Raw genomic sequence first — 144179 nt, forward strand, 5'->3', positions numbered from 1 at the left:
TTCTCTCCTCCCTTCAGAGAAAAGTACCTCCTTCTTTGATGACCACTTCTTTCCACTGGATCTCACCCACAGAGGTCCTTCATGTAGGACACTTTTTTGCCTCAATGTCTGCCCAATAGAGTTTTAACAGTGACAAAATTATATGATCTCTGAGAATATACCATAAAATATTTAGTTAGAAGAGAAAGATACAGGACCCTAAGGATCTCTGTGTATAATTTAAATACATTTTTTTCTTATTTGAACAGAAATTACTAAAAGAAAAATTGCAGATCTTTCTTAATTTTGTCACAAAGAGAAAGAAATAATCTCACAAATCACAATCATTAATCAGATTAAATTAGTATGCAATTTTTTTGGTGGTATCAATATCAAAAGCAAAGGCAAAAAACTGTTGTGCTCTGTTTTTGGTATTACATCCATACTCATACAGAAGAAAACTAATTCTAATACAAATTTTATTCATTCTTTGTCACCTGAAAAGAATGAAGTATATGCAGATGTCAATGACATGTGAGAAAATTATTTACTTATATGAAAATAAATGATTCAAGTTAATATCTTTGACCATAGCCCATTGAATTTTAAAACTTATTATCAAATTTTTCACATCAATAACCTCCCTATCTAAATATAATAGTTTTATACATTTAATTAATAAATTCTCTTGGTTTACAATAGATTAACTATCTGGAACTATATTGCAGTTGACAAAGTAGAGAATTTAAAACCAGCTATAGCTTTATTTATTTTTAAAAAAATATTGATTGATTGATTTTGAGAGGTATAGTTACAGAAAGAGAGGGAGAGACAGAGAGAAAAGTCTTCCATCTGCTGGTTCACTTCCCAGATGGCCTCAATGTCTGGAGCTGAGCTGATCTGAAGCCAGGAGCCAAGAGCCTGGAGCTTCTTCCAGGTCTCCCACTTGGGTTCAGGGGCCCAAGGACTTGGGCCATCTTTTACTGCTTTCCCAGGGCATAGCAGAGAGCTGGATCGGAGGAGGAGCAGCCGGGATTAGAACTGGCACCCATATGGGATGCCGGTGCTTCAGGCCAGGGCATTAACCCACTGCTCCATAGCACTGGCACCCTCTATTTTTTTGAAGATGCATTTATTTACTTGAAAGAGTGACAGAGAGGGACAGGCAGAGAGAGAGACAAATTCCATCTTCTAGTTTATTCCTGAAATGCCCACAACCACTAGGGCTGGGCGAGGCAAAAGCCAGGAGCCCAGACAATGCAGAGCTCCTAGGCAGGTGTCAGGAAGCCAAGTACTTGAGCCATTATCTGAGTCTCCCAGGCACGTTAGCGGGAAGCTGGATCAGAAGCACAGGGAGAGCTTCATCCCAGGCGCTCTGGTGTGGGATGTGGAAAATCTAAACGGCAGTTTAACCTACTGAACCACAACCCCAATCCCTAATACTCTATTCACACTTGATCCTCAAGGATTTACTAGACTTGACATTTTGAAGATTCTGCTAATATATAAGCCACGTTTTTCCATGCTAGATCCTCTTTATTGGAAACACAGTCACATGACATAAATCTTTCACTCAGTTGCTTAATTCATGAATAAGAGAAGAAAATAGATAATTACAAATAACAAGCATGTTAAATAATCATAGAATTTTATGTAAACACAAAGAATGAGCACACAACTCAATGTGGAAACAGATAAAGAATACTGGAAAAAGTGGTGCTTAAATTGAAATAAGGTAGAAATTAAAGCAATTAAAGGTAGTCAGATAAAGATTCCTGGAAAACACAAACATGTTTAAGATTATACACACACACACACATGAGGAGGCTTCAAATCGTTCATGTAAAATACATGTTATATTTTAATCTCATTTTTCTGTGAACGTTTTTCTTTTTAACGATTTATTTATTTATTTGAAAGTCAGTGTTACAAAGAGCGAGAGAGAAAGAGAGATAGAGAAAGAAAGATTTTCTATCTGCTGGTTCACTCCCCAGATGGTTACAACAGCCAGAGCTAGGCCAGGCCAAAGCCAGGAACCAGGAGTTTTATGTGGGTCTCCCACACGGGTGCAGCGGCCCAAGCACATGGAACATCTGCTGCTTTCCTAGGCCATTAGTGGGAAGCTGGCTCGAAAGTGGAGCAGCTGAGACATTCAGGCAGTGGCTTTACCTGCTATACCACACTGCCGGCCCCTCTGTGAACTTTTAAAGACTGTCATGTGTGTTTATAGGGGTACGTGCCTTGAAGCTCCTATTTCCTATTTAGTCAGTAAATATATAAAAGGTTACTGTGAACTGTAGCTACCTCATTGTGCTATGAGATGCTAGAACATTTTCTTTCTATTTAGCTAGTACCAACTGCCTTCTCTCTCCTCCTCTCATCTTCTCATCCTCTCATAATCACTATTCTACATTCAGACCAACATTTTTATTTTAGCTTCCACCAAGGAAAAAGAATATGCAACATTTGTCTTTGGAATGCAATGTCCCAAAAAGAGGACACCTAGGGGAAGTGTCACAAATGTTTACGTAAAAACTATTTTTCATGTGCATGCTCAAATGCTAAGTTGTGTGTGTAAAGAGTGCAGCTCTAAAATATTTAGCATCAAATAGCCACTGAAGATCTAAATGTTAAGCCATAGAGTTCTGGAAGATGAGATACAGGTCAGACCTAGCCACTGTGGAGAGGCAGTGTCAAAACATTGAGATTTCAACTGTGACAAAGAAAGGACTATTAAGCATGCACTTGAAGTGCACATAACTTTTTATGATGACAGGCCAGACTGCTATAATAAAGTGCATATAGAATATTAAGGTATTTTTTCATGATTTAAGTTTCTGCAGAAGGAAATTTTAACTCTTGACATTCATTTTTTGGATTTATATTATTTAATTGAAAGAAAGCATGACAGTGAGAGGGGAGAGACAGATGTAGAAAGAGATCTATCTGCTGCTTCACTTCCCGAATGGCCACAATGGCCGAGGTTGGGTCCCGCTGAAGCCAGGAGCACAGAGCTCCATCTAGGTCCCCCATATGGTTGGAAGGGGCCCAGGCATTTGGGTCATCAGCTGCTGCTTTCCCAGGCGCATTACCAGGGAGTTAGTTTGGAAGCAGTGCATCTGGGACACAAACCAGTGCTCCAGTGTGGGAGCAGCATCTTAACCCAGTGCACCATAATGCTGACCCCAATCCTTAACAGTCTTTAGGAACATATCATTAAATGAGGCCTCTATAACAAGTGATGTTCAAAGTTGAGCATAAAATTAAAAAATACCATGTGAAGATAAAAACAAAAGTAATAACCAAGAAAAAAGAAAACCAATAACATGCCTGTATCTTTTCATCTAGACATCTCTATACATACTCATCTTTTTAAGTTGAAACCAAATAAAAAACTCATAATTGCTGTTGAAGTTTCAGACAAAACTTCACGAAACTATAAAAAATATGTTAATTTAAAAAATAAGAAAATATGGAAAAATTAGTGAAAATTGAACATCGCTAAGAAAAAATTAGTCTGTGAATGAGTCCATTGGAATTTCTGGAATTAAAGAATGCAAAAACTAAAATCTGAAGTGCAAAAATAGTTAAATTTCAGAGAATTGGTAAACTGATGGCAGGAGTGTAGAAAGTAGACACAGTGGTTCACATAAAATACAAAATCAATCTGAAACGTGGAGAAAGAATGTAACGGACACTTGGGATAGTAAAATATGTATCCTGTGTGTGAAAAAAAGAGTCTCAGAAAACAGAGAAATGGAATATGTGATTGAAGCAAAACTTGCAAAAAATGGTAGAAAATAATAATAAATACGTTCTGATAGACATCAGTATATCCCAAAGACCTACATAATTCCACTAGGATAAATACAAAGAACCACTATTAAGCACATTATAACAACATTTCTGCAAGCTGAGTAAAATTAGACTGATCAAAAGAAATGATGTAAAGTTCAGGAGCAATTAAATAAAATGCTGACATTTAATGAGAAACTATATGAACAGAAGAAAATGAGATGATAAGTTTTAAAAACCTATTTTCATTTTTTTATTTGAAAGAGAGAGAGAGAGAGAGAGAGAGACATCTTCCATCGACTCATTCATTCCTCATAAATGTAGAACAGCCAGGGCTATGCCAGGCTGAAACCAGGAGACAGGATCTCAGTCTTGGCCTCCCACATGGGTGGCAGGGACCTAACAACTTGTGGCATCATCTGCTGACTCCAGAAAGCACACCATCAGGAAAGCTCGAATTAGAAGTCAGTTGAGGACCCAGGCCTAGGCACTCCAATATGAAAAGCAGGCATCCTATGCGGTGTCTTAACCTGCCCCACGGGATAAAATTTTGAAGTGTTGCAATAAAATTAACAACCAATCACAGATCCCATGCTATGCAAAAATATTCTTCAAAACTATGAGAAAATAAAGAAATTACTTTAGGAAAAAAATGGCTGAAAGAATGTGTCTGCAGCAAAACTGGACTATAAGAATATTAAAAATCATCATACATCATTCATAAAGGACAATTATTCTATATGGACATGAAATGGTAGAAAAGAATAAAGAGCACAGAAGGAGTTAACTGAGAATGATCATGAGCTCTTTAAATCAAATAAAAATAGTAACAAGGATAACAATTATGAAAAATAATCTCCAAAATCGGGAACAGAAGGTCAGAATGAATACGAATATCCTATAATATTTCAATTCTCATCCTATTTAATTGTGAAATATCAAATACTTTTCACAGGACTTAGGGAAAAAGAACAACAACTCAGGATGACTAATAACTTTTACTTTTAGTCAATGGCATATGGAGAACTCCAACCAATAAAATAAGAAAAAATATAAACTTAAAGATTGAAAAAAAAAGGAGTAAAATTCTCCTTAATTGTAGATGACATAGATTCTCAGAAAACATATAAAGCAGAGAATTAATAATGAAATTAAAAAGGTTCCTAGATGTAAGATCCATATACAGTATTATTTTTCTATATAAAAGCAATTAAAAATTAGAAAAGTAAAACAATTATTTTCTTATGAATTGTGTTTATCTTTTGTAGAATGTGCAGTTGGCAAATACGTCTCCCATTCTGTTTGTTTCTTTACGCTGTGAGCTGCTTTGCTGTACAGAAGCTTCTCAGATTGATATGATCCCACTTGTCTATTTTTTCTCTTATTACCTTTCCTTGTGGGGTCTTGTCCAAAAAAAAATATATATATATATTGCCTGTGCCAATATCTTGAAATGTTTTCTCCTTCGTTTTCTTATAGTGGTTTCATAGTTTCAAATTTTCCATTTAGACATTTGATCCATTTTGAGTTTATTTTTGCATAAAGCAAGGGTTAAGGGTCTTGTCTTGTTTCAAACTTTTGCTTGTGTAAATGGAGGAATATTGCATAATGAGTACCAAAACACAGTTGTGTGAAGGTAATGAGTTCTGGTGTTCTGCAGAACAGTAAACTAAGTTAGTTCATGATAAAGGAAATGAAAGAACTATTGCTTGGTAGGACTGGCTTATGCTGTGAATTTGTGTTGAAATACTGTACTGTACCTTATAAAGATATGCAGGAATGTCATGTTAACCCAAATGTTCTTTAAAAAAAAATCAAAGAGCTTTTGCTAACTTTGCTTCACACAGATATTTATGATCTCATATTTTTGCATATATATATCAAAGTTATAATTTTCTTTTTTGTGTTATGAATAGTACACATTTTGAATAAAATGTGCTTGTACAAAGAAAATTAAAATTGAATATACAATAATAGCATCAAAAATAATTTTAAGAATCCATGGACAGATTTCCATACATAATGTATGTAAGAGAAATTTTAGACTAAACAATTTAAGGTTATTCTATAGTCTTCTATTACAATAAAATATACTAATCTATAGATCAGATTTACTACAAGTTAAAATCCTATAATCTTGGGCAAATTAACGTAATTTTAAGGTTTCTATGAAATTTCAAAGGATATGATGGCAAAAACTATCTAGTTTAAAAAAATGAGTACAAAACAAAAAATGAATTAAAAGGCAAAAAATTAAACATGAGTGATATTATATAATAAATTCATGCTATATCTTTTTAAACCCTAATAGCTGAGACACTCTAGCCTTGATTCAAATATAGAGTAGACCAAGAATTGATTATATAAGTATGTACTCTAAAATATTTTTTTTTAATTTATTTATTTATTTGGAAGGCAGAGTTACAGAGAAGCAGAGGCAGAGAGAGAGAGGTCTTCCATCCACCGGTTCACTCCTCCCAGATGGCCGCAAGGGCCAGAGCTGTGCCGATCCAAAGCCAAGAGCCAGGAGCTTCTTCCGGGTCTCCCACGTGGGTGCATGGGCCCAAGGACTTGGGCCATCTTCTATTGCTTTCCCAGGCCACAGCAGAGAGCTGGATTGGAAGTGGAGCAGCTGGGACTCAAACCGGCGTCTGCTGGAACTGCAGGCAGAGGCTTTACCAACTACAGCATGGCACCGGCCCCAAAATATTTTTTAAATAGCAAGCTCAACCTAGATATGATGATAAGAAAAAAATAACAAAGATAAGAATAGCTATTTTTTTTATTATTTATTTGAAAGTCAGAGTTACACAGAGAGAGGAGAAGCAGAGAGAGAGAGAGAGCTTCCATCCGCTGGTTCACTCCCCAGATGTCCGCAACAGCCGGAGCTTTGCCGATCTGAAGCCAGGAGCCAGGAGCTTCTTCCAGGTCTCCCACTTGGGTGCATCTTCTACCGCTTTCCCAGGCCATAGCAGAGAGCTGGATCGGAAGAGGAGGAGCTGGGACTAGAACTGGCGCCCATATGGGATGCCAGCGCTTTTCAAGTCAGGGCGTTAACCAGCTGCCCCACAGCACCGGTTCCAATGGGAGAGGGAGTGAGAGATGGGATGGTTGGGAGTGGGAGGGAGGTTATGGGGGAAAAAGCCGCTATAATTCAAAAGTTGTACTTTGGAAATTTAGATTTATTAAATAAAAGTTGAAAAAAAAATCACGATGTGATAAAATATTAACCCTGAGTAGGAAAAAATAACAGAAATGAAAAAAACATAGAGTTCTGAAACAAAACCATACATATACTAACCTCATTATCAATAGTTATGCCTGTAATTCATAGTATGTATTGTCTTTTCAATAACTTGATCAAACAATATAATATCCATATTTTTAAAAAGGTAAACTTCACATCCTCTTACACCACACACAAAAATTCACTCATGAGAGATCACACAATTAACTGTGAAAGGTAAGACGATGTAACTTTTAGAAGGAAACAGGGGAAAATTTCATGTATGTGAACTAGGAACATTTTTCCTAAAACTATAAAAAAGATTAAAAATCAACCATTTGGGCCGGCGCTGCGGATCACTAGGCTAATCCTCCACCTGCAGCACCAGCACACCGGGTTCTAGTCCCGGTTGGGGCGCCAGTTCTGTCCTGGTTGCTCTTCTTCCAGGCCAGCTCTCTGCTGTGGCCGGGGAGTGCAGTGGAGGATGGCCCAAGTGCTTGGGCCCTGCACCCCATGGGAGACCAGGAAAAGCACCTGGCTCCTGCCTTCGGATCAGCGCGGCGTGCCGGCCGTGGCAGCCATTTGGGGGGTGAACCAACGGAAAGAAGACCTTTCTCTTTGTCTCTCTCTCTCACTAACTCTGCCTGTCAAAAAAAAAAAATCAACCATTTTATAAATAAGACTTTTGTTCATTGGACACTACATTAGACATATAAGAACAAAACACAAACTTTAAAATGATATTTGCAATTCATATATCTAAGAAATAACTCACACATAGTACATATAACAAATTCCACCTGAGCTCCTAGTCTGTCCTTGAAATGTGTAAAATATTTGTAAACCACTTCACAAAACAGTATATCTAAGAGTATATATAATAGCAAATGAAAAAGTGCTTAAAATAAAAAATAATTAATTATTAGAATAATACAATAAGTGCCGGCGCTGCGGCTCACAAGGCTAATCCTCCGCCTTGCGGTGCCGGCACACCGGGTTCTAGTCCCGGTCGGGGTGCCAGATTCTGTCCCAGTTGCCCCTCTTCCAGGCCAGCTCTCTGCTGTGGCCAGGGAGTGCAGTGGAGGATGGCCCAAGTGCTTGGGCCCTGCACCCCATGGGAGACCAGGAGAAGCACCTGGCTCCTGCCATCGGATCAGCGTGGTGCGCCGGCCGCGGCGGCCATTGGAGGGTGAACCAACGGCAAAGGAAGACCTTTCTCTCTGTCTCTCTCTCTCTCTCACTGTCCACTCTGCCTGTCAAAAAAAAAAAAAATACAATAAGTTTGATAAGAGTACACAACCAGTAGAAAGGCTAAAATTAAAATCTTTGAAAACAAAGTGGTTTAACATGATGTGCAAAGTTTATAATACTTATATATTGCTCTTGTAAATTACAGTTGCATACCTACTTCAGAAATGTGTTCTAATAAGAGTAAAATTTCATATAAACCTAAATTATGATCCCACAATTCAGTTTTAAGTATGTATTACAGAGAAATAAATATATACTTTATAATAAAATATTTACAACAGTATCACTGGAAAGTTTACTTATAACATCAAGAACTTTAAAGCACACAAATGCTAATGAGTGGTAGAATAGATAAACTTGGAGCCGACGCAGTGGCGCAGTAGCACCTGCGGTGCTAGCATCCCATTTGGGCGCTGGTTCTCGTTCCGGCTGCTCCTCTTCCAATCCAGCTCTCTGCTGTGGCCTGGAAAATTAGTAGAAGATGGCCTAAGTCCTTGGGCCCCTGCACCTGCATGGGAGACCAGGAAGAAGCACCTGGCTCCTGGCTTTGGATCAGCGCAGCTCCAGCCGTTGCGGCCATTTGGGGGGTGAACCAATGGAAAGAAGACCTTTCTCTCTGTCTCTCCCTCTCACTGTCTGTAACTCTACCTGTCAAATAAATAAATAAAACCTTAAAAAAGAATAAACTTGTACATATTAATTTAATAGTATTCTACTTGGGAATAAGAGAAAGAGAACTGCTTCTATACATAACAAATTAAATTAAATGAATGTCATAGACTTAAAAATGAGCAATAGAAGAGAGGCATAGAAGAGCACGTATTTTATGAAATCATTTATATGCAATATAAAAAACAGTCAAACTTAATCTATGAGATAGATATAATAAAAGTAGGTACCATTATATATAAATACAGAAAGCATGAGATAACATGCAGTAAATATTTCATATCTAGATCATAATGCTAATCAAACAACTGCATATCATTTAGTCACACTTTAAATTAGTGGACATTAATACATATGTATGTGAACACACATATATTTACAAAAATTGAAGGCAAGGAAAATGTTTATTATGAAACATTAATGGAGATCCAAATGCTGACCATTTTAATACATACATTATACTATGACTTTACTGATGAAATTACCACAAACTTTTCCTTTGCATAAATCAGAATAAAATACAACAACTCACTATGAACAGCAAATCATTTTCTGATTTAGCTAGGCTCTAGAAAATTTTCCAACTCATGGCCTATCACTAATCACTCACCCATTGTTAAATATATACAAATCGTATTGACATTCTTTCTACTCACAGATAAGACAAGATTATTCATGTTCCTGGTCTTTTTGCAAAATGATACAGTGGCAAGAGAAATAGACAAATCTGCAATCATAGCAGGAGATTTAACACTCTCACTCCTCTCCTTATAGGTAATAAAACAAGTATATAAAATGTCAGAAGTGATAAAAAAGGATTTCTGATTGCAATTTTAAAAAGTTACTTGAGAACATATGAAGAAAATTCCACCCAACTGCAAAATAATGTTCGTTAGGAATATGTAAAAATTGACCACATCTTGGAACCTATTGTGCATGTTTTCTCAATATAAGTCAGCTGAGGTACAGTGATTTTATATATATATTATATATATATAAAACATGCACATACTATGTGCATATATTTAATATTCACACATATATACGTATACATATATATACAAAGTTCCCATATGTTGAGAGCTATAGCATATATTTTCAAAAATTCATGTATCAATGAAAAGATTATTGAAATTAGAAAAGACTTCTAAATAAAGAATAATAAATTTCTACATATGAAAAATAACATGATACTACTGTTGCATAAAGAGCTTCTAAAATTTTTGTCTGGCGTCTTTTACTGAGTAAAGTATTTTGAGATCTATAGTTTCTTTTTTTAAAAAAATATTTATTTGTTTATTTGAAAGGTAGAATTACAAAGAGGTAGAAACAGAGGCAGAGAAAGAAAGAGAGAGAGGTCTTCCATCCGCTCGTTCACTCCTTCAGTAGCTGTAATAGCCGGGGCTGGGCCAAGCTAAAGCCAGGAGCCAGGAGCTTCTTCTGGGTCTCCCACATGGCCGCAGGGGCCCAAGCACTTGGGCCATCCTCTACTGCTTTCCCAGGCCATAGCATAGAGCTGGATTGGAAGTGGAACAGCCGGGTCTCGAACCAGTGCCATATAGGATGCCCGCACTACAGGCTGTGGCTTTACCCACCATGCCTCAGTGCCAGCCCCAAGACCGAAGTTTCTTATATTGATTGCTCACACCTTTTAATTGATGATGAATGTAATATTTCTACATCTTGGCTACTACAGAGAAAGCTGTCACACCACTTTTGTAAAACACTTGCTTAGACATATACTTTCACTTTTCATTCATAATTTCCTGTGTGTAAAATGGTTTACCTGTATGGTATATGAATATTTAACTTTACAAGAAATTGTTCAGATTTTTACCGAACTGGCTGTGCCATTTTTATATTCCCATTAACAGCACATTAAAGTTTCAGTTGATTCACATCACTGAAAAGAATTACTATGGAGATGATCAGGTTGGCCATTTTGATAGGCATTTAGTTGTATCTTATTGAGATTTTAACTTAGATTTCTCCAATTAGCACTTTCTTATTTGGTACTCATATCTTTTCAGTAGTAAAATGCCTATGGAAATTATTCATCATTTTCTGTTATTTACTTTCTTATTATTAAATTGTAAGAACCCTTTATATGTTGTAGATAGAAATCCTTTGGCTCATTTATATTTTTGAAAATATTTGCTACCAGGCTCTGACTCCAGTTATCATTTCCATAAAAGTTTATTTTAAAAAGCAAATGCATTGATTTGGTGAAGTGCAAGTATATGATTTTTTTTAAAAAATATAGTCATGACATTAGTGTCCAGTTTATACATATTTGCAATACCCAATATTACTAAATTTTTTTCCTTTCTTTTGTTTAGAATGTCTTTAATTATACTATTATTACATTTTAACCTGCAATTCATTTTAAGTTAATTCTGTAAATGATATTATTTAAAGCTCAAGGTTCCTCTTTTCCATGTGACTTTCCAGTAGTTTTGGCATGGTAATTTGAAAAGATAATCCTATTCATTCAAGTGGCTTTGACACTTTTGTCAAAATGAATTCACCATTACATATGAATATACTTCTAGACAACCTATTACATCCATTTGTATCTGATTCCATCTTTGTGCTAATTTCATCCTCTCTTGATTTTGCTAGCAAAGATCAAGAAAAAAAAATTTGCTTAAAAGAACTCAGACAGTGGGTGTTGTGTTGGTGCAGATTTATCTGCCCCTTGGAAGACCAGTATCCAATATCGGAGTGCCCGATGCTAGTCCTGACACTGCTGCTGTTAATTCAGCTTCCTGTTAATTCAGGAGGCAGCAGTTGATACCCAAGTGTTTGGCCCTGCCACCCATGTGGGAGACTCAGAGTGAGTTCCTAACTCCTGGCTTCGGCCTAACCCAATATCAGCTGTTGTGGGAATTTGGGTGTGAACCAGAGGATGGAAGATTCTTATTCTCACTCTCTCTCTGTCTCATTGTGTTGCTCTGCCTTTCAATTAGATGAAAATAAATAACTATTATTTTAAAAATGAAAGTTTAAAAGCTGGTAGTATAAGTCCCAAAACTTTTTCTTGTTTCAAAATATATGACTTATAGATCTTTTAATTTTCATATAAATTTCAGAATAAGCTAGTCATTGCATACTGCTTGAATCTATAGATCAATTTGGGCAAAATTGGCATATTGTATTCAATTGCTAGGGTTTGTGCAAATCTTGTAATTAATAATAAGAGAAAGCATCAAAATGTCCCCATGAGTGTAGTATTTTGGACTGCTTTCATTTACTGTTTCTATTGCTTAGAATTTTATCTGTTGTATGATTTTAGTTTATTTCATAGGAGCCAGAAGGATCATTCTGCTCAGGGGTAATCTTATAAAGTGTGGAAGGTGCAAATTCCCTTGCCATTTGTCAACAGTGGTTACTTTGGGATTTAGCACAGGGTCTTTAAACACTGACATTCCAGAAGACAAAGAAAAATTGCTGTCTCTTGGTGCCTTACCAAATTGCAGGCATAGGCTCTATTTGGAGTCTTTAGATATTAGAACCAGCAAAAATCTCTGTGATTGATAATATTTGCAACAAGCAATAACTTCCAAAGAGCAGCCTATAGCAAAAAAAAAAAAAAAAAAAAAAAAAAAAAAAAAAAAAAAAAAAAGGCAGCATACAAATAAAGGTAGTCTCTAGTTGGAGGAATCCTTGCATTTTGGAGTTGGGGTTTTCACTGTCACTAAATTCACCCCCTTTGTAAAGCACCTGTTAGCTTGCTACTAGCCTACAATTGAAACTGAATATCTCGCCAAAGAGGCACGATGATTCTGTGTACTGATGCTTCCACTTTTTAGGTACATCAACTTGAACTTCCAACTGACAAATTGACATTGACTAAGAAAAACTTGTCAAATGCACATGGAATATGGAGGTATACAGTTGGCTTAGCCACAAAGATTTCTCAGCTTGACCTAAGAAAGAAACAGTTATTACTATGACAGTAACTTTTATCTTCTGGTTCGCAGCTTTAAGGAGAGAGAAAGCTAGTGATTCTTCTGGGGTCCTTGGCTCATAGAGACGTCCCTCAATGTCTGGACCTTCTCCACTGGTGTTTAGCTATCTGAACCTTAGTGATGTTTGCTGTGGCTTTTTCAGGCTCTTCTCCAGCTCTTTGTTGTGCTTTTGACTTTCTTGACTAGTTGTACTTTGATATTTTTCCCCTTTTCTGAAATAAGTTATTCAACAGTGAGCAGAGAATTGGATTATATTCCCTCTACCTCCTTCCAGGGCATTTACCTTAGCAACGCAGTTGGGTTATTAAATGTTGCTACATCTAGAAAGCAAGTACCTCGTGTAGGCTGTTTCTTGTGTAATGAAAAGGATAAATATGGTAGAGAATGATAGGAGTTTTATATTTTTCTATGCATGACACATTGCTTCTCCTAATAGTAAACACAAATCAGATTGTTTGGCACACTCTCTACATGGTGGCATTTTAGAATTCTAGGGAGTTTAAGTTTCATTCTGAGTAAATTTTATGAAAATCCTTTTCAATGTGCATTTTTTTTGTCCCTCTTGCACTTGACCCTTCCAAGCAAAGTAGCTAGTTGAAAACAGAGGATGATAGAAGAAAGGGTGATGTTACAATTTCTGAAATGGAGCAAACGGGTTTTGTTACAGTAGTGGGAGAGCAAAGACTTCTTTTTTAAATTTTATTTAAGGTATACAAATTTCATGTATGTCATATAGACAGACTTAGGAACATTGAATGATTCTTCCCACTCTACCTTTCCTCCCACCTATGCTCCCACCCTTGGAGAGCAAAAATTTCTACCACTTTAAAGAAGGAACATTTTAGGCTCTGGGAAGTGTTGGAGGGTGTGATGTTGCACACAAGTTTCAGATTTGTCTCTGAGAACTTCCATCCAAAGAAAGACACTGTGATATAACTTTCCTAATATGTTATAATGAACTTTGAATAATGAAAATACCTGCTATGTCTGCCATCTGATAGATGGTTACAACCACAAGACCGCAAGAAATGTCCCAAACACATCCACCTTCCATGTAGGGCACCACCAAATGTCATGCACACCTAATGTTGTCAGATGGATAATTCCATGTTCCAGACAAGCAAGACCATTCAAATAGACTGGTCTCATATAGTCTTTCTGAAAATAAAAGGTTTCAATTATTAAAATTTAACTATGGACTCTAAAGCCCATCAGTTAGTAAGACATGAGAGGGCCCATGGGAGGCACTAGCAACCTCTGTTCCCTGAATGGCATGTGTCCCCAGTTTCAACATAGATAGAAAGCAGGAGAGCCAGTTGGAAAATAATACTTGTTTAAATAGGCACCATGTAAGGAATTGATCTTGTGTGAAATATAATTATAAATCATTTATCTCATAAAAGCAAACTAAACAAAATCCTACTGTGATTTAACTTTAGAGATGAATACAATATACTCCATATGTTTCAATTAGAAGTCATAGCAAGAAATTTTTCCTTGACTTTAGCCAATGTGTTCAATTAAATCATCTGGCTTCTTTAAGGCATTCAAGTCAGCTTCAACTGATTGACCAAGGTAGTTATGGATGCAGCATTGCCTTAGACTTTCACCATGTTGACCAAGATGGAGCTTGTGTTAGTCCAATCTATTCTTTATGCCTAATGCCTCAAACTAGATGGGTTGGTCAATAGAGAAACTTAAGATGATAGTAACCTGGTTATCTAGGGTAGACTGTTATGGTGTCTGGAATTTTCTTAATTCAATACATTCCAGGCCCTAGGAAGTTGAGAGTATGGCTCAGGCAAATACTGCAAGTATCTCATTGTGTTGCTTGGAGTCAAACTGACAATATCCTTAATTAAGTGTTGCATAATGCAAACCAAATATATATGATTTCAGTCAGTGCCAATAACATTAATCAGAATGGCAAATGGAATGGTGCATGCATGGAAAATGCATCTGAAGCCAGAATTTGCAAAGAGTAGGCATAGATATGAATATTTATTTGTTTCTGCACATTTTTGTTAAATTTTTAATTAAAATTTTATTTTTTAAACATTTAAAATTATTTTATCTTTTTATTTAAATCTTTTCATTAACATGTAACACTTGTACATTTTATGGGGTACATGACAAGTCTACAACACATATACACAACATAAACTAATCAAGATACACAACTAGCTTTACATTTTCTTATGTACCTTTGTGTTTGATGCCTAACAGCTCTACCCATCCAGTTCTTTTTTTTTAAGATTTATTTATTTATGTGAATGGTGAGTTACAGAGAAAGAAATCTTCTATTAGTTCACTGCCCAAATAGCTACAACAACCAAGGCAAAGCCAAGCCAAACCTAGAAGGCTGGAACTCCATCCAAGTGGATGTGAGTGGGGCCTAAGGACTTGGGCCTTCCTCCACTGCTTTCCCAGCCACTTTAGCAAGGATCTGGATTGGAAGTGGAGCAGCTGAACTCAAACCAGCACTCATATGGGATAGATGAATTTCTGGCAACAGCTTAGCCCACTGCACCAGAATGCTGGCCCCAGTCCTCCAGTCTTTATGTAGTTGTGAACCTTAGTCATCGTACCATGCAGTGGAACACTTGAACTCATTACTTCTAAGTATGTTTTGGTACCTATTATCCAACTTCCTCCTGTTTCCCCTCCCTTGACCCTTTTCATCCCCTACTAATCATTCCTCTAAGTGCAAATCTACTTTTAAAAAAAATCAAAACGCTTCCACTTATGAGAGAGGACCTGCAGTATTTGTGCTTAGCTTTTTTCACTTAATATAATGATCTCCAGTTCCATCCATGTTACTTCAAATGAAAGAATTTTATCCTTTCTATGGTTGGATAATAGTCCATTATATATCCTTTTTTGTATATATTCACCCATCAGTGCATACATAGGTTGTCTCTATATCTAAGCTATTGTGAATGGTATTGCAGTGAACATTAGGATACAACTATCTCTTTCCTATGCCAATTTCATTTCCTTCAGATATATACCCAGAAAGGAGAATGGTGATTCATAGGTGGATCTATTTTAAGGATTTTTTAAAATAATTTTTTGAGAAACTTTCATACTTTTTTCCATAATGGCTGTACTGATTTGCATTCCCACTAACAGTGTTCTTTTTTCTCCATATCCTTGCCAGCATTTCTTACTTATCTTTTTGATAATAATCATTATAACTGGAATGAGACAGCTCATTGAGGTTTTGATTTATATTTCCCTGATAGCTATTCATACTGAGAATTTTTCAAGTAATTTCTGAACATTTTTATTCTTTTAAGAAATGTTTATCCACAGCAGTTTGAGTGCAATTGGCGGAGACAGGCTCCACCTTGTCAGTGGGGCAAAAACAGCAGCTCCACTGCACCCATCAGGCAATGGGCAGGGAGGGCATGCCGTCCTGATGGAAGGGAAGTGCCTCCTGCAGGGACATTTGTACATGCCCAACACAATTGTAAAACAAGTGGATCTGCGACTGGCAGGTATAGTGCATACATGTGATCCAGGGATTTTACCAGAGGGAAAAGACTTTGAGTCTGGCTGGGAGGATCGGATTAGATCCACCTGGGCAGAACGCACATGGGCAATGGCTCTGGGAACCACTCAGTCTCTCTGTGAACAGGACAGGATGGTGGGGCAGAGTGAAACCTCTTGCAGTCCTTGATTTGGGAGCCCTGGGTGCTGAGACTGTGAAAACACTGTGACTTGGTGAGAGGGTGTAGGATGTTCCTGGGTCTCTGGGCAATCACTGTGAGCAGCTCCACATGCTCAGAGCTCCCTGATTGTCTAGGGGGTTAGAGGGTCACTGCAATGGGATCCAGGCTCACACTGGGGACTGCAAAGATACTTGGTGCAGTCCATGTGGAAGCATGGATGAGTACTACACCCACTGAGGGCTAACACTAAGTCACAAATTTCCTTGGAAGAGAGGAGATGAGGATGTGGTCAAGCCAAGAGACGTGGCCATACTCCCTCTTCTGTTAACAAGAGGAGATCTACCACACCCAATTTGGGTGTCACCCTCCATACTTGCCCCACCCTGGAGCACTGACCAGAGCTCCCTGACCACACCCAACACACACCTCAGTATTCACAGAAAGAGCGGACATTCCACTAAGCCATAGAGGCATAGTTCAAAAACAAAAGCCATCAGGAAAAAAACAAACAATTACCTACACATATGCCCAAAAATAAATGCAGAAACTCAAGAAACAACATTAAGGAAGACAACATGAAATGCCCAAAGGAACACAACAACACTTTACTATTAGAATGTAAAGATGAAGAGATTGATGAAATTCTGAAATAAAATTCAAAAAATTAATCCTAGGATTACTCAGAAGCAATCAGAAGCAAATCCATGAATTGAAGAAAATCATACATGACATGGATGAAAATTTTTCTCATGAAATTGAGATTTCAAAGAGAAATCAAACCAAAATATTGACTCAATAGATCAAATAAAAATGTGGTAGAAAGCCTTAACAATAGACTACATGAGGTAGAAGAAAGAATATCTGAGTTAGAAAACAAATCTTTGGAAATTTTGAAGTCAGTCCAAGAAAAAAAAGAAATTAGAAAACTTAAAAACAGTGTTGAAGATTTATGAGATACTATCAAATGACCCGACATATGGGCCTTAGGAGTTCCTGAAGATGTGGAAAGAGAGAATAGACTAGAATGCCAATTTAGTGAAATAATTACAGAAAACTTCTCCAATTTGGAGAAAGAAAGGGACAACCAGGTACAGGAAACTGATAGAACTTCTAACAGAAATGACCAGAAAAAAATCTTCACCATGACACATTGTAGTCAAGCTTTCCAGAGTAAAACATAAGGAAAATATTCTAAAATGTGCACAAGAGAAATGCTGGATTAGTTTCAGAGGATCTCCAATTAGACTCACCGCTGACTTCTCATCAGAAACCCTACAAGATAGGAGTGGAGAAACATAGTGCAAGTCTTAAGAATAAAAACCTGTCAACCCAGAATACTGTACCCTGCAAAGCTCTCATTCATGAATGAAGGTGAAATAAATAAAGAAAGAATTTGTTACCATTCATCCAGCCTTAAAAAGATACTGAAGGATGTACTACACACACAAACACTAAAAGATAGTCATCATTATGAAGAATGTGAAGGCAAAAATCTCAAAATAAAACTACAAAGGATAGCCAAAGTAAACAATAGGAATATCCAAAGTAAACAATAGGAATATTTATGGAAAAGTGGCAGGGCCAAGTAGTTACTTATCAATAGTAACCTTGAATGTTAATGATCTCAGCTCTCCAGTTAAAAGATACAGACTAGCTGAATGGATTAAAAAACAAGACTCATCTATTTGCTGCTTATAAGAAACACACCTCACCAACAAAGATACATGCAGACTGAAAGTAAAAGGATGGAGAAAGGTATTCCAAGCTAATGGAAAGCAAAAAGGAGCTGCTGTAGTCATCTTAGTATCATATAAAATAGACTTCAACACAAAAAGTATTAAAAGAGACAGAGAAGGTCCCAATGTAATAATTAAGGGATCAATTCAACAGGAAGATATGACTGTAATAAATGTATATGCACCCAGTTACAAGGTGAGTTGATATTTAAAAGAAATTTTAATGGATCTAAAAGGAAACATAGACTCCAATACAATAGTAATAGGGGACTTTAACACCCCACTTTCAACAATAGAGATCAACCAGACAGCAAATCAACAAGAAAACAACAGAGTTAATGGACACTATAGACCAAATGGACCTAACCAATCCTATTCACAATAGCTTCAAAAAATTAAATACCTTGGAATATATTTAACCAAAGACAACAAAGATCTCTATGATGAAAATTACAAAACATTAAAGAAAGAAGTAGAAGACATAAAAAAGTGCAAAAGTCTTCCATGTTCATGGATTGGAAGAAGCAATATCATCCAAATGTCCAAACTACTGAAAGCAATTTACAGATTCAATGCAATCCCAATCAAAATACCAGCAACATTCTTCTCAGATCTAGAAAAAAATGATGCTAAAATTCATATGAACACAAGATTCCCTGAACAGCTAAAGCAATCTTAAAAACAAAAATAAAGCTGGAGGCATCACAATACCAGATCCCAAGACATACTACAGGTCAGTTATAATCAAAATAGCATGGTGCTGGCAAAAACACAGATGGATAGACCAATGGAATAGAATAGAAGCTCCAGAAATCAATCCACACATCTACCTTACACCTTACAAAAAATTCAGTCAAAATAGATTGAAGACCTAAAAATCTATAACATAGTAACATCAAATTACTAGAGAACATCAGGGAAACCCTGCAAGACATTGGCATTAGAGAAAGACTTCTTGTAATAGACCCCAGAAGCATAGCCAATAAAAGCCAAAATTGACAAATGGGGTTACATCAAATTGAGAAGCTTCTGCACTGCAAAATAAATGCTCAACAAAAGTGAAGAGGCAACTGACAGAATGGGAGACAATATTTGCAAGCTATGCAACTGATAAAGAATTAATTTCAAGAATCTATAAGAGCTCAAGAAACTGAACAACAAAACAAGCAATCCAATTTAGAAATGAGCAAAAGACCAGAACAGATATTTTTCAAGAGTAGAAATTCAAATGGCCGAGACATGAAAAAATGCTCAGGGTTAGGCTGGCGCCTCAGCTCACTAGGCTAATCCTCCGCCTTGCGGCGCCAGCACACCGGGTTCTAGTCCCGGTTGGGGCGCCAGATTCTGTCCCGGTTGCCCCTCTTCCAGGCCAGCTCTCTGCTGTGGCCAGGGAGTGCAGTGGAGGATGGCCCAAGTGCTTGGGCCCTGCACCCCATGGGAGACCAGGAGAAACACCTGGCTCCTGCCATCGGATCAGCGCGGTGCGCTGGCTGCAGTGCGCCGGCCGCGCCGGCCATTGGAGGGTGAACCAACGGAAGGAAGACCTTTCTCTCTGTCTCTCTCTCTCACTGTCCACTCTGCCTGTTAAAAAAAAAAAAAAAAGAAGAAAAGAAAAGAAAAGAAAAAAGAAAAAATGCTCAGGATCGCCAGACATCAGGGAAATGCAAATAAAAACCACAATGAGTTTTCATAGTTAGAATTGCTTTCATACAGAAATCAACAAACAACAAATGCTGGTGAGGATTTGGCGAAAAAGGTACTCTAATCCACTGTTGGTGTGAATGTAAGCTGGTACAGACACTATGGAAAACAGTATGCAGGTACTTCAGAAATTTGAATACAGACCTACTATATGACCTAGCCATTCCACTCCTGGGAATTTACCACAAGGAAATGAAATCAGTATATGAAAAAGTGATCTGTACCCCAATGTTTACTGCAACTCAATTCACAATAGCTGAGCTAGGGAATCAACCCAAATGTCCATCAGCTGAGTACTGGATAAAGAATTTATCGTATATATACACTATGGAATAACTATACAGCAATAAAAAAATGAAATACTGTCATTTACAACAAAATGGATGCAACTGAAAACCATTATACTTAATGAAGTAAGCCAGTCACAAAAAGACAAATACCATATTTTCATGCTGATCTTTGGTAACTAATAGAGTACCCCTAACATGTAATTTATAGGAGTGAACCTGACGCTTCGTGATGTGATGATTTTGAATAGCCCTTGTCTTAATTGTTGAGGAACAATGATTTTTGTTTTTGTTTTGTTTTTTCTTCCTACTATTTGTTGATTTCTCTACTAGTATGGGGTCATTATGAGTATAAAGTTAACTGAAAATAGATGTTTGTAAAAAGGAAGAATGGGAATGGGAGGGGGGAAGAAGAAGTGTGGGAGTATGGGAGGGTGGAGGTAAGTTGAGAAGAATCACTATGTTCCTAAATTTGTGTATATGAAGTGCATGAAGTTTGTATCCTTTAAATAAAATAAAACATACAAAAAAAGAAATGTTTATCCAGCTCCTTTGTCCAAGTCTTAACTGTGATGTTGGTTTTGTAATGTTGAGTTTCCCAAGTTCCTTATTTATATATGCTGGATATTATTCCTGTATCTATGACATGAAGAGTTTATAAATATTTCTTCCCTTTATATCAGTTGTCTTTTCACTCTATTGATTGTTTCTTTCCTTTTGCTGTGCAGAAGCTTCATTGTTTATATAATCTCATTTGTTTGTTTTTTTGCTACTTGTGCTTTGGGGTCTTAACTAAAATACTGTTGGTAGGCCATCATCTTGAAGTTTTCCCATTGTGTTTTCTTCTAGGAGTCTTGTAGTTTCAGTTCTTACATTTAGATCTTTTATCCATTTTGAGTTGATTTTTAGATAGGATAAGAAGTAGCAATCAACTGAAAAGTGATCCCTGTTGGGAATTTGGAAACATTATGCTGAGTGAAATAAGCCAATCGCAAAGGGACAAATACCACTTGTTCTCCTTGATAGGTGACACCTAACTGAGCACCAAAAAGGAAACCTGTTAAAGTGAAATGAACACTATGAGAAATGGTGACTTGATCAGCCCTCACCCTGACTGTTGATGAGCAACTTGATATGTTATCCTTCTTAGTATTTTTTTTTGTTTGTTTGTTCTACTTAATACTTTTGGTTGAATACTGTAATCAATACACAATTCTTCCTAAGTGCTGAAACTTAACTGAAAAGTGATCGCTGTTAAATATAAGAGTGGGAATAAGAGAGGGAAGAGATGTGCAATTCGGGACATGCTCAAGCTGACTTACCTCAAACGGTAGAGTTAGAAACATACCAGGGTATTCCAATTCAATCCCATCAAGGTGGCATGTACCAATGCCATCTCACTAGTCCCAGTGATCAATTTCTGTTCACAATTGATCATAATGATAGGACTAAGAGCCAAAGGGATCACATAAACAAGAATAGTGTTTGCTAATACTAACTGATAGAATAAAAAAGGGAGAGAATGATCCAACGTGGGAAGTGAGATACACAGCAGAGCCATAGAATGGCAGATGTCCTAAACAGCACTCTGGCCTCAGAATCAGCCCTTATGGCATGCGGATCCGGCTGAAAAGCCCATGAGAGTATTTCAGGCATGGAAAGCCAAGACACTCTGGGGAAAAAAAAAAAAAAAAAAAAAAAACACCTAAATGAAAGATCTCCGTGAGTGAGATCCCAGTGGAAAGAATGGGTCATCAAAGAAGGAGGTACCTTTCTCTGAAGGGAGGAGAGAACTTCCACTTTGACCATGGCCTTGTCTAAAAATGATCAGAGTCAGTGAACTCAGGGGGCTTCCATAGCCTTGGCAGCTCATGACAAGAGCCTAGGGTGATTACTGAGGCCATAAACAAGAGTGTCAGTTTGTTAAGTCAACAACAGGAGTCACTGTGCACTTACTCCTCATGTAGGATCTTTGTCCTTAGTGTGCTGTACATTGAGATTTAATGCTGTAACTAGTACTCAAACAGTATTTTTCACTTTATGTTTCTGTGTGGGAGCAAACTGTTGAAATCTTTACTTAATGTATGGTAACCTGATCTTCTGTATATAAAGAGAAACGAAAATGAATCTTGATGTGAATGGAAGGGGAGAGGGAGTGGGAAAGGGGAGGGTTGCGGGTGGGAGGGACATTATGGGGGGGAAGTCATTGTAATCCATAAGCTGTACTTTGGAAATTTATGTTCATTAAATAAAAGTTTTTAAAAAAAATAAATCTTTACTTAATGTATGCTAAACTGATCTTCTGTATATTAAGAGAATCAAAAATGAATCTTGATGTGAATGGAAGGGGAGAGGGAGTGGGAAAGGGGAGGGTTGCGGGTGGGAGGGACGTTATGGGGGGGAAGCCATTGTAATCCATAAGCCATACTTTGGAAATTTATATTCATTAAATAAAAGTTAAAAAATACTCATTTTTCCTCATCTAAAAAATGAAACTATTTATGGCAAAAAAAAAAAAAGAAGTAGCAATCATATTGATCTACATATTGATATACAGTTTTCTTAATAGCATTTTTTGAAAAGATCATTTTTTCCTCTGGTCCATGCTTTTGGCATCTTTCAAAATTCAGCTGGTTATCAATGTGTGAATTAATTTCTATAATCTCTATTCTGTTCCATTGGTCTATGTGTCTGTTTTCTTGCCAGTGTCATGCCATTTTGGCTTCAATAGCTCTATAGGGTATCTTGAAATCTGGTATTGTTATATCTCTAGTTTTGTTATTTTTAATTCAGGATTGCTTTGGATGTTCACAATCTTTTGCCATATGAATGTTAGGATTTTTTTGATATTTCTGTAAAGATTATCATTGGTATTTAAGTGGAGATTTCTTTGAATCTGCAAATTCCTTTGTGTAGTATAGAAATTTTAGTATTTTTAATTCTTTCTGAAGTGTAGAATTCGAAGTGTCGGGTTAGCTTAAGTGAACTCCGTAATGCCTGCAGGCTCTGTTTGCTGTTTTTCTTTGACCATCTTCTACCACCTCACACACACTCCTGGTCAACCCTACCCCCTCTCTCCTCCAGTGAGAGCAGACCAGGGACTTTCCGGGAATTGTCAAACTTTGATGATTTGCATTGATTTACCATATCCTGTTTAACAGCACAGTATACACCTGAAAATTAACTTGTAAAAACAATAATGGCCAAATGCTACCCTGCCCCCTTGGTCCCATTTGTCCCTTCCCCAAATGTGATTGCAGTTTATAGCTTTAAAAGTCTGACCCTTGCTTCTGCTCAGGATGGAAAGATCTTGAGGTGTTAGCCTGCTCTTTGCCATAAGCTAAATTAGTGACTCACTCCAAATTCTCAGTGTGTGGTACTTCTCTGCGACTCACTTTGGTTATAACATTTTGAATCATGACCTTGGTAGATCTAGTATTATTAACTGTGATATGAGAATATCCATGATATGCTTTTGATTTTGATTTTGACAAATTTATTGATGCATATTTTGTAGCCTAACATATGGTCTATTCTAGAGAATATTCCATGTATTGATGAAAAGAATGTGTCTTCTGCAGCTGTTACCTGGAAAGTTCTGTAATATCTGTTAGGCCCATTTGGTCTATAATGCAGATTAAGTCTGATTTTTAAAAATATTGACTTTCTTATTTGAAAGGCAGAGTGACCAAAAGAGGTAGAGGTAGAGGTCGAGGGCAAGGGTGAAGGCGAGGGTGAGACTATGAGAAAGAGAGGTCTTCTATCCAATATTTTACTCTCCAAATGCCTACAATAGCCAGGACTTGGCCAGGATGAAACGGACAGCCCCATCCAAGTTTCCATGTGAATAGCAGGAACCCAAGTACTTGGGCCATGTAAATGCTAATTATCCTGATTTCATCAGCACAGAGTGTATACTTGTATCAAAGCATCATTCTGCATCCTCTAAATACATACAATTATTATGTTAATCAAACATTTAACTAAAATGTTTTAGTACTTCACCCTTAGAGAAAAATCTATGCAAACTTCAGGTAGAGGGCACCACTTATAACTTGAAATGTGTGTGACAGAAAGGTTCTAATTTTTCTATCTCCAGATGATCCTACCTGTATTGAGCAGAATCCCACAGCAGGTTTTCTTCTGCTTCTTACATCATATGAATGAACAAGCAACTGGCTGTCCATCTCTTTCACCTTAGTTTTTTTGATCATTTGAATGGTTTTATTGGCCTGTGGGGATACAAGGGAAAAAATGATTTATTTCTTCTGTCACTGATAAGATCAGCAATACATCCTTATGCCCAGAGTCTGCAGTTAGTTATGGTTTGCAATCATAAGCTAGAATTTTTTTCCATTTCTTTGTTTGTAGAATATTTATTTTCTACATCCATTTTTACCTACCCACTCAATTATTTACTGGAATATGAAGTCAGTGAAGTGAAGGCTTTGTTTGGTTTGTTATTGCTTATGAAATGTTTGCATAATAAAGAATGTTTAATAAATATTTATTATCTTCATTTTTACAAATTTTTCACTGTTGGCTAGAAGAACTTAGCCAAGTAATTCAGTATCTGAGGTGTGACACATAAAACTGTCCTTAATCATCATCCTGAGAAAACTAACCATGCTTCCAACAAATCAAGCTAATTCACTGTATTTCAAGGCCTGTTGTAACTATTAAAACTCTGCTATACACCTGGCGTCTTCTTTATAAGTAGAGAAATTTATGTATTACTAAAATAAAGCTAAGGTCTTGGTAGAAAAACTATACTCAACAGTAGTAATTCTGAATACTATCCCCAAAAGATAACCAAATGGTCTCTAACATAAGAATTAGGTTTTTTAATTTTTACTTAATGATGTCTTTATCTGCCAAAAAAATCAACCTTTGCAAATAACTGTGACAAAATCCTACTGATGTTAGAAATGAGCCACCAATACCTTTCTTATTTTCTGCTAAATATGAATGACACAGTTATGAGGGTTTAGTTAGTTGAATTAAAAGTGAAAACTGGGGCCAGCACTATGGCATAGTGGGTAGAGCTGCCACATGTAGTGCCAGCATCCCACATGAGCGCCAGTTGCAGTCCCAGCTGCTTCCACTTCCGGTCCATTTTTCTGCTATGGCCTGGGAAAGCAATAGAAGATGGCTCAAGTCCTTGGGCCCCTGTACCCACATGGGAGACCAAGAAAAAGCTCCTGGCTCCTGGCTTTGGATCGGCACAGCTCCAGCCATTGCGGCCAGTTGGGGAGTGAACCAGCAGATGGAAGACTTCTCTCTCTCTCTCTCTTCCTCTCCTTCTCTCTCTGTGTAATCTGACTTTCAAATAAATAAATAAATCTTTAAAAAATTAAAACATATCTATTTCAAAATGAAAAATGAGGATTATATTCTTCCTGGAACATTAAATATTTAATATGCAATTCAAACCAGAAGTTCTAGATCTTTTCATACAAAACCAGTGAACTGTCATTTCTTAAAAAATATTCTTGGAGATGATATATTATAATATCCATCTATAGATATAGCTGTATTTATAATGGATATGTGTTGCTTAGAAATACTTTTAAATAAATAAGTAGAAACTTACCAGTTTGTTTATTTGTGACTAAGATATATGCAAGCCTTACATTCCATTGACCACACTGATGCTAAATTCTCAGAAATAATATCAAAAGAGTTTGGTGATTTTTTATTTAGAATAGTGATTCTCACTTGCACTAGTGCATTAGAATTATCTGAGAAACCTTACAAAATATTAAAAACAAAATATTAAAATATCTCATTATCAAGTTGACATTAAATATCATAAATTGTACTCAATGCTACTATGACATATGGATTTAATATATGTTACATTGGATTTTTATTTCAATTCTTTCTTTCCTGACAAAAGGTATATACACATGCACACACACATTTGACATGCAACAACTTTTCACTGTTCTTCCAATGTAAGCAGTGCATGCTTCTCTGTATCTTAATCAGAGAATCAATAATTTCTTTTTTAGGTCAAAATCTGATCAAAAATCTGAAAACATTTGAGCTGGACTTGTTTTGCAAACACCATTGGAAAAAAAAACTTAAGCTACTTCACTCATCCTGTGAAAGCAAATGTGAGACACATAAAACCCAGCTAAAATGCACCAGTTATGAGCAGCCAAGAGCGGCTCATCCCCAGAGAGCTGGATACATGATCAAGTCTAGCAAAAAGCAACAGAGCCACCTGGACAAATTAACCCAAATCAGTTGAACCAGCAACCTATGAAAATAAACATGTTGTTTTTAAACCATTGCATTTAGGGAATATTTGTTACACCGAGGTAATGTGACGAAACCAAATAGTGAAACATATATTTTTGATTAATTCAAGACCTATAATTATTCAAAATTTTTATTTATTTTTATTTGTAAGAAACCCAAGGATAAGACAAAAAGTGATAGAGATACATCTTCCATAGAATGCTTCACTGCCCAAATGCCTTCAACAACCAGAAATAGACCAGGCTAAAGCCAGGAGCCTGGAAATCCATCCAGCTCTCCCACAAGGGTAGCAGGAACCCAAGTACTTGAGCCATCACGAGCTGCCTTCCAGGCACATTAGCAAGATGCTGACTCGGAAGCACAAAGTGGTCATTACTTGAACTGGCGCTCAAATTTGGGATGTGGGCTTCAACCACTGTGCACAATGCCCACTTCCAAGCCCAACCCCCACTAAACATTTTTAAATGAGAGTTTATTGAAGTAAAAGATTCAGGACAATTTACTTGCTTTATTGAAACAAACTCTATAGGATGAATACAGAAAAAGATTTATTTTTATCATAAAACCAAGAGACAGATTTTTCATGTATGACTAACCAGAACAACAATAATAAAATTTTAAATTGCCTAGCACTTTAAAGTTGGTGCATAGTTCCATATAGTTTTGTCAGTTTTTTTTCCAACTACAATAGAATACAAAAGTAGGAATACAGATGTTAAATAATTTGATATCCCACAGCAAATGAATGAGACTTGCTAAATGCAGATTGTATTATTCAACATTGAATTTAAACTCCTTTAAATTTATAGTTTTTGAAATTACTATTAGAAACAGTGATGTCTGAAATTGGAATTGGAATTAATAGAGAAATACACTTTCTCAAAATATGCAATAATATATGATACACTTTTATTAAACGATAAACTATCAGTCGTACCCCACAATGTAAAATTTCTTTATAAAGAAGGCAAGAATGTAGTTAGCCTTTGATGTCAACATTAAACTATGTTGTGCCTCCAATCCCAGTTATAACATTTTTTACAAAAAACATGATGTGCTGAAAGATTTTTTTTCCTAAATACTGTCTCTTACTGCTCTGTTAGAAGAAATTGTGAAAATACCTGGAGGTTTTGATTTCAATATATGACCTGATTAAAATTATTACTGAATAAACACAAATATTAAACAGAAATAGGAATAACTTTAAATCATTCTTTAAATAATACCTACTGATTTTCCTTTGCTTCTGTTGAAAATTGATACTATGATCAAGGTATCCAAAAAATATCAATGGGAATTACCTTGCATAATGCAAAATATAGATAGCTATTTGCTATGGAGACAATATGGACTAGGCAAATTAAAGAAATGTATCCCAACCTGGAAGAAATGTAGTGTTAAGTGTACCACTGCAGTTCATATTGTATGAGATAAGTATTTGGGACATATAAATGCAATGTTTTAACTTAGCTTAAATTATGGTGCTTCTAGTATAGCATATAATCTTGACATATAGTATTCATTTTCTATGAGTTCAGCAGTTGAGGGGACTACACTAACTCATTATAGTTAACCCAGATACTTGATTAGAAAAGCATTCATATTCTAAATAAAATGTTGTATATTATGGAAGGCATTTAAGTAGTTTTTATACCTCCTTCAAAAATGGTATTACTAACGTTAATTCTTTCTGGTATTTTAAGATTTATTTATTTATTTATTTATTTATTTGAAAGGCAGAGTATGAAAGAGAAAGAGAGAGAGAGAGAGAAATGGAAGGAGGTATCTTCTACCCATTTCTTTACTCACCAAATGGACACAACAATCAGGGCTGGGCCAGACTGAAGTCAGGAAGTTGGAACTCCATTGGAGTTTTCCACATGGGTGGCAGGGCCACAAGTACTTGAGCCATCATTCACTGTTTTCCAAATTGCATTAGTGGGGAGCTGGATTGGAAACAGAGCAACAGGGACTCAAATTGGCACTATGGTATGGGACGCTGGCATCACAAGTGGTGGCTTACTACACTGTTCCATACAACAGCCCCCTTTTTTAATGGTTGACTGTGAATGAAACCCCATAGTTAATGAAACTCCAGGTTACAGTTCATGAAAGTACAGCAGGAGAATGATCTCAGAGTTAAACATTTAGGCATTCTTAGGCTAGACTCTTCATCAATCATCTAGCAGATGCAAGCAAAAATCTTATATTTGAATCATTTAAGACAAATGTAGATCAATATATCCAACACAATTTATTTAGAAATTTTAACTGTTATTACTATGAAATAGTTATTTTAGGGGCCGGCACAGTGGCATAGTGGGGTAAAACCACGGCCTGCAATGCCAACATCCCATATCGGCGCCTGTTCAAGTCCCAGGTGCTCCACTTCTGATCCAGCTCCCTGCTAATGGCCCAGGAAAGAAATAGAAGATGACCCAAGTGCTTGAGCCCCTGCACCCATGTAGGAAACCCAGAAGAAGCTCTTGACTCCTGGTTTCAGAAAGACCCAGCTCTGGCCATTGCAGTCATTTGTGGGGTGAACCAGCTGATGGAAGACTTCTGCCTGCCTGTGCCTCTCCCTATGCCTCTGCCTCTCTGTAACTCTGACTTTCAAATAAATAAATAAACATTTTTTAAAAAAGAAATAGTCATTTTAGTCTTTTCTCGTAGTAATTTCTGGCAGTTTGGTCAAGTGAATTGCTTTTAATTTAACATTTTTCATTAATGGAATCCATTAATTAGAATTCCACTTTTGATAATTAAAAGAAAACATTGGGACAATGTTAAATACAGTGAAAATTTAGCAATTCATAAAAATTGTGCAATAATCTATGTCAATATAAATATTCATCCCAAAAATTTCACATAAAAGCAAAATGAAATGAATGAATTGATGAGGTATTACTTGTCATCTACCATGGATTCAAAGAGTAACTCATTATCAGTAGCTTATCATTTATGTAGGAAGATAAACATTACATAGAAAAATATTTTGACGAAAATTTAGTGCTATAAATCTGACTCATAAGTAGGTGAATTCATGTACATGGAATAAACATGTGCACACATATGGACAACTCAAAAAGTTCTTGGAAAATGGAATTCAAAGAAGAGTTTATTTGGTGCAAAAAATTTATATCTATGTATTATAGTTTTTTCATAATTTTCCTTTTCCATGAACTTTTTGAAATACTCTCATGTTTATACAGATAGAGAGGGAAAGGATGCCCTTGCATCTAGGAAATAACCTGGCATTTAGGCCTGAGTATTATTAAAAATCTGCTTGTCACCCATTTAGGCCATATTGGTGTTCTGTTAGACATAATCTCACAGACTACTACCAGACTCAATGATCACTCAATGATCATCATGACGCATGACAAAACACAGGACAACTTCATCATTTTATCTCAGCACAAACAGAAACTAGGTCACTGTGGGTACCCCCAAATCACTATGAATACCAAACATTGATCTCTTCTGGCTAAGAGAAGTACCATTTATGTCTTTATTAAAGTTACAACTTTAGTCTTACTCTATTCTTCTCTCCATATAGAGAAGATTTACTAAGATGTCAGGTCAAAGAGTTATTTCCATTTTATGTCAACACAGAAAGCAGAGTGAAATCCCACTTATTTGAACTTCGCACAAATTACCTAATCTAAGCCTAAATCATTTCTGATACACTTATGGACACATCCTATGGTTCTCCGTGATATGCAGTCCGCTTCATTGCAGTAAGAAATGAACTCAATTTATTGCTTATCTGCTGACTTTCAACTAGAGTTATTTAGTATAAATATAAATATGGGTGTACACACACACACACACACGTAAATCCATTGTCATGTGTGTTTTTTGTGAAATTTAAAACATAATGGATTCTCTAATATTAAGAAACATCAGGAAACTTTTTTCTGGCAAATATAAATATAGAGAACAATCATTACAATACAGTGGTTTTTAGTTTTAGCTAGCTGAGATGAGGTCGGCCCCTTACCGATGTTCAATCTCATAACCCAAGTCTGGATCATCAGAGTAATCCAGCAATTTGTCCTATGTGATTGGATCACTGGTGGGCATTAAGCTCAAGTTTATATTTTTACAAAAAATTATGAAAAATATTCATGTGTCAGTTGTGATAGTTAAATGAAGATGATGTGATTTTTAAAAAAAGATTTATTCATTTATTTGAAAGTCAGAGTTACTCGGAGAGAGAAGGAAAGACAAAGAGAGATCTATACACTAGTTCACTCCCCAAAGGGCCACAACAACCAGGACTGGGCCAGGCTGAAGCCAGGAGCCTAGAGCTGTTTCTGGGTCCTCCACATGGGTGCAGGGGCCCAAGAACTTGGGCCATCATCCACTGCTTTCCCAGGTGCATTAGCTGGGAGCTGTATTAGATGTGGAGTAACTGGGACTTGAACCGGAGCCCATATGGGATGCTGGCATGGCAGGCTGTGGCTTAACCCTCTGTGCCACAGCGCCAGTGTTTGATGTCATTTGTTTTTTTTAAAAAATATATTCATTTGAAAGTCAGCTCAAGAGAGAGAGACACACAGAGAGAAATATTTTCCATCTGCTACTTCCCTCCCCAGAGGGCTATAACAATCACGTCCGGGGGCCAGGCTGAAACCAGGAGTCAGAAACTCCATCCTGGCTTCCAGTATTGGTGGTAGAGCCCTAACTACTTGGGCCATCTTTTGCTGCCCTCTCAGGGGCATTATGATGAAGCTGGATCAGAAATGGAGTAGCTGGGACTTGAACCAGAACTCCCATTCGGGGTACTGGTGTCCAAATGATGGCTTAACTCACCATGCTACATCAGCCCCCATATGCATTTTTGACCTGTGTTTTTAGTTTCTGTATGACACAAGTCTGCTTGAAAGAAGCTAATGTGGATGAAAGCTGAGCTATGAGATGGAAAGAGATGAAATCAAATAATGTAATTTTATCACAATGTCTCTGAGTGGTTGATTGTGAAGAGATCAACTTAAAACAAACTTAACAAAATGAATTTATTGGCTCTAGTAGTTGAAATGTCTGCAGGAATATGTTTAGGAACTCATCATAATTTCTTGATTACTCTTTCCAAGTCTCTGCTCCCAAGTCTTTCATTTGTTGGTTGAACAGTGTTTTAGGAACAATACAATTTTCTTTCTTCTAACAAAACAATCTTTTTTAATGTCCACACTTAAATTCCCTAAGATAGATGATTAATGTTGGTGTATGTTAGCAAAACTTTATCTTTTTGTAAGAATGTGACAATATGGCATGGAGCAATTTTAGGTATAAAACAATAGTTAATGACTAATTGAGCAAATGGATTTGTACCTAAACATAGAAATAATGTTTCTAAAAAATAAATTATTGTATTTTAAAAATTCCATAGACATTAGTGATCCTAAGTGAAACCTGAATTTTAAATTATATAGCAGGGGGTTTCTTCTTATGAATTATTAATTTCTCATATTCTATAACATCAAATTAGGTTAGATTGTTGCAATGTGATGTTTAGTACTTCTGGAAATGGAATATTGCATTTTTTAAAACCAGTGAAAATGTCTACTTATGACGGCAGTTCTGAAGGTGGTAATTCTCCAGGATAGGGTACTTGCAAGGACTCAGGAGAGTCCGCAGAGTCTTTTGCAATGCCAAGTGCTTTAATAAAGGTAACAGAATACAGCAGGAGAAAGACAACATAGGCAGTTACAGAAAGAGCTGAGCAACTCCAGGTGCAGGTGCCAGAACTTTCTTAGTTGAAAAGGTTATACTTCATCTTCACATTGTGAACCACCAAGAATTGCCAAAAGAACCTTGCTCTCAGTGGAGCCAAAGTACATGTTTACTCAGAAGTCTTTTGAAGTTCACTGATTGTGTAGCTCAAACTAGGCGTTTAGTTCATTAAACCTGGTGCAAACTAGCCATATGTGTTCTTTAAACACCATGGAAATCAAGTAGTGGTGCCTCCAGAGGAATTTTGAAATTTAAACAGTGTTTTGCTAATCACTAACTAGTAAATTCCATTTTTATCTTGACGAAAAGTCAGACACCAGACTTTCAGGTGTCCTGGAGGTAACTATAGTGCAAGCAGCTGTTAGTTTACCTTGTTCTTATACAATAACTCACACTAAGAAAACAGGATCATCGACTCCCAAAGAATTATAACCAAAATATAGAACTTAATATCCGTCTTAAATTACTTCTAGGAATGTAGAAGGCTCTTTGATAATGTGATTATCTTTGACATCTATTGGTAAATGATTGTTTAATTTATATTCACAAACACTCATTTCCAGAAATTGCTTGCTAATCAAAAGAAATCTAACTCAAAGGAAGTGTCTACAGAAACAAGACATGCAACACAGTACATTCATAAAGCAGCTGAGTATAGGTATAGTTTATTACCACTCATATATTTACATTTGTGAATCTTAAGTGAAAGTGTAGACATTAATTTTTATTCTTTAACGAACTAGTAAGATGTTTCATTTCTCAATTACACTTAACAGACCTGGGCCACATGCAGTTATTTCTTTAGTTGACAGATTAGCCAAGGTATCTGATGAATTGGTTCCCAGTAGAAATGCAAATATAAGGAGTAATTTGTTCCTCAGCAGATTTAAGGCACAAATAAAGTAGAAAAAAAAGGTAAAGAAAAACGAAGTGGGATAGAGGGGAAAAGAGAAGATTTCATAGAAAGAATGAAATAGTATAGAAATTTAGAGTAATGGACACATGCAAAAAGCAATAAAATTCAATAATTTTGCATCTACTACTACTATTTTTACAACCATTTTTACTAATGCTGGAAGCCACTCTGCACCGGGCATCTATTATATGTCAGAGGTCACGATGTACAATTTCCCTGTGATATTTACTACAGTCTCATCTTGTCATAACTATCACACATATTAAAGTTTCTTATATCAAGTGTTAGGCCACTGATGCTGCAGTTTAAGAAAACCAAAGGCCTAGTGTGTGAGCTAAAGTGAGGTGTATGAAGCACTGGTCTGACATTTATCGTAAGAGAACACAAATGTTTCCCTTATATGCGCTGCATATATTTCCCACTGTTACCATGCACAGAGAGAACTGGAGGCAGCAATACAATCACTGGCATTTTGTAAGAAAACTCTCCATTCTTTTTGACACTGTCACACCTCACTATCAGTTTCCAGCTTTCCTTTGGTCCAAAGGGGCCACTTGCCTAAACCGAGAGGTAACACCTGCACTCCACCAGGTGCCATTGCCTGCCATAAATGACTCATTGGCATGGAAATACAAAATATTGGCTCCTTTGTTTTTAAGGGGTGCATGTTCTGTGATGCAAATTGTTCTCTTGGGTGCCCAGGAGGAGCAACAGAAAGCTCTAACTGGAATCACATTCTAGCTTAACTTGTGTCCTGCCATTTCTTGCCTTTCTTTTTCTCCTTCTCCTAAGAATATTCTCCTAATAAGTTATTTTCATAAAAATACCTGTCTGTTTTTCTATCTTTCCCTCTCTCACATAAATGTTACACACACATATATACTAGCATAAATATAGTATGTACATCAATGGATGTGTAAAGTTTATATGTATATTTCTATATATTACAATAAAATATGCATATATATTAAAGATTATATATATATTAATAGTATACATTCATGCAGTTTTTAAAATTTTTTAAAGATTTTCTTTATTTATTTGAGAGGTAGAGTTACAGATAGTGAGAGGGAGAGAGAGAAAGTTCTTCCGTCAGTTGGTTCACTCTCCAAATGGCCACAATGGCTGGAGCTGCTCCGATCCGAAGCCAGGCGCCAGGTTCTTCTTCCCGATCTCCCACGTGGGTGCAGGGGCCCAAGGACCTGGGCCATCTTCTACTGCTTTTCCAGGCCATTGCAGAGAGCTGGATTGGAAGAGGAGCAGCTGGGACTAGAACCAGTGCCCATATGGGATGCTGGTGCTGCAGGTGGAGGATTAACCTACTGCACCATGGTGCTGGGCCCCATGCATATTTTATATGTGTATATATGCTATCTATCTGTAGTACACAAACACATTAAAATATAGTATGCATATATATTTCATTATAGTATGTATGTGCCTGTATATATAGTTATTTATGCATATATCTATAATAATAATATGTATATTTTTGGTTGGCTTTCCAGTTGCTGACACAGGGACTCTTGTGAAACTTTTTTATTATTAATATTGTTTAATTGTTATAGTTTGTATATGCAAATTTATCTGCATAGGTATGTATTTGCATGTATACATATCTTAAGCCTCTTATGAACATGATACCTGGTCAATATATGGTAGCAGTTTATAAACTTCAGAATAACAAACATGAGTATGCAAGGTAGTGGAATGTTTGTGCTCATCAGCTGTGCTCAAAATAAGAAGATTCATAATGTTTACAGGGGAAGCTAGTGAAAGGAACGGCTGAGAGCCAAGAGCTGCCATAAAAAAATGGCCTTAATAAAACAGTCCTGGGAAATGGGGAGTAAACTAAGTTCACAGAGAAAGCAGATAGCTACTACCCAGAGATAAGGGCTACTACCCAGAGATAAGGGTGACAGAACATCCTGGTATGCACCTAAGCCCCCTCCCCTGTGCTTGTTCAAGCTTAACAAAGAAACCGTGAGGCACGTAGGGCACGTAGCCACCCCTTTCTGCTCTTCAAGGACCCCCTCCCCATATCCAAGCTTAGACACGTAGGGCACGTAGCCCCCGTTTCTCCTCCTCCTCGACGACCTCCTCCCCTTGTAGTTACCCAATAAACTTACGCCACCCTATGGTATGTTAATTTTGTGGTTTTGCCCCTTAAAAGCTGTGTGAGATAGCTGCTCGGGGCTCCTCTCTCTTGCTCCGCTGCTTGCAGCAGCAAGTAGAGGGCCCATTTGCGCAAATGAAATAAAACTGCCTCCTGTTTTTTTGCATCGTCTGGTCTGGAGTCTGTGTTTCTGGGGTCGTCACAAAAGGACATCACTTTTGGGGTGTACTCTGCATTTCACCATATTCATTATCGCTTCCTAATACCTTATACTGAGAATTCTCAAAAACGTATATTACCTTATTGTAATATAAATGGTCACAAAAACTAGGGACTCTATGGTCCCTAGTTTATGAATTTTTATTGCTTATTGGGATTTTATTGGTAATTCAGAAAGATAGATTTTATTCTACATTATTTTACCTATACCATTGTATCCCAGTGGCCTTATTATTGAAATCAAATATCACATGACTTTTTCTTAAAGTCATCTGCAATAAAATTAATAATGACAATTTCAAGTGGCTCATCAGGGGAATATCAGATATCCAGACTTTCACATGAAGCTTTTTCCCTCCAAACATGGTATTTACTTGTATTTCAGAAGCCTAATACTAGATTATGGCTTCATACACTAAAGGATGTTTAAGATGATATTGTCTGTTATAATCATATGATAATCGATTATTTGAGAAAATGATCTTAGGATTTAATTACTTCAAAAAAAGAAAATAAAGATAAAAAATAAACTTATTTTTGATAAGTGAAAATTCTATAAAAAAGCATGTGTGTTCCAGCTTTCTCTTGAAAAGATCAAAAGTGATAGAACAATGACTCAGCCATTCTTGCTCATTGCCCAAAAGAAATCAACATTGGAATGTATTCCTTGCCCTTGAATCTCAGTTGGGTCTCACACCCTGTTGCCTTCAAATCCCACCCTACAGCCTCCTGAAAGACCAGTGGCTCTGAACACCTGAAAGACCAGTTCCAGGAATTCCCCTCTGCCTGCTGCCTCCTACCCCACCCCTATCCCCAGCCCTCATAAAATATAAAAAGGCCTGGCCCCTGGGGGTCGGGGCCTTCTGCCACGTGTTCCGTCAGTGTGCACACGGGCAATTGGTCACCCACCTCTATGGATTTATTTTCTCTGAATAAATTCTGTCTGGTTGTAAATTCATACACTGCCTCCTCTCTATTCTGCAAATATTTTCCTAACATTTTGGTGCCCCGTGTGAGAGACACCAATCTGCAACTCTTTTCCTAACAAAAAGCAACACACATATACATATAGTTATCTATCTATATCTTTATTCATATATATTCATATAGGTGTGTATATGTATACATTTATATGGAATGGGAGGAACAAGACAGAGAGAAAAGGAGGGACAAAAGTAATTGTTGACAGTGCAAATCCACAGCAAGTTACAATTCAAATTAGAATAATTCCATTTAAATTGACTTGATATTTATTTGAAATAAATGACAGTCTCTTCTAAAAGCAATCAGCTTTATTGCTTGGTCAATGTAATATAACTTTCTTGTACAGATATGTGTGGAATTAAAATTTATTGAAATGCTTCATAAAGGGAATACGGATTCTGATGTTATGTGTGAAATGTGTACTTCCTCTGTAGCTGCCTTTCCTTCTTCGTATGCAAAAAGCTCATTGAGTTATTCAAGCATAAATCTATTCTCCACACACATTTCTAAGACAACTGTGTGTCAGTTTCAAGCTGAAGATTCTTTTTATAAGTGAAAATGTCTACCTTCAAACACATATCACTGTTAAGAATTCTGATTTGTTGGTATTTTTCATCTTTTTAATACTTATCCAAATATTTTATTCATTTAAAAATTATGGCAGTCTGTTAATATTGAGTTTATTCTGGGCTGGCACTGTGACATAGTAGGTTAGCATCCACCTGTGTTGCCAGCATCCCATATGCATGCCAGTTCGAGTCCCGGTTGCTCCATATCCCATCCAGCTCCCTGTTAAGGGCCTATGTGCTTGGGCGCCTGCACCTGTGTGGGTGACCTGGAAGAAGCTCCTGGCTCTTGGCTTTGGTTCAGCTCAGCTCCGGCCACTGAGGCCGTTTGGGGAGTGAACCAGAGGATGGGAAACCTCTTTCTCTGTCTCTCCCCTCTCTGTAACTCTGCCTCTCAAGTAAATAAGTAAATCTTTAAAAAAATTGAGTTAATTATCAACATAGTATCCCAATTATAAGCTCATGTGGGCCATACAGTGGATGTATATCCAAGCATAAATTGTGTTTATCTATTGTTCACCTCTGTGGTGCACTGAAATATTACAGTATGTGTCAGCTACACACATACACACGTGAACTAATTTTAGCATATAAGTAAATGAATATCAAAATAATTTAATTTGTTCCTTTAAAGTGTGAGGGATTTGATATGTTCTGTAAATTAAGATAATCCATATCTCTTAATTATCTACATTAGGTAAAATTCATTTAATAGCAAGTAAAAACAAGAACTATTTTCAAGATATACTTATTTGTATTCTTACTTGAGTCCTTTCTCCCTCTTTTATCTATAAAGGAATAGAATTTTAAGGCTAATTACTCTCCTAGGAAAAAATAACAGCTAATGTGTTTCAGTATTTACTAAGTACAAGATGCTATCCCTTGCATTAATATACATTGCCACAGTTACTCCTTGTAACAACCCTAGGAAATACACATTATAATTTTGTCCATTTGGAGGATGAGATCACTGAGAAATAAGGAAGTCAATTATACTTTTCAATGTTACATAGCTAATAAACAGTAGGGCTGACACCTGAACTCAGTTTATTCCATCATTTGAACTCTTAGCCACTATACTAGCTTGTACTTCTACCACTTGTATTAAAGATGGGGGAAACAAGTTCGAAGAGGCAAAGTAAATCTTTCAGACTCAAAAAATATGAAGTTTATGATATAGGTCTTGTGACTCATCCTCATTAACCTAACTCATTTAACCAATTCTTCTTTCCTCTTTCATTGACTTGATTACACAATTCACATTGTTTTTCTTCACACGAAGAATGTTATGATGCTCATTTTATATTCCCATATATTAGAAGCCAGATTTTTTTTCTTCTTCATGCTGATGGTTATTTTACTGGTAGCTAACGTGGAAAACACATTTTAAGATAAAGTGTGAATGTTTCTCTGACCTTGAGGAATGTCTGTAATAAGTCTGTGACATTGGAAAAAAAATATTTTCCATTTCAATCTTGAAGTACTGAAAGACATATCATCCACTCATTCGTTTAACAAATTTAAATGCCCGCCATAAACCAGGCACTGATCTAGTATCAGAGATACAGAAATGAATAAGGAAAAAAGTCTGAGACATTATAAAGCATGCCTTCTTTTAAGTATAAGAATTATTTACAAGTAAGTAAATAAATCATCTATTTTCCAGGAGATTTACAATCTATAAACAAAAATAAAGCAAGTTAGAACAGAAAGAATGACTTATGTAGCCAAAGCATTTTTTCGATATGATAGTTAAGCCAGGCTTAACTGCTAAGCAGAGACTCAAAGGTATGATTACATAATCACTGTGACAAATGGACAGAAGATCACTCAAGCTTTGAGAACAAAAATTAGAAGAGGTAGGATTTAGTTTGGCTTTTTTTGGGAAATAGCAAGAAGGCTAGTGCCACTGGAATTAGAGTCAACAAGCTTAAGCCCTGTAAGACAAAATTTTGAAAGGCTAGCAGTAACCATATCAAGAATGTTCTCAAAGGCCATATTGATTTGGGTTTATAATTAAAGTGTGATTATAAGAATGTTACTTTTGTATGACTGCTGTAAAAGCTTACATGGAAGTCAGTGAGTGTAAGCAATGCAAATTCATTCTTTTATGGTTCTGTGTATCAAGAGCCCAACATGAGCCCAACTGGGCTGAGATCAAGGTACTAATAGGCTGAATTCCTTCTGGTGGTGCAAGTGGGAGTTTATATTCTTGCCTTTTCAAGCTCTAGAAGCCTTCCACTTGTCTTTCTCCACCTTCAACTCCAGCACTGTCAGACTGTGTCTGTCTCATACTGATGTCTCTCTGGTTTTCTCTTCTACTTTCCCTTCGCACTTTAAGGACACTGTGATTACACTGAGCTGACCCAGACAATTCAGACTACTATCCATCATCTTAATATAAACTGATTATTCACCTAATTCCATCTGTTGCCTTAATTCCCCTTTGCCATCTAAGTATATATTTACAGGTATCTGAAGTTAGGACATCTATATCTTTGTGGGGTTATTATTCTGCTTACTACAGGAAGCCACAAGAGAGTTTTTTAGAAATGAAGTGTTACTATCAACTTCAGGTTTTGAAAAGATCATAGCAGATGTTGTGGATGAAGAAATATCATGATTAGGAGATTATATTATACTAGTCTATAAACAAATAATTTTCACTTCAATAAGAGAAAGAAGTACACAAAGTAAATATTGGTATGATTTAGGCTTTATTGTAAGGCCAAAGTCAATAAAAGCAATGGATTAAATTTATTATATGGGAAAAATGAGAGTCAAATGCAACTCTTAAGTAGACCCAAGATTTTGGTGAATTCATTTCACCAACAAAAGTGGTGCCGTTCACTTACATCAAATTAGAGGAGCAGTTTGGATATTAGATGTGCACACACAAGGTAAGGAGTAAGGGTTACAGTTATTTATATTGTGTCATATTTGAAATGCCTGATAAATACTGAAGTTGAGTAGGCCACTTTAAATGCTAGTCTGGAGTTCCAGATTGAGGTTGGGATTATAGCTATAAATTTTATCATTTGTGTTTTTGTAGATGGTTCAAATGACCACTGTCGAGGACCACACAGCATGTGGCCTCTTAGTGGAAAACTACTGAGGCAGGGCTAGACAGCCCAGGCCGGATAGGACTGATAACGCAACCTTGTGTGACCTTGTGCCTTAAGACCTTGTAACCTTTCCCCTACTTGCACAAGCATTGCAGCTACAAGATAAGCTCCCCCTCCTTCCCCCGCCTAACACCCTGCCTTTATGATATATAAGTGTGTGATTGAAAAATAAAAATTGCAGCTTGATCAGGACCCTTGTCTTGCTGCCATCTTTGTGTCTCTTGTCCCTTCATTTCTCCTTCTAGGTGCTCAGCCCTAGTTGATGCCCCACAGGATGGGACAGACCACAATTACATCATCTCTACTTCCAGAATGAGATTGGGATCATAGTTATAAATTTTATCATTTGTGTTTTGGTAGATTGTACAAATGACCACAATTATTCATCTCTGCCTAGATCATATCCTTGCAGCTGTTTCCATCATTAGGTAGTTTTTTCCCACTGCCTTTTGAATCTTAGCTGACAGTTCATTTGGCTTGGTCAATGGAATGAGGCAGACATGACAAAGTTCCTGTTCTGAGCAGAGGATTTAAAAGGTCTTTCATATTTCTGGTTGTCCTCTTGAAAATATTCCATCATAACAGAAAGCCCATGCTAGCCTACAGAATGATGGGAATTCACATGTAGAGCTAAAAAACCCAATACACATCCAGCCAACTCCCATAGCAGAGACACCTAGTCAATCCTCAGCTGACTGTAGAAATGAAACAAAGCCAACCTAAAACAAAGAACCTCCGGCTAAGTACAGTCTAAACTGCCAAAGCACAGAAGCATATGCAAATAAATAGCTCCTATTTTAGTACATTCATACTGATGGTGGTTTATCAGGAAGCATTATGTAGCTAATGGATGTTTATATACTGTATTTAAAGCCATGGTGCTGGATGATATCATTCAAGGAATATACACATAAAAAAATCTGGAAGAGAAAAGAATGGTAATTAGTACCCAGTTGGGTAGGAGGAAAGCAAGCTATATGAGTATATAATTCCATAGGATCCAAGTGCAGAAAGTCTTTTCAGAATTGGAAGATAGGAAAAGATCCTATTCCAACACGTTAGAATCTTGGAAGTCACCATGGCATCCTTATTTAAAAAATCAGCAGCTCTTTTTAGATCTGTGAGAAGAGGTCAAGTCACTGAGGAGAGGGCAAACCACTGTCACCACAATTGGAGAGATCAACAGACAAATACAGATGATTACAGTTTAGAGCGTTTCCAAAAGAGGAGCTCTCCATGGGAACCAGAGCTGAGATGGGAAAGAACTGCACTGGGTGGATTTTTGGAGGCTTGATGTAGACAAATATGAGAGTTAAAACCACATGTGTACCCAAACTTTTGTGAGTTTTACCGCCAGAAACTCTTAAGTACTCACATTGAAAAACTTCTCCCAAGCTTTTGGTAGGTGAACAATTTTGAATTCTGTGAGCATTCTGTTGTTATTAACAAAGTCTGCCTTCAAGTCAAATTATTGAAACATAGTCTAATCTGTTAGGTTTTGTAAAAGTCTAACTGACCTGAAGAAAGGGAAATACTCAGCTGTAGCAACTTGGAAAGTCATTAAGGACATAGATCAACTCAAGACCATCCATCAAACAGGTATGATGAACATCTATGGATGACTGTATCCACCAATAGCTGTATGTATATTCTTCCCAAGTACACATGGAATATTAAGCAAGGTAAACCACCTTCTGGATCACAAAACACACCTTAAGCAAATTCTATTTATTTGTTTGTTTTTATTTGTTCAATGAAATGTTCATTCTTTTTTTATTTTTGTATTTATTTGAAAGGCAGACACAAAGAGAGTCATATCTCATGTCAGACCACAATGACATTAAACTAGAAATCAGTAACAGAAAGATTACTAGAAAACTTCAAAATACATGAGATTTAACAATACATTTCTCCATAATACATGAGTAAAAACACAAAATATCAAGAGACATTTAAAATATACATTTATTTTCATTTATTTGAAATTCAGAAGACAGAAAAGTAAACAGGAGAAGAGAAAGACCTTCTGTTCCCCAAATACCTGCAATATCCAGAATTGGACCAGTCCAAAACCAGGAAGATGCATGAACTCCACCCAGGTCTCCTATGTGAGTGGCAGGGACCCAAGTTCTTCAGCCATCTTTGCTGCCTCCAAAGGTTCACATTAGAAGGAAGCTGGAATCAGAAACAACTAGGTACCCATCCAGTCACTCCAGTATAGGATGCAAGCATACCAAGCGACATCTTAACTGTTATTTTAAATGTCCACCCCATTAAGAGACACTTTAAAATCATTTTGGATAAAATTATACAGCTTATATAAAATGTGTGAGATGCAGTAAAAAATGTTTAAACAAAAATTTTATCACTGAATGTTTTTATTAGAAAAAAAGAATGATCTGTAATAAACCATGTAAGCTTCCACCTTGAGAAACTAGAAAAAGAACAGATTAAATCCAAAGGAAGCAGACAACAAGTTATAAAAATTAAAGCAGAAGTCAGTGAAATGAAAAACAGGAAAGTAATAGAGACTCAATAAGACCAAATGTTGTTCTTTGAAAAGTCAATAAAACCAGTAAACCTTGAACCAGGCTAAGAAAAAAATAGAAAAGGCGATATAAATTACTAATATCCAAAATGAAAAGCTGTATATCACTATGGATTCCAGGGAATAACTTTTATAAAGAATTATTTGTTTATTTGAAAGACAGAGCCACAGATAGAGAAGAAGATGGAGAGATCTTGCTTCTGCTGGTTCATTCCCCAAATACTCACAAAAGCTAAACTGGGTCAGTCTGAATCCAGGATTCAGGAACACCATCCTGGTCTCTCACATGGGTGGCAGGGGTTCAGGTAATTAGGCCATCTTCTCAGATGCTTTAGCAGGATACCAAGTTAACATACAAAAGTCAAATGCCTTTCTTTGTACCAAGAATGAACATATGAATTTGAAGTTAAAAAAAATATCATTTATGTTAGCACCCCTAAAAACAAAATTAGTTGGGTATAAAATTAGCAAAATATCCACAAGGTCTATATGATAAAATTTACAAAATTGCAGTGAAATAACTACAAGAACTAAATAAATATTTATGGTGAGGAAGATTCAATATTGTCAAGGTATCAATTCTTCTCAACTAGATCTATATATACTCAATGCAATCCCAAATAAAATATCAGAAAGTTTTTTGTTTGTTTCCAAATCATGTACGAAAGGAAAAAAACTTCAGAATTGCCAATATAATAATGAAAGTGAAGAACAAAGTTACAGGGATGACACAACCCACCTTCAAGAATTACTAAAAAATTATAGCAATGAAGTCGATGTGCAAATAAAGCATTGCAACAGAATAAAAAATGCCAAAATTGAATAATATAAATATAGTCGACTGATCTTTGACAAAGAGGTAAATAAATGCAATGGAAAAAATATAGTCTTTTGAACAAATGGTTCTGGAAAAATTGGACACCTAAGTGCACCATATATATATATATACACATACATATATATATACACACACACATACACTTTGAGAAATATATATTTTTGAAAAATATATATTATATATATATATAAAATCTAGGCATACAATTTATGCCCTTCACAAAATTTAACTCAAAAAGAAAAACAGACCTAAGTGTGAAATGCAAAATGTTGAATGCTTAGAAGATAACATAGGGGGAAATCTGGACAACCTTAGATTTAGTTAGGAGTTTTCACAAATAACATCAAATCCATGACCATTGAAATGAAGAATTGATAAGTTAGATTACACTAAAATTTAAATTTTTTTTCTCTGTGAAAGACACTGTCAACAGGGTGGAAAGACAAGCTACTGTTTGGCGGAAAAAAATTTGCAAAAGATACATCAATAATTGTTATCCAATTAAACTAAGAACACTTAAAATTCCACAATAAGAAAACAGACAACCTAATTTTAAAAATTTGCAAAAGACTTTTGCAGGCACCTCACCAATCAAGATATATAGATGGTAAATAAGCATATGAAAAGATGTTCCACATCATATGTCACCAGGGAAATGCAAATTGAAACAATGATGAGATACCACTACAAACCTATTATGTGACCAAAATCCAAAATACTGATACCACTAAATTATAGCAAGGAGTAGAAGAGCAAGAACTCAGCATTCATTGCAAGGACTGAAGACTACTTTGGAAGATGATTTGTGATTTATTGATAACTAAACATATTCTTAAACTCTTACCATATGATCCAGTGATTATGTTTCCTGGTCTTTACTCAGAGTAGGAAACTTGTAGATGGATGTTTATTTATGATTGTCAAAATTTAGAAGCAGTCAAGATGTCTTTCAGTAGATGGATGGATAATTAAACTGTGTTACATCCAGACAATAGAGCAATCCTCATTGTTAAGAGAAATGTGTTGTCAAGTCATGACAAGGGATGTAGGAAAACATTTAAATGTGTGTCACTAAGTGAAAGAAATAAATCTTCATAGGTTACATTCTGAGAAAGCTAAAGTATGGAAAAGGCAAAAAGATGATTCCCAGTTGTTGGGATAAAGAAAAATGAGTAGGCAGAGCACAGTGGATTTTTAGGGCACTGAAACCACTCTGTGTATGATAGCACTGTGGTGGATATATCTCATCATAAATTAGACTAAATCCACACAATGTAGGAGATCCCCAGTGCAAACTGTGTGATATGGACTCTGGGTGATAATGATGTCTCAATGTAGATTCATCAATTTGTAATAACGGACCACTCTGGTGGGACATGTATGGTAGGGTATGCATGTATGGGAACAAGAGCGACTCGGGCTGGCGCCGAGGGTCAATAGGCTAATCCTCCGCCTTGCGGCGCCAGCACACTGGGTTCTAGTCCCGGTCGGGGCGCCAGATTCTGTCCCGGTTGCTCCTCTTCCAGGCCAGCTCTCTGCTGTGGCCCGGGAAGACAGTGGAGGATGGCCCAAGTGCTTGGGCCCTGCACCCCATGGGAGACCAGGAGAAGCACCTGGCTCCTGCCTTTGGATCAGTGCGGTGCGCCAGCCTCAGCGCGCCGGCCGTGGCGGCCATTGGAGGGTGAACCAAAGGAAAGAGGAAGACCTTTCTCTCTGTCTCTCTCTCTCACTATCCACTCTGCCTGTCAATAAAATAAAATAAAATAAAATAAGAGTGATACAGGAAATCTCTAGTTTTCCATAACATTTCTACGAACTTATAACTGCCCTAAAATTAAAGTCTAATAATAAAATAATTATGGAATGAGTAACTATTTCACACACTTAAAGACACAGAGTAAGATGTAGATGAAGATTCACTTTGGGGACTGGCATTGTGATGCTGCAGGTTAAGATACTGCCTGTGACAGTAGGGTACCATGTTAGAGCAACGGTTCAAGTCTTACCTGCTCTATTTCCAATCAAGATCTCTGCTAACACTCCTGGAAAAGCAGTAGAAGATGGCTCAAATACTTGGGCCTTTGCCTCCTGTGTGGGAGACCTGAATGGAGTTCCTGGGTCCTGGTTTCAGCCTGGATCAGTCCTGGCTATTGCAACCATTTGGGTAGTGAAACAGCAGGCAGAAGTTTCTCCCTGTCTTTCCCTCTATCTTTCTGCTTCTTTGCCTTTCAGATAGATGATAGATAGATGGATAGATAGACAGACAGATGATTTACCTTTGTTTCAGTGATGTTGAGATTGCTACAAATGTTGCCAAAAGCATTGTTAGTGAAGTGACAGGAACAAAAGGCTATTTGGAGCTTTTTCATAATAGGATGGAGGTTAACAAATGTAGATAACACATTCGAGTCTTCTGATATATTTGACTTAAAAGTGAAATGAAAATGGAGTAGTAGATGCAAGAAATCTATAGTCAAAGGAATTATTTAATTTTTATTAGGTTTTAATGGAATTTGTCATCTCATGTTCACATGCTGATGAAAAGGACTCTATGAAGAGTAAAACAGTCATGATCTAGAATACACAGTGGTAGCTGATGAAGCGAAGTATTTGTATATTTAGGAATCAATGGGTTCAAGAGTATAAAAGGAAGGATTGCCATTGGAAAAGAACAAAGACAACTCACACATTCCAAATGAGAAATTGAGGGAGGAATACCGATAGCATATGAGCATAACTGGGCAAAAACTGTACATAGTGTGTTATGAAGAAAAATGTTCTGTTCTGATTATTTGAACTCACAGTAAAATAATAACTGAGGGCAGCGGTTGAGATTAATAGGGAAAGAATACATATGGAAGGTATAAAGAGAGAAGTAAATTTCTAAAAGAGTCAAAGGTTCTAAGGAAAAATGTTTGCACAGTATTAGTAAATGTGAATGTACTGGAATATGCATCTACATGGTGGCAGAAGAAGGGGTATTTGGTGATTTGTGTTATCAGAGGTAAACAAGGATATAAAATATGATAGACTTCAATTTGATAAGCCCACAGGGGAAGGTAGTTAATTAATTCTATTCATGGTCTTTCCATTGGAAACGAGATCACATAGCAGCAAAATTATGAACAGAACATATGAATTGGATGTACAATGTCTGTAAATGTCAGCATCCAGGGGCTGGCATTGTGGCACAGCAGGTTAAGCCACTGCTTGCTTCACTGGCATGCTATATCAGAGCATCAGTTCAAGTCCTGGCTGCTCTGCTTCCAATCCAGCTTCCTGCTAATACTCCTGGGAAAGCAACAGGAGATGGCCCAAGCACACGGGCCTGAGCTACCAATGTGGGAGACCCACATGGAGTTCCAGGATCCTGGTTTCAGCCTGGACAAGCCCTGGCTGTTGTGGCTATTAAAGGAGTGAACCAGCAAATGGAAGATTTTTTGTCTTCTCTCTCCATCACTCTGCCTTTCAAATAAATAATTTTTAAAAACTCAGCAATATATATTCTAGGAATTATCTATCTGTAAATTTAGTTTCCCATAAATTATTGTCCATTAGCACTTTCTGATGGAGCAAGGATAAAAGTTTTAGATTTATTTCAGTTCCCTGCCTATGTAGTCCCAGACTCCACTCCATGGAGACACTTCCCCTAGTCATCTTCCTCAACCAGCTCAACCCCATCCTGTGCATTCCTCCCATGTTATCTCCCCCAGCCCCCTCAGTTACGACACACCCTGCCTACATGACTGACAGCAGACACCAAGCTTGGAAAAGCTCAGCTCCACCTACTGCACACGCCTCCAGACCCTCAGCTGCCCAATGCTGTATAAGTCCCAGTCTTGGCACACTGAGCTCTCTACCATGTGTCCGCTACCTCTCCAGACTTATTCCTTCGAATAAATTTGTTCCAGCTATGACTTCATATCCTATCTCTTCCTTGTCCGTCCCCTTTTCCTTACACTTTCCACATTTTTTCCTACTTAGTCTTCATAGCAGCCTATCACAAAGGTTGTATGATTATCCATCCCTATTTCACATATAAGGTATTCAGAAAAACTCAATAGTTATTGCCTAAGGGCACAATATTAACATAATAATTGAGTTGAAACTCAATGTCTTCTGACACCAGAACTCACTACACAGTAGTAAATTTCTCCCCATTGTTAAAATTCTAAAATTCCAGAGGGAGTATCTTTTAAGTTGACATTCAAGGTATTAGTGGGTGTTACAAGAGCAAAAATGAGCAGGGATACAGGAATGGAAAGGAGAAAATGGATATCAATGTTACATGTGAGAGAAAATGTTCCAACCATAAATTTGATAAAATATGTCCAATAGGAACATGTCTTGGAAGATAAAGATGGGGTACAGGTGTCCATTCTCTCTTCTGTTTCTTTTCTGCAAATAAAATTTAATTCAACATTCTCTTTAATCTGTTCCATCATTATCTCCAAAGGCTGGCAACCACAGAAGGAAAATAAATTATAAACCCTTTTCAAAATAGGGAAACAAGTCTATATCACTTGTAAACCTTGGGATAAGAGGAATATACATTTTTTGAAAAGAGATAATCAACTAAATATTCAAAAATAGCATGCTATGCTACCTGAGACATGAAATCATGTTTTTATAAACAAGTAGTGACAATATTTAGAAAAACATCACTTTTCTTTCTCAGCATATGATTTATCTGGTAGCCTTTAATTTCCTCCTAAAATCTCCCCACAACAGAGACCACAAACAAATGTCTTCAGGGAACCCCAGCAATTGTGGTAAATCCACAAAGCATGTCCATTGTAACAAAGCAAGGAATTGTTGTTATTGTGCTAACCTAGAAACTGCAGGCTAATTTAAAGTCATTGAAATTCAAATATTTTAAATACTATGTTAGCCAAAAGAGCAATCTGTGCTTCACACTCATCTCCCTAGACCCCAATTTGCTAGCCTTGCCACACATATCACTGTGCAATCTTTAATTTTGCATTAATACCATATTTTCACCCTTGCCTTCTGTCCACAGAAGTCTGCATATCTTTAAAATTTAGAAACATGTTTTCTTTCACTGGAAGCACCAAGGGAAATTGGAAGAGAAATGAGACAAATGCAGTTACTTGTAGCGTGTTAATAAGGCTATCTTAACTATAATCAAAGTCTCCAAATTGTAGAAGTATAGTTCTAAATTTTCCTTTGAAAAACGGATCTAGAGTTTTTCAGTAGTTAGTCTTTCATGGCATACATTTCATTGATTCTGTAGTCTTCAGATAATTCTAAAGCTATTTCTACTGCTAGAAATAATCCAACAGATCTTTCTTGATATTTTTGTGATTATGTTGGATTTGGAAGTACAATGTAGGAGTGATTCAATTTTACAAGTTTATTGTGCTTCGAAGCAGATGACTGTGACAAATTTTTAAACACAGTATTTCAGTTAGGTTAAAATCCACTATCTCTGAAAAGCAGAATATTTAGTGTCATCTCATTTTTCTCTAAGTTTGATCTGATGTTCATTAAATATTTTACTCAGAAACTCTTTTGTATTACGGCTTTCTAAAAATATGAGAAACATAATATTTTTGCCTTGGAGGAGTACTTTTTAATAATAGACAGAATATATTGTCCCCAAGAAAGAGATCTTCGGAAGTTTAAAGACATAGATAGTTTTCTCAAGAAAACTCATAACTTAGAAGGATTCTGTCTATATAAAAAAGGCAGTAATATCAACTTAGACTAAACAGAAAAAGATGACTAAGCATCCTATAACAGAACTTTCTATCAGGTGTAGCTTGATCTGGAACCTGAATATGATCACTAGGATTGGCGGCGTCCTTTAATTCTGTAACTACTGTTTTTCTAAATTTATCCATATTTAGGATCAATAAGAATGCATCAAAATCCCCAAATATTTTTGAAATAGATATATATTAAATCCTTTAAATAAAAGTGGCTGCCAAAGCTCTAACACTAAGATAATATACCAGCTCTAATGCTCAACAGGACTGCTGGCTTTATATCATTTATGTGTGGTTCCCAGTTTCCATATTGACCTGTTTATTGGTTTTTACCAGTATACACATAGAACAGTTTGGGAATTGTTAACCTGGGTTCCCATAATGAAATACTTTATGAACTAAAGTATAATGTCCTCTATCATTTCTTTCTCAGTCTACACTCATTTCTAAAGTCACTCAGGTCAGCATCCTTCCCCCTCCCAATTCCCTTCAGTGAAGTTATTTCATATATTTTTAATACAGATAAATTCATGTGTCACAATCTGCATGCCATTGTGCGATCCTCTGACATCCTGGTTGATTCTTTTCTTCTTCCTTTTTTTTGCATGCATTTATGTTCAATCCTTGTGATGTATGATTCTATGAATTTTGGCAAACTCACATAAAAACTAGGATTTAGAAAGGTAACTTAACTTGCACAAGGTCACTGTTGGAATGTAATTGTGTTATGATTTAAGACTAAGGCTGTGGTTTTCATAAATCACACTGCCTTGATATTTGTAAGCATTAAATGCACATTTGTTGTGCTGACCCTAGAGATCTGAAAGTGGCATGCATGAAAAATTGATTAATAAGAATAAGTAATACTTATCAGGCACTTATGATATTCTATGCATTATACCAAAACACATGTATCACTTTAAGCTTCATTGAATTCTGTAAACAAGCTTGTACATTAAACACTCTTATTAGCCTCATTTACAGATAAATAAATATAAGAGTACAGAAGCTAAGTAAGTTGTCATTTAAAAATAATGAGTAAATAAATTTTGTTCTAGGACTCAAATTCATATTTGCCTTCTCCAAATCTCATTTTTCTATCATGATAAAATATAACCATTTTAAACAGTCATAAAAATAAAATTATACATACACACAGATTTCCAGCAGAAGCCAAGGCAGGGAAATGCTTGATATATATTATACTGATGAGAGAGAATTCATTGATAAAAATACAGGGGAAAAATGAGAGAGAAATAATTATCTAGTAGGAATGATTTCTGATTAAAATAACAGACTGCCTAATGGAGAATGCGCAAAACAAAAATACTCCCAGAGGGTTATCTTTTCATCACAAAATAGACTACTAGTAGGTAGCAGCTGATAATTTTTAATGACTCATATAAGTCAAGGATTAAGTTCTCTATGATTCCTTAGCCATTTCTCTTACTTGTTACTACAGACTTACAACATGGCTCTCACTGCTCCAACACATAATATCACATTCAAAACAGGCAAAATGAATGAGAGGGAAGGTCAGTACTAGTTGTATCACTAACCTTTTTATCACAAATGTGAAAGATTTCCAGAAACATTTGACAACTGTACAAGAAAGACTGAGAAGTTCTGCTAATTATCTGGACACATTGCATCTACAAATAGCATCACATTTCTATTCTTAAGAAATAATAATTGGCCCAGTTGGTTTATAAAAATATAGTGTCCATTCTTGTGACATTTAGACTCAAATCAATAACAAATGTGTGTAGAGAGAAGTGAACATCACAGGTGGAGAACAGCAACTGATGTAGCAGAGACACATTGTGTGGAAACTGTGTCTCATTCAACAAAACAGATTGTTTTTAAAAATTCCTATTTATTTATTTTTATTTGTTAGAATAATAGAAACACACACACACACACACTGAGAGATATCCCTTCCAATGGGTCACTCTGTAAAGACCAGCAACAGCCCAGGCTGGGCCAGGTCAAAGCCAGAAGCTGGGAGCTCCATCTGCGTGTTCCAGTGAGGGACCCAAAACATGAACCATCACTTGCTGCCTCTTAGGATCTTAGCGGGGTGCTAGAATCAGGAACATAGCTGGAACTCAAACCTAGACCTCCAATGTATTGTGTGGATGTCCCAAATAGCATCTTAACCACTGTACCAAATGCTTGCTCTCTGATTTTTTTTTTTTACATTAAGCTCCAGTTACTACATATGTCCATGATACTGACTTTTTATTTTATACATTTTAAAAATATTTATTTATCTGAAGTGCTGGGTGACAGGTAGTGGAGAAAAACAAAGAGCAAGCAAGCGAGAGACAGAGAGGTCTTCCATCCTCTTGTTCATTCCCACATGGCCACAACATTCAGGACTAGGCCAGGCTAAAGCCAGGAACCTGGAACTCCATCTGGGTCTCCCACATGGGTGCAGGGCCCAAACACTTGGACCATCTTCTGCTTTCCCAAGAGCATCAGTGTGGAGCTGGATTGGAAGTGGAATAGCTGGGACTCCAACAAATGCCCACGTGGGATGCCTGCTGCACTGGTGGCAGTTTAACCGCTATGCCACGGTGCCAACCCCAATACTGACTTTTTTAATTCTGGAATTTGGTATTCTCAACTATGAAATGAAATGGTTGAATTGACTCCCCTCTCTCCCTCTCCCTCTAATGGCTTTCAGAGTCTCTGTTATTTTGCAGTGGAGGATGGCCCAAGTCCTTGGGCCCTGCACCCCATGGGAGACCAAGATAAGTACCTGGCTCCTGCCATCGGATCAGCGCGGTGCACCGGCCGCAGCGCGCCGGCTGCAGCAGCCATTGGAGGGTGAACCAACGGCAAAGGAAGATCTTTCTCTCTGTCTCTCTCTCTCTCACTGTCCACTCTACCTGTCCAAAAAAAAAAAAAAAAAAAAAAAATTTCCTCAGTCTGTCTCTTCAATTGTAACATTTTATTTATAGAACTCTTTTCCTAACAAGATGGTGTCCCCCAACCTAGCAGTTAGGTAGCTGGGGTAGGAACAGCAGCAACAATGATGGCAATGGCAAAGAGCTATTTTTCTCTCTCTCTGTCGGCTTTCAGAATCCAACAATCTGTGTTAAACCAGTAGAATGCTAAGTTCATTTACAAACAAAAGCTACTCCTTTATAAGTCCATTCATCACTTTCATGTTTGTCGAAAAAATTGTATCCTTTAAAATTGTGTACCTGTTAACATACATTCATATTTTAAACTTTTTGCCTTTTAAATACTGTAAAAAATGATAAGTGAAACTACAAACCAAATCATAACAATACACAGTTTTAACTTCTCCATGTAGTTTCCTTTACCATAGAACTTTATACTTTCATTTCATGTTGAGTTGCTGAATGGCTCCCTTGTACACAGTAAGTCATTTTTCTCTTGGCCCCTTCAAGAAGAAGACCCTCATTAACTAGCTCAACATCTTATCCCGCATTTAGGAAAAATGCATTTTTTTTCTGGACCTGTGTTTAAGCTTTCATTCTACTTCCCCCAAAACATGGATGCTTCTAGATATCTTAATTTTACTAAGATTCTTATGCTTGCTTCTTTCCAGGGTTTGATTTCCACTGTATTCTGTTGCTTGTAATCTCTTGAACATCTTTTACATCCATCCTGAGAGGTGAACCATGAATCGGTGCATAGAATCCCCTCCAAACTGTTCTGTGCTGCATGAGACATGGAGGAGTGGAGGAAAAATATCAAAATATTTCCTATTGTGTTATATATGCTATTTCTTAGGCATCTTCTTGCTTGCTTAAAACTCTTAACTGACTTTAAGACTTCCAACAAAGCTATTTTTATCTACATGTTGTTGGTTGTCTAATGTTTTGGTGAGGGAACAGCTAAGAGGTTTTCGCTCATGAATGGGTATTAAATTACACCATGTGCTTTTATGTCTACTGAGACAATATTGTTTTTCTCCTTTGTTTGATTGTGCTGAGTTTCATTGACTACTTTTTTATTATTGTCACAAAAACATTAAAAAATTTTACCATCTTAACTATTTCTAAATGTGCAGTTCATTAGTGTTAAGCATATTCACGTTGCTGTGCAATCAAGCTCCAGATTATTTTTTTTAAGATTTATTTAATTTATTTGAAAGACAGTTACAGAGTGAGTAGAGACAGAGAGAGTGGTCTTCCATCTGCTGGTTCACTCCCCAATTGGCTGCAATGGCAGGAGCTGTGCTGATCCGAAGCCAGGAGCCAGGAGCTTCTTCTGGGTCTCCCAGGTGGGTGCAGAGGCCCAAGGACTTGGGCCATCTTCTACTGCTTTCCCAGGCCAAAGCAGAGAGCTGGATCGGAAGTGGAGCAGCCAGCACCCATATGGGATGCTGGTGCTTCAGGCCGGGTTTAACCCCTGCGCCACAGAGCCAGCCTGCATTTTTTTTTCATACAAAGCTGAAAGTCTATACCTATTGAATAGCTTTCCATTACCTCCTCCCTCTCACTCGTGATAGCCACTATTCTATTTTCTCTTTCTATGCATTTGACTACTCTAGATAACTCATATAAGAAGGAATCAAAGAATATTTGCCTTTTATGTATCATTTATTTCATTAACAATGTCTTCAAGGTTCAGCTATGCTGTAGCTTTGTTTAAAATCTTCTTTCTTTTTAAGACAATAACATTCCTTTGGATGTATGAAGGGTTTTCAAAAAGCTCATCAAAAATGCACATCATAAAGAAAACTATGACTGATTTTCAAAATTTTTGTAGCAATCTGAGCTTATCTTTTAATTCCAATTCTGTGAACTTTTTGAAGTGCTGCATTCATCCACCAATGAACAATTGTGTTGTTTCCAACTCTCTGCTGTTGCAAATGCTGCTCCTGTGAACAAGTGTCCATTAATATCTCTTCCAAAACTTGCTTTCAATGCTTTGGAATAAATAGCCAAAAGTGGAATTGCTGGATTACATGGTAATCCTATTTTCAATTCTTTGAGGAAACACAATGTTATTTCCTATGTCAGTTGTACCAGCTTACAATTCCATCCACAAGGCACAATAGTTACAATTTCTCCACATCCTCACCAAAACTTATTTTCTATTTTTTGATAATAAGCATCCTAAACACTCTCAGGTGATATGTTCTTGTGGTTTTGAGATACATTTCCTTAATGATTAGTGATGTTGAGTATCTTTTTATAAACTTGTCTATTTGTATATCATCTTTTGAGCAATGTCTATTCAAGTAATTTTCTCATCTTGAAATCAGATCGTTTCACTCCTGTTTTCGGAGACTTTTACATAGCCTAGATATTAACACCCTGTCAGACATGATTTGCATTTGTTTCTCCAATTCTGTTTATTGCCTATTCAAGTTTTTGATTGTGTGCTTTGATGCACAGACAACATTGACTACTTTTAAATGTCAAATCAGTCCTGTATTTCTCTACTCCCTGTGTTTCCTCAGGAAACCAAAGTGTTCATAAAGTTTTAGAAGCCTTGCTTTCTATCTCTACTTTTGTAATATTTTGTTTAAGGTTGTTAAATCTAGGTTCTTGGGAGAGAGGTTGGTCTTTAATTTTCCTTCTTATAGTCTCCTTCTCAATTTTCCATATCTAGATTATGTTGACCTACTAAGCAAATTATATAGTACCCATGCATTTTCTATTCCTTTTGCCTGAAATGATAGATAGATTTCACTGGGGGAAGCATTGGATCCTGTAATTTTTATTTTTCTGTAACTTTTTATTAGCTCACTTTAACAGATTTAGAACTTTTGAGATTTTCTCCTTCTTAATGAGTTATATTTTCCTCTAGAAATATGTATACTTTACCTAAATTTCAAAATCTAGTAATTTTCATAATATACTTGTGTTAACTTTTTAATGTTTATAGAGACTGAAATGATAGCACATTGTTCATTATATTTTTAAGTTATTCATTTATTTGAAATACAGAGAGAGAGAAACATACAAACAGACAGAAAGGAAGACAGAGAGAGGAGTTGGAGGTGGGGAGATTTTTCATAGGCTGATTCACTACCCAAATACCTGCAACAATCAGTGGTAAGCCAGGCTGAAGTTAGAAGCCTGGAAATCAATCTAGGTTTCCAACAACAGTGGCAGGGACCCAGTTACTTGATCCATCACCTACTGTCTTCCAAGGTATGCATCAGCAAGAAGCTAGAATCAAAAACAGAGACAGGATTCAAATCTAGTCACTCTGATATGGAAAATAAGCATCTGAAATATCTGTCATACCAAATGTCTGCCTCTCATCCTACTTTTCATTTGTACATTCTTTTTTCCTCTGATCAGTCTTATCAGAATATGATTGGTTTCAAGTTTTCAAAGAGCCAACCACTGATTTTATTAATCATTTTTGTTGGGTACTTGTTTTCTTTGCCAATAGACTATATATATAGTTACTTAATTTTTAAATTTTTTTAGCTATGACCTTGCATTTACCTTTTTTTAAAACCTAGAAACATTTTATTTAAGTATACAAACTTCATGCATTTCATAAATACAATTTTAGGAACATAGTGATTCTGTCTATCCTACCCTCCTTCCCACCCACACTTTCACCCTTCTTTCTCCTCCCTCTCCTTTTCCCATTCTTATTTTTCACCAAGATGTATTTTCAATTAGCTTTATACACATGAGATTACCCCTAAGTAAAGAGCTCAACAAATAATATGAAAAAAAAATGTACTGCAAGAGTTACTTTCTGGATGTTTCTTGAGATCCGTTTATAATCCAGATTTTTGTGAATTTTCCCTGAATCACAAGAATATAAGAATGGGTATTTTGTGATTTTATTATTTTTTTTTTATGATTCCCATGGGAGACCAGGAGAAGCACCTGGCTCCTGCCATCGGATCAGCACTGTGCACCGGCCGCAGAGCGCCAGCCGCGGCGGCCATTGGAGGGTGAACCAACGGCAAAGGAAGACCTTTCTCTCTGTCTCTCTCTCTCACTGTCCACTCTGCCTGTCAAAAAAAAAAAAAAAAAAAAAAAGAGCACTTTATATAACAATTTAGTCATTTTATGTAAAAACATTCCAATCATTTAAGTGTATTTAAATTTTTGTATATCTATAATATCCATCAATAGACTCATACAGTGATCATTTTTCACATAATTTTCTGGAGACACATCCAGATTTTGTATGTATCAGTGATTCATTCTGTTTTATTGCTATGTAGTATTCTATGTAATATGTTACCACAGTTTAACCATTCACTCATTGAAGTTTATTGAGTTTATAACTAGTTTTAAGTTGTTATGCGCAGAGGGGCTATAAATATTAGAGACTGGTCTTCGCAACAACTCACATTTGCATTTCACTTAGATATATAAAGGATCTTCAAGCAGTTCACGGAAAATTCATATTATGAAAAAATGCATGGATTTTTAAAATGTCCATAAAAGATAAACCTTTCTAAAATTCCAATTCCCATAAACTTTTGAAGTCCTCTTTTATCTTCAGGAGTGTCATTGCAGCATTGTAAGGAAATAGCATATTTATTTTATGTGTTTCTTTATTTTGCTAAGAAATTTCCAAGGTGTTTTTCAAAGTGGCTCCACCCTTTTAAATTCCCACCAGCAAAGTTTCAGCAGTCTACATTCTATATATTCTTGTCACCATCATTGTCATTATTTTTCTGATAAGTGTACTGTGATAACGGATTGTGGTGCCATTGGTTGCCTAATGGCTAAAGGTGCTGTAAGTCATCATTCATCAGCTTATTGACTAGTTATTCTATTTGTCTGAAATAAGTCTTCATGCCTTTGTTCATTTTCTGAGTTGTTCAATTCTTTACTGCTGAGTTCTGAGTGTTCTCTTAATCTAGGCACTGGTATTTTGTTGAACATGTAATTTGCAAATATATTTCCCAGCCTAAAGCTTGTACTTCCAACCTCTTAATGGGATATTTTGCAGAGCAAAAGTTTTTAATTTTAGTATAGCCCAACTTTTTAAAACAATATTTAATTATTTGAAAGGCAGAGAAACAAAGAGGAAGAGAAAAAGAAAAAGAGATTTGACATCCACTGGTTCACTTCCTTAATAGCTACTTGGCTGGGGCTGGGGCTTGGCCAGGCTGAAACTAGGAGCTGGAACACCATCCAGGTCTCCCACATAGGTCGCAGGGTTCCAAGTACTTGGGCCATCATTCACTGCCTTCCCAGGCTTGTTAGTAAGGAGCTAGATCAGAAGCAGAGCAGCCAGCACTTGAACTAGCTCTCCCTTATGGGTTGTTGGTTCTATAAGCAGCAGCTTAGTCCATTATGCCACAGTAGCCCCTGACTTTCGAAAATGATTTGAGAATCAAGTATAAAAAATAAGTCTAAAGTCCTGAATATGTTCTCTTATATTTTCTTCTTAATCAACTTTCTATAGCTTTAGATTGTATATTTAAGTCTATGACTCATTTCGACTTAATTTTGTCTAAGTTTTTCTTTCTATTAATGTCTAATAGTTTCAGCATCACATATTTTTTAAATATTTATTTACTTTAGAGGCAGAGTTACAGACAGAGAAAAGGAGAAACAGAGTGAGAGGTCTTCCATCTGCTAGTTTACTCCACAAATGGCCTCAATGGCCAGAGCTGGATTACAAAGCCAGGAGCTTCTTCCAAATCTCTCATGTGGATGCAGGGCCTCAAGTACCTGGGCCATCTTCCACTACTTTTGCAGGCCATTAGCAGAGAACTGGATTGTAAGTGGAGTAGCCGGGACTCGAACCAGTGCCCATTAACGAAAATGGCACTGCAGGCAGAGGCTTAACCTACTACGCCACGGTACTGGCCCCCTGCATCATTTATTGAAAAGAGTATTGTCCTTACACTGAACAGCTTTGTTATCTTTCCATAAAACCAGTTTGGCATATTTCTGTGTCTATTTCTGGAATATCTATGTGTTATTCATATATTTATGTAATCTATCCATAGATACCATAAATTAAACTGTAAAATAAGTAGAATGATTTCTCTGACTGTATTTCATTTTGAGAGTTACATTAACTATTCTTCCTTTGCTTATCCTATAAATTTTGGAATAATCTATTCTATAGGTACAAAAATGTTATGGATAGTGTGAAGGAATATTTTTAAGATCAGAATATCCATTTGGGAAGAAAATTTGCCAAGCCTTCCAATAAATGTGAGTGGTACATCTTTCCATTTATCTATTCTGTGATTTCTTCATCAGAATTTTGCAGGATTCAGCACTCAAGTCCAATAAAACTTGATTATATTTACACAAATCTTTCATGTATATGAGAGATTATAAGTACTATTATATTTTTTACTTCAGTGCCCATATGTTCATCATTACAATATAAAAATAAAATTAATTTTTGTATGTTATTCTTATATTCTATAATATTATTGAACTTATTTATTAGTTTGAAGTGTTTGTGTATATTCCTATATAAGATCATATCATGTATGTTCATATCTTTCCAATTTGGATATGAGTCTGTTTCTTTTTTTTTTTTGCATAAGTACCATATAACTAGAACTTTAAGTAAAATTTTAAATATAAGTATCAAAAATAGACATGCTTATTTTATTCCTTATTTTAAAAAATCGTGTTTGGTGTAGATTTTTATAAATGTCCTTTCCTAGAATAAGGAAGTTTTCTTCTGCCCTTAATTTGTAGAGTATTTCATTGTCAAAATGTGTTTGATTTTGTCACATACTTTTTCTAGATGTATTGCTTTCATCATACAAATTTGTCATTTATACATTAATATGGTATGATACATTGATTGATTATAAGATATTAAAGCAGTCTTGCATGACTGGTATAAATCTCACTTGGTATTATTTATAATCCATTTTATATATAGGTAATTTATATTTTCCAATATTCTGTTAAAAAATTTTGTGTTTATAATCATAATGTATATTTGCTATAGTATACTTTTCTTATGTGTGTTTGGTTTTGCAATGAGAGCAATGTTGACCTCATAATATTAATTCCAAAGTATTACTCCCGATCCCTCACCCACCCAAAAAATAAGCCCTAAACAATCACTAATTTATGTCTCTGTAGGTTTATCTATTCTGTAGCAGACATTCCTGTTTATTTATGATCATAGGAAGAAAATAGTCCATATTTTATCATTAATTATGGTATTAGCTGTGGCTTGTTTTTTTTTTTCTCATTTGCGTTATAGTGGTAGAATGTACACAACATAAAATTTACCACTTAAACCACTGATGAATGTATGGTTTAGTGATATTTAGTATATTATTATGCAACTATCACTATTATTGAACTGCAGAATTCTTTTGTTATTACACATTGCAATTTCTTAAAAGATTTATTTATTTATTTGAAACTCCGAGTTACGCAGAAAGAGAGAGAGTGAGAGAGAAAGATCTTCCATCTGCTAGTTCACTCCCTAAATGGCAGTAGTTACCAAGGATGGGCCAGGTAGAGGCCAAGAGCCAGGAGTTTCTTCCAGATCTTCCACAATGGTTCAGGGTCCAAGCACTTCGGACATCCTCTGCTGTTTTCTCAGGCCATTAGCAGAGAGCTGGAATGAAAGTGGAGCAGCCAGGACTTGAACTGGTGCCCATATGGGATGTTGGTATCGCAGGTGGTGGTTTAACCTGTTATGCCACAACACTGGCCCCTACACATTGCAATTCTACACCTGCTAATCAATAGCTCCCCATTTCACTAATCCATAAGTCCCTAGCATTTATCATTCTACTTATTGTATCAGGGTATTTCTCTATTGTAGCTATCTCATATAAATGAATTTATACAGTGCTTTTCTTTTTTGTGATCAGCTAATTTTAATTAGCATAGTCACTTCAAAGTCCATTTGTGCTTTGTAATGTGTCATAATTTTGCTCATTTTTAAGGTTAAATGATATTACACTGTATGTATATATCATATTTTTCCTCTCAGCTAATAATGGACATTTGGGTTATTCCCACATTTTCACTATTGAGAACAATGTTATTATTAACAGTGGTGTGTGAATACCTTTTCAAATCTCTGCTTTGAATTATCTTTGAGTATAGACATAGAAATGAACTTCTAGATCATATGGTAATTCTATGCTTAACTTTTTTTTGAAGAAACTTCCATATGTTTCCCATATCAGATGAAAAAGTTTACATACCCACAAGAAATTCAGAAGGGTTTAAATTTCAGCACATCCTCAACAAAATTTGTTATTTTCTGAAGTTTTTCATAGTAGCCATTTTAATGGTTGTGAAATCAGAGTACACTGTGATTTTGGTAAGCAATTCTTTAATTATTAGGGAAGTTATGTATTTTTCATGTGTCAATTGAACATTCACCTATCTTCTTTGTAGAAACTCTATATTCAAGTCTGTCACATTCTTAACTATGTTCCTGCAAATATCATCTGTTAAAATCTTAACTATCAGTTGTACCTCAGATTGTGATCATATTAAAATTACAGCCTTTTAAGATAGTGATTAAATTAAAATGAGAGTGATGGTGTAGGCCTCATTTTCATCCAATATGACTGCTGTCCTTACCAGAATAGGAAAATTACTCTAACTATGTTCTTTTTGAGATTATCTTGGCTTTTCTGGAACATTGAGACTCTGCGTATTCTAGGATGAGTTTTCTATTTCTTCATAAAATGCCCTTTGGAATTTTATAGGAAATGCTTTCACAATAGCAATTGCTGTATAATACTGATATTTTAATATTATTAAGTCTTCTAAACCATGAATACAATTTATCTTTCCATTTACCTGTGTTTAATTTATTTCTGAAATGTTGTTTACTTTATGGTATTCCTGTCTTTTCCTCTTTGGTAAGTTTTTTCCAATGCATTTTATTGTTTTTAATGCCATCATAATTATTTTATTTCTTTCTCATATTATTCACTGTTAATATATGCAAATGCAAATGACTGTGTTGATAATGTATGCTGAAACTTTTTCTGAAATTTTTAGTAGCTATAACAATTTTTATGGCATCTTTAGGGTGTTTTGTGTTTAAGATCATATCATCTATGAGAGAAATAATCTTGTTGCAAAAGACAGAATTTCATTCTTTTTCATGGCTGAGTAATATTCTGGAAGCCATTATGCTCAGTGAAATAAATCAGTCCCCAAAAGACAAATATCATGTATTTTCTCTGATATGTGGTAGTTGATATAGAATACAAAAGATTGTATAGAAACAAAATGGACATCTTGTGATTTGATTGTTGTTTTTAGTCATTATTCATATTCCTGTAGAACTGTGGTCTTTCTACATTTTACGTATTGAATATTATGGTTGGTGACGCATCAAGCCTGTGATTACAGAGTGGACTGAAATTATGTTTTTGCAAAAATTAAAGAAAAAAGAAAGAAGGAGGAGGGTTGAGAGAGAGAAGGAAGTATGGTTATCGTCTTAGAATTATACCTATGAAATACATGAAATATGTTTTCTTTATACTAATAAAAATTAACAAAAACAAGAAGGCAAGAAGAAAACAATAACAAGAAATAGTTTTACTTCTTCCTTTGCAAATTGAATGTCTTTTTCTTCCTTAATTTCTTTGGAGAGAATTGCCAATGCTATGTTAACTAAAGGTGGTTAAAGCAGACATTCTCTTATTTCTGTGTGTATGGGAAAATATTTCAGTCCTTCAGTATTGGTTTGTTGTTAGCTGTGTAGTTCTCACATATGGTGTTTAAAATGTTGAGGAAGTCTACTTTTATTACTTGTTTATTGAATATTTTCATAACAAAAATGTCTTGAATTAAAAAAAGAAAACACAAGTCAAAACAAAAGCGTTAGGCAAACAGAGAGCAATACTTCAGGTAGATCCCAGACAAGTTCAAATTCTGCAAGGAAGGTTTGCTCTGCTTCCTCTAGTTTTTTTTTTTTTTTTTTTTTTTTTTAGAATAAACCAACACTGCATTCCTGGGATATTTCCCACATGATCATCATGTAAAGTTCTTTTTAAATATCGGTGGATTCAGTTGGATGTATTTTTTGGAGAGGTTTTTCTTTTGTCTATATTCAGAGGATATATTGACCTGCTATTTTATCCTGTGATGTCACTGTTTGCTTTAATATCAGGGTGATACTGGCCTGAAAAAATGAATTGAGAAAGATCCCCACCTCATATATATATTATTTGATATTTTAATATATTTATATATTTTATTTTAATACATTAATTTTATTTAATAAATACAATATACTGCATATTATTAATTTTATTTTAATTTATTAATTTTACTTTAAAATATATTTATTGTATATATTTTATATATATTTATTTATCTATCTTAAAGGCAGAGTTATACAGAGAGAGGGAGTGACACACACTGAGAAGTCTTCCATCCATTGGTTCACTCCCCAAATGGCTGCAACAACAATAGCTGGTCCAAGCTTAAACCAACAACTTATTCTGGATCCCCCATGTGAGTGGCAGGGACCCAAGTACTTGGGCCATTTCCTGCTACTTTCCCGTATGTGTTAGTAGGGAACCAGATTGGAAGTGAGAAGTGGGAACTTAAACTGGTGCTCATTTGAATGCTGGCACAGCCACAACTTAACCTGCCATGCCATGATGCCAGCCTCCATCCTCTTACACTTCTAAAGACTTTCATATTAACATTAAATGTTTTGTGGGATTCAGCAGTAAAGACATTTGGGCCTTGTTTTTTTTTTTTTTTTTTTTTTTTTAAGTAGATAGTCTAATGGTTAATTATTATCACTTTAAAGGTTTCATATCTATTCACATTTACTATTCTTTTTTTTTTTTTTTTTTTTTTGACAGGCAGAGTGGACAGTGAGAGAGAGAGACAGAGAGAAAGGTCTTCCTTTGCCGTTGGTTCACCCTCCAATGGCCGCCGCGGCTGGCGCACTGCGGCTGGCACACTGCGCTGATCCGATGACAGGAGCCAGGTGCTTCTCCTGGTCTCCCATGGGTGCAGGGCCCAAGCACTTGGGCCATCCTCCACTGCACTCCCAGGCCACAGCAGAGGACTGGCCTGGAAGAGGGGCAACCGGGACAGAATCTGGCACCCTGACCGGGACTAGAACCCGGTGTGCCGGCGCCGCAAGGCAGAGGATTAGCCTAGTGAGCCACGGCGCCGGCCCACATTTACTATTCTTTTTAAAAATTTATTTGTTTATTTGAAAGGCACAGAGAGAGGGAGAGACATTGAGAAACTGATGTCTGCCATCTTCTGGTTCATTTTCCAAATGGCTGTACTGGCCAGAGCTGGGCCAAGCCAAACCCAGGAGCCTCTCAGGTGGGTGGCGGGGACCCAGTACTTGCTTCACCTTCCATAGCTTTCACAGGCAATTCCCTGGGAACTGCATTGGAAATGGAGCAGCCAGGACTCAAACCAGCTCCCATATTGGATGCTGGCATTGCAGGCAGTGACTTAACTCACTGCGCCACAACACAGGCTATGAACTTACTATTTATTCTTGATGCAGTTTTGGCAATGTATGTTTCTAAGACTTTATCTATTTTACCAAAATTATATAATTATTTAGCATATATTCACATTTGTTCATAATATCTTCTTACCATCATTTTCATTTCTGTAAGGTTCAAGATAATGTCTCCTCTGTAGTTCCTGATTTCAGTAATTTGAGAATTGATTCCTTATTTTTTAATCAGTCTCTGTATAAGTTTGTCAATTTTGATGACCACAGCAGAATCAACTCTTGGTTGTTTTGGTTTTCTCTATTGTTCCACTATTCTATGTTTCATGAGTTCTCCCTTCATCATTGTTATTGCCTTCTCTCTTCTTGCCTTCCCTCTTCTTGCTTTTGGGTTTGATTTTCTCTTCTTGGAAATATGGAAGTTTAGCCTATTAATTTGAAGTCTGTTGTTTTTAGAATACTCATTTATTTATTGGAATGAGAGAGAGAGAGAGAGAGAGAGAGATCTTTCATCCTCTGGCTCACCCATCAAATGCCTGCATCAGCCAAAGCGTGGCTAGGCAGAAGCCAAGAGCAAGGAACTCCATCTAGGTCTCCCACATGGGTGACAGGACCCCTAGGATTTGGACCAGGGTGAGCACTAACAGGAAGCTGTTGGCTCAGAAGTGGAGGTGGGACTTGATCCCAGATGTCCTATATCGGATGTGGACATCGTAAGCAGCGGCTTAACCCACTGTACTACTTTATTTTTAAATCTTACTTTATTGTTAAATCTTGATAACTAATTTATAAATTCTCCTGAAACACTATTTTAGCTATATTCCTTATGTTCTGCTATATGTATATTCATTTTCAGTAATCTCAACATATTTTCTAAATTCCCTTGTATTATCACCTTGAACCGTGGAAACATAGTCTATTGCTTAATTTCCACATATTTGCCAATTTACAAATCTCTTTCTGTTGTTAATTATATAGTAATATCTATTTAAAACAATTCTTTGTTATTTCATTGTGATCATATAGCATAATTTTTACCATTTCAGTCATTTTCAACTCACTGATACGTGACTTATTGCCAAGCACATTCCCTATTTTGGAGGTTGTAACGTGAACTCGGAAGAATATATATTGTGCTGTCACATGGAGTGTCTAGTTCATTCTTTTTACATTTTTGCTAATCCATTGCCTAGTTGTTAATCTATTATTGAATGTATTCTAACTTGTTTGATTTCAGTGTAGCATTATGGCTTTCTTAATATTTCTGTTTTTGTGGTACATCCTTTTTACTTTGAACCTATTTATATCTTTAAAAAGGTAAAATGATTTTCAGGTAAATATAAGTTAACACTAGTCAGTTACTTATTGAATCCACTAATTAGAGTAATTTGTTATGACTGATGTAGAACACATTTGAGAAATTAGTTATGTGTATATATGCAACTTAAGGAAATATTGTGATAATTTTGCTGTTAGGTTTAAAAATGTTGGTAATCACTTCCAGGCTATAAATCTTTTAGGGTTACTTGTTGCACTGGACATAAATTATTTCCATTACTACTGGATAAAAATATTCATTGAATTCTTTATTGTTATTATTTAGTTTTAATTATTTTACAACTTTTAAAACAATTTGTTTTAATAATGGCTTCTGCAATGTAAAATCAGTCTGGTTGGGTAAATTGTAATCTTTATACTCAAAAGCACTAGGATGTTTTCTGCTTAGTTTTTTAAAATACTGAACAAATAATATGTATTTAAATGCTTTGCCTTATTTGCCCTTTTCTTTAATAACCACTTAAAAAAACTCCCAATAAATCATGAACTTCTTAATGTTGATTGAAAGTTAGGTTCAGTTCGATGTATGTGTTGTTACTGAAGACAATTCTTTCTTTGCTAATATTCTGATCCTAGTTAGTGATCCCTCTTTGAAACTGTTTTTGTATAAAGTATACTCTAGCTTATTCTTGCAGCCTCCAGCCCCTGCTTTAAACTTCCTTTTACTTCAGTTTTATTGCTCTGGCATTCTCTTGACTTACTAAGCTAAAAACTATGCTCTGAAATTGAGCTGGAAAATTAGATCTCTCTTTTCTAGTTATATGCCTCATTTCTACTTCAGAAGTAAAAATAAAATAGAGATTATAAAATTTGATGCAGTACATTGATGATCAAATTTTTTGAATAAATTTACTTGTACTTACCCCTAATTCAAATGATATTTATCAGGCTATTACTAAATGATAATTGACCATAATCTAAAATATATATTCATAATACATTTTTATTATCCCACTGTAGAATGGCATATTCTGAAAGGTTAATGGGAATTTGTGTTAGATTTTCTCCTATTCTTTAAACTCATTTGAATAAAAAATTTGAGTCATTCATTTATGTTTTTATATGAGATATGCTTACTGAGTGCCTGTCATTAACCAGATATTGTATTAGGAGAACTTCTGTGATTAAAGCATTGTACAAATGATCTATGTGTTTATAAGCATTCTCCTTGTAAACTGTGAAAAAACTGTGAGTGGTTATATTAAAGGAAACTATTAACATCCATATTCACTCATAATAATTTAACAATATTATTTGGAGACTTTGACATTAGTCTTAATAATTGACAAAAATTTGACAGAAAAATTGCAAAGATTAGTGGGGATATCTAAAAGTTTGTGGAAGAATATAATTAAATGATTGTGCTCACTTCAGCAGCACATATACTAAAATTGGAAAGAATATAATTAAAAGATAAGTTTGTTTTGGTTGCAATGAAATGTTCAAATCCACGCATAGTTTTTTTCATAATATACATTTATGTGAAGTTTTTGAGGATTCCTCATGTATAAATATTGAGCACCCGTATTAACTAAATTTATGTACTTGATATCTATTAAAAATCCACTCAAAAAAACTAAAAACATAGTATTATATTGCAGGTAGAACATTATCCAAGATTGAGAACTTGCTAGACTAAATAAAAACAAGCCAGTGTATGAGAGGAATGAAGTTGTATTGTTACTGGAGAAATTGCAGGGTTCTTGTCTTCACGCAAGAAAGAATTCAGGTGTGAAACATAGAGTAGTGGGAGGTAAAATAGCAAGGTTTATTAGGGAAGGGACATCCCTAAGGACGGATGGGCACCTCTCCAGACAGGACCTGGGAGAGAGTGCCATCCCTCAGACTGGGGGTGGCGGGGAGGGAGGAGCAAGGTTACATGGTTGAGTGGAGAGAGTACACCTGGCCAGACCAGGTGGGCGGCTCAGCAGAGAGGCAGAGGGCTGAGCGCGCAGTCTGGTTGAGGCCAGAGGTTTTTAAGGAGATGGGTCTTGCTTCCCCACCTCTGCTCCTCTTGGAACAAAGGGCTTTTTGGATGTAAATAGAAAAACTTCTATCTGAGTTTTCCCCTGAAGGTATCAGACAGGAGGAAGCCTAGCTGGCGCTATCCTGAGTTTAGAGGAAGGGTGAGCAGGACCCCTGGAGAATGGGGATCAGAGCAGGGTGTTTGAAATGCAGATACTGGGCTGCACCTGGGAGATTGTGGAAGATTTGTCAGGCAGAAGGGGCGGGGACCTCCACCTGGCAGGTTATCAGGTAGAAGGGGGCAGGGCAGGATGCGAATAACGGGCTGCCCCTGAAACATTGTCAGGATGACTTTGAGATACAGATGCATATGCTGGACATAGATGTCTTCTCTTTAGGCCTTTATGTCACACACACATAAGCTCATAACTGACTTCCTACCTAACAGTATGAAACCTGTTCTCGAACCTCAAACTCAGATCATTAAATTTAGAGAATAAAGAAATGTTCCAAATCAGTTGCCTGTATTCTAACTAAAAAAAAAAAAAAGAGTACAAATTAAAACAAAGTATGCAGAAGAAAGGAAACAAGAAAGATGAGAGTGGAACAATAAAATAGATAACAGACAATGAAATTGAAAATGTTTTGTCAAAATATTAGCAACATTAATAACCCTTAGACTGCCAAGCAAATAAAAGAGATAAAGATTAACAAAGTTAGATATGAAAGAGGAAATACTGAGGAAGAGGAAATACTGATCCCATAAAATTTGAAGATTTTAATGAAATACTCTGAACAACTTTTTCTAACATATTAAACAATTTATATGAAATGGACAAATTTTCCTAGAGATACACAAATTAGCAAAATTTTCTCAAATTATATTTTACAAAAGCAAATAAATCTAACAGTAGAGAAAGTTAAACATGAAAAATCTATCCACCAAATGGACTGACATACTAATTCTTTGAAACATTTAATGAATATGTATTAGCAATCCTTCAGACTCTTATTGAAAATATAAACAGAATATTTTTTCAACTAATTCTAATAGGCCAATTTACTCTGACTCTAAAGCAAAATAAAGTGATTGCAAGAAATGAAAATTACATTCAAATTTTACTTATGAATATAAATCCACAAATTGCTAACAAAATGTAAGCACTATTCAGTATTGCAGCTTGCAGATTATATGTTCTACTATCCTCAGCAGATTCTAAAATCTGAGGATCCTCGGGTGACTTTTATAAAATGGCATCGAATTTCCAAATAACCTAAGCACATCCCCCTATACAGTTGAGTACATTAACTTATTTCCACACTAATCCAATGTAAATGCTATATAAATATTTGTTATATCATATTAAGGAATAATGATAAGGACAATTAGGTGGAGCCTGTTCAGTATAGACACAGATTTTGTTCAAATATTTTTGATATTCATTGACTTAATGGACACAGAACCCATGGATATAGGGAACTAACTTTCTACCACAATCTAGCGGGTTCTAATCTTAGGAATGTGAGGTTGCTTTGACATTAAATCACAAAGTAATATACTATAGAAAAGAATAAAAGACCAAAAGTACATTATCATTCCAATAGACATACAAAGAGCCCCTGAAAAATCCAACAAAGTTTCACAATAAAAATTCTCAACAGAAAGGGAATAGAAGGGAAAGTCACCAATAGAAGACATCTATAATTGTGAAAGTATATGTTTTTAAACACTGTAGTGTACATTCTAGTTATCAGAGTAAATTCCTAAATAAAATGTATTCATATTAAAAATAAATTTGTATATATGAAATGCATGAAAGTTGCATATCATACAGTGCAAGTGGGAGTGAGGGTAGGGTAGGAAGAATCACAGTGTTTCTAAATTTGTATATATAAAATGCATGGAGCTTGTATACCTTAAATAAATAAAATTTTTCTAAGTAAAAAATAAAGATACAAAATTTTCTTTTTGAAAGTAGCATGAATATTTATTTAGAAATTTTTAAGGAATAAACTATAACTAATGAACAAATTCACTGAAGTCACAGGATACAAGACCAATCTATAAAAATAAAAATCAGTCATAGAAACCAGTGTTTGGCATAGCAGGGTAAGCCACCACCTGCAGTGCCAGCATCCCATATGGGTTCTGGTTCGAGACCTGGTTGCTCCACTTCTGATCCAGCTCCCTGCTAATGTGCCTGAGAAGAGCAGAGGAATGTGGCCCAAGTCTTTGGGCCCCTGCACCCACATGGGAGACCTGGAAGAAGCTCCTGGCTCCTGGCTTTGGCCTGTCCCAACCCTGGTCATTGCAGTCATTTGGGGAATTAACCAACTGATGGAAGACCTATCTCTATCTCTCTCTGTCTGCAAATCTGCTTCTCAGATAAATAAAATAAATCTTTAAAAAAAGCAATCATGTATATATGTATATATGAATATAAAAATGAAAAATATACTCAAAATAGGATAAAAATTAGTCACACATTATTTAATACATTTAACAAAATACAAGACTTGCGTATGAGCCATTTATGATGTTTCTGACAGGTATTAAAGAAGACCTAAATAAATGTAACGTATCCAGTGTTCACAGATTGAACTAAGATAACAGTTATCCTCAATTTGATTTCTTAATTCAGTTCAATCCTTATAAAATTTCCAGCAGAGCTTTTTGGGACAAAACTGATAACTAGATTCTAAGATGCACACAGTAATGAAGGAGATTTAATGTCTCAAGTCTATCTTGAAAAAAGATGAAAGAAGAAATTTGGAAGACTCACATTTCCCAATTTCAAAACTTATCATAAAGTTACAGGCATATATATAGACACATTGATCACTATAACAGAATAGAGATTTCAGATGTAAATCCTTACCCTTATCTTCAGTTGACTTCGAATAAGATTACGAAGTAAATTGAATAGGAAAATGATAGTTTTATTCAATAGTGGTTCTGCAATAATTGAATATCTCATAAAACAAATATGAATTTAAATATTATAGTACACTATATACACAAGAAATAAATAAGCCAAACTGTACTAGAGAGATAATTAAAAGAACTACAACACTTTCAGAAGAAAATATGAAAAATTTTGTGGCCCTTGTGTTAAGCAAAGTGCTTTTATATTTGAAACCCTAAATATAATCCGCAAAGGAAATAATAATAATAATAAACTGGACAGTTAAAGGCCACGCCCACAAACATCGTGCTTGAATATTCATGGCAAGGTTACTCATGGTAGCCAAATATACAAACAAATGAAAAGTAGAATTGTCATATGATTCAGCAACTCCATTTCTGGGTATATAAACAGTCCTCCATATCTGTGGGTTCCACTTTTGGAGATTCAACCAACTATGCATTGCAAATATTTGAAAACAAATTGCATCTTTACTGAACAGGCACAGAATTTCCCTTGTTACTAGTCCTGAAACAATACAGTATAACAACTATTAAAGAGTATTTATGTTGTATTAAGAATTGTAAATATTCCAGAGTTGATTTAAAGGGTATGGGAGAATGTACATAGGTTATTTGAAAATACAGCATTTTATATAATGGACTTGACCATTACCAGATTTTGGAATCCAAAGGGGATCTTGGATTCAACTCTCCATGGATATTAAAATATGACTGTATACTCTAAGGAAATGCAATCAGTATATCAAAGAGATATCTGAAAACTATTGTTCATTCTAGTATTATACACAATAGCATCTATCAACAGATGAATGGATAAACAAAATGTGCTATATGTACACAAGGAATTTCTCTTAAAGCAAATTCTATGAAGCTCCAGGGTACAAAATACATATATGAATATGGGTGGCAATTATATATATAAACAATGAATTATCTGAAAAGGAAAAAATTTTGAAATTTCATTTATAATAGCAACAAAATAATGAAATACTTAGGAATAAACAACTAAGAATAATGAGTTCTACAATAAAATTATAATGCTTTGGTGAAAGAAATGAAAGAATATATGAATCAGGGGCTGGCACTGTGGCATAGCAGGTAAAGCCACTGCCTGCAGTGCTGGCATCTCATATGGGCACCATCTCGAGTCCTGGCTGCTCCACTTCCAATCCATCTCTCTGCTATGGCCTGGGAAAGCAGTAGAAGATGGCCCAAGTCCCTGGGCCCCTGCACCTGCATGGGAGCCCGGAAAAAAGCTCCTGGCTCCTGGCTTCAGATTGACCCAGCTCCAGCCATTGTGGCCATTTAGGGAGTGAACCCAAATGGAAGACCTCTCTCTCTCTCTGTTGCTGCTTCTCTGTAACTCTGCCTTTCAAATTAAAAAAGTCTTTAAAAAAACCCAGAATATATGGATCAATGGAAATACACCTATGCTCAAGGATTGGGATAGTTAATAATGCTAAGAATATCCATACCACACACAGTGATTTACATTCTATGCAGTTCCTACAAAATTACCAACGCAATTTTTATACAGATGTTTTAAGATGCTAAAATTCATATGAAATTTAAAAAAGAACCAGCATGGTAAAAATATAATCTTTAACAAAAACGAAATTGTAAGCACCAAACTTCCTACTTTTAAAATATATTACAAAGATATAGTAATCAAAACTGTATAATACTAGTATGAAAACACACCTTCAGACCAGTTAAAAAGAAATGAATTCATGCATTAAAGGTCAACTGATTTTTAGTAAGAGTGTCAAAAGCCACAGTTGTAAAAGGGCAGTCTCTTCAATAAATGGTGTGGGAAAAATCTGAATATCCACAAACAAAACAAAATTGAACCCTTAGCTCTTATATAAAAAAGTAAGTAAAAATGAACATAAAAGTAAAATGTTAGGCCTAAAAGTGTAAAACTAATGGAAGAAAACCTAAGGAAAAATATTTTTGACACTAGTCTGTGCAATACTTCAATGATTGTTTTGGATATAACACCAAAAATATAGGCATCAAAAGCAAAATAATTATGTGAGATTACATCAAAGAAAAAGAAACAATAAACAGAATGAAAGGTAACATATGTAATGAGAAAATACTTTCCATGTATATGATAAAGGGTTTATAACCAAAACATACAAAGAATAGATAAAACTCAGTATCAAAAAAGGTGATAACCTGATTAAAATATAGCAAGCAATTTGAATGGACATTCCACCAAAGACATATAGGTGGTCAACAAGTATATAAATAGGGGCTCGGTGTTATTAATCATCAGGGAATGCAAGCCAAAACCATAACAGCATATCACCAGTTTGAATGGCCATTATAAGAAAGAAAAAAAGATAACGATCATTGTTGAGGATAAAGAGAAAAAGGAACCCTTGTATGCTACTGATGGGAAAGTAAATTGTTACAGCCATTGTAGAAAACCCTGTGGAGGTCCTCAAAAAATGACTTAGAACTGTCACACAATCCAGCAATCCTATGGAAACAACCTACATATTCATTGATCTGGGAATGGATAAAGGAATTGTGGCAAGTATTTATAATGGAATATTATTCAACCTTATAAATGAAGAGAAATAATGGAAATCTGGAAATACACTGAGGCTAGACCTCAAGTGTTCTCATCACAAAAAAAAGGTAACTGTGAGGTGAATGATAAATTTTTTTTTGACAGGCAGAGTGAACAATTAGAGAGAGAAACAGAGAGAAAGGTCTTCCTTTGCCGTTGGTTCACCCTCCAATGGCTGCCGCGGCCCGCGCACTGCGGCCGGCGCACTGCACTGATCCGAAGGCAGGAGCCAGGTACTCATCCTGGTCTCCCATGGGGTGCAGGGCCCAAGCACTTGGGCCATCCTCCACTGCACTCTCAGGCCATAGCAGAGAGCTGGCCTGGAAGAGAGGCAACTGGGACAGAATCCAGTGCCCCAGCCGGGACTAGAACCCGGTGTGCCAGTGCCACAAGGTGGAGGATTAGCCTACTGAGCCGCTGCGCCGGCCGTTTTTTGTTTTTTTTTTTTTTTTTTTTTTTTTTTTTTTTGCGAATGATAAATTAAGATTGGTTGTGATCATCATTTCATACTATATATGAAAACATAGTGTATATGAAAACATAGTGTATATCAAAAATAGTATATATCAAAACTTCGACATTTTAAATATACGCATTGTTATTTGATGGTTACATCTTTTTAAAAAGCTGTAAAAAATGCTACTGGAGAAGGCTTTATAGAAAAAAAATTGAGGGGATGGACATTGTGCTGCAACCAGTTAATCTGTGGCCTACCTATACCATATCAGAGTGCCAAACTTAATTTGTTAAGTCAACAACAGGAGTCACTGTGCACTTACTCCTCATGTAGGATCTCTGTCCTTAGTGTGCTGTACATTGAGATTTAATGCTATAACTAGTATTCAAACAGTATTTTTCACTTTATGTTTCTGTGTGGGAGCAAATTGTTGAAATCTTTACTTAATGTATGCTAAACTGATCTTCTGTAGATAAAGAGAATCGAAAATGAATCTTGATGTGAATGGAAGGGGAGAGGGAGTGGGAGAGGGGAGGGTTGCGGGTGGGAGGGACGTTATGGGGGGGAAGCCATTGTAATCCATAAGCTGTACTTTGGAAATTTATATTCATTAAATAAAAGTTAAAAAAAAAAAAACAGTTTGGAAGAACCATTACACAAATGCGTATGTAGTCCACAACAAGCAGCAACAGCAAAGCCTGTGGAGTTGAGAGAATCTGAATTTTGAGTTACCACATAATATTAAACATTCTATTAAACAAAAGAAGGTACGCAATGAAACAAAAAATAAGCATTTTTCTTTTGCAGGGAAAATAGAAATCAATTGAAAGAGTCGTTGAGAAGGTAAAATATTAAACTTGATTGAACTCAACACACAATTATTCTTAGGTGTATAAAATTAACTGAAAAGTGATCCCCGTTAAATGTAAGAGTGGGACTAAGAGAGGAAGGAGATGTACAGTTTGGCACATGCTCAATCGAACTTGCCCCTAATGGTGGAGTTAGAAACGTGCCAGGGGATGCAGCGTGCTGGCTTCAGAGGCCATTGGGGGGTGAACCAATGGTAAAGGAAGACCTTTCTCTCTGTCTCTCTCTAACTGTCTAACTCTGCCTGTCAAAAAATAAATAAATAAATAATAAAAAAGAAAAAAGAAAGGAGCCAGGAGATTCCAATTCAATCCCATCAAGGTGCCATGTACCAATGCCATCTCACTAGTCAAAGTGATCAGTTTCAGTTCACAGTTGAACATAATGATAGGTCTAAGAGTCAAAGGAATCACATAAGCAAGATTAGTGTCTGCTAATACTAACTGATAGAATAAAAAAGGGAGAGAAAGATCCAACTTGGGAAGCGGGATACACAGCAGTCTCATAGAATGACAGATGTCCTAAACAGCACTCTGGCCTCAGAATCAGCCCTTAAGGCATTCAGATCTGACTGAAGAGCCCATGAGAGTATTTCAGGCATGGAAAGCCAAGACACTCTGGCAAAAAAAAAAAAAAAAAAAAAAAAAAAAAAAAACACACACAACAAAAAACAACCTAAATGAAAGATCTCTGTGAGTGAGATCACAGTGGAAAGAACAGGTCATCAAAGAAGGAGGTACCTTTCTCTGAAGGGAGGAGAGAAGGAGAGAACTTCCACTTTGATATGGCCTTGTCAAATAAGATCAGACTTGGTGAACTCAAGAGGCTTCCATAGCCTTGGCAGCTCATGACAGGAACCTCGGGTGATTGCTGACGCCATAAACAAGAGTGTCAATTGTTAAGTCAACAACAGGAGTCACTGTGCACTTACTCCTCATGTAGGATCTCTGTCCTTAATGTGTTGTACTATGTGAATTAACAGTATAACGAGTACTCAAACAGTACTTTACACTTTGTGTTTCTGTGTGGGTGCAAACTGTTGAAATCTTTACTTAGTCTATACTAAGTTGATCTTCTGTATATAAAGATAATTGAAAATTAATCCTTGGCCGGCGCCATGGCTCACTAGGCTAATCCTCCGCCTGCGGTGCCAGCACCCCGGGTTCTAGTCCCGGTCAGGGCGCCGGATTCTGTCCCGGTTGCCCCTCTTCCAGGCCAGCTCTCTGCTGTGGCCCAGGAGTGCAGTGGAGGATGGCCCAAGTCCTTGAGCCCTGCACCCCATGGGAGACCAGGATAAGTACCTGGCTCTTGCCATCAGATCAGCGCGGTGTGCCGGCTGCAGTGCACCTGCCGCGGCAGCCGTTGGAGGGTGAACCAACAGCAAAGGAAGACCTTTCTTTCTGTCTCTCTCTCTCACTGTCCACTCTGCCTGTAAAAAAAAAAAAAAAAAGAAAAAAAAAGAAAATTAATCTTGATGAAGAATGGGATGGGAGAGGGAGTGGGAGATGGGATGGTTGTGGGTGGGCAGGAGGTGATGGGCGGAAAAAGCTGCTATAATCAAAAAGTTGTACTTTGGAAATGTATATTTATTAAATAAACATTTAAAAAAATTAAGAGAATGAATAAGAGAGGAAGGAGATGAAGGGTGGGAAGTATCACTATGTTCCTAAATCTGTATATATGAAATATGTGAACTTTGTATACCTTAAATAAAATTTAAAAAAAGAAAAAAAAGTTTCTAGAAAAAACTTTATATCAATTGTCATAATATGCTCGAAGAGCTAATGGAAACTATGAACAAAAAAACTGAAGGAAACCAGGGAGCGATTCCAGAACAAAAAGTGAATAGTAATAAAGAGAAGAAAGTTCTTTAAAAAATTAGAAATATGGAAGTAAAATAGCTGAAATAAAAAAGTCCTTTAGAGATGCTCAACACCAGATCAATGGCAGAACAAAGAATCCGCAATTCTGAAGGTAGGTCAATGGAAATACAATCTGAGTAACAGAGAGGAAAAGGAATTCAAACCAATCATGGGTGAACAAAATTAAAATCAGGAATGAAAGAGTAGCTGTCACTACATACTTTATAAGAATAAAAAGTCTTAAAGGTTAATATTCTAAGTCCATGCTAAAAAATGTCATCTTTGATGAAATGTAAAGATGCATATGTAAAAACTACCAGAGTTGACCAAAAATAAATACAGTAACCACATGAGTTGATAATACATAAAGATAGTCAATTGGTTATATACCATTTTCCTTTCAACAACAGCCTAGAAATTCAATGGCTTCATTAATCAATTTTATCAAATATTTTAAATAATTGATACTGCTGCTTTATAATGTCTTCCAAAAGTTAGAAAAAGAGAGATACTTCCAAATTTATTCTATGAATCAGTTATCATCCTGATGCTAAAATCAGAAAAAGAAATCATAAGACACGATATGTATACATCAATCCATTTTTGAATATAGGTGCAAAATCTCAATAAAAGTCTAGCAAACCAAATCTTATAATATATAAAGAGATTATACATTATAATTACATCATGTTTATTATGGGATTGCAAAGTTAGTTTATCATCTGAAAATCAATCAAGGAAATACCCTACATTGGTAGAATAAAGAACAAAAACCACATTATCATCTCAATAGCTACAGAAAAGACATTATGCAAAAGCCAACATTCATCCATGATCTCAGTTAAAATTGCAAGTAAAAGGTAACTTCTGGGGTGGGCTTTGTGGTGCAGCTTGTTAAACTGTCTCCTGTGATGCGGGGCATCCTATATCAGAGTGCCCTTTCAAGTCCCTACTGCTGTGCTTCCAATTGAACTCCCTGCTATCGCATCTTGGAAAGTAGTCAATGATGGCCTAAGAATGTGGGTCCCTGCTGCCCAACCTAGTTGGAGTCTGGCTTCTGGTTTCAGCCTGGCCTCATCCCTAGCTGTTGTGGACTTTTGAGAAGTGAATCAGCAGATGGAAGATCTCTCCCTGTCTCTCACTCTTTCTCTGATGTTCAGCTTTTAAAATAAAATAAAATAAAATAAAATAAAATAAAATCTCTCATAAAAATATTTAGGAATAAATTTTGTAAAAGAAGTATAATAATTCATACTCTGAAATCTACAAAGAATTGTTGGAATAAATTAAAGAAGACATGAATTAATGGGAAAGACACACCATACTCACATGTCAGAAGGCTTAAAATGTTAGGATGACAATACTTCCTAAAGTAATCTGCAAATTCAACAAAGCCCCTATTAAAATTCCAGCTGTATATTTTTACAAAAACAGCTATCTAGTTTCTAATTTAGCACATCTTTAAATTCATATGTAAATACAAGAGAACTGACATTACCAAGACAATCTTGAAAAAGAACAAAGTAGAAGACACCCACTTTCTGATCAAAGAACTTACTCAAATGCAACTGAAATACAAATAATGTGGTAAATAAAGACAGACATATAGATAAATGAAATGGCATTGAGAGATTAGAAAGAAACCTTAATTTTTATTATCAATTGAGTCACATCACATTGCCAAGCCAATTCACTAGGAAATGGATAGTCTTTTCAAGAAATGATTCTGAGACTATTAGCTATCTACATACAAAAAGTAAATTTGCATATATAACACTCATTGTGAACAAAAATGAACTCAAAATTGAACATTGGCCTAAATGTAAAAGCCAAAACTCCCAAGTTCTTAGAAGAAAATGTGGCATTACATCTTTGTTTGGAATAGGTGTTTGTTTTTTAGATATGAAACCAAAAGCAACAGTGAAAAAAAAGAAAAAAAAAAAAACTTCCCGTTATGAAAAGGATTTCAAAAGACATCATCAAGAAATGTCAAAGTCCATACACAAAACAGGAGAAAATCTTAGGAAAATATGTATCTGATAAGCTATTTAGAAAGCGTAAGTGATCCTTATTACTTGAAAATTAAAAAAAGTAAGCCAAATTTAAAAAGTATCTCATATATATTCCTCCAGACATTTTATTTTTTTATTATTTATTTATTTATTTATTTTTTGATAGGCAGAGTTAGACAGTGAGAGAGAGAAAGGTCTTCCTTACGTTGGTTCACCCCCCAAATGGCCGCTACGGGCCAGCCGGCGCTGCACTGATCCGAAGCCAGGAGCCAGGTGCTTCCTCCTGGTCTCCCATGGGGTGCAGGGCCCAAGCACTTGGGCCATCCTCCACTGCCTTCCTGGGCCACAGCAGAGAGCTGGCCTGGAAGAGGAGCAACCGGGACAGAATCCGGCACCCCGACCAGGACTAGAACCCGGGGTGCTGGCACCGCAGGTGGAGGATTAGCCTAAAGAGCCACGGAGCTGGCCAAAATTATCTCATATATATTCCTCCAGACATTTGGAGCATCAATGATTGTTTATAGCCCTTATCTCTTTCGTCGAGAAACAGTGTTTTGTTTTATTTTCTCTTCATACTATTTGTTGAACTCTTTTAGTTAGAGTAGGGTTGACTATACTATCATTAATGTACTGAAAATAAATAATTGTAAAAATTAAGAGTGGGAATCTGAGAGGGAGGGGAGAAAGTCTTGGAACATGGGCAGGAGGGAGGGTAGGAGAAAGTGCCACTATATTCTTAAATCTGTATAAATGAAATATATGAAACTTAAACGATATATATATATATAAACTTAAACAATATATATATAAAGAAAACCATGAAAAAATTATTTCTCAGAAGGAAATATGTCTAATAAACATGAGAATTTCAAAATAATTAGACATTAGGAAAATGTGAATGGAAACCAGAATGAATGTGATATAATTTCATGTATACTAGCATGGCTATAATAAAAAAGACATAATAAAAAGTATTATTGGAATGTTAATACACTGCTGACAGGATTACACAGTGTTGCAATTATTTGACATAAAAATTTGGGAAACAGTCTTTGATACCTATTGTCGCCATGCAATCCAGTATGTCAACATATAGCTGTCTGCCCAAGAAAAAGTAAAACAAATTTCCACACAAAAGTTCATAGGAGAATTATTCATAATAGCAAAAAGTGAAAACAACCTGCATATCCATAAGCTGATAATGACCTCAAAGTGGTATGTCCATGCACTGGGACATTATTCATACACAAAACGAATACTGGTATATGCCACACCTAAGTTATAGAAACCAGTCACAAAAGTCTAAATCCACAATTTGGAAAATTCATAGAAACAAATATATTAGTGGTTTTCCCAGGTCTGGGGTCTGTGGTGATACAGTATAGGGAGTACATGCTTCAGAATATTCAGAGTTTTGGGGGAAGAAAGGAGTGAAAATGGTTTATATATTTAGATAATCAGATTATCCATGATTAAATAATTGGATTATCTGTGATTAAGTGATTGCAGTTTGGTGGCAGCTTTACAACTTTGTGACCACACTCAAAAAACTTTTCCTCTGTGCTTGAAATGTTTTGATGAAGTTGTTCAACACTTTCATTCGGTTCATACCAAGATATGTCTATTTCTTGTGGAAAACATCTGTCTTTCCATTCTCTCCAGAGGTGTTCACGTTTCCCTCATAAAAGATAGTTGTTGTAGTTACTTTTTTAAAAAAAATTTTTTAAAGATTTATTTATTTACTTGAAAGGCAGAGTTACAGAGAGACAGAGGCAGAGACAGAGGTCTTCCATCCACTGGTTCACTCCCCAACTGGCTGTAATGGCTAGAGCTATGTCGATCCAAAGCCAGAAGCCTGGAGCTTCTTATGGATATCCCACAAGGGTGCAGGGCCCTCAGGACTTGGCCATCTTCCACTGCTTTCCCAGGCCATAGCAGAGAGCTGGATCAGAAGTGGAGCAGCCAGGACTAGAACCGATGCCCAAACTGGATGCTGGCACTGCAGGCAGTGGCTTTACCCACTACACCACAGCACTGGCCCCTGTAGTTACTTTAAAGTCATCTTCTAATTATTAAAACATTAGTGTGGTCTCATTTTTTTTTTTGACAGGCAGAGTAGACCACGAGAGAGAGAGAGAGAAAAGGTCTTCCTTTTGCCGTTGGTTCACCCCTCAATGGCTGCTACGGCTGGCGCGCTGTGGCCGGCGCACCACGCTGATCCGAAGCCAGGAGCCAGGTGCTTCTCCTGGTCTCCCATGCGGGTGCAGGACTCAAGCACTTGGGCCATCCTCCACTGCACTCTTGGGCCCCAAGCAGAGAGCTGGCCTGGAAGAGGGGCAACCGGGACAGAATCTGGCGCCCTGACCGGGACTAGAACCTGGTGTGCCAGTGCCGCAAGGCAGAGGATTAGCCTAGTGAGCCGCAGCGCCAGCCCTATGTGTGGTCTCATTTTTGACATCTATTCTCTTTCTCCTGATTATTTGGCCAAATTTTCTTTCATGTACTGATTTTGGTTGCTATCTTGAACATTTGAAACAGTATGTTATGAGACACTGTCTCCTGTAAAATACCCTAAAGCCTGTTGTCAACATTTAGGTTGTTTGATTTAGCAGGCATTTAACGTGGTTTAGTTTAGAATGCAAGTTCTATGTCACTTCCTATGGGTGTTAATACTAATGTCACTTCAGTCTGCTAAGTCTTTCCTGTGTTGTCTGTTTCTCCCTGAAGAACCCATCAATAGTGCTATTGTGAGGTTCTGCATGCCTGAGGCTGACTTTGAGTTACAGAAGCATAAAAAAAAAAAAAAAAAAAAAAAAAAAAAAAAAGGAAGAAAGGATGGGGATTCCCTCTATACTCCTTAGCAAACAGAAGCCTCCTTCCTTCAGTTCCTCTTAATGAGAGTGGTGGATATTCAATTAGTGTGTGTTTCCGTTTTGCTTTTGTTTTTTTGCCTTAGCTGAAATTGCTAACATGATATTGTTCCCTGACTGGGGTGGGTCTTCAGATAAGCAAGAAGAGAAAAGAGAAAAAGGTAAAGAAAAGAACAAAAAAGAAAATGGTGATTTCCCTAGATTTTGATGCACGCATGGGCCTTTTTTCTTGGTCCTGTGACTAGAAATACGGCGTTACTCTTGGAGATTTTGCTTTCAACATCTGCTGCCTACTGCGAAGTTTTCCTATTTAGCCCACTCTTGGAGCAAAGCCAGTATTCAAAAGAGGAATAAACAAACTGCAAAGCTCACCCCTGTTAGGATTCATTATTCAAGCTTTGACTTCAACCCATAATCTGCCTACTATTGTTTAAATTTCAGCCTTCAGGTAGTTGGTTTTCTTTTTTTTCTTTCTTTCTTTTTGTTTGTTTGTTTATCTGGTGTAGTGAGAAAGAAAATTATATTTGTCTTACTCTATCTTGGCCAGAATAAGGCTATTCTACTATTGAAGCTGTATTTCGAAAAATTTTCGATATCACAGAAAGGTTGGAAATCAAAGAACTCTTGTATTCACTTCATCCAAATTAACCAATGTCAACTTTTTCTTATATATCTTCCAATACTCCTCTCTCTCTCTTTCTCTCTCTCTCTCACACACACATACACACACACATCCTGCATTTCTGAGACAACTGGGAGAAAAGGGACATACAGGAGGTCCTAACACTCAAAAAAACAAAAACAAAATAAAAATCCCAAATCTCTCCTACCTCTGGTAATGTAAATTGTTATCACACAATCCAATTAGTGTCCCGTACTTCTTCAACATAAATGCACCAATATTCATCTATGTTTAAGAATTTTTTATTTTTACATAGTGATACTTCCCACCGTACCCTCCCTCCTTCCCACATTCCATTCTTCCTCCTTGCTCTCCTATACCCACTCAATTTTTACAAAGATCTATTTTTAGTTCACTTTATATTCATAAGGTTAACCCTACCCTAAGTAAAGAGTTCAACAAATAGTAAGACTTACTTTTGTAGAGATACACTCCAAATCTGTGAATATTTAATACCTTATTATACTCACATTGCTACATTAATTATCACTGACTGTATCAATCACCACTATGATGGTTTTTAAATGATGATATTCTATTTCTACCAGTTTTGCAACATTCATTAATTTCCTGGGTTCTTATGTAAATAAGGATCGCTATGCTATCTCATCATTCAATCATTCACCCACTTCAGTGTGTACTTCAGGATTGCTTATTTAATTGATGGATTGTAATCATTACAATAGGCATTTATTTGATGCTCAAAGTATCATGCCAGTCTTAAGCAGTGATACATTCTCTAAGCTGGCTTCATTGTTCTTTTGGCTTATGTCCATTAATTTTGAGAACAAATTTACTTTTTTTTTTATTTTCCCTTTGTTCTGAAATTAGTTATGTGTCTAAGAAGCCATGGCTCCTTTCCATGCAGGTTAGTAATTGAAAATAAAACCTGGGCATTTTATATTCATGTTTTCTACACAAATTTTAAAGATGGAATTTGAAAATATAAGTGTATTTATACACACACACACACACGTCCAGATAGATAGATATACCTATTTTTATTTATATCTGTCTCAAACACCATCTGACTTGCTCTCTTTTCTTCCTATATGTCCATACAAACTTCTCTTTAAAAATGAGTCCATACAGAATTCAGGGTCCAATCCAATACCTCAGGGATCTTTCTTGCTCTTTTTCTTCCTCCATATTTGTGACTCTTCTCTAACAGTTACATTTTCATTAATATCACAAATTTCTATATTTCACAAATTGCTTCTTTTTTTTTTTTTTTTTTTTTTTTTTTTTTTTTTTTTTTTGACAGGCAGAGTGGATAGTGAGAGAGAGAGACAGAGAGAAAGGTCTTCCTTTACCGTTGGTTCACCCCCACCAATGGCCGCTGCGGCCGGTGCGCTGCAGCCAGCACACCGCGCTGATCCAAAGCCAGGAGTCAGGTGCTTCTCCTGGTCTCCCATGGGGTGCAGGGCCCAAGCACTTGGGCCATCCTCCACTGCACTCCCTGGCCACAGCAGAGAGCTGGCCTGGAAGAGGAGCAACCGGGACAGAATCTGGCGCCCCGACCAGGACTAGAACCCGGTGTGCCGGCACTGCAGGCGGAGGATTAGCCTAGTGAGCTGTGGTGCCGGCCACAAATTGCTTCTTTAACCCTACAGGCCTGGCAACTCCCTCAGTGCACTTGATGCTTCCTTAGCCACACATGCTCATTCATCTACAGAGATGATCTGCTACTTTGTGAGATCCCAGACATTCTGTTTATGTCTCATGGTCCTTAGGTTTCCACCTCCCCCCGCCCCAACTGATGACTTATGGTCACAGTATATAGGAAATAAATATAGAAGGAAGAAGAGAAGGAGGGAAAACTTTTTCTTTATTTAACTGTCAAAATCATTATACTTGTCTATACTAAGGAATTCTTACAAATAATATACATTTGTAGATTTTTTTCTATAACACTATAAAATAATTTCTTTCAACTGCAAGAGTTAGCAAATTTTTCTTACAGTCCTTTGCAATATATAAGCAAGAATTCATTTGAATCTAGAATCATGTTCTTGTTATTTCTCTGTTTATGCTTGTTTTAATTGCCTTTTCATGACTTCAATTAAAATACTTAGAGGAACTACTTAGAAAGGAAGACTTACAGCTTACAGTTGTGAGGATTCAGAGACCAAGAACAGGCAGAATCCATTGGTTGAGGCATCTGGTGAGGGTTCAGATGATTATGTATATGTGTGTGTGTGTGTGTGTGTGTATTTGCCCTTTGTTCTGTTAATATTGTATATCACATATATAGGCCTGTGTGTTTGAGCCATCCTTAAATCCCAATAATAAATCCCATTTGTGCTTGATTAATAATTCTTATACTGTTTAATTGAATTTAATAGCTTTTTTTTTTAAGATTTTTCATCTGCTTTCATCAGAAATAGAGTCCTGTAATTTTCTTTCTTGTAGTGTTCTTGTTTGACTTCGGATTCAGGGCAACGCTGGCTTTATAACATGCATTTGGAAGTATTTCTTCCAATGTTTTCAAAGAGTTTGAGAAGGATTGCAATTAGTTCTTAAATGTTTGGTAGAATTCAGCAAGGAAGGCATCAGTGCCTGGGCTTTATTTTGTTGTGAGATAATTGATTATTTATTCAATATCTTTACTTATTATTCATCTGCTAAGATTTTCTATTTTCTCATGATTCAGTGTTACTAGATTGCATATATCTGGAAATTTATTCACTTTTTCTAGGTTATCTAATCTGTTGTTGTGTAATTATTCTCTTATAGCATTTTGTATTTTTGTGGTATCAGTTATAATGGCTCCTCTTTCATTTCTGATTTTGAGTCAATTGCCTTTTTTCTTTTTTAGTTTAACTGACATTGCTGATTTGGTCTATGTTTTCAAAAATTCAACTCAGTTTCACTGATCTTTTCTGCTGTATTTCCAGAGTCTTTTTTATTTACTTCTACTTAGATCTTTATTATTTCCTTCCTTTTGATAACTGTGGACTTAGTTCTTATTTTCCTAGTTCTTTGAGGTATGATGTTAAATTATTTATCTGGGATATTTCTTCTTTTTGTAAATTTATTTATTTGAAAGTCAGAGTTACACAGAGAAAGAGGTCTTCCATCCACTGGTTCACTTCCCAACTGGCCATAATGGCTGGGAGCTGTGCTGATCCAAAGCCAGGAGCCAGGAGCTTCCTCTAGGTCTTCCCATGCAGGTGCAGGGGTCCAAGAACCTGGGCCATCTTCTACTGCTTTCCCAGACCATAGCAGAAAGCTGGATGGGAAGTGAAACAGCCAGGACTCGAACCGGCACCCATATGGGATGCCAGCACTGGCTTCTAGTCTCCTGGACTAGTGATTATGGCATATGTTACTCCATAAATAATGTTCAATTTTGTTTACTAGAATTATTTTTGAAGATTTCCAGTTCTGTATTTATAAGGGATTTTTTTCATATTTTTTCTTGTGATGACTTGATTATTTTTTATCAGTATTATTTTGGACTTATATAATGAACTGTAAAGTGCCTGATTATTTAAGTTTTCAGCTATCAGAGATTTTATTAAACTACTAGAATCACTAATTTTTCTGACCATTGCCCAAAAGGCTGTGTCACTACCAGAGCATGCCTGTGTTGATATATGCATTCAGCATTCCATTAGGCAGTTTATGGCTCTGTTATAGCCTTTACTTCCTGTCTGAGGCCTTTCTGTAGGTCTTTCTTGTACCATTCTGGCAGGGTGTCTCATTACTCATCAGCTTCCCTCAAGATCAGACAAAAGAGAGAAATTAGATCCCTCATAGGTTTTACTGAGTATGCAGACAACCATGCACAAACATGTGGAATTCTAAGTTCCTAAGAACATACTCTTATTGAAGTTGCTAAGAGGCATATAGTCCCCAATTTGTCCTTTTTTTTCTTTTCAACTTTTATTTAATAAATATAAATTTCCAAAGTACAAATTTTTAATTATAGTGGCTTTTCTCCTCATAACCTTCCTCCCACTCCCTCTCCCACCCCATTCTTCATCACGATTCATTTTCAATTATCTTTATATACAGAAGATCAACTGGGTATATACTGAGGAAAGATTTTAACAGACTTCACCAACAAAGACACACAAAGTATAGAGCACTGTTTGAGTAGTACTTTCACCATTAATTCTCATAGTACAACACACTAAGGGCAGAAGTCCTACAAGGGGGGCAGGTACACAGTGACTCCTGCTGTTGATTTAACAATTGACACTCTTATTTATGACATCAGTAATCACCTGAGGCTCTTGTCATGAGCTGCCAAGGCCATGGAAGCCTCCTGAGTTCACCAACTCCAATCTTATTTAGATAAGGCCATATTCTAAGTGGAAGTTCTCTCCTCCCTTCAGAGAAAGGTACTGCCTTCTTTGATGACCTGTTCTTTCTGCTGGGATCTCACTCACAGAGATCTTTCATTTAGGTCTTTTTTTTTTTTTTTTTTTTTTTGCCACAGTGTCTTGGCTTTCCATGCCTGCGAAACTCTCATGGGCTTTTTAGCCAGATCCGAATGACTTAGGGGCTGATTCTGAGCCCAGAGTGCTGTTCAGAGCTTTTGCCATTCTATGATTCTGCTGTGTATCCTGCTTCCCATGTAGGATCATTCTCTCCTTTTTAATTCTATCAATTATTTGCAGACACTGGTCTTATTTATGTAAGCCTTTTGACACTTAATCCCATCTTTTTGATCAATTATGAACTTAAACTGATCACTTTAATGAGTAAGATGGCATTGATACATGCCACCTTGATGGGATTGAATTGGAATCCCCTGGCACATTTCTAGTTCTACCATTAGGGGTAAGTCCGAGTGAGCATGTGCCAAACTGTACATCTCCTCCCTCTCTTAGCCCCCACTTTTATATTTAACAGGGATCACTTTTCAGTTAAATTTAAACACCTAAGAATAATTGTGTGTTAATTGAAGAGTTCAACCGATGGTATTAAGTAGAACAACAACAACAACAACAACAACAAAAAAACACTAAAAGGAATACAATAGTAAATTGTTCCTCGATAGGACAAGGGCTGATCAAGTTATTGTTTCTCATACTGTTCATTTCATTTCAACAAATTTCCTTTTAGGTGCTCAGTTTGTTGTCACCGATCAGGGAGAACATATGATATTTGTCCCTGTGGGACTGGCTTATTTCACTCAGCATGATGTTTTCCAGATTCCTCCATTTTGTTGCAAATGACCATATTTCATTTTTTTTTTTACTTCTATATAGTATTCTAGAGTACATATCCCATAATTTCTTTATCCAGTCTTCTGTTGATAGGCATTTAGGTTGATTCCCTGTCTTAGCTATTGTGAATTGAGCTGTAATAATCATTGAGGTGCAGAGAGCAATTTGTCCTTTTAAACTTTTGGTCAGGCTCTTGTTAGCCACAATATATATCACTGCCTCAAGAAAGTGTGGTGATGATCATTTACCACTGATTCCTACAAATTCCTTAGTGATTGAGTTGTTCCATGGAGAAAACTCTAAGTCATGTCACATAAGTACGAACTCTGATGATGGGTCTTTCCTTGGAGCTGACAGGCAAAATTGAGGGAATGGCATTTGCTGAACTCTAAACCTATTCTGCTACCTATATTGTCTGCTAGGCTACTGGTTTTCACAGCTACTATGGTTATGATTCTGCTTTATTTAAAGATTTATTTGAAAGTCAGAGTTACCGAGGTGGAGTGGGGGAGAGGGAGACAGTGTGTGCACACTTGAGAGAGATCCTCCACTTGCTGCCCACTCCCAAAATAGCCACAAAAAATTGGAATTGGGCCAAAGTCAGGAGTCAGGAGCTCCATTCAGGTCTCCCACATGGATGTTAGGGGTCCAAGTAATTGGGCCATTATCTGCTGCCTTCCCAGATGCATTAGCAGGAACTGGATCAGAAGCACAGTAGCCGGTATCCAAACCAACACTCTGATGTGGGATGTTGGCTTCGCAAGTGGTGGCTTAACCCACTATGCCATAACATTGGCCCCCATATGCTACATATTTTCAGAAATGCCATGAAGAATAGAGGGGGATCAGAATAAGATAAAACTGCCAGCACTCACTTTTCTGAATGAGGTTTAGCTGTTTTTTTTTTTTTTTTTAATTAACTCTCCTCAATTTTTGAATACCTTTAGTTAATTTCCACAACCCTGAAATTGTTTATCTTGACTATTTTTTTCATTACTTTGGTAGAAATTTTCAGAGTTTCTTACTCTGCCATGCTTGGAGTATTTTCTAACTATACATGAGCCCTTTCTTCTGCTTCAGAAGATAACAAAGTCATTTGAAAAAGGAGTGGATTAGTGAAGAGGATATATTTGAAGAAAATTATATTGGCCATCTCATATGGGCTACCTTATAGAAGAGAGAGGTATCTTGGTGTGCCTGACTCTCCATATGAAGGCTGCTGAGGGAAGATTTCAATGGGACATTTGGAAAGCCTTGGAGTTGGAAGACCCTTTGATTCTATGTTTCCTTTCTCAGAAATATAAAGAGTAAGAGATAAGTGGGTAGCTGTTTGGTGGTATAGTTTTGAGAATACTATTGTATTTGGATAGATCTGCATCTATCTGCACAAAGAATGTGCACTTTTTTAGATTAGAAAATTCATGAGAGGGCCAGAGTAACGATTACAATAAATTAATTTGGGGATCAATTATTGTTTACTGCTTGTATAGTAGGGGCATTATGTTGAATATTCTTTCTTTATTCCTTCAGGTACATTATCCACTCTTTTTTGTGTTTTAGGTTATTTAGATGTACTGGACTTGAAAGTTTTCTTTTGCTCAGTTTCATGTTTGATATGTTTAATGAGAGACATTAATAGGATATTGGATGGTGGAAGTAAAATGAACTAGGGATATTTATTCCCCTCCTCTCTTTACAATGTTATTTGGTCAAATCCATCTCATAACACTTTTTTCCAGTGTTACATTTTTTTATAGCAGATAGATGATATCTCTCTCTCTCTCTCTCACTGTTTCTCTCTCTCTTTCTTACTCTCTATATTCTAGTCACTACCTTTAGGCCTAGGATTCACACTGTGGATGACCCTAGATTATTGGACCATACATTGTTGCTTTCCTAGTGTCGACAACTTTATAAATTGTCCATTCTTACATGTTCCTGCAATTACTCAATTTGAGTGAGTTATAAATTTCTGTCAGTTCCCTGAATGGTACAATTACTTAGTGGAAGAGAGAGAAACTCAGCAGGAAGAACTAGAGATAAATATCTATGGGCTGAAAAATACTTCATAAATCACTACCCAGAAACGAAATGTATCCACTCAAATAAATGGGATTTCATAAGGGTCACATCAGAGAATTTCTAGAGTTCTCACAAAATGACCTAAAAGCAAAAGAGGTAGTTTTTCTTCACTAGTCCAGGGGACTGGAAGCCAAATTTCAATGATGTCACAGTGGGTAAGAGTAGATATATCTTCATCATTCTCTATTTTTATCCACCCATATCTCTTTATAAAAAGATGTACCTATTCTGAGAGAAGACAAAGTTAAATTCAGAATTTTGATTAACATCCTCTAGTGGGCATTCTAATTAGTTACTATACTAGATTTTCCTTGTGTCTTAAGTCAACTGGTAGAATTTTATTTATTTGAAAGGCAGAGTAACACACACACACAAACACACACACGAGAGAGAGAGAGAGAGAGAGAGAGAGAGAGAGATAAGAGAAATATCTTCCATTTGGTGGTACACTCCCCAAATGCCCACAAAAGTCAGGTCTGGACCAAGCTGAAACTAGGAGTCCAGAAATCCATCAAAATCTCCTATGTGGACAGGGACCCAGGTACTTGGGTCATCAATTGTTACCTCCATGGTGCATTAGCAGGAAGCTAGATAAGAAGCAGAGGAGCTATGACTTTAACTGGCACTTCAATATGGGTTGTAGATATCCCAAGTAGCAGCTTCACCAACTGCATCACAATGGCTACCCCAATAGATATTTTTTTAAAAAAAATTATCTACTCAATGAATAGGAATACTATAGGAACTACGAAGTTGGCATCTAAGATTAGGGAAATATGACATCTGTGAAAGCATTTTAAATGAACAATAAGAACACAAAAAAATGAATTTTGTTTCGGTTAGCCCAAACAAAACTGTCTAATATTTTATTAACCACTATTCTACATTGGATTAATATTGCAAAATGTAAATTTGGCTAATGCGGTTTTCTTAAAAAGAATGTATTTGATTTAGAAAGAAACATTTAATATTTCCTTGATGTTCTAAGTTCATTCAAGAAATATTTCTTCAGTTGTTCACTATCTGCCTCATATTGTCCTGGGTCATACGAACATATTAGAGGGAAGAAAATACTTTCTAACTGGTAGATATAGACAATAAATTAAATAAACAAATGTACTGAGTTGTATATAATAAGTAATAAATATTTTGAAGGAAAATGAGCTAGGAATGGGAATAGAGAGCACAGGAGGATGAAATTCTTTAAAAATGCATTTATTTGTTTGAAAGGCAGAGTGACAGAGAGAGAGAGACAGAGAGATGGAGAGATTTTCCACTTTCTGGTTCACTCCCCATATGGTCATAATGGCCAGGACTGTGCCAGGACAAAACCAGGAGCCTGGAACTCCATTTGAGTTTCTCATGTGCATGGCAAGGACCCAAGTAATTGGTCCATCATCTGCCACCTCTCAGATGTATTAGCAAGGAGCTGAATTGAAAGCAAAACAGCCAGGACTCAAACTGGCAGTCCCATATGGAATGCAGGCATTGCAAGTGGAGGCTTACCTCATTGCATCATAATGCCAACTTTTCAGTCCTTGGGTCCCCTTCCACTGCTTTCCCATGCCATTAATAGGGAGTTGGATTGGAAGTGGGACTCGAACCAACTGGCATCACAGGCTGCGGCTTCAGCCACTGCACCACAGCACTGGCCCATAAGCTCCAATATTTGAGGACCAGAGAAAACTAATGTCAATGCTCAAGCAGTGAGAGACAGAATTTGTTCCTCTTCCCCCTTTTTTTTGTTCTATTAAAACCTTTAGGGATTGGATGATGTCCACTTCCAACTTTTAAGTTTTAAAGGAGGGAAATGAAAAGGCATAAATGAGTAGCTAATAATAGAGTAACTATCTAAAAGAGCCAAAGACTGACAGTTGGAAATTCCAGGCAGAGGGAGCAGCAAGTGAAATAGTCAAAGGGAGAAGTAGGCCTGATATGTTCAAGGAAAATAAGAAGTTGGCAAAGGACTTGAACTGGCAGTTTTCAAGAGAAGAAATTCAAATGGCCAACAGGCACATGAAAAAATGCTCAGGATCACTAGCTATCAGGGAGATGCAAATCATACTATTTGTGGAACCCTTTTGTTAGTGTATGGTTAACCTTATGAGTATAAAATAAACTGAAAATAGATCTTTGTAAAAATTGAGAATGGAATAAGAGAGGAGGGAAACATAAGGGCTGGAGCATGAATGGGAAGGAGGGTAGTGTGGGAAGTATCACTATGTTCCTAAATCTGTAAACATGAAATACCTGCAACTTGTATACCTTAAATAAAATTTTAAAAAGAGAAATGGTTAGAGGAGGGCAAGAGCTGAAGAAAGGAGCCTATTTCAACATAATCTAGGTAACAAATTTGATATGAGAAACGGTGGGCGCAGTGAGAGGTAGTGGGAACGTTTAAATCCTAGACATAGTGCTGAGAGGACCAACTGGACTTGCTGCCAAATGACACAAGGTGGATGAGAGAAAAAGAGAAATCAGGGAAATCTGAAGTTAGCCTCAGGAGCAGGAAGGATAGTGGTGGCATTCATCAAAATGAAGGTGTGCGAGGAAGTTTTGAATGTGTTATATTTGTAATAAAATATCAAAGAGGAGTTGCCAAATACAGAGCTAAAGAAATTTGAGATGAGGGGAGTGGTGCCAGGATATCAAAAGGAATATATATTAATGATGATTTTAACAATGGAAATATACATAATTTGTCAAGAAACTGCTATATGCCTCATTCAGCTGTTTGTGGAAAATGGATGAGGAAAAATTGTGTCAAATTTAGAAGATTGGATGGTTGATACTGATTGAAAAATGGTTGAATCATAGAATAAACATATTAGGATAGCATCCTCCAGAGACTGCATTCTGTCTAGGATGAAAATAACAATATTGGAGGTTTTAAGGGAAATGTCTATGTTGGGCAATGTTGGAGAAGTTACACTGGTAATCAAAGAGAGCATGTCTCTATTGGAAATAAATTCATATAGGGAAAAGCATATTAATATTGAATTAGGATTGAACTATGATTTATTTTTCCTTTTTTTCTTTTTAAGATTGTATTTATTTAACAGTTACAGACAGAGAGGTAGAGACGGAGAGAAAAGTCTTCCATCTAATGGTTCAGTCCCCAAATAGCCACAGCAGCTGGAGCTGGGCAGATCCAAAGCCAGGGGCCAGGAGCTTCTTCCATGTCTCCCATATGGGTGCAGGGGCCCAAGCACTTGGACCATCTTTTGCTGCTTTTCCAGGCCACAGCAGAGAGCTGGATCGGAAGAGGAGCAGCTGGGACACAAACCAGAGCCCATATGGGATGCCGGTGCCACAGCAGAGGCTTAACTCACTATGCCACAGTGCCTCCTCGAGTTTATTATTCTTCTATGATGAAAGTTATGATGGTATGAGTCCAATAGGGAGAATAAAAAGATCAAGGTTTGAAGACGAAAGTGCTTCTATTAAAAGGAAGAGAAACTTAAGATTTTTTTCTGAGCAGTTCACATAATACACATAATGCCTAAAGTAGAACCTAGTGGACTTCATAAACAAACTGGATTCTCAGCACCCATCATTTAGGAAATGTTTAATAAAGATCACCTGAAGGAAACATAATGTATTAACCTATCACAGCTCATTAATACTTAATGATGAACTAATTTGCAGTGTTCTTGATCTTATTCCTGGAGAAGAGTAGATGTTGTTTGTGGTGTGTTGAAAGTAGAACCTAGTGGATGTAATAAATCTGAGGCTGTATTCTGTCTTCTGCAACTGTGCTGTGGCCTCTGCAGGGAGTTACTCCAGAAACATGCATCGCCAAGTTCCATAAGGACAGGCACTATACCTGCATGCTTGGCATCGTGCCTAGAAGTAGTAGGCACTTAATAATATGGTAGATGAGTGGTGAATTAATGGACAAATGGATGAAAAAAAATGTGAAATCACAAAACAGGGCAGGAACACTTGAATGTCAACATCTTTTTAGGGGTAAATGTATTTGAGAAGATATTTAATTTTATTTTGTTTTACCAAAGTTATAATGTTCCACATGCTTTGTATGCATATATTCATTGAATCTTCAGCACAGTCTGATGATGAAGGTAGGCACTATTATTATCATCCTTATTTTACTTGCGAAGAAAATCAGCCATAGAGACAAATAACCAAGCTCATATAAATAGTCATCAGTAGAAACAGGATTCAAATCCAAGCAGTACTACTCTACCACTTTTTTCTTAACTATTACTTTAGGATGGACTCTATGAAATTTGCAGGAAAAAATTCTCTAGGAGACTGAAACTGTTATTCTACCTTCTTAGCCAGGGATTTGACTGAGCAAGTACTCAGTAGTGTGTGATGAATAAAAAAGACAGGTTTTAACCAAAGAGCAATATATGGGCCTTTGAACCCCAAAGCACAACAGGAGAGCATGACATTAGGTAAATAAGTTTGCCTCTCGGTGACTAGCTACAGCTACTCATTTCTGTGATTTTGTTCAACATTTCACTCTTGTTGATGCTGAAACTATAACTACTGTTCATGTTGACACCCAAACAGAAACACATGCAACTTTAAACCTTCAAAGAACATAAAAGAGTTAAATTATGCTTTTGAAAAATGTATTTATAAATATTATAATATAGGCAAATCCATCCAGGGCACAAAAAAAGATATAGTTTCACAAAGGATGATGATTTGAAGGAAAATGCCAGTGAACCAAGAAGGGTAAAAGGAAGGGGAGTGGAAAATATTACAGTAATTTTAATATGCATACATTATACACAAATATACACTGTATTATTTTTATCTCTCAATAAGGATAGATTGTATCTTAATATAAACCTTAATATAATGTTTTAAGTGTCAGTATTTTCTTCACTTGTGTCTTTCTATAGTTAGATAAGAGAAAATGTAAACTACTTCTTTTATATTATAGACAAAAACTCTAAACAAGTATTTATTAAATATAACAGCTGTACAATTGAAGTGATTTACCTTTTTAATTTTAACAAGTAATATAGAAAGTTATAGCCTTTCTGAATAAGCTCAAGATGGCAAAATGTGCTAGATTCTCATTTGGTACATATTAAGCAAATTATGTGATGTTTTGGTAAATATTTTAACCTTGTTTGTACTGTAGTTTGCCAGCAAAGGTACAATTCCATACAATAAGCAGGCATGAAGTTAATCAATTTTGGCAATCTGAAAATTACAGGTATAAATCTCCCTTTACAGTAGTAATATCCATTTTCTGCAAAACAGATGTGTTAAATAAACTTCAGGTACCATACTAATATGGCAGTGATATATTTGTAAAGTTAACATCTCAAATATTTTCTAGTGTAGTTTTGTAAATGGATAAATTGTGATGTATTCATACTAACTTAAAAGTCATAATTTTTATATCAGTATCATCTGATTTTTTTTCCTCATAATTTAGCCTGATAAATGTACAGAAACCAAACTAAGAATCTGAGAATGGGTATTTAGCTTAGCTGTTAAGATTCCCACATCCCATATTGGATTACCTGGGTTTAATTCCTGGCTCTAGCTCCTGACTCTAGTTTCTTGCCAATGCAGACTCTGGGAGGAAGCCATAGTGGGTCAGGTAACTGAGTTCTGGCCATACATGAAGGAGACCTGTATTGTGTTCCTAGCTACTGTCTTTGGCCTCAACCCAGCCCTGGCTGATGCAGGTATTTGGGGAGTGAACCAGCAGATGGGAGTGTTTCTCTCTCTCTCTCTCTCTCTCTCTCTCTCTCTCTCTGTATTCCTCTCAAATAAATAAATAATAAAAAACTCAAAGATAGAAAATTATCTCTGCCTTTTTCAACAACATAATCCCACCAAACAAAAGGAATAGATTTTGACTATCTTACTTTACTGGATTGCCAATTATAAAGTAGTTCTCCAGTCCCCCATTCTTATCATTTTCAGGAGAGCCTGGTTTACTGATGAAAATGAAGGAAATAAACAGAATGTAACATTTTCAACTGCTACAAAACAAGCCCATCTATTCATATTTGCATTCACTTTATCCTTCATTCCTTTGAAAATAGAGGAGACTTAGTGTTTGGCCTAGCCATTAAGACAGCGGTTGAGACACCTGCAACTCATACTTAAAGTGTCTGAGTTGAGTCCTCACTCTGTTCCCAAATCCAGCTTCCTGCTCAAGTGCACCCTAGGAAGTAGCTGGCGTGTGCTAGCTCAAGTATCTGAGTCCCTATCACCCATGTGGGAGGTCCCAGACCTCACCATGATGGGAATTTGGAGATTGAACCAGCAGGTAAGAGCACTCTCTGTCACTTTCAATCTGACTTCCTGCATCATAAATTAATTAATTAATTAATAAGTTAAAAGAAGAAGTGCCTTTCCTTCCAACCCTGTTAATTATGATTTTGGTTCCTATCTCTATGTGCCCTCTTTGAACCTTACACCATCTTTCTTGTCATCTATCTTGTATGCATTTAACCTTTTCAATAAGCTCTTTCTCATTAGCTTTTGTATTTGCTCAAGTTACACTCATCAAAAAACAGTAAAGCCACACAATCATAAAGGAAAAATCATATTGTCCCTGGATTTAGCATTACCTTTATTTTCACAGGCAAACGTTTAGAGCAAGTTGTTTAGAGCACTAAAACCATTATATCCAAGAATCTGTGTTGATAAGAGTGTCCTTTTGGAGGAGGTGAAACAAGTTGCATATATGTGTTTAGGAAATAGTTCCTTTCATTATAAAAGCAAGATTCCTTAGCATGGAACCCAAGGAATTCCATGCTCTGATCCCAAAGTTTATTTCAAATTTTATGGCTCCTTCATTCCTCTATGTATTCTATATTTCAGCTATTCCATATTGTCTTTCCGATATACATTAAATCACTTCCTCAACTAAAATGCCAACTCAGCATTTCACCATTCTTTAAATTATACTTGCTTTATAAAAACACATTGAAAGTTACATATTAATTGGAGACTTTTTTCCTTTTGACCTTCAGTTTAAATTCGATTTTCCCTTTAAATGTTTGTTCTAGCACCCATATTTATTTTCAATTTATTGCTTAATTTTAATTGTTTAAAATGATATTGGTAGTTCATTTAATTAACAAATAATGTCTAATTTGGCTTTATTTCTGTCTAGAAATACAGTGCACTATATAGATTTTTCAATAAAAAAGTCTGATAGCTCTTCTAGGAAGGAAAGATTTGTATAATTATCTTTCTCTCTTGAGTATCTACAAATAAATTTTGCTTTAGATATAAGAATGATTGCATCTGGATGAACTGTAATGTATGTTACTCCATGAGATACAGAAAGGATATCTGGGGTCTGAGTTTGAAATGTCCAGTGTCATGTTATTCCCTTAACCAAGAAAGACACAGTCAAAGAAATTAGATATCTAAATATCAGCTGGACTGATAAGATTGCATTAGAGAATGTGGCATGGAGCTACAGTCTGCATAAAACTTTGTCTTCCCAACTCAATAAAACCCAAGTACTCAATTTAGGCAAAGCATCATCTGGGTAAAGGGACACTCACTCACATGAAGATGTAGAACATCAGCCTCTGGAGGCTTACAACACATGGAAGCAGAGAGGAGGATACACAGGAACTAAAGTTCTACTAACCTCCCAACAAAGAGCCAAAACTAGTCTAAGCTAATGAGATTAACTATTGGTATTTGGCCAATTCACCTTCTGCTAACTCAGCCTGATATTTTGTTTCCCAACTCCAATGCAACTTCAACACTTCTTAGTCTAGTCCCTTATGTTCAAATTTTTATCCTCGTATGAAAATGGGGAAGAAAATTTTGTTATCATTTTTAAATAAATTTAGTTATGTTATTGAAGCCAGAAAATGAAAGCATGAAACATCTTTAAGACTATAGAGTGCTAATATTACAATTGCAGAATTTGAGGCATTGTGCTAGCCTGGTAATATATTTTGAAGTAGGAGACCTTGTAACGTTCTTCCACTTATGCCACGTTAGCTAAGGGGACAATACAGCATATATGGCAAAATAGTCAAGGCACATACAAGGCAGTTTACACTATCTACATGTAAGAATTACTCTCAATGTAAGCAAAGATTCTTTTATTTTATTGATTTAAAATATATATCCAAAATTTATTTGGCATCAGATTGCTTAATTGTCATAAAATTTATTAACATCTCATGTATTAATAGGATTTTTTAAATGTACATACAAACTTTGACATGGCAGAATCATAGAAAAAGACAACACATTAAGGACAGAGATCCTACATGGGGAGTAAGTGTGCAGAATCTTGATGAAGGATGGAATGGGAGAGGGAGTGGGAGATGGGATGGTTGCAGGTGGGAGAGAGGTTATGGGGGAAAAGCCACTATAATCCAAAAGTTGAACTTTGGAAATTTATATTTATTAATTAGAAGTTTAAAAAAGATAAACATCTCATTTTGCCACAAATATCCACCCAAATAGCATGCATAGTTTTTTATTTACTTTAATAACTATTCAGCAACTCCTATAATGATCAGAGAAGATGAGTTTTGATGTAGTTCGAACCCCTGAAGTAAAGACAATGGAATAATACAGAATCTGGAACTTCACATTCTCACAATCCCTCCAGTTAGGCACAGTAGCAAGGACTCCACAGCCAGATTTCCCTGGACACTTCAGAGTGAAGAAATAAACCATAGTGTGATACTATCCCTATGCTAAGTAAATTCACAGTTCAGTTCTGCCACTAAGGTAATAAAAGGGAAGATAGACAATAACATCTACTATTGTGAAACATCTTCACCAATGGAAATATGCTAACTAGAAAAACTGAAAAAACATATGCGAAAGAAATTGTACTGTGATCTGCCTTCTCTAGAGAATGCTTTACCTTCTGATTGAGGATTGTTTCCTGAAGCTTAAGAAAATAATGAAAAGTGAAGCACACGTTCATGAGCAAATTTTAGAAAATGTGTGTGATTTGGAATATTGCCCTCAAATCCAAATACAAGTGGGTATTTGTTTTATAAGATACTTTAAAATTTTCAGAAGAGAATAAAAACTTACAACAGGGTCACACAACTTAAGTACTTCAGAAGGAAAGGGTTATTACTCTGGGCAAATACGCCAAAGTAATTCCAAGACAGAACAGAAATTAAATGTTATAAAAATAACAATAATGATAATTTAACAATGAATTATGTATTCATTATTCAACCAGTAAAGCAGAAGGCAAGGTCTAATAGTCTGATTTTTTTAATGGAATTTCTATAAAAAGACAGTGGTACTTAAAATATGAGAGCAAGGGTCGTGTTGTTGAACTATTTAGGTTTTCAACCCTGTTACCTTATCTTCTTACTATATCATTATTAAATTTACATAACCTATGTATCATTTGTTCATTCATAAAGAAGTTATAACATTAATATTTTAATCCCTTTCACAGAGAGATGCTGTGAGAATTAAATAAGATGATAAACATAATGCCAGGACTTCAACAACTGTTGAAAAGTGGAATAAAAGATAAAAATAAAAAATTTGGAGCAGACTTTTGGTACAGCAGTTAAGACACCACTTGAGACACCCATAACCAATATCAGAGTGCCTGGTTCGAGTCTCAGCTCTTTCATTTTCAAACTAGCTTCCTGTTGGCACATATCCTGAAAGGCAGCAGGTGATGGCTCAGCTTTAACTGGACACTTTCATCTCTTGGTAGGTATTTCTTTGATTACATTTTGTCTTCAGGATCATACTGGTAAAATCATGTTTCCTGTCCTGTTGCAGTTCAGGATCTTGATACCACTTGGTGAAAATTTCCATTGAAAAGTTCTGCTATTGTCTGAGGCTGATCTGGCTAAAACAGTTTCAGTACCAATGAAACAAAAAGTTTGTTCCATTTTAATTTTTCAGTCATAATTGCATAAACTGAACCAATTGAGATGTCTGTGGTATTGGCTGTGTTTCTGTTGTTAGTCTTCAGTATCCTTCAATTAGATCATGAACAAGATATTTTCCTTGAAAATTGACGTGGATGGTTTGCCACTGCATACTTCACCTTCACCACAGTCTCATCTTGTCTTAAAATGAACCATCCATTTAAAAACACAATTTCTTTTGGACATTACATCCATAAACTTTTCATAAATAATCAATGATTTTACTCTTCCTCACCAAAGCTTCACCACACATTATATATTTATATATATTATATTTATATATATTATATTTATATATACTATATTATATATTTATATGAATACATATTGTTTTCATTTAAATTTAAGAAGAATTTATATCTCTCTAATATAGATTCTTTTCAGACTAATATCTTAGTTCCTCAAACTTGATCCTATTCAAACATGTTATAACAGGTTAACACAAGTTTATTTTAGTGCAAAACAGTTTTGAAATCCATGCAGTTTTTTGATAATATTCATTTTTCTTGAACCTTTTGAAGCCCCTGTATGCTTAAAGCAGTCCACAAAACATGGTAAACAATAAAGTCAGCATAAGAAGTATAAATTTCCCCACTGACTTGAGCCATTTAGCACTATAATGTTACAAGGGATCAACAAAAAATTTTGATCTATTTGGTCTCTTATTTTTTCTTTTTATTTTCTGTGTGTAATATCTCTAAGACCAGTGATCAGCTTATTGAGAATAGCACACATTCTGTTTCCACAGTATCGCAAATAGTACCTGTTGTAGGTTTCCTTCTCTGGAAAGTAGACAATTAGAGGAAATCGGAGCATGCAAAAGGTTGATTGTGGAGTAACACATGCGATAGGAAAAGCAGAGTGAATGGCGCTGGACCAGGGAAGTCATCAGACAATGATACAGAACTGACAACAGCCTGTGCCACGACAATGAGTAGCTCAAGAGCAGCGATTGCTCTTTAGCGAAGTCCCATGTTTAAGTGGGACTCATGATGTCCTTGGACCAGCATCTTGCTCTATCGTTAGCTGAGCTTATTTCAAGAAGAGCGCGAATGCTGAGGTGGACCCTGAAAGAGTTAATAGGCCAGACTCCAAGCTCCCCACAGCCCTCACAGCTGGGCAGGAAGAACTTTCTTTCATGGAGTTCTGAACAGAACATCCTGCTGTGTGCCACAGTGCCTGAAACATTTTACTTTTATTTGCTGAGTAAGTGAATAAACAACGGACTGACCAACAGGGCAGGTAATTTTTCTCAGAACATAGTGATTTCAGACACATGCAGCCGGAACCCAAACCTGAATGTTCTGCCTCCAATGTTCATGCGCACACAAGGAACAAAAATGTTTTTCTGCATGAAGCACAGTGAGCAAATTGTGCACTATAGATGGCAGTGATGGTTCTGATTTTGATCTCAAATTCAGGAGTCAGATTGGCTTCAAATGCTGACTTCACCATTTACTAGTTCTGTGACCTTAGACATGGTATTTAACTCCTCTGTAGCTTTTTTTTAAAACTTTTATTTAATAAATATAAATTTCCAAAGTACAGCTTTCGGATTACAGTGGCTTCCCCCCACCCCCATAAATTCCTTCCCACCCGCAACCCTCCCATTTCCTGCTCCCTCTCCCATTCCATTCACATCAAGATTCATTTTCAATTCTCTTTATATACAGATGATCAATTTAGTATATACTAAGTAGAGATTTCAACAGTTTGCACCCACACAGAAACACATAGTGTAAAGTACTGTTTGAGTACTAGTTATACCATTAATTCACATTGAACAACACATTAAGGACAGAGATTCTACATGGGGAGTAAGTGAACAGTGATTCTTGTTGTTGACTTAACAATTGACACTTTTGTTTATGGCGTGAGTAATCACCCTAGGCACTTGTCATGAATTGCCAAGGCTATGGAAACCTTTTGAGTTCGCCAACTCCGATCTTACTTAGACAAGGCCGTAGTCAAAGTGGAAGTTCTTTCCTCCCTTCAGAGAAAGTTATTTCCTTCTCTGATGGCCCGTTCTTTCTACTGGGATCTCACTCACAGAGATCTTTCATTTAGGCTTTTTTTTTTTTTTTTTTTTTTTTTTTTTTTTTTTTTTTGCCAGAGTGTCTTGGCTTGGCTTTCCATGCCTAAAATACTCTCATGGGCTCTTCAGCCAGATCTGAATGCTTTAAGGGCTGATTCTGAGGCCAGAGTGCTGTTTAGGACATCTGCCATTCTATGGGTCTGCTGTGTATCCCACTTCCCATGTTGGATCACTCTCTCCTTTTTAATTCTATCAGTTAATATTAGCAGACACTAGTCTTGTTTATGTGATCCCTTTGACTCTTAGATCTATCATTATGATCAATTGTGAACTGAAACTGATCACTTGGACTAGTGAGATGGCATCGGTACATTCCACCTTGATGGGATTGAATTGGAATCCCCTGGCACGTTTCTAACTCTACCTTTTGGGGCAAGTCCGATTGAGCATGTCCCAAACTGTACATCTCCTCCCTCTCTTATTCCCGCTCTGATATCTTATATAACAAATAACAACTTCCCTTACCTTTGCTGTCAATAACATCATTTAAAAATAGTATTTATGTATTTTCATTTTATTTGTAAGGCAGAGAGACAGGGAGAGAGCATCGATCCACTGGTTCACTCACCAAATGCCTGCAGAAGCAATGAATGAGCCAGACCAAATCCATGAGCCCAGAACACCCTCTGAGTCTCCTTTGTGGGTGACAGAGACTCAAGTATTTGGGTCGTAATTTTCTCCCTCCCAGGATGTGCATTTGCAGGAAGCTGGATCTGAAGTAGAGTAGATAGGACTTTAGCCAGGCACTTCAATATAAGATGTGAACATCTCAAGTGGTGAATTAAGCCTCTGCCCAAACATCCACACCTAATAACTTCTTGATACTAATAGATAACATATATATAGTTATAAATGTATGAATATTCCTGTTCACAATAACTCCATCACGTATATACTTTTATCACAAATTTAGAGATGGGAACAACAATGTTATGTAACTTGTACAAATTCTCACTACAAGGTAATGGTATATCATATTCTTATAAACATTCCTTATATAGAAGCATTTTTTAAAACTCAAATAAATAATGGAATATTTTTGACATTGTACAGTTCATCTTGAAATAAGTTCCAAGCGAAAGTGAATTATAATTTCTTGTAAATCAATTTAGCATACCTAGATGACTAATGTGAGAGGAATTCAAACAGCTCATGGAAAAGTAAAATTAAAAGAAAAGCTTCTTTGATGGGAAAAAAAAACTTGAAATGTAAGCATAGTTTTTTTTTCATAATATGAATTTTTTTAAAGACTCCTCATATAAATCCATCAATGACAACATTTTAGAAACGACTGAATGATGAAAAGCATTGGTAAAACAAAGTATAAATTGTTATTATTTTTAATTTTATTATTTGAAAGACACAAAGAAACACACACAAAGAGGCAGAAGACAGACAGACAGAAAGAGATCTCCCATTCACTGATTTATTCTCCAAATGCCTGCAACAGGGGGCTGGGGCTGGCCAAAACCAGAAACTCAGAATTCACTTCCATTCTCCCATGTGGGTGGCAGGGACCCAAGTACTTGAGCTATTACTTGCTGTCTCCAAGGGTACAAATGAACAGCAACCTGAAATTGGAAGCAGGACTGGGACTCCAACCCAGGTACTCTGATAGTGGATATAGGCATCCCAAATATTATCTCAACCATTGTGCCAAACGACCACCCCTAAAATACAAAAATTTTAATTGATGAAGATGCCTACCTTTCAAGAGTAGAGACTAGCTTATAAGTTAATAAAATCACGTTAAAATATTTCCTACTAAATTAAATGATTTATTACTATGTAATCCTATATAAAACTTGCTTTCTCTTACATTGTAATAATATAGCTTACTGAAAGTAAAATGAATGAAAATGAGAAGTATTTTATTTGAACAAGTACATAGCTATTCTAATTTTAATTATATTCGCAATAGTTAAGTTTTTAGAAAGTACAAATGAACTTCAAAAAATCCATGAAAAAGGGATTTTTTAAAAAGATTTATTTATTTTATTTGAAATTCAGAGTTACAGAAAGAGAGGAGAGGCAGAGAGAGAGAGAGAGAGAGAGAGAGAGAGATCTTTCATCTGCTCATTCACTCCCCGGATGGCTGAAACTGCCAGAGCTGCGCCGATCTGAAGCCAGGAGCCAGGAGCTTCTGCCAGGTCTCCCTTGCGTGTGCAGGGAGCATCTTCTACTGCTTTCCCAGGCCATAGCAGAGAGCTAGATCGGAAGTGGAGCAGCTGAGATGCGAACTGGCACCCACATGGGATGCCGGCACTCCAGGTGGCGGCTTTACCCCTTAAGCCACAGCACTGGCCCCACCCCACCCCCAAATGAAAGGGAATTTTAAAAAAGTATTTTGTGGGGCTTGCACTGTGGTGCAGAGGGTTAAAGCCCCAGCCCACAGTGCTGGCATCCCATATATGCACCGGTTTGCGTCCCATCTGCTCCTCTTGAGATCCAGCTCTCTGCTATGGTCTGGGAAAGCAGTGGAAGAGGACCCAATTCCCTAGCCCCCTGCACCCATGTAGGAGAACCGGAAAAAGCTTCTGGCTTTGGATCAGATCAGCTCTGGCCATTGCGGTCATTTGGGGAGTGAACCAGTGGAATGGAAGACTGACCTCTCTCTCTCATGCTCTACCTCACTCTTTCAAATAAATAAAATAATTCTTTTTTTAAAAAAAGTATTTTGTTTAAAAACACTTTGAAATCCATATGTAGATTCTTATTATACAATTTCCATCAGCTTTTAGTAGATCCTTTGTATGCATGAATTTCAAAACTGTAGTACCAAATAAACTTATCTTTTAATCTCATTTTCTTTGTATCTGTATGTGCCAGTTATGTGTGACATACAGCTTCTCTATTCATGAGGCGTAAATTAATGATGGGTTTTCATATTTAACCATATCAAAACCGTCAGACCATAGTCTGCTTCTTCTGAAAGAGTAGTGTATTTGACTAATATGTGTATGACATGTTTCATTTCAAATATTTTCTTTTTCATAATATTACTTGAGAGATATTTGTTGAATTAAGCCTAACAAATTGGATTGACTGTGTAACTGAGTTTTGCAAAGCTTTACCGTGCCAGATTAATTATAGGATAAAGTATTGTTTGTAGGCTGGAGTATAGAATTGGAATGACAAATAATCCATTCACTCATTTCTTGAATCTTTTAATTTCAGACGATTGCACATTCACATGTAATTTCATAAATTAATAGAGACTCCATATACCTTTCCACTCAATTTCACCCAATGGTAGGTAACACTGTACATAAGTATAGCACAATATTACAATAAAAGAACTGGCATTGGTACAATCCATTGACTTTATATTTCAACAGTTTCACATGTGTGTGTATGTCTCTGTGTGTATTTTGTTCTATGAATTTTATCATGTGTGTCAATTTATGTGATCATAACCATAGTCGAGATGCACAGCAGACTCAGGACAAGGTTCCTTTTTGCTACGCTATTATAGACACATGCACTCCCCTTCACTCATTCTCACACCCTCCTCAATTCCTGACAATCACTAATCTCTGTTTTTGTCATTTTAAGAATATATATAAAAATCATACTTTTTGTACTAATTTTATTCTTAAAAATCTATCAGTGACTTGATCAGCCCTTGTCCTAACTGTTGATATACAACTTAATACTTTATCCTTTTTAGTATTTTTTTGTTCTACTTAATACCATTGGTTGAACACTTTAATTAACATACAATTATTCTTAGGTGTTTAAATTTAACTGAAAACTGATCTCTGTTAAATATAAGAGTGAGAATAAGAGAGGGAGATGTACAATTTGGGACATGCTCAATTGGACTTGCCCCAAAAGGTAGAGTTAGAAACGTGCCAGGGGATTCCAATTCAATCCCATCAAGGTGGAATGTACTGATGCCATCTCACTAGTCCAAGTGATCAGTTTCAGTTCACAATTGATCATAATGATAGGTCTAAGAGTCAAAGGGATCACATAAACAAGACTAGTGTCTGCTAATACTAACTGAAAAAATTGAAAAGGAGAGAATGATCCAACATGGGAAGTGGGATACACAGCAGACCCATAGAATGGCAGATGTCCTAAACAGCACTCTGGCCTCAGAATCAGCCCTTAAGGCATTCAGATCTGGCTGAAGAGCCCATGAGAGTATTTCAGGCATGGAAAGCCAAGACACTCTGGCAAAAAAAAAAAAAAGCCTAAATGAAAGATCTCTGTGAGTGAGATCCCAGTGGAAAGAACGGGCCATCAGAGAAGGAGGAAAGAACTTCCACTTTGACTATGACCTTGTTTAAATAAGATCGGAGTCGGCAAACTCAAAAGGCTTCCATAGCCTTGGTAACTCATGACTAAAGCCTAGGGGGATTACTGATGCCATAAACAAGAGTGTCAATTTGTTAAGTCAACAACAGGAGTCACTGTGCACTTACTCCTCATGTAGGATTTTTGTCCTTAATGTGTTGTTCAATGTGAATTAATGCTACAACTAGTACTCAAATAGTATTTCACACTTTATGTTTCTGTGTGGCTGCAAACTGTTGAAATCTTTACTTAATATATACTAAATTGATCATCTGTATATAAAGAGAATTGAAAATGAATCTTGATGTGAATGGAATGGGATAGGGAGCTGGAGTTGGGAGGGTTGCGGGTGGGAGGGACGTTATGGGGGGGAAAAGCCATTGTAATCCATTAGCTGTACTTTGGAAATTTATATTTATTAAATAAAAGTTATAAAAAACTATCTTTTTTTTCATTTATCAGTAGTTTATCTCTTTATATGAATGGGTAGAATGTTGGATGTTTGTATTAATTCCCTCCAGAGAAACAGTACCAATAGAATATATAATAGTGGATTTATTAGGAGAATTAGATCACATGATTATGGAAGGTGAGATGTCTCACAATATGTCAGATGCAAGCAGTAGAACCAGGAAAGTACCAGGTGTAATTTAGTTGTAGGCTGAAGAACACACTCTCAACGAGATTCATAATTGAAATAAGTCCTGGTGTCAGAGGGCCCAAGAACTAGAAACAAAAAATAATTACAGGGGCCTGTGCTGTGGCATAGTAGGCTATTCTTCCATCTATAGCATCAGCACCCATATAGGAGCTGGTTTGAGTCCCTGCTGCCCCTCTTCTGATCCAGCTCTCTGCTTCTGGCCTGGGAAAGCAGTGGAAGATAGCTCAAGTCCTTGGGCCCTGCACCTGCATGGGAGACCTGGAGGAAGCTCGTGGCTCTTGGCTTCAGATCAGCCCAGGTTTGGCCTTCACAGCCATTTGGGGAGTGAACCAGCGAATAGAAGCCCTTTCTCTCTGACTCTCCCTCTCTGTCTGTAATTCTGTCTCTCAAATAAATAAATAAAATCTTTTTTTAAAAAAAATTACTCAGCTTCAGAAAAAGGAGAGAGAAATGACCTTTCCTCTGCCATTTTTTTTTCTCTTTGGGATGTCAAAATATTGAATGGTGCCCTTAATATTGGTGAGTGTAGATCTTCTTTACTCAGCCTGTTGATTCAAATGTTAATCTCTTTCAAAAAAAACACTCTCACAGACAACCATAAATTCTATTTTACTAGCTATCTGGGCATCCCTTAACAGAGTTAAGTGACATATAAAGTTAGTCATCATTTAAGTGTACCTCTTGTCAACTTCGCACTCGTACATGTCTCCTTAAGTCATAATAAAGACAATAATAAGATCATAATTCTGCCTAACATGGTATCCTACTTACAAATGAAAATATACAAGTTCCTTTTTCATAAAGTGCATTACTTGAGTGATGTTTACTATTTTTAGTTGGCTCAAAAATTATGGAGAATCACTATTCCCAATTGGCTCACTGTTTGTCCTATTTTGATCCATTTATCAGTCAAAAAACAGCCATTTATAACTCCCCGAGTTGCAATGTTAAATGCAGAATCTCTGCTCAGTGAAGCTGCATCAGTAAGTTCAAACTGATGCAACCTTTTGTTCCTTCCACCATTTTTACATACTTATAATATGTAACCCTGAACGTGTTTCTTCAGTTTTTGTTTATATAAATTCGTAAACTCAAATAGTTCTTTTTTAACTTTTATTTAATAAATATAAATTTCAAAAGTACAAATTTTGGATTATAGCATTTTCCCCCCATAACCACCCTCCACACGCAAACCATCCCATCTCCTACTCCCTATCCCATCCCATTCTTCATTAAGATTCTTTTTTTTTTTTTTTTTTTGACAGGCAGAGTGGACAGTGAGAGAGAGAGAGACAGAGAGAAAGGTCTTCCTTTGCCGTTGGTTCACCCTCCAATGTCTGCCGCGGCCGGCGCACTGCGGCCAGCGCACCGCGCTGATCCGATGGCAGGAGCCAGGAACCAGGTGCTTTTCCCGGTCTCCCATGGGGTGCAGGGCCCAAGCACCTGGGCCATCCTCCACTGCACTCCCTGGCCACAGCAGAGGGCTGGCCTGGAAGAGGGGCAACCGGGACAGAATCCGGCGCCCCGACCGGGACTAGAACCCGGTGTGCCGGCACCGCTAGGCGGAGGATTAGCCTAGTGAGCCGCGGCGCCGGCCAAGATTCATTTTTAATTATCTTTATATACAGAAGATCAACTTTGTATATCCTAAGTAAAGATTTCAGCAGTTTGCACCCACACAGACACACAAAGTATAAAGTAACTGTTTAAAGACTATTTTTACCAGTGGAGCCAAGATGGCGGAATAGTGAGGGCGCGCACCGATAGTCCGGGAAAATTTAGTTTAATAAAAAGGGAGTTACGGTAGCCTCAGAAAAAAGAACCAGGAAAATATTGCAGACAAAACTCTTCTGGATCCAGTGGGCGTGAATCGGTGGACCTACTGGGAGAACAAGGTCGCCCACCTCGCGCGAAAGCCGAGCCGAAGGACTGAGCCGCGGGACTAAGCCGCGGAAGCCGAGCCGCGGGACTGAGCTGCGCAAGCTGCAGGGACTGCGCGCAAGTGCTCGAAGGGGAGTGCAACAGCGGGGAGACTTGGGACGTCCAGGGCTCCGAGTCCACACATCGGCGCTGGAAGGGGAGCAGACCTGCGTGGAGAGCGTGGGAGCCCACAGTTCGGGACACCAGTGGCAGACTCAACACACCAGCGCTGGAACGCGAGGTGAGCCGAACCTCAATAACCCGAGACACCGGCAGGCAAGAGGAAAGAGGAGACTAGAGGGAATGACCCCCGGCGGGGGGGGACTCCACCAAGCTAACTGGAAGAGAGAGAGAGGGAAAAAAAAAAAGGTGACTGGTACGGACACGGGTTTCTCTCTCTCCGCTCACCTCTCAAGGGCGAGCAAGACAAAGAGCAGGCACCATCTTGGACATACGTCATAAGCAGAGCGACCTCAGGTCTGCACCGGCCCTGAGCCTAGCAGTAAAACCTGACTCTGGGTGGGGCGAATTAACAGGAGATTAGGACCTAGTAAATTTGTGGTGCTACTGAACTGAGACTGTAAAAAAAGAGACGGTGGGGGAGAGAACTCACGGAATTCACGTGAGCACTCTCCAGAGACGCTACAATTCCGTAACTTTGGCAACCCAGTGGGAGACTGAAGGAGAATTTGAGCCCACTCTGAGGGCCGAACAGATTCCCTGTGTGGTCCTTGGGAAAGAGCTTCCGATCTCTGGCTCCTGTGGGTATATCATTTGCCTGCTAACTACCTCCAACTTCGTTCAGCTGTGCAGAATAACTTCCCTTTTGAATCAAAAAGAGAGAGAGAGAGAGAGAGAGAGAGAGGTTTACCACGCCTAACCTGGGAGTGTCACCTTTGGCACACCAAACAGAGCTCTCAGGCCACACCCATCTCAAGCCCTAAGGCTCCATCAAAAACAGATAGTCCACTTAATCTAGAGTCATAGTATAACAAGAAAAAGCACCACAGTGAAGAAACCAAATATCTCCAATATGACAAATAACAAACACAAAAACCAAGGTAATAAAAACAAGGAAGTCACCATGAAGCCCTCAAATGAAAAAGACACCCCAATTCAAGATTATGAGGATGATGACATAGAAGAAATGCAAGAAGCAGATCTCAAAAAATTGATAAGAACATTAAGAAGTTCTCAAAAACAAATTCTTGAACTACAGAAATCCTTAATGGACAAGATAGAAAATCTCTCTCGTGAAAATGAAATATTAAGGAGGAATCAAAATGAAACGAAACAACTAGTACAACAGGAAACTGGGATAGTGACTGAAGTGAAGAATTCAATAGATCAAATGAAAAACACAATAGAGAGCCTTACAAACAGAATGGGAGAAGCAGAAGAGAGAATATCGGACTTAGAAGACAGAGAACAGGAAAGGATACAGTCAGACCAAAGAAAAGACGAGGAAATTAGAAATCTAAAACATATTGTCGGGAATCTTCAGGATACTATTAAAAAACCCAACATTTGGGTTCTAGGATTTCCTGAAGGCATGGAGAGGGAGAAAGGATTAGAAGGCCTTTTTAGTGAGATATTAGCAGAAAATTTCCCAGGTTTGGAGAAGGACAGAGAAATCCTAGTACAGGAAGCTCACAGAACCCCTAATAAACACGACCAAAAGAGATCCTCACCACGACACGTTGTAATTAAACTCTCCACAGTGAAACATAAAGAAAAGATCCTAAAATGTGCAAGAGAGAAACGTCAGATTACTCTCAGAGGATCTCCAATCAGACTCACAGCTGACTTCTCATCAGAAACTCTACAAGCTAGGAGGGAATGGCGAGATATAGCCCAGGTACTAAGAGAGAACAACTGCCAGCCCAGAATATTATATCCTGCAAAGCTATCATTTGTGAATGAAGGTGAAATAAAGACTTTTCATAACAAACAGAAATTGAAAGAATTTGTTGCCACAGCCCTGCAAAAGATGCTTAAAGATGTGTTACACACAGAAACAAAGAAACACGGTCATCAATATGAAAGAAGGTAAAGGAAGGAAACCAAGGAAGGAAAGCTCACAGCAAAAGATCACAGGGAATTCAAAGCATATATTAGAACTTATCTTTGGCAAATGGCAGGGCAAAGTTACCACTTATCATTAGTCACATTGAACGTGAATGGCCTGAACTGTCCAGTTAAAAGACACCGTTTGGCTGATTGGGTTAAGGAACAAAACCCATCTATTTGCTGCTTACAAGAAACACATCTTTCCAACAAAGATCCATACAGACTGAAAGTGAAAGGCTGGAAAAAGATATACCATGCCAACAGAAATGAAAAAAGAGCGGGCGTAGCCATCTTAATATCAGACACCATAAACTTTACCACAAAAACCGTTAAGAGAGACAAAGAGGGACACTACATAATGATTAAGGGATCAATTCAACAGGAAGATATAACAATTATCAATGTATATGCACCTAACTACAGGGCACCGGTTTATCTAAAAGATTTGTTAACGGACTTAAAGGGAGACTTAGACCCCAATACAATAGTACTGGGGGACTTCAATACTCCACTCTCAGAAATAGACAGATCAATAGGACAGAAGATCAACAAGGATACAGTAGATTTAAACGACACTATAGCCCAAATGGATCTAACAGATATTTACAGAACTTTCAATCCTACAGCTAAAGATTATACATTCTTCTCAGCAGTACATGGAACCTTCTCTAGGATTGACCACATACTAGGCCATAAAGCAAGTCTCAGCAAATTCAAAAGAATTAGAATCATACCATGCAGCTTCTCAGACCATAAAGGAATGAAGTTGGAAATGAACAACTCAGGAATCCCTAGAGCATACGCAAACACATGGAGATTGAACAACATGCTCCTGAATGAACAATGGGTCATAGAAGAAATCAAAAGAGAAATCAAAAACTTTCTGGAAGTAAATGAGGATAACAGCACAACATACCAAAACTTATGGGACGCAGCAAAAGCAGTGTTAAGAGGAAAGTTTATATCAATAGGTGCCTACATCAAGAAATTGGAAAGGCACCAAATAGATGAGCTTTCTATTCACCTCAAGGATCTAGAAAACCTACAGCAAACCAGACCCAAATCTAGTAGGAGAAGAGAAATAATTAAAATCAGAGAAGAAATCAACAGGATTGAATCAAGAAAAACATTACAAAAAATCAGCCAAACGAGGAGCTGGTTTTTTGAAAAAATAAACAAAATTGACACCCCATTGGCCCAACTAACTAAAAAAAGAAGAGAAAAGACCCAAATCAATAAAATCAGAGATGAAAAAGGAAATGTAACAACAGACACCACAGAAATAAAAAGAATCATCAGAAATTACTACAAGGACTTGTATGCCAGCAAACAGGGAAACCTATCAGAAATGGATAGATTCCTGGACACATGCAACCTACCTAAATTGAACCAGGAAGACATCGAAAACCTAAACAGACCCATAACTGAGACAGAAATTGAAACAGTAATAAAGGCCCTCCCAACAAAGAAAAGCCCAGGACCAGATGGATTCACTGCTGAATTCTACCAGACATTTAAAGAAGAACTAACTCCAATTCTTCTCAAACTATTCAGAACAATCGAAGAAGAGGGAATCCTCCCAAATTCTTTCTATGAAGCCAGAATCACCTTAATTCCTAAGCCGGAAAAAGATGCAGCACTGAAAGAGAATTACAGACCAATATCCCTGATGAACATAGATGCAAAAATCCTCAATAAAATTCTGTCCAATAGAATGCAACAACACATCAGAAAGATCATCCACCCAGACCAAGTGGGATTTATCCCTGGTATGCAGGGATGGTTTAATGTGCGCAAGACAATCAATGTGATACACCACATTAACAGACTGCAGAAGAAAAACCATATGATTCTCTCAATAGATGCCGAGAAAGCATTTGATAAAATACAACACCCGTTCATGATGAAAACTCTAAGCAAACTGGGTTTGGAAGGAACATTCCTCAATACAATCAAAGCAATCTATGAAAAACCCACAGCCAACATCCTATTGAATGGGGAAAAGTTGGAAGCATTTCCACTGAGATCTGGGACCAGACAGGGATGTCCACTCTCACCACTGCTATTCAATATAGTTCTGGAGGTTCTAGCCAGAGCTATTAGGCAAGAAAAAGAAATTAAAGGGATACAAATTGGGAAGGAAGAACTCAAACTATCCCTCTTTGCAGATGACATGATTCTTTATTTAGGGGACCCAAAGAACTCTACTAAGAGACTATTGGAACTCATAGAAGAGTTTGGCAAAGTAGCAGGGTATAAAATCAATGCACAAAAATCAACAGTCTTTGTATACACAGACAATGCCATGGCTGAGGAAGAACTTCTAAGATCAATCCCATTCACAATAGCTACAAAAACAAATACCTTGGAATAAACTTAACCAAGGACGTTGAAGATCTCTACGATGAAAATTACAAAACCTTAAAGAAAGAAATAGAAGAGGATACCAAGAAATGGAAAAATCTTCCATGCTCATGGATTGGAAGAATCAATATCATCAAAATGTCCATTCTCCCAAAAGCAATTTATAGATTCAATGCAATACCAATCAAGATACCGAAGACCTTCTTCTCAGATCTGGAAAAATTGGTGCTGAAATTTATATGGAGGCACAAGAGACCTCGAATAGCTAAAGCAATCTTGTACAACAAAAACAAAGCCGGAGGCATCACAATACCAGATTTCAGGACATACTACAGGGCAGTTGTAATCAAAACAGCATGGTACTGGTACAGAAACAGATGGATAGACCAATGGAACAGAATTGAAATACCAGAAATCAACCCAAACATCTACAGCCAACTTATATTTGATCAAGGATCTAAAACTAATTCCTTGAGCAAGGACAGTCTATTCAATAAATGGTGCTGGGAAAATTGGATTTCCACCAGCAGAATCATGAAGCAAGACCCCTACCTTACACCTTACACAAAAATCCACTCAACATGGATTAAAGACCTAAATATACGACCTGATACCATCAAGTTACTAGAGAACATTGGAGAAACCCTTCAAGATATTGGCACAGGCAAAGAGTTTCTGGAAAAGACCCGGGAGGCACAGGCAGTCAAAGCCAAAATTAACTATTGGGATTGCATCAAATTGAGAAGCTTCTGTACTGCAAAAGAAACAGTCAGGAGAGTGAAGAGACAACCGACAGAATGGGAAAAAATATTTGCAAACTATGCAACAGATAAAGGGTTAATAACCAGAATCTACAAAGAGATCAAGAAACTCCACAAAAACAAAACCAACAACCCAATTAAGAGATGGGCCAAGGACCTCAATAGACATTTTTCAAAAGAGGAAATCCAAATGGCCAACAGGCACATGAAAAAATGTTCAAGGTCATTAGCAATCAGAGAAATGCAAATCAAAACCACAATGAGGTTCCACCTCACCCCGGTTAGAATGGCTCACATTCAGAAATCTACCAACAACAGATGCTGGCGAGGATGTGGGGAAAAAGGGACACTAACCCACTGTTGGTGGGAATGCAAACTGGTCAAGCCACTATGGAAGTCAGTCTGGAGATTCCTCAGAAACCTGAAGATAACCCTACCGTTCGACCCAGCCATCCCACTCCTTGGAATTTACCCAAAGGAATTTAAATTGACAAACAAAAAAGCGGTCTGCAGCCTAATGTTTATTGCAGCTCAATTCACAATAGCTAAGACCTGGAACCAACCTAAACGCCCATCAACGGTAGACTGGATAAAGAAATTATGGGATATGTACTCTTTAGAATACTATACCGCAGTAAGAAACAACGAAATCCAGTCATTTGCAACAAAATGGAGGAATCTGGAACACATCATGCTGAGTGAAATAAGCCAGTCCCAAAGGGACAAATACCATATGTTCTCCCTGATCGGTGACAACTGACTGAACACCAAAAAGGAAACCTGTTGAAGTGGAATGAACACTATGGGAAACGGTGACTTGATCAGCATAGCCCTGACTGTTAATGAACAACTTAATACATTATCCCTCTTAGTAGTTTTTTTGTCTGTTCTACTTAATATGACTGGTTTAATTCTGTAATTAATACACAGTTATTTTTAAGTGTTGAAATTTAACTGAAATGTGATCCCTGTTAAACATAAGAGTAGGAATAAGAGAGGGAAGAGATATATAATTTGGGACATGCTCAAGCTGACTTGCCCCAAATGGTAGAGTTAGAAACATACCAGGGGACTCCAATTTAATCCCATCAAGGTGGCATGTACCAATGCCATCTCACTATTCCAAGTGATCAATTTCAGTTCACAATTGATCATAATGAAAGGACTAAGAGTCAAAGGGAGCACATAAGCAAGTCTAGTACATGCTAACACTAACCGATAGAATAAATAAAGGGGAGAGTGATCCAACATGGGAAGTGAGATACTCAGCAGACTCATAGAATGGCAGATGTCCTAAATAGCACTCTGGCCCCAGAATCAGCCCTAAAGGCATTCAGATCTGGCTGAAAAGCCCATGAGAGTATTTCAGGCATGGAAAGCCAAGACACTCTGGCAAAAGATCTCTGTGAGTGAGATCTCAGTGGAAAGAACAGGTCTTCAAAGAAGGAGGTACCTTTCTCTGAAGGGAGGAGAGAACCTCCACTTTGACTATGACCTTGTCTAAACAAGATAAGAGTCGGAGAACTCAGAGGGCTTCCATAGCCTTGGAAACTCATGACTAGAGCATAGGGAGATTACTGATGCCATAGACAGGAGTGTCAATTGGTAAAGTCAACAACAGGAGTCACTGTGCACTTACTCCTCATGTAGGATCTCTGTCCTTAATGTGCTGTACACTGAGGCTTAATGCTATAACGAGTACTCAAATAATATATTTCACTTTGTGTTTCTATGGGGGTGCAAACTGTTGAAATCTTTACTTAATGCATACTAAACTGATCCTCTGTAAAAAAAAAAAAAAATAAAAGAAACTATCAACTCCCAACTTGACTCTCACTGGGATTAAACATGACAATAGGTCTGATCTGATTTCATCATCATTAAAAAAAAATCATCTATTATTTTTCACTTTATGTTTCTGTGTGGGAGCAAACTGTTGAAATCCTTACTTAATGTATACTAAGCTGATCTTCTGTATATTAAGATAATCGAAAATGAATCTTGATGTGAATGGAAGGGGAGAGGGAGTGGGAAAGGGGAGGGTTGTGGGTGGGAGGGACGGTATGGGGGGGAAGCCATAGTAATCCATTATTCGTACTTTGGAAACGTATATTCATTAAATAAAAGTTAAAAAAAATATAAATAAATAAACAAACTCATAAATAAAAAATCTTTGTTGGAAAAAAAAAAGACTATTTTTACCATTAATTCTCATAGTACAACACATTAAGGGCAGAGATCCTACAAGGGGAGCAGGTGCACAGTGACTCCTGTTGTTGATTTAACGATTGACACTCTTATTTATGACGTCAGCAATTAACCGAGGCTCTTGTCATGAGCTGCCAAGATTATGGAAGCCTCTTGACTTCACAAACTGAGGCATGGAAAGCCAAGACACTCTGGCAGAAAAAAAAAAAAAGCCTAAATGAAAGATCTCTGTGAGTGAGATCCCAGTAGAAAGAACAGGCCATCAGAGAAGGAGGTAACTTTCTCTGAAGGGAGGAAAGAACTTCCACTTTGACTATGACCTTATCTAAATAAGATCGGAGTCGGGAAACTCAAAAGGCTTCCATTGCCTTGGTAACCTTATTTAGACAAGGCCATAATCAAAGTGGAAGTTCTCTCCTCCCTTCAGAGAAAGGTATCTCCTTCTTTGATGGCCTGTTCTTTCTACTGGGATCTCACTCACAGAGATCTTTCATTTAGGTTATTTTCAAATAGTTCTTTTGGAGTGTGGTACATCTCCTCATTGGATATATTTTGTACCTTACCTTTAAGGATCTGCAGGGACATGAGTATAATTATAGGCATAGAAGGGAAGAGAGACGGTGGGCCTTGGTACTGGGTAGGAATTTTTTATTTGTATAAGGTGAACAGATTTCATGTATTTCACATATTCAGATTTAAGAGCATAATGATACTTCCCATCCTACCCTCCCTCCCACCCACATGTGCATCCTCCATACTTCTGCCTCATTCCTTTCTTATTTTTTCTTTTAATTTTTAAAATGACATATTTTCAGTTTATTTTATAATCACATGCTTAACCTTCCACTACATGAAGAATTCAACAAGTAGTATTAGAAAAACCACTGTTCCTCAAGTGTATAGACAAGGGCTGTATGAAATAATCAATCTCAACATGTCAATTTTGGTCATATACATTACTTTTTTTTGCACCCTGTATAATAGTTACCACAAATCAGGAAAAACATGATATTTGTCTTTTGGGGACTGACTTATTTCACTAAACATAATGGTTTACAGTTGCATTCATTTTGTTGCAAAAGACAGAATTTCATTTTTTATGGCTGAGTAGTATTCCATAGTTTATAAATATTGTAATTTCTTTATCCTGTCATCAGTTGATGGACGTCTGGGTTGATTCCATCTCTTAGTTACTTAGTTACTATGAATTGAGCTGCAGTAAACATGGAGGGTACAGATAACTTGTATTCTGATTTCATTTCATTCAGGTAAATTCCCAGGAGTGGGATGGGTGGGTCATATGGTAGATCTATTTTCAGATTTCTGAGGAATCTCCATGCTGCCTTCCATAGTGGTTGTACTAGTTTAGATATCATGATTTATTCATTTATTTATTTGAAAGTCAGAGAGAGGAAGAGGCAGAGACAGAGGGATCTTCCTTCTGCTGGTGCATTCCCCAGATGGTTGCAATGGCCACGGCTGGGCCAGGCAGAGGCCAGGAGCAAGGAGCTTCGTACCTGTCTCACATGGTTGGGAGGGGCCCAAGCATTTGGAACATCTTCCTCTGCTTTTCCCAGGTCATTGTCAGGGAGCTGGATCAGAAGTAGAGCAGGCAGAACACAAACTGGCACCCATATGGGATGCTGGAGTCGCAGGCAGTGGCTTTACCAAGTATGTGCCACAGCATTGGCTCTGGAATTGGCATTTTCTTGCATGGCAATTGCCTCAAGGGAGGTCTTCATAATTTACTTAAGCAATGGAAGTATAATCTGTTCAAATTAGGCAAAAGGACTGATGCCACTGGAGATGGAGTGCTGCTGCCAAAGATAGAAAGTCCACTTCTGCCGAATTTTGAAGCCCCTTTTTGCCAAGTGGAGAGAACTCCTCCAGTGGCAAAACAAACAAACAAACCAGCAAACCACAACAATAACTCATCCGAATGTAGAGGCCTAATGTCCACAGCTTCATCAACATCTTTCCATGTGTTACCATCCCAGGTTAAAGGATCCCAGTCGTTCCCAGTCAATGCCCACACTTTGACAGTACACACCTTGTGAGGCTACAGGTTCAATTCACATTGTAATTCACCCAACTGCAAGACAGGTTTCTACCCTACATTTTCATCGATTCTTCCCTGCAGCTACAGGAAATAAGACTCTCTCAGAGCACACCTAGGAGCTATTAGGTTATTTAGGGCACTTGAGCTCAGGATTCGAATCTTTGAGCTTATCTCTTTTTTTTTTTTTTAACCTCTTAGTCCAGTGGCATTAGGGGCAACCAGCTAATGTCATTATATTCCTTAGTTGTCTAAAAATGTCCTAAAGTAGCATATACAGAACTACTTAGCACCCTGATTTTTCTAGTGGTAGATTAGGAATATAAAATACAGATATTTGGTACAACCATATTGCCAGTTCATACAGTGGACTATCAATGCTCTATTTAATACTGGGAAATAGAGTCATAGACATTTTAAATCCAATCAAATTAGGCAGCCTAGGCCAGAAGTTCCCAAGTCAATTCAGTAAAGTAGCCTTTAAAATTCTATCCCTCAAGAACCACTGTCAGTAACAAAAATCTGTTTCTAAAGTGTCTCCACAAAAATATAATGAACAGGATGGGAATCTCTCTCTCTCTCTCTCTCTCTCTCTCTCTCTCTCCCTCTCTCCCTCTCTCCCTCTCTCCCTCTCTCCCTCTCTCCCTCTCTCCCTCTCTCCCTCTCTCCCTCTCTCTCTCTCTCTCTCTTTCTCTCTCATCTATTCATCTAATTATCTATGAGAGACAAATAGACACCGAAAAGGAGAGTTACTGTATGAATTGACTCATACAATTACGGAGGCCAATGAATCCCACATTATGCCATCTACAAGTGTTGGACAAGTCCCCTGTTAGCATACACCCTGTTACTTATAAGAACTGGATTCACCTTCTGAGGAAGAGAACATTTATTTTTATTACAGGCCTGTAGGAGAAAGAAGCAGGTCATATGGAGGCCCAAAGCAATGTCCCCATCCAGAAAGAGGTTTGGGGATTTATAGAGCTTAGGAAAACTAGGGCAGAACTGGGTGTAACAAAATGACAGAATATAATAGGTGCAGACGAAAGGGGTGGGGAATGTCCTTTCAACATGTATCTTGACAAATCATGTCTACATACATCGTATCTTCAATGATGACTGCTGAAACATCACTGGTAATCTTTCCTCTTATATTATAATGAGCCATAAAGTAATTGTGGTCGTTTTGATCTCATCTGCACGAGCTCCAGGTACAGAGCCGGCTGCAGCTGCTTCTGTCCAGTTTTATCAGTGACCATGGAAAGACAGCTCAGCAGATCAGATTTTTTTTTGAAAACAGCAACTATTACAGATTTGCAACTTACTATACAACAAATATGCAAATAACCACAAAGAACTATTGTGGGGTGTTAGTACTTTAGAGAGTCCCAGGGTTGCTTCCTTTTTTGTCTACAGTTTCACAAGCAGGACAACCAGGAAAGTCAGTGACATAATTAATTTCACATCCATAGGCCAGAGAATCAGTGGAGCTGATGGTATAAATCCCACTCCAAGGCCAAAGGCCTGAGAATCCTTGGAACCTCAGTATAAGGAGCAACAATTTTTTTTAAACATTTATTTATTTTATTGGAAAGGAAGAGTTTCAGAGAGAGAGGCAGAGAGAGAGAGAGAGAGAGAGAGAGAATCTTCCATCCACTCATTCACTTCCCAAATGGCTGCAATGGCCAGAGCTGTACTGATTTTAAGTCAGGAGCCAGTAACTTCTTCCAGGTCTCCCACATGGGTACAGGGGCCCAAGGACTTGGGTCATCCTCGGCTGCTTTCCCAGGCACATTAGCAAGAAACTGGATCAGAAGTGGAACAACCAGGACTCAAACCTGCACCCATATGGGATGCTGGCACCGTAGGCAGTGGCTTTACCCGCTGCACCCCATCGCTGGCCCAGTATTTAAGGACCAAAGAAGACTGATGTCAGTACTCAAGAAGTGAGAGACAGAATTTACCTTTCCTCCTCTTTTTCTGTTCTGTTAGAACCTTTAGGAATTGAATGATGTCCACCCCCACTGGTGAGGGCAGATTGCCTTTACTCAGTCTTCGGATGCAAATGCTATTGTTTTTTATAGGCACGCTCACAGATAGTGTTTTACAGTAGTCCTCTTCATTCACAGTTTGGCTCACTGGACTTTCAGTTAGCCACAGTCAAGTGCAGTCTGAAAATTTTAAATGGAAACTTCCAGAAATCCCTCACATTGTAGCTGTCTCACCTGAGATGTGAATCATCTATGTCAGACCGTCCACGCTGTCTATACTATCAATCCACTTGCCATGTTGTGGGGAGCAACTGGGAGCAACTCGGACTAGACTGTTACTGGAATTAAGACTTATTCTATGCATCTGCTCTCCCACAATATGGCGCTGGGAGAGGAGGAAACAGCTTCTACACAGCTGCCTCCAGTTCAACCAATAAACAGCAGGACCTGCTCCTGATTGCAGGAGAGCAGCGTACTCGGCGTGTGGGTAGCAGAGTTGGGATTGGTGGAAGAGGACTATAAAGGAGGAGAGAGACAACATGCACCAGGAACATCTATCTGAAGGAACACCTGTGCAGCCCCCGAGAGAGCCGGCCGGCGGTGTGCCGCTCCCCCGCGGAAGTGGGGAAAGTGGCCAGGGGGAACCGCCCTTCCACGGAGGTGGAAGGGACGGCAGCCAACCCGGGAAGAACCAGCAGCAAACCCGGGGAGGGCCGAGCAGACGAAAGAACAGCGCAGGGTCCTGTGTCGTTCCTCCACGAAGACGGGGAGCGACATCATGTAATAGCTATCTCAGTTACCCAATATACTGTAATGCTATCACAGTGCTTGGGCTTGTGTTGAAGTGATCCTTACGCAGTAGTCTCATGCCACAACAGTGTCTATGTCAATCACCTCACTTCATCGAATCGTGTAGGCATTGTATCATGTCAGATCATCATAGGAGGAAAAAGAGTACAGTACAATAAGGTATGTTGACAGAGGGAAAGATCACATTCATATAACTTTTATTGCAGTTTATTATTACTGTAAGTGTTCTGTTTGTTACTTGTTATTATTGTTGATATCTTAATTCCTTAATTTATAAATAAAATTATCACAGTATGTATGGATATAGACAGATATGGTTATAGAGATAGATAGGAAAAATATTATATATATATATGTATATAATTCAATTTCAGGTATTCATTGTGTATCTCGGAACACATTCCCTTCAGATAAAAGCAGGACTACTCTACCAGCTATATGAGCATCCCTTAACTCAGTCAAATTGTGCAAAAACTGACTATCCCACTATGCAAGTAAAATATAGATTCTGCTGTTGCTACATAGAGTATTCAATAAATATCTATCACATCTACTTGGCTTATTTGAATGTTATATTTTTATTAATCAAGTTATAGATTCAGTAGTTGTTCAATCCATTATTGTAAATGAGGTATCTAAATCTGATACTATTCTTATTAAAATACCTTGTTTCATGTATTTTGGGATACTCTTCATAGGTGTTTGTTATTATTGTGATGGATTAACACTTTTATCATTGTAAAACATCATTCTTCACTTCTAAAAATACTTTTGATTTAAAATCTAATTCTAATTTGTCTGATAGTAATGTAGCCACTTCAGCTTTCTTGTTGTTTCTACCTGTTTATTTTCAATCTTCCTTTATCTTTGAATCTAAATTTATCTTCTACAGAAAGAATATAGTTGCAACTGATTTATATATAAAATATAATCTGCACCTTTTGATTAGAATGTGTAATCCATTCACATGAGATGTTAATGTTGATATGTTTGGAAACATGTCTGCAGTATTACTTTTTGTTTTCTATGTTTCATTTCTTTTTGTTTCCTTATCTCTCCTTTATGTGTTTATTTGCATTAATATGATATTTTCTAGTATACAATTTTAATTCTTTTTATGATTTTTCAATGTATTTTTAAAGTCTTTTGTTTGTTTTTAGTAGTTCCACTAGGGTATAGAGATGCATCCTAATATATCAACATCTACTTCAAAGTCAGACTAATGTAAATCCAATAAGATCTACAAAAACACTCCTGTATGATATTTTTCTCCTTTCACTTTTTTGTGTTATTACCTTATACATAGAATTGGGAGCACAACATATCTGGGAGAGAGAACTGAGCTTCTGGGTGCCACAATAGCTATTGGAGGCAAGAACAAGCCAAAATGAAAGTAACAGTGACTCCTTTAATCACTTGCTGAGCTAGTTATAAGCAAGAGCCTAAAACTACAGAAAGCACAGATGCCTCTGTTTCATTTTCCCCCGTGGAACAGCACAGCAGGTAAAGAACAGGTGGAGTAGCATAGACATGCCGGGCTCACCGTTGAAGAAGCCCTGATCCAATGGCTTAAGAAGTTTTATGAATTCTAGAGTCAGGAGGATAGTGAGAGGGAGAACTAAGGATGTCAAGTTACTGAGTACTGAGTCAGAGTGAGTAAAGGGTCTTCAAGATTTCCCCTCACAAGGAGGCTTCCACAGAGGACCCCCATCAAAAGCTTTGGTTGAAGAGAGCTGGGGATGAAGGTACCTGGACTAAGGAATGTGAATGTGTATGTGAGCATGCCCAAGGCAGGCATGAGAACTTGACTGAAGCCCCTCAGAGGCTGTTATGCACTGCTTTTGCCCAAGTCTGATGTGGGAAGCTTCCCCACATAAGGCCTACCAGGTAAGGCCTTTGTTATTATTTATGGTCTGTCCAGAAAAATCACACAAAAGTATTCTACCAGGAGCTGAGCTCCTCACCTCCTTCTTTAAAATAACCAGGTCCTGAGCAAGAGACATACATGACCTTATCATGGACCCGAATTGGTCAGACTTTGAGGGACTGAAACAATAATCATGTAATCAGTCTGAACCAACAGTGGCGCAGTGCCATTATCAAGATACTCCAAACCGGATGATCAGGCTTGCTGGGAGATTGACTGTAATCATGAATCCCAGCATTAAAGGCAAGAAAAGACGTCTCACAACCCATTAAGGTCTGCTCTAGTGATCCAAGCATCTTCTTTCTTTTAAGTTTTTGGATGATCGAAGCATCCAGTTAAGCATTATACAACTGTGGTCAATATGCTGAAGCCAACTCGAATGCCTTCCAGGTCTGAAGCACTGTCAAGATTGTCAAGGTAACACATAAAATAAGCATGATCCCAGGATGTACATGTGGTCCCTTCCTTCAGAAATGACAAATTTATAACGTCAGGGCACCCTAAGCAAGACACAGATTAATCAATTAGAGTAGCAGGGCTATCTATCAGTGTGGTCTCCCATCATGGAGCCTCCTGCTCCAGGGTGTTCAGTCTACTTGAAGTCCTTGACTGCCTGTTGCCTAACTGATGCAGTCATCTCCAGTTTTGCTTATCTATTACACCAGTTTAAAAGCCTCACAAGCATGGATGACTAGCAGAGGAATTTTGCTTTGAAAGTGCAGATGCCAAGGCTATCTTCTGCTGTTCAAAGCTTAAATCTCCTACAAAGTCCGTTGGCACTGTCAGATGTGATTATAGGCTCAGCAGTAAATATGAGGCCAAAGAATTCGCAGCAGCTTGGAAGGTGGAATTAGGGGTTGTTCTTCAGGCAGGGATCACTTATATCCTCCCCCTTCCTTCTTCTTAGGTACAGCATTTCAGATTTTTGTTCTTGTTATAATCATATCCCATTTAGTAATTAAAATCTGATTGTTAAAAAATAATGTCCTATTTGTATCCAGGCTGTTTGCCTGGAAGGATTAAATGCAAAAGGAATAAAAGTATTTTTAAAGAAAAATATTGTTATATACATACACAATGTTTAAAAATTAATATAAATTCTTCTATTAAGATATTATAAATCTAGTTTCAGAAACCGCATCCCCTGCTATTTAATAGCCACACTGAATCTCCAGAAAAGTATCTCAAAACCTGTTAAAGAATTGCGTACAATAAAAGGAAGAAGACACAGGGACTGGTGAAACATACAATGCAAATCTGAAGAGGCATTTTGGGGAATTTTTGAATGGGCACTTCAAGTTTCCTGAGATTTGTAGTCCAGTCTTGAGTTATTCTGACCCTTTCCACCTGCTGCTTAAGTCAGTTCTTTGATTTTCCATTAAAATGTTCAATTGCTCCCATGGCTTGGAGATGATATGGTGCATGGAGAGTCCATCATATTTCCATGATTGAGCTCACTGATGTGTGGCCTAGGTTTCAAATTCAAGGCCACTAACTCATGCAAAGTGCTTACGAAACCAAAATGGGAAACAAATATGGTCATGTAGGATTTGTGTTGTGTCACCAGTGTCAGTGGAACAGGCAAAATAGCTGGGCAAAAATATACGCAATGACAACGCAGTCAGGATGCCGTGAGACACTCTGGATGAGATGAGAGGGCCAGATATGAATCTGTCTGCCAAGAACATCCTGGTCCATTGGCCCAACAATCTGTCCCTGGGTGTAGTTAGCTTTGGCCAAGACGTGGCAGACAGGATAGGTTCTCCATGTTTTGGCATCTTTGGATGATAGTGGCAACCCATACATATAGGCCCAGTCTAGGGTGGTATCTCTCTTCTCATGGATCACCCTCTCACAGTTCCAGGAGGAAATCAGTTGCCTATTTGCTTCTTCTACAGAAAATGGAAGTTTAATCTCTGCACAAGGTTGGCAAACATAATTTGAGTTTTGGTTATATCCTTCACTGGCAGTGTAGGGGTCTCACTGGTGAGTATTCATATGGAAAACAGAAATCTTTTTAGTAGCATAATTTTTAATGATTTATTTATTTATTTGAAAGGCAATATTACAGAGGTGGAGGCAGAGACAGAGAGAGAGAGATTGTCCACCTGCTGGTTCACTCCCCAAATGGCTGCAATGGCTGGAGCTGAGCAATCCTAAGCCAGGAGCCTTCTGGGTCTCACATGTGGGTGCAGGGGCCCAAGGAGTTGGGCCATCTCCTGCTGCTCTCCCAGGCACATTAGCAGGGAGCTAGACCAGAAGTGGAACAATCGGAATTCAAACCGGCACCCTTATGGGATGCCAGCACTGCAGGAGGCAGCTCTACCCACTACACCACAGCACTGGCCCCAGCAGAGTTTATTTTTACTGAATGTATTGTCCCTACATGGGGGTTTGTTTTACGTATTAGTTTGAAACTTGCCAGTGAGTCAATCAAATGGCCAGCCTGTTAGTTCTAGCTCCTGAGTTAGGTAAGTTTGAGGTCTTCCTCATACCCCTTTACACTGGCCCTAACTGAAGGAATTCCTGTCAGGCCTTGTGGGCAGGGGCTAGTGGAGTGCACATGGATAATACATCAATAGCAACAATATATTTTAGTAGTGGAGACCAAAGCAATGGTAGGTTATTATAGGCACCTAAAAGATCCACTCATATTGGGTAGTAGTGGCCTCAGACCCCAAAGAGTGAGCTTGATTTGTTTCTCCTTCATGTTTGTGCCAGGAATTGTCAGGATTATAGTATCCTGTGTACTAGTGTCTTAAAAAGCCCAAGAAGTATGATTGTCTCATCTCTCTGTTGAGCTTTAACCTTGGCATGTGGCCTCTGGATACCCTGAGGACTGAGGAACATTGGCTAAATATTGACTCATATTTATTTCTAAAGGCCGAGGGTTCTGAGCCAAAGACACAAAAGACCTAAAAGACACCAAGGCCCATCAAGAAGACATAGAACCGCTGTTAGTCACAAGGGCTACCTGCCAGAATTTGGTCATAGGTTGTCTGTAATCGCAGCGGGGGGTTGGGGGGGTGGGGTGGGCATGAGGATGCAGGTAGAGCAGTAGACCCAGGAAAACAGCTGTGTCCCAGATGGGGTTCCCAGCCTCTGTATAGGGTATGCCAGTTTCAGTGAATCGGCTTTTCCAGGAGTGAGTGAGCCTGGAAGACTGGCTGCAGCTATGATTGCTGATGCTCCTTGAGTTCTGTCATCCTGGCAGTGTGTCCTTGCAGGGCACAGTGAAGGAGAGGGGGTGTAGTAAGGCACCCCTTACCACGTCAGTATCCCATACTAGCTTTTCGCAAGATTACCTCTGGGGAGGGTTTAAATCTGTCTCTAAGGTGTTTTCAAGGTTACTGGACAAAGCGATCCAATGGTCTCTACATTTTTTTTTTATTCTTTTCTAAAATTTTAGCAATTTACTGTCCTGAGGGGGATGTGTTAGGGTCAGAGGCATGCTTACCCAGCTCGTGAGACCGCTGAGTATCTCTGGTTCCAGCGTCAGAGGGCCACAAGAAGCGGCTGGGGAAGTGCTTCCCTCCCTCCCTTTTTCTAAATTCCTCAGTTGGATGTCTGGGGCGATGCCGCTGATTCCGCTCAGCTAGGGAGTCGAGGACGAAAGAGGAGGACGAAAGTTTTCCATCTGTACCGAAACACTGTGTAAACCAAACACTAGCAACCTCCCGGAATGCCTTATGGCTTCAGCTAGCCTGTCCCCAGACCCACTAACAAAGTGCCCAGCAGGACCCTCAAACTACTGCAAATGAGCTGTCAGTAGCTCCATAGAGGTCTCCCGAGGCTCTGCTAGCATTCTTCGAATGTGCTTTGCCAGATTGTTATTGTGCTTAATGGACTACTCTCCTCACTTTATCTTTTGGTTAGATACTCCGCTGAGCTGGGAGAGGAAGCTAAACTGCTCCATGGAGCATGACGTCAAGGATCAGATGTATTAAGACAGCTGCAGGAATTGTCTTACCCTTGAAGGTTTCCTGAACCAAAGTCTATGGCAATTCTAGGGACCTTGAAGAGAAGGGTGAGGGATGTAAAAACGCTCAGTTGACTCTGGGAAAAATATCTGCAGGATTTTGCCATTCTATTCCTGTGAGAAGGGCTCAGCAGTGGCACCTCAAGAGGACTTCAGCTGAAAACCTCAGATAAAGACATTAAGCAATGAAAGTGCTGGCACTAGGAATGCAAATATGAGAGCACTTCAAAAGGTTTGTTGGGAATGGAATAAAAGAAATGATTATTTTGGTCAGTTTTTTAAAAATCCATGGTTATGAGGGGTTTTCAAAAACTTGATGTAAAATGTGTTTTAGGAAAAAGACTGCAGGGATTTCAGGTTTTTGCACTAAAATGAATGTGTTTTTAAATTCCATTTCCTATGAAATTTCTTTTTTTTAGATTTATTAATGTATTTGAGTTACAGAAAGAGAGTGAGAAAAAGAGATCTCCCATCTGCTGGTTCACTCCCAGATGGCCGCTGCTGCTGGGGCTGGACCAAGGCCAAGGCCAGGAGCCATGAGCTTCTTCCTTATCTCCCACATGGCTGGCAGTGGCTTCTGCTGCTTTTCTTCAGGCACATTAGCAGGGAGCTGGATCAGAAGTGGAGCAGCTGGGTCACAAACCAGCGCCCATATGGAATGCTGACATTGAAGTTGACAGCTTCACTTACTACACCACAACGGTCCCCTCCCCAATCCAATAAATTTTTAATATTGTCACATGCCTAAGAACCTGACTGGCTAGAGGAGATTGAGAACTTGACTGCATCTCACTTTACAGTCTTACATGCGCTTTCTGTGTACCTGTTCTGTTGTACAGAGGCCATTTTCCTCTGTGAGGCTTGCCAGGTAAAGCCTTTGTAATTACCAGTCAGGCCTGGCTAGGATTCCAATTCATAACATAGTACATCTGTATTTCCTACTATCTAAGACTGTATTGCTATAACTATTGCTTTTTATTATTTTATATGATACTGTGTCTTTTAAAGTAGCTGCAAGAAGAAAGAGGAATGTCTTAGTTCAGCCAGGATGCCATAACCAAAAACCATAGACTGGGTGGTTAATGAACAACAGAAATGTAGTTCAGACAGTTCTGGAAACTAGAAAGCCCTGGACAAAAGCATAGAAAAGTTTGGTGTCTGATGAAGGCCTGCTCCCTGGTGAACTGATGCTCAACTTCCAAGATAGGGCACAGGAACTCTCTGGGTCTTCTTGCATAAGAAAAGAATAGTACAAATCCCATTCATCGGGATTTTATCTTCATCTACTCATTATCTCTGAAAAGTCCCACCTCCAATTTTTGGGGGGGAGGACACAAATATTAATTCTATAGCAAGGGACAATAACATTTAATGCCTTTTTAGTATTAATTTTCTTATTTATAATTTCATAGTCTTTTTATTTCTTCCTATGGATTTTAGTTGCCATATGTTATCATTTCTTTACTCCAACATAATCCTATTCTCACCTGCCTCCCTTATGCTATTATTGTCACAAATATTAAATTTCCTTGTTATGGACCCAACAACAGATTTTTATAGATACTGTTTTATGGAATTTTCTTTTTAAGTATTTTAAGAGAAGAAGAAATGTGCTTTTATCCTTTATATATTATATGACTACATTTACGAGTAAACCTTGTTTTTAAAAACTAAAATCATTTTCTTGCATCACTCATATATAGGCTGAAAAAATTTATTTATTTTAGGGGCCGGCACTGTGGCATAGTGCATTAAGCCTCCGCCTGCAGTACCAGCATCCCACATGGGAGCTAGTTTTTGTCCTAGCTGCTCCACTTCCAATCCAGTCCCCTGCTAATGGCTTCAGAAGGCAGTGCAAGATGGCCGAAGTCCTTGGGCCCCTACACCCATGTGGGAGACCTGGAGGAAGCTCCTGGCTCCTGGCTTTGGATCTGCCCAGCTCTGGCCATTGCGGCCATTTGGAGAGTGGACCAGCAGATGGAAGACCTCTCTTTGTCTCTCCCACTCTCTGCCTGTAACTCTACCCTCTCAAATAAATAAATAAATGGTTAAAAAATATTTATTTTAATATGGTCCTACTAAAAGTGAATTCTCTGTTTATCTAGGAAAGTCTTTATTGTATCTTCATTTGTTAAAAAGATCTTATTTGTTTGAAAGTCGGAATTACAGAGGAATAGGAAGAAAACAGAGAAACAGGGGGAAAGAGAGAGAGAGAGAGAATCTTCTATCCACTGGCTGTGCTGGCTGGGGCTAGGCCAGGAAGAAGCCAGGAGCCAGGAACTCCATCTGAGCCTCTCACGTGGTTGGTAGGGGCCCAAGCACATGGACCATATTCCACTGCTTTTCCAGGTGTATTAACAGGGAGCTGTAGCATAACTGGAGCAGCCAGGATTTGAAGCAATGCTCATATGAGATGCCAGAGCCATAGGCAGCTGCTTAACCCTCTGCACACAGTGCTCGCTACTGTGTCTTCATTTTTGAAAGCTTTATTTGTACATAATATTTTCCCTTTGACTCTATTATCCAGTTGCTTTCTGGCTTCCATTGTTTTTGATAAGGAATCAAATGTTAATTTGATTATAATTCATATATAATCATTTTTCATTTACTTCTTTCAAATTTATCTTTGTCTTTCACATTTTCCATTGTAATGTTTCTTAATAGGAATCTCCTTGGTGTACCCTATTTGGTTTTCTTGGAATTTCTAGGATGTGTAGATAAATAATTTTCACCAAATAAGGGAAGTTTTCAGCTATTAATTCTTCAAATATCTTTTTCTATTCTATTTTTTTCTCTTTCCCTTTTGTTCATCTATTACAAATATATTACTGTGCTTCCTGGTGTTCCACATTTATCTATGTTTTTATATATTATTTTATTCTCTTTTCTCTCTTCTCAAACAATTTGATAAACTCTAAAATTCAAAATCACTGATTCATTTTGCCAGTTCTTCAAATCTATCTTTGAGTCCCTTTTATAAATTTTATTGTCTTAGTTATCGCACTTTTACACTCTAAAATTTCTATTTTACAAAATTTTCTTTCTCTGTTGACATTATATTGTTGGAGTGGAATTGTCATAATCACTTGGTTTTTAAAGGATGGTCTTATTTGATTTATTTATTTATTTGAAAGTCTGAGTTACACAGAGAGAGAAGGAGAGAGAGAGAGAAAGAGAGGTCTTCCATCCACTGGTTCACTCCCCAATTGGCTGCAATGCCCAGAGCTGTGCCAATCTGAAGCCAGGAGCCAGGAGTTTCTTCCGGGTTTCCCACAGGGGTGTAGGGGGCCAAGCACTTGGGCCATTTTTTACTGCCTTCCCAGGCCATAGCACAGAGCTAGATTGGAAGTCGAGCAACTGGGACTCAAATGGGCACCCATATGGGGTGCCAGCACTACAGGTGGTAGCTTTACCAGCTATGCCACAGTGCTGGCCCCAAGAACTGGATATCTTGGGCAATATATGGAAGCACTCCTAAATGCTGAATTCTTCCATCATCCTTGGGTTTGCTCTTGTTATGTTTTTGCTTGTTCCTTTTTTAAGTAACTTGGCAACACTATCTAGGTGAAATCTGGTCCTCTCAAAATGTGAAGATTCTGATGTTAACTACTCAGATAGTATAATCATTTGAATGATAGTACTTAAAGTAATGTTTTCTTTTACTATTCTTTTTCTGATCTCTTGATTAATTTGTCTCCCTTTTTTACAATCATTCTTAATCATTTGGATCCACCAAAAAATCAATTGTTTTTAATCTGACCTGGAACATGAATTACATCATAGTCTTATCCAATTATATCTGGAATCCTTTGCATAGGTCATTTTGAAGGCCACTTGCAGAAGTTTGTTCTGACCCTAGGAGGTATCTACTCTGTTGTTTATTTCCCTGGTTCTCCCTGGTCACAGCTACCTCATGTTTTAGCTTGTTGCTTACATGCATCTACTGAGAGTCTGAAATAAATTCAAAGTATAATACAAAAATAGTAATATAATGATTACCAAACACATCTGTAAACAAATAAGAAGTGGGACAACAATTAAGTGTTTCACTGGAAATAACTGATTCTCATTTTATGGGAAATAGCTATATTATTAACAATTTTCTACAACCTACAACTTATATATTTTAATAAAGCTCAAAGACTGTGTGAAGCAAGAAAAAGTGTCTACTGTTAAAACATTCTGACTTGATGATATCCATTAACGAAAGATTTTATATACACATTAAAAAATAACAACACTGCTGTAACTAAGATAAAGGGAGCAAAAAGTTTTATTGCTCAATGTATGTATACTGTTGATACAAAGTAATATTATTTCCTTATTCATTTAAAAAATCAAACAACCTTTAATATTCTCTTATTTTTAAAAGATTTGTTTATTTCATTTGAAAGGCAGAGGTACAGAGAGAGAGAGAGAGAGCGAGTGAAAGATCTTCCATCCACTGTTTCCCCAAATGGTCGCAATGGCTGGAGCTGGGCCAGTCTGAACCCGGGAGCCAGGAGCTTCTTCCTGTTCTTCCATGTAGGTGCAGGGGCCCAAGCACTTGGGCCATCTTCTGCTGCTTTCCCAGGCACATTAGCAGGGAGCTGGATTGGAAGTGGAGCAGCCAGGACTGGAACCGGCACTCATATGGGATACTGGCACTGCAGGCAGTGACTTATTTTTGCCACAGTGCTGGCCCCAATATTCACTTATTTTTTTTTTACTGTTGCTCAGTATCTATGTTACCTTTAATAATGCAAGCTAGCAAATAAATTGCTCTTAAACCTTCACTCAAACAGGCTAACAAGCCTTAAAATTGCCCTCTAATATATCTCACAGGAAATCCATTGTTGATTTGTCCCTATGAACCATTGCTTCTGTGACCTGCAGAACCTTATGTTACTATTTCAGACTCAATGCAAGAAAGCAATTATCAAATATCTGAGAAGGGATAATGGAGCCTCTGCTTGGATCTTTCCTTTAGAAAGACTTCATTGTTTTACAAAGTGTTGTATTTATGAACAAGGTTTTGTTTTTCCATAGAGCTTTTGTATATGCTAACTTGAATATGCCAGAATTGGTTTGACTTTAAAACCTTAGACTTGAATTCACAGCATTATGGATATCTGATGAGATACTAAATTCCCCTTACTCTTGACATTACAATATAATGTTCCACATTTCCCATATTTTTCCATTGTATTGAATTCAGTCTTTATCTAAAACTTCAAAATAAACGTATATCTAAAACTCCAAATTTCTATTTCAAAATTTATTTTTCTGGGGCCGGCACTGTGTTGCAGTGGGTTAACGCCCTGGCCTAAAGCGCCAGCATCCTATAAGGGCGCTGGTTTGAGACCGGCTGCTCCACTTCTGATCCAGCTCTCTGCTTTGGCCTGGGAAAGCAGTGGAAGATGACCTAAGTCCTTGGGCCCCTGCACCCATGTGAGAGACCCGGAAGAAGCTCCTGGCTCCTGGCTTCAGATCGGCACAGCTCTGGCCATTGTGGCCAACTGGGGAGTGAACCATCGGATGGAAGACCTCTCTCTTTCTCTCTCTGCTTCTCCTTTCTCGTGTAACTCTGACTTTCAAATAAATAAATAAATCTTTAAAAAATTATTTTTCTTATGAATGACAACAGTTCTAGTAACTATAAAATATTCAATAATGTACTCTGTTAGCAATTGATAAGCATCATGAGTGATATTAGAACACATAAGCATGTTGAACACAGATTCATATTGTAAGAATTTGATATAGAACTGTCAGGCAGAAACAGACATGAGTGATTGGAGAGGGACCCTCAGACCCTCCTCCAGGGGTGAAACCAAGGACCCTGCTCTCTACCTAAGACCCGCCAAAGACTTCCCACTTTGTAATTTAAGCTATGGCTAAAGTATCCTGATAAAATGGGAACTCAGCCAAACCAGAAAACCCTAGTCTATAGCCAGAGAGTTTATAGTTTATATGCAGAGAGCCCAAAGGTATGTAATTCCAAGATGTCAATCACAAATGCCAATCATGAGTATTACGGCCACATCCCCACACAGCAGTCCTCATACTTAAGGGATAAAAGCTCCAAAGCAGTAAGAATGTGCTCTCTCAACTGGCCCTTTCCCGCCTTGGAATGTAGTTTAATAAATTTTGCTTTAATATCCCTTCTTTCATCTCTCTGAACTGTAATTTTTTACTCAATCATTGAAAAAGAATAAAAGCAATCCAGTGGCTACCAGTGAAAGAACAACCCCCAACAACTGGTTGGAGGAGTTGCTATATAATCCCCAAAACTGGATCTGCTCACCAGATGTGCAGAAAGCCAATCACTGATATTGGGATGGCAAAAGAAAGGAGACGTTTACTGCAGATTACAGAGTAAGGAGTTGGGCGTCTACTAGGTTCCCAGACGCACTGAGGCATTGGGATAAAGGTTCTTATAGATTGAATTTGGTGCTGAGAGGTACATGTTGAGCTTGTGGCTAAGTTCCTTGTTGGTCTGTGTATTCCTCACCTTCCTTGATTGGTCAGTCATACCATGTTCTTAATGATGGAAAAGTGGGCTTCAGTCAGTCTGGGGGCTACATGCAGGTGTAGCAGTTACTTTCCATGCAGGGCCTGGAAAGCCTGGACAAGAAACTCTTGAAGACAAGACCGAAACATCAAGATGTTATCTGCTGGAGAAACAAATGACCTCATGCATCCAGTGACCGCTGCACTGCTCCCTTAATTCTCTGAGGTAATTTTCATCAGAGGTTGATTTTAAATTAAAAAAAAAAAAAAACAGGACAAGGATACTGTAAGCTAAGGAAGTAAGGTAGGGAGTCTGGGGCCTAGTGGTATTTAGCATCTGCACTCAAAGCACTGTATAAGGGCTCCATGTCAGATTTCCTAGTTTGACAAGTTTAGAAAAGTAAAATATTTATGGGTAGTTTTCACTGTTAAAACTTTATTTTCTGTGTAATAATAAGATACCTATTAAGTAAAGAACAAGGGCTGTATTTATTTGGCTGTCAAAAATCAATAATCCTAGCTACTTGTCAACTCAGTGACTGGCTTTATTCAAGATTGATTTTGACATTACTTGCTAATGGAATAACACTCAATAGAAGCATACAGAAGTGAAGCGACAAGGGAAAGTCATACGTGGACTTGTAAATGGATATCAGATAATACTGAATGTACTCGGAGATTTATCCGGGAATTTTGTTTATTAAGCCAGCCTATTTTAGTGGATATAATAAGACAGATTTCAAAAGTATTGATGATATTTTACCTAGAGTTAATCAATCAGTAGAGTAGCAAAACAACCATTTATTTTTGAAGATGAGAAGGGAAAACAGTGAAAATGGCATCTTTTGTTTTATGCTTAGAAAGAAAAAAAACATTGCAGAAGTAGAGCACAGGTTTACTTTTATTTAAAAAAAGCAAATGAATAAATGGATATTTTCTATATCCCCTGACTGGATATAAAACAGAAAAAGGAAGCATTTGAGTGGTCAGGGCTTTGTAGTCATGATACCCCATCCCCTTATCTCAGCATGGAGTAAAAAGATAAAAAAAAACTCCAGTACCCAGCTTCTCCCTAGGTGGAGAAAATGGCATTGTGCATGGTTCTCAGCACATTCTGACCACTGGAAGCAGGCATCCTTGAGAACAGAGATGGCAGTTGAGACTGTCACGCATCTCTTGTCTCAGAACAGAATGAGCAGATGAAAAACCCAGCACCCAGCTTCCCCTTAGTTGTGGAAGGTATTGAACTACATGGTGAATTATATGTACAAGGTTCTGACTTTTCCAGAGGCTGCTAGAAGTGGTTTCTTCTGTTTTTCTTGTCCTGGGGAATTGAAAAGACCCAGCATTTTCTGTCTGGGACCCAGTGAGAAAAAAAGCAGCAGTTTGCACTGGTTGTTGCCATTGCCCTTCCTCCACAGCTCATCACAGAGCAAGCAGGTGAAAAACCCACAGCTGCTAATTTCTTCCAGGAAAGCAAGAGAAATGGGCAGAAATCCCAATGATCCAAGTTCTCCTGGGATTTTCCAAGGGACTGGCTTTAGTCTCATTCATCTTAGAGTGCTGACCAGACCCTACACACTCTAGTCACTTGAAGAACACTAGACACAAAGAAGGTAGTTTGGATGGATCAAAGAATTGAGAAACCCCAGAACCTCTTATAAAAGCTGATTGGTGAGTCTTCTATATGAGGCTAGTCTAGGAGGTCTAGTGCAAAAGAAAGAAAAGATACCCAGAATATAATTAACATAATAACAATATTATGGCTCTCCCTATCAATAATTCCTTCAAATGTAAATGGCTTAAACTACCTGACAAAAAATGCAGAGTGAATACATGGATGAAAATACAAGATAAAACAATATACCATTACAAACTCATTTTAAATTTAAGAACACACACAAGCTGAAAGTGATTGGATAAAGAAAAATCATCTATTGGAACAGTAACTGAAAGAGAACAATGGTGGCCATACTTATATCAGGCAGAACAGACTTCAAGTCAAATACTATCACAAGAGGCAAAATACATTATGTAACAATAAAAAGGCTAATCCATTAGGAATGTACACTTTTGTTCGTGTGTTTGCATGAACAACACATCAGAAAAGCTAAACATAAAGCAAATTTTGATGGAAATAAAAGGAGAAAGATGAAGTGACACAATAATAATAGGAGACATGAACAATACTATAATCCAATGGCTTAACTCATAAAGAACATTACAACTATCAACAAGAAAATACTCAAGTTCACAAAAATCTTCTCTAGGATAGGTCCCATGTTTTGAAAACAAAATGTAACATATCAACATATGCAGCAAATGCAATACTAGAGTGAAGTTTACAGCAACAAATTTTCATATAGACTAAGGTCCTGAAGAGAAAATTCTCTAAAAAAGACCTAAGACCTATAAATGGCCAATAGGTATATTAAAAGATGATCAACATCAATGATCATCAAGGATATGTAAATTAAAACCTTAATGAGATATCACATCACAACTGTTAGAATGGTTTTTATAAAACAAAACATAAAATAAAACAAAAGCAAATTTTAATGTAGGCATGAAGAAAATGGAACCCTTGTGTACTACTGGTGGGTATTTAAATGGTGCAGCCACTAAGGAACAGAGTATGGAAGTTCCTCAAAAATTAATGAGACAACCACTGTATGATCCAGCAATCCCATTTCTAGGCATGTATCCAAAAAAATGAAATAATTGGATAGATGTGTGCAATAGAAATCTGCATTCAAATGTTCATTACAGCATTATTCACAGTAGTCAGGATATGCACACAATCTAAATGCCCACTGACAGGTGAATGAATAAAGAAAATGTAAGCTGTGCATTGAATGTTATTGTATTCGGACCTAAAAAAGAAAGAAATCTTGCAACATGTTGACAATGCAGAACAACCTTAAGGACATTTATTCTATGTGAAATAAGCCAGTCAGAGATAGCTAGTGTTTGATTGCACTTATGTGAGGTATCTAGAATAGTTAAAATCATAGAAGCGAAGAGTAGAATGTTGTTTCCCAGGGGTTGAAGGAAGGAGTAAACGAGGAGTTACTAAGGAATAGGCATGAAAAGTTTCACTCAATCAACGAAAATAAGCTCTAAAGTTCTGCTGTACAACACTGTATCCATTGTCAAAATATTGTCTTATACAGCTACAATTCTTAAGAAGAATACATCTCATGTGAAATGCACAAGCTATAATAACAAAGGGAAATATTTAAAAGTGATTTTATGTTTGTGTTTTCTGTTTTAACAATAATGATTGTCAATGAATACAAGCTGTCCATCACTTCAGGCCTAGAAATTCCTCAGATGTAGCAAGTGTGACAGATATCAGATTCTCAGGACCATCGAGTCCTTGGATCTAAAGAATAAGAACAACAATGTACAGAAAGACAATAATGTAATAACCCAGAAAATCCTTAGATAATTAAAAGCCCATTTTGTTTGAGACATTGCTTGAAATTGTTCTTTTATTCTCTTTTGTATTTATTCTAATTCACTGAAAAAACTAAGATAACTAATACGGGCAAACATATACTTCCTCAAGTAGAAAAGTTTCACAAATGCTTAGTTTTCTATCTGTGTATTCAAATACATGTTCCACAGTTTAATTTATTGTGAATATTGACTTGATTCTGATCACAATGAAAAAGCTGTTTACAAAAATTCATACAACTAGACACTATTATAGCTAAAACAAGTAAAACAGTGCTAACATTTCTTTAAAATATTTAAAACAAATCCTGTTTTGGGTTTGAGAAATTCATGCATCTTGTGGGAATGACAGAAGAAGCCTAGACCAGAACTATCAGAAAGATTATCCTTAGATTATATGATATCTATTTTCACTGTCTCAGAGTTTACATACTCACTACTGTGCAACCTAACTACTGAAATAATCTAGCCAAAACCTGACTCTTATTTTTCCCGTTTCAATCCACTCCTTAATTCATCATACTATATGCATATCATAAAGATGTTTTCCAAAATGATTTTCAGGTAATACTTATCATTTGATCAAAAGTATATATCTGGAAGAAATACTGTAGATCCAAATACTGGATATTCAAAATGACTGTTAGTATGTTCAATTAAAGATTTTTTTGAAATGCTATAAAAATATTTAACTTTGTTTAAATTATCATTCTGAATATATAATTGAAAATGTTTTACCTGTAATGCTGCCCACTTACCTAATAATTTTGCATTATCTCTGCTTGAGAAACATTGGTAGAAAAAATACATTGCTTTCGGGTACCAAATCCTTACATGTACACTCTGATTCTTCCACACATTTGCAGAATGACCACCAAATACTCATTTTATTAAAAAACAAACAAGCAATAAAAGTGCCCTAGAACGCATCCCTCTAAAATCCTTGCCATGATTCCTGCATTCTGTTATTCACACCCCTTGTTTCAACTTCTCTCCTTCTTTTTTTTTAAACTTTTATTTAATGAATATAAATTTCCAAAGTACAGTTTATGGATTACAATGGCTTCCCCCCCATAACGTCCCTCCCACCCACAACCCTTCCTTTTCCCACTCCCTCTCCCCTTCCATTCACATCAAGATTCATTTTCGCTTCTCTTTATATACAGAAGATCAGTTTAGCATACATTAAGTAAAGATTTAACTTCTCTCCTTCTAAGTGGGCTAGACTTACTGATTTGTATTTAATGAATAGGCAAAAGTTATGAGGTATCAAATTCCAAAATTTGGTGAGAAAATTACAATTTCTATGCTGCTCGTGTTCTTTGGTTCTGTGACTTTTTTCATAAGCTTGGCTTAATCAAGATAGCTTTCTGGCAAGGAAATGAATGTCTGAGTCCACTAATTCTCAAGGAACTGAATTCTGCCAACAATAGTGTGAGTGAACTTGATAGTGGGTACTTTCCCAGTTGAGCTTTTAGATGAAAGCTCCGGTGAGGGACCCTGACACAGAAGACTAAGCTGAGCTGCACCTAGATCCCTAAGCCACAGAAACTGTGAAAAAGTAAATATTGTTGTTTTAAGCCATCAAGTTGTGGGGTAATTTTCTATATTTCATGACAATAGATACTTAATAGGATTGTCTATGATAAAATACAATAAAAACATACATAGGAATTTATTATTATTGACAGGTTTCAGAAATTTAAATATGCCATCAAGTTATACAGATTATACTTCATAAATAATAGTCATAATATCTACCAATATATTTTGATTTTATGGAAAGGAAAATTAAATACTAAAAAGTTAAATAATTTTTCTAAAGTCATGTAATTACTTGGTAAAATTTGTTTATGAACACAGGTAATGCTCATATTCTTAACACAATCCTAAGCATGTTCTTACATCTCTAAATTGGAGATAATAGTGGATATCTTACAAACTTTCTATAAAAATTATATAATTGTATACAATATGTTACACTTGCCAGAATCTTGGTAGTACTCACGTCTTTGTTATTTACAGTGTTATTGGTGGTGATGTAATCATTAACTTTAAAATGATAATTCTTTTTCCCTTTACAGTTTCATAGACTTTTCACAGTGTCATGAAGATTAAAATATATAGTGTGGAAATTGAAATTGTAAATTATGAAGAATTCTATGAGGTATCTTCAAAAAGTTAATGGCAATGTGTATTATGAAAAAATTCTAGGCCGGCGCCGCGGCTCACTAGGCTAATCCTCCGCCTTGCGGCGCCGGCACACCGGGTTCTAGTCCCGGTCGGGGCACCGGATTCTGTCCTGGTTGCCCCTCTTCCAGGCCAGCTCTCTGCTGTGGCCAGGGAGTGCAGTGGAGGATGGCCCAAGTGCTTGGGCCCTGCACCCATGGGAGACCAGGAGAAGTACCTGGCTCCTGCCATCGGATCAGCGCGGTGCACTGGCCGCAGTGCACCGGCCGCGGCGGCCATTGGAGGGTGAACCAACGGCAAAGGAAGACCTTTCTCTCTGTCTCTCTCTCTCACTGTCCACTCTGCCTGTCAAGAAGAAAGGAAGGAAGGAAGGAAGGAAGGAAGGAAGGAAGGAAGGAAGGAAGGAAGGAAGGAAGGAAGGAAGGAAGGAAAGAAACGATTCTGCTTAGATTTCAAAAGTTTTTGCAACCAAATGAACTCATCTTTTAATTCCATTTTTTTCAGTGGACTTTTTATTGTGCCTTCATGTTTTATAGTATCACTATTTACTTTACTAAACACTTTATTTATGACCATACTCTGTTCAAGAAGATGAAAGTGTTCTTCATAGTAATGGATGTAATTGTAAGTTCCATAGACTAGAATACAAAGCATTGCATCTTTTATCTTCATCCAAATAATCCATTCTTTTTTCCCCCAACTCAACATACACTGTGTTCTTCAAATTGGCCTACCTTTATCATACTTCTCAACCACTACTCTTATTGTGTTTTCTCATTTTGTTTTCCATCGTATTTATTCCCTCAGTTCTTTCCATCTATTCGAGTTCTACCGTGAAACATGAAATCCCTCACTATTCCAGATTGTACTTGTCAACTCTCTCGGAACAGTTGTGTCTTGTTCCTTCTTGGATCCTTTATTCAATCAAATTTAAGTCAGTGGAATGCTTCTTGGGACCTCCTAAGTGTTAGACAGTATATAAAGCACTGAGTATACAAAGAGGAAGACAGTATGGTTGCATAAATTGTAAAATATAGTTGAGGATATAACCAAATCATCTGCCTGAAAAGCACCAATAGAGAAAGTATGTAGAATGCTGTTGAAACAAGGGATGAGTATATGATCCATTCCCGAAGCATTCTTATAGAAATTTCTCCTAGCAATAATGGCTAAGGTTAGAAATCATACATTAGTATCAGTCATAGAGCAAGAAGAGGAAATAAAGTTACAAGCAGAATAAATCGTAAGGCAAAGATGGGAAATGAGGGCATTGAAAGAATTGAAATTTTTTTTTCTTTTTTAAAAGTATTTAGTTTTTAAGGTGAATAAATTTCATGTATGTCATATATATACATATATATGTAAATTTAGGAGTGCAATGATAGTTCCTACCCTAACCTCCCACTTGCCCAGGCTGCCACTCTCCCTAATCCTTCTTATCATTTTCATTTTTAAAATGATCTACATTCAGTTCATTTTATACTCATAAGATTTTTTTAGGTTGGTATTATAACATTTATTAAAATAATGCTATGGGTTAATAGAAACAGCAGGAACCAAAGAATTAAAATGCAAGCTATGTAAAATCCAAACTAAAACTCAAAGTGCCTAATGTTTTCATTCATTAGCTAACTAAAAGCTCAAGAAAGAGAAGATACCCAATGTAATAAAGTACTGCAAAACAATTGGCAATTTTCAGTTATCAAAATTGTGGATTTTGCATTTTGTATCCTTTTCTCAATCAAGAAAAAATTTTTTTGAATGTTATATAACATACATATAAAACAAGATAAAAATACATTATAAACTTGTAACAATGGCTGCAAATACATTATCTTACATGTTTCTCATAGGCAATAGGTTGGTTATGGTACATACATAGCATGAAACTACTAAGATAATAAAGAATAGACAAAAATACATGTCAGCTGTACGGTAACATACAAGCGACACTCCCATCTATCCACGCTAAAAAATTACATAATACTGTCAGAAAAAAAGTCTTAAAAACTACATATTTTAATAAGAAATAAATTCAATAAAGAATGATAATACTGAGAACCAAGGCATTCAGAGATTTCAAAAGTCATGCTTTTTTTTCAGTTGATCCAAAATTTTACCAACTAAAGTTTTCAAAAGTTTGTTCAGAGCCAGCATTACTCATAAATTTCACACATTTATTATCTCATACATTTACTTCCTTCCCCAGAAAAGACCTTTGATAAACATCTAAAATGTCCAGGTATAACACAGGTGGAATGAAACTGGATCAAATACTGGTATCGTTTTTAACAACTATCACCTCAAGTGTTTGAGTATCGCAAATTTATTCAACCAACCAAACAAAATAAAAATCAAAATGGCACAGCATATATTGTAAATAAATCAAAACAATGGTATGTGTAACAGAAAGGCAAAGCAGTGGCACATGAAACCAAAGCTAGCAGAATACAAAACAATGAATGTCTATTGCATAGTAAATAAACTGAAAAAGGTTTCCAGGAGAGACACGATGATGGAGAGGTCACCGTGAAGGTGCTGGCTGAGCATCCTGCTGACCTTGCCTGTGAAGGACGGGAGAGGGAGAAGAGTTGACGAGCTGAAAGTCCACTGCCACTTGAGGTTTGCCATGTCTGGTACTGAGCAGCTAACAATTATTCACTCAGTGTTCAGATGTAGCTTTGCATACAAAATGCTTCAACTACAAAACTGTTTGAATTCATGAGCAACTGAAGTGTACTTGAGTATTTACACCCACAATGATGGTTTTTCCCATTCTTTTAAAATTAAAAAAAAAAGGGGGAGTCAAAAACACATGTGGGAACAGGAGGGGAGGTTACTAAAACCAGCAAAGAGATGGACATTTCAAGTCCTCTGCTAATGGTATAAAGTAGGATGATTAAATTGGGGTCATTTAAAAACAGTTTTTCAGAATGAAAATCACTAAGATTCATTTTTGTGAAAAGGTTTGCTAGGCTTACTACTATTCTCCAATTAATAAGAAAAAAAAAATCCAAGGTCTACCCCTTCTCCAAATAAAATAAAGCTGTAATTCTGTCAGTAAACTGATGTTCAGATGATCTCACATAATTTTTATCTCAGAATCTTTTGGGTGAACATTGGAGATTATAATAACCAAAAGTATTCAATTATGATTTTTAAAAGAATAATGTTTTAAAACTTAACAAGTCAGACATTAGAAAAGTTATCAATTTTTCTCACAGTATCAGATTTGGCAAATTTGCATCAAGGTAATGTGGCAAAAATCTTATGAATCCAACTATCAACTCATTTGTTTCCCCTCTTATCTTCTTTCATATACTGGGCGACTGAAGAACATGCATTACCTTTTATTGTGAGGGAGGAGCTGATCTTACGAGACACTTGACTAAATGACCATGAAGGAAAATAAGGCACTTTCTTTTCTTTAGACTTATTCCAATATTTAAAAAATAAAAAATAAAGACAAAAGGGCTCTTTTGGTCTTTTGTTTCTTGACAATCACCAGAAAAGATCATTTAATGAAATAAAGGGTTTCTTTGTTCTTTTTCTTTTTTTTATAACACTTGAAAGTATAAAATGCTACATTTCCAAAAATATATATGTATTTTTTCTGCACCAGCACCCTTGTATAGTAAAAGAATCTACTTTTTGTTCATTTGTTTCAATGCACTACACTTTATCTACAATTTCATTACATGTATACAGCAAATAGGCAAGCATGGCTTTTACATCCTTAATGATTTTTTCTATACAGGGAGGTTTTAAAAAAAATACTTGAACAGTTTGCCCAGTAATGTGACACATAATGCATGTACCTTGTTCTCATATATTTTTAACAGAGGTGTAAAATATACTCATAAGATTAATCCTACACCAAGCAAAGAACTCAAAAAACAGCAAGCAGAAAATAACTCTGTTCCTCAACAGTAGAGACAAAGGCTGTAAATAACTAATGAATCTCAAAATATTAATTTTGCTCATATACATTACATTTCTTATTGTACTTTGCTAGTTACTACTGTCAGGGAAAACATGGTATTTGTCTTTTGGGGATTGGCTTTTCACTAAGCATAATGGTGTCCAGTTGCATCAATTTTGTTGCAAAAGGCAGGATTTCATTCTTTTTTTTACAGCTTACTAGTATCCATATTATACATACATACGTATACACACACTCCACAATTTTTTTATCCAGTCATCAGTTGATGTACATCTGGGTTGATTCTATATCATAACTGTTGTGAACTGAGTGGCAATAAGCATCAGGGTAGAAATAACTCATTCATATGCAGATTTCATTTCATTTGGGAAATTCCCAAAAGTGGGTTTACTGGGTCCTATGGTAGATCTATTTTCAGCTTTCTTAAGTATCTCCGTACTGTCTTCCACATGTATTAGTTTACATTACTACCAACAGTGGATTAGGGTACCTTGCCCCCCCCAACCCCCCCACCCCACCCCCGCATCCTCAACAGCATTTATTGTTTGCTGATTTCTATATGAGAGCCATTCTAACTAGGGGTAGGTGAAATTTCATTGTGGCTTTTATTAGCATTTCTTCATGTGACTGTTGGCCATTTGAATTTCCTTTTTAAAAAAGTGCCTCTTCAAATTCTTTGCCCATTTCTTAATGGGACTGTTTTGTTGTTATTGAGTTTCTTGAGCTCTTTATAGATTACCGATATTAATCCTTTATAAATTGCACAGTTCACAAATATTTTCTCCCATTCTACTGATTGCCTCTTCATTTTGCTGTTTCCTTTGCAGTGCAAAAGCTGGAAGAGAGGCAACCGGGACAGAATCTGGCGCCCCAACCTGGACTAGAACCCCGGGGGTGCCAGTGCCGCAGGCAGAGGATTAGTTTAGTCAGCTGTGGCGCCAGTCAAGAGGTCTTTTTCAAGAAGTCTTTGTCTATGCCAATTTCTTGCAGTTTCCCAAATGTTCTTCTCTAGTAATTTGCTGGTCCCAGGTCATAGATTTGGATCCTTTATCCATTTTGAGTTGATTTTTGTTTAACACATAAGGGGAGGGTTCTTGTTTCATACTTCTGCATGCTGAGATCCAGTTTCCCCAGCACCATTTGTTAAAGAGACTGTGGTTCCTCCAGGGATTTATTTTAGCTCCTTTGTCAAAGATTAGTTGGCTGTTGATGCATTAATTGATTTCCAGGGTTTCTGTTTTGATTATAACTGTCCTAAAATATGTCTTAAAATCTGGTATTGTGAGGCCCCCAGCTCTATTTGTTATATAAGATTGCTTTATGTATTAAGGTTTCTTGTGTATCCATATGAATTTTTTTAACTTTTATTTAGTAAATATAAATTTCCAAAGTATAGCTTATGGATTACAATGGCTTTTTCCCCCCCATAACTTCCCTCCCACCCACAACCCTCACAACTCCCGCTCCCTCTCCCATTCCATTCCCATCAAGATTCATTTTCAATTTTCTTTATATACAGAAGATTGATTTAGTATATATTAAGTAAATATTTCAACAGTTTGCAACCACGCAGAACATAAAGTGTAAAATACTGTTTGAGTACTAGTTATAGCATTAATTCACATTGAACAACACATTAAGGACAGAGATCCTACATGAGGAGTAAGTTCACAGTGACTCCTGTTGTTGACTTAACAAATTAACACTCTTGTTTATGCTGTCAGTAATCTCCCTAGGCTCTTGTCATGAGTTGCCAAGGCTATGGAGGCCTTTGGAGTTCGTGAACATAGATCTTACTTAGAAAATGTCATAATCAAAGTAGAAGTTCTCTCCTCCCTTCAGAGAAAGGTACCTCCTTCTTTGATGGCCTGTTCTTTCTACTGGTATCTCACTCACTGAGATCTTTCATTTAGGTCCTCTTTTTTTGCCAGAGTGTCTTGGCTTTCTATGCCTAAAATACTCTCATGGGCTTTTCAGCCAGATCTGCGTGCCTTAAGGGCTGATTCTGATGCCAGAGTGCTGTTTAGGACATCTGTCATTCTATGAGTCTGCTGTGTATCCCACTTCCCATGTTGGATCGTTCTCTCCCTTTTTGATTCTTGCAGTTAGTATTATGAGACACTAGTCTTGTTTATGTGATCCCTTTGACTCTTATACCTATCAGTATGATCAATTGTGAACTGAAATGGATCACTTGGACTAGTGAGATGGCATTGGTATATGCCACCTTGATGGGATTGAATCGGAATCCCCTGGCACATTTCATATGAATTTTTTATTTATTTTTTTAAACTTTTATTTAATGAGTATAAATTTCCAACTTACAGCTTATGGATTACAATGGCTTCCCCCCCATATCGTCCCTCCCACCCGCAACCCTCCCCTTTCCCACTCCCTCTCCCCTTCCATTCACATCAAGATTCATTTTCGATTCTCTTTATCTACAGAAGATCAGTTTAGCATACATTAAGTAAAGATTTCAACAGTTTGCTCCCACACAGAAACATAA

This window comes from Oryctolagus cuniculus, chromosome X, assembly GCF_964237555.1.
Source record: "Oryctolagus cuniculus chromosome X, mOryCun1.1, whole genome shotgun sequence".
In the NCBI taxonomy this organism is placed as follows: domain Eukaryota; kingdom Metazoa; phylum Chordata; class Mammalia; order Lagomorpha; family Leporidae; genus Oryctolagus; species Oryctolagus cuniculus.